We start from the raw sequence: 105789 nt of genomic DNA on the forward strand, positions 1-105789 counted from the left end.
ACATCATTTACAAACCCTGCAGTTTGTGTTTTAGTGGAGTCGCCAGATCAGAGGCAGTAGAGATTTACCCATATGTTTTCTTGATAAGTGCGTGAATTTGACCATTTTCCTGTCCTGCTAAGCATTCAAAAATGTTAGAGTACTTTTAGATAGGAAAATGTATGCAGTAAAAAGTACATTATTTTATTTTGGAATGTGGTGAAGTGAAAGTAAAAGTTGTCAATAATATAAATAGTAAAGTAAAGGTACAGATACCCAAAAAAACGACTTAGGTAGTACTTTCAAAAAGAATTTTTACTTAAATACTTTACACCACGATCGTAGCTATCAGATGACCATCAACCCCAATACTGATCTTTTGCCATCGATGATGAAAAGCATCTCACCCTATCGGATTGTCTTCTGTCCAGTTACTAGGCTACCTGTTCCATAGGTCCACAGTCCCTCATTCGATTTGCAGCCCAAAGCTTCAGTCGGCCCGAGTGTCCTGTTCTAGTCCTAGGCCCCTACTGTAGATGTCTCATGCCCAGTTAGGCTCCAAGTCTCCAGCAGTTTGTTGGCCATAGTATTAGCTGCTGGCTATGAGTCCCCTGCCTGTCAGGCCCCTAGGCCTCCCACCCTGCTAGGGTCTCAGCCACCTGACTTGGGGTACCCCACCATTCCCTGATCCGGTGGGGCTGCTGCCTTCAGGCGTGTGCACCTGAGCCGGCACACCTCCTGGCCTCCATGCATGGTTCCCAAGAATTGACACTGCTCCTCTAGTTTTACAGCCAGATGCAACTTGACTGTCCTGCTGTTGCCACCTTTGATTATATCCCTTTCATTGTTTAGATTTCCATTGAAGGAAATATAGGCAGAACAGCAAAGGGACCATGAGGTTGAAGTCCACTCTAGTTAGTGTGTTTCTGTCGTGTCGTGTGGAGGATGCAAACCATTTTCTCAAGGGACCACTCAAAGAGTCAATGACGGAAATGTTTGTGTGTCCTCTTTCTCTTGGACCAGGCAGTTAAATAAATGTTTCGCCATACTTTTTGACAAGCAAACACACTCTTACTCTCTCTTTCTCACTCTCCATCTTTCCACCTTGCCCCTCCCTCCTTTCTAGAGTAAATCATAACCATGAGACCACTGAAACGAAATCGATCACCTCAATCATCTGTCTTTGGTAGACCCCGGCCCAGACATGGACTTCAACTCCTTCACTGGTTCTCCCACGACTATGTCACATTCAAACAACGACAGTGGAAATGGTGACAGTGCGCAACCCCTAAGTGAAGAAGGCGTTTGGCCCACCGCTTCTTCGACAACATAGAGGAGCATGATGGCCAATGTAACCAACTGCTACCAGACCAGGGTTTACCAATGACTACTTTGAAGTGGGCAATCTGAATAAACCAGGGTCTGAGAACTTGCCGGATTATGTCAGCGAAAACCACACGGTACACAATGACGACAGCAACATAGACCGGATCATTATCAGCCTGCAGTCAGACCGTGTGTTGGACAGGATCTACGTGACCTTGCAAGATCATCAAGAGAGGTGCTTTTTGACCCTGAGCGCACCTACCGCATCAGTAAGGGGTTGATCAGCATCATCCGTAATCTGGAGCTGGATGAACTCCTGGAGCAGGCTGGAGTATTCTCTTCCTCCTTCCTCCATTGACACGCTGGAACGAAATAGAGTATACCTCCAGTCATCTGGCTTTCGTAGACCCCGCCTGAGACATGGCCTTCATCTCCCTTCACTGGTTCGCCCACTACGTCAAATTCAACAAAATTGTGGAAATGGTGACAGTGCGAAACCCCAAGAAGAAGGCGTTCGCTTCCACCGCTTCTTCGACAACATAGAGGAGCATGATGGCCATGTAACCAACTGCTACCAGACCAGGATTTACCGTACTACGAAGTGGGCAATCTGAATAAACCAGGGTCTGAGAACCTGCCGGATTATGTCGGGCGAAAACCACACAGTACACAATGACGACAGCAACATAGACCGGATCATCATCAGCCTCCAGTCAGACCTGGTGTTGGACAGGATCTACGTGACCCAACATGATCATCACAGAGGTGCTTTTGACCCCAGCGCACCTATCGCATCAGTAGGGGTTGATCAGTATCATCCGTAATTTGGAGCTGGATGAACTCCCTGGAGCAGACTGGATACTCTTAAGACTTTCCCCCCTGGCCAAGGGCATCGTACACATAATTCCTTTTGAACCCTAATTTCTGATGGTCAAATTCAAGATCTTTAATTGTATTATTTATTTTCTTACAAATGATACTAGCATGGGTATTACATCATGTCTTCGATATTCCCATCCTTTATGCATTGTAGGAAATTGTGAATGTTTTTATTTTTATAAAAAGGCCTTGGTTTCAGATGTTTCATCCTACCATGTTTTATTTTTATTTTCCCCCAACAATTTCACCTGCATAGTTATTGCCACACTAGTCGGAACTAGGAAACTGTGGTTATACATGTGCCGCTTTCAACCAATGAGCAAGTCAGAAATGTCTGAGTTTCCCCTAGTTCCGACTTTGAGTACGTGAACACGCATAAGTGTGTGTGTGTGTGTGTGTGTGTGTGGGGGGGATTCATGTTTCTAATAAAGGACATTAGTTAATTAGTTGTTTTTATTTCATAAGTTTAGTACAAAATGTTGAAATGTATAAATAAGCATCAGTCTCACCACATCAACACCGATGCTTTGTTGACACTTTATTTACATAGAATAATGTTTTACAAAAAGTAAATTAATCACATATCCATTTCTCTGAAACCTGGGGATCGTTCCACCAATTAGGTGCCTTTTGAGTAGTGTAACCTAATTTTAACATTGTCATAAAAGAGCTAAGGGCCCGGGTGTAAGAGTCACACAACCAGCGCTGGACATGGAGCCAACATGGAGAACCTAACCTGCTATTTATCTAACTTTTCTATCCCTGCAATTTTGTGTTTGCCAGACTCACGTAAGTTGCTAGCTGACCAAGATCCGTTTTATTTAAGTAACTTTAACTGGGGAAGGGTTTCTACTAAGCTAACTATGGAATTATTTTAAGCTGGTCATACCAAGGATCATTTAGCTATTTACAGTGAGGGAAAAAAGTATTTGATCCCCTGCTGATTTTGTACGTTTGCCCACTGACAAAGAAATGACAAGTCTATAATTTTAATGGTAGGTTTATTTGAACAGTGAGAGACAGAATAACAACAACAAAAATCCAGAAAAACGCATGTCAAAAATGTTATAAATTGATTTGCATTTTAACGAGGGAAATAAGTATTTGACCTCCTCTCAATCAGAAAGATTTCTGGCTCCCAGGTGTCTTTTATACAGGTAACGAGCTGAGATTAGGAGCACACTCTTAAAGGGAGTGCTCCTAATCTCAGCTTGTTACCTGTATAAAAGACACCTATCCACAGAAGCAATCAATCAATCAGATTCCAAACTCTCCACCATGGCCAAGACCAAATAGCTCTCCAAGGATGTCAGGGACAAGATTGTAGACCTACACAAGGCTGGAATGGGCTACAAGACCATCGCCAAGCAGCTTGGTGAGAAGGTGACAACAGTTGGTGCGATTATTTGCAAATGGAAGAAACACAAAAGAACTGTCAATCTCCCTCGGACTGGGGCTCCATGCAAGATCTCACCTCGTGGAGTTGCAATGATCATGAGAACGGTGAGGAATCAGCCCAGAACTACACGGGAGGATCTTGTCCAATGATCTCAAGGCAGCTGGTACCATAGTCACCACGAAAACAATTGGTAACACACTACGCCGTGAAGGACTGAAATCCTGCAGCGCCCGCAAGGCCCCCTGCTCAAGAAAGCACATATACAGGGCTGTCTGAAGTTTGCCAATGAACATCTGAATGATTGAGGAGAACTGAGTAAAGGTGTTGTGGTCAGATGAGACCAAAATGGAGCTCTTTGGCATCAACTCAACTCGCCGTGTTTGGAGGAGGAGGAATGCTGCCTATGACCCCAAGAACACCATCCCCACCGTCAAACATGGAGGTGGAAACATTATGCTTTGGGGGTGTTTTTCTGCTAAGGGGACAGGACAACTACACCGCATCAAAGGGATGATGGACGGGGCCATCTACCTTCAAATCTTGGGTGAGAACCTCCTTCCCTCAGCCAGGTCATTGAAAATGGGTCGTGGATGGGTATTCCAGCATGACAATGACCCAAAACACACGGCCAAGGCAACAAAGGAGTGGCTCAAGAAGAAGCACATTAAGGTCCTGGAGTGGCCTAGCCAGTCTCCAGACCTTAATCCCATAGAAAATCTGTGGAGGGAGCTGAAGGTTTGAGTTGCCATACGTCACACTCCGAATCTTAATGACTTGGAGAAGATCTGCAAAGAGGAGTGGGACAAAATCCCTCCTGAGATGTGTGCAAACCTGGTGGCCAACTACAAGAAACGTCTGACCTCTGATTGCCAACAAGGGTTTTGCCACCAAGTACTAAGTCATGTTTTGCAGAGGGGTCAAATACTTATTTCCCTCATTAAAATGCAAATCAATTTATAACATTTTTTACATGCGTTTTTCTGGATTTTTTTGTTGTTATTCTGTCTCTCACTGTTCAAATGAACCTACCATTAAAATGATAGACTGATCATTTCTTTGTACAGTGGGCAAATGTACAAAATCAGCAGGGGATCAAATACTTTTCCCCTCACTGTAATTTAGACTTTTAGGACCCTTTGATGTATCAAATTCTGTGTACACATTTGTTTACATCCCTGTTAGTGAGCATTTCTCCTTTGCCAAGATAATATATCCACCTGACAGGTGTGGCATATCAAGAAGCTGATTAAACAGCATGATCATTACACAGGTGCACCTTGTGCTGGGGACAATAAAAGGCCACTCTAGCCCATAGAAACACATTGAATAACAGATTCTTACATGGAAAACAGTCCAAACATAAATCAAAGGAGGTATGTTTTTGAACTGCGTCTGTCCTATATCTGAGCGATATAAGAAAGCTCATAAAAAACTGTTTTGTGTAATTACCCGTATATCTTTGACATGGAACTTCCATTCATTTTTCATCCCAGTACCAAGTTACCTTCAGATGAGTCCCATGACGCTGGTGGGGGGTCGCGAGAGCAAAACACCATCATGTTCATGAGAGTCTCATCCTTCATACAGGGGTCATATTAGTTCGGATGCTACAGACGTTTTGTGAGAAGAAGGATTGTCGGGATGTCTCCTGGTCTGACAAACACCGCTGTAGCTCTGCCACCTTCCACCACAGATGCGGAAGGCCGACATCGGCGGATGCGTAGATTGAGACGCAGCCCATGCAAAAAAACATATCTCTAGCTTAAACAGACGGATTGTGCTGGGGATTTTTTAAATGATAATTAGAGCCATAAAAAAAACACCTTTTCCCATCTCAAGAGGTTAAATAAAAAAATTATATAGCAAGTGCCTATTAAGTGCCAAATAAAGTAACAGGGTTGATGACTTCATACTAAATCAGCCATAAATCCTCGTGATGCATTTACACTATGATTTGACTATTAGATGTTCAATGTCTCTTTTGAAAACATATTTAAAAAGGAATAATTACACCATATTAAAACGAGAGTTCAGTTCACGTAACAGGGTTGACCTTAAAATGAGGGACAGGTTGTTGTTTGTTTTACCTTAAAATGAATCACTAATAAATAATAATCTTCAGAAATGACTTTGTCAAAGCAACCAAATAACTAGGGCTTTACAATGATGGTCAAAACTTTGACAAATGTTGGGGTTAAGTGGGTTAAACTCTTCCTAGAAGTCACTGAGGATGCACAGAGGGACATATGTCAAATATGTTGAATTTTGGCACTTTAGCAAGTCTTTCTTCATATAAAACATTTTATTTATTGATTTTTCCACATGGTCTAGGTTATATTAAAGGGCACTTCATTTACTGTAACAGGCTTTAAAATTCAATATTTGTGCACAATTTCTACTTAAAACATCAAAGGGATGCAAAAGGCACTTATTTCGTGGAACGACCCACCTACAAGAAGAATGATTCAGAGTTGCTTTGCTTTCTTAACAGGCTTGTCAATATCCTGCTTCTTATTCTCATCTCCCTGACAGAAGATCTCTTGTCTTAATTGTCTTCCTTCTTTCCACTATCTCCTGTTTTATTTCTTTGTGGATGAACAGTATATGCCTGTTGAGGTTAACCTTGTAATTGAAGCTTTTTCCACATTCTCCACATTTAAATGGTTTCTCTTCCATGTGAATCATTATATGTTTGGTTAAGTCACTCTTTTGCTTGAAGCTTTTCCCACAGTCACCACAGCTAAATGGTTTCTCTTCCGTGTGAGTCAGTAAATGAGAAGTTAGGTTCCTCTTCCTGTTGAAGCTTTTCCCGCAGTCACCACAGCTAAATGGTTTTTCTCCTGTATGATTCTGGATATGATCCATGAGGGTCTCCTTGCGATTGAAGCCTTTCCCACAGGACCCACAATTAAATGGTTTTTCTCCTGTGTGAATCATTTTATGTCTGTTCAGGGTCTGCCTACGAGTGAAACTTTTCCCGCAGTCACCACAACAAAATGGTTTCGCTCCTTTCTTCTTTCCATTTTCGTACTGAGTTCCTTCTTTGTGGACAAGTAGTATATGCCTGTTAAGGCTAACCTTGCGATTTAAGCTTTTTCCACAGTCACCACAATTAAATGGTTTCTCTTCTGTGTGAATCAATATATGTTTGGTTAGTTCTCCCTTCAGCTTAAAGCTGTTCCCACAGTCTCCACAGCTAAATGGTTTAGCCCCTGAATGAATCCTCGAGTGCATCTTCAGTCGGCCAACCTGAGTGAAGCATTTGCCACAGTCATGGCAGCAATGAGGTTTTTAGACATGGTGCTGTTTTTGGGGGTTTCCTCAAAGGTTTGAGATCCAACAGCTTAGAGTCACTCCCTCTGTCCTCCACAGTCTGGGTTTGGGGAAGATCACATTCACTTTGCACACAGGGAGGAGTGAATATGAACTCTATGATGTCAGCCTCCAGCCCTTGAAGCTGCCCTACCTCCTGACATGTCCTGATTTCCTCCTGTTCCTCTTTAATCGGTGTGGGCTCTGGGTCCTCCTGACCCAGACTGGGGCTCTCGTGCTCACAGTGCTGCTGCTCAGGGGTAACCTCCTCCTCAGAGACAGCGAGAGAGAACTGGAGGGAGTCTATTCTACGTAGTTTTATCTCCGGTGTGATCCGCAGCAGTCTCTGAAGCCGATCATTCTCCTGTTTAGATCGGGAAATCTCCTCCTGATACTCCTCTACCACTTTCTCTACTACGTCAAAAATTTCAACTGCAGCCACCATTAAACGCTCACTAACAAACACACTCAAAGACTGTAGTTTAGACATTTTCAGAGGACAGAGAGTTCGGTACTCAGTTCACTGCGTCTACGCAAGGAATGTGCCTGGTGTAAAATCAAAAAAATCTTCCCTCTAATTCTACTTCCGTGTTGTTTTCTTATTTTCTGTTTGTCAGCGGTTGGCGAGTCCCAAAAAAGAAAACAGCGCCCCTAGTGGGATGGAGTTGTGAGCTGGCGCTATAAGAATATAATGTGGTTTAAAGGTTGATATGTCGAGTGTGATCATGTAAAATGTTTAAAATAATCAATATAATAATGGAATTTATACAACGGGTGGTTCTACTTCGGAATTGCTGCTTAAAACTGCATTCCAGCTGTTGTCTGTTCCACAAGTTACCACAGGCTAAATCTATGACATTAAAATGCCTATTTACTCTGTTCCATCTGACTGCGCAATCCACTGTCTCATCAGCCCAGCCAAGCAATTTATGAACTTGATCTCCACTATAAAAAGCATCTAGACATGATCTCACATTTAGTTTTCAACAGCGGAGATTTGTATAAACCTTGCTGTACGTCTCTCCAACATTTGCAACATTGTTTCAATATTCAAATTCGATCTCCAGCTGTCCCATAGTAATGAACTGGTCGGGAGTCGGGACGAGACAGACAGGCAGGCAGCGTTTCTCAGCCAGTCGAAATCATGAATCAGCTGGCATAATTGTTATGGATATATACAAAGAAATGTCAATTGAAAAAAGGTCAAACGAAACGAAGTGCAGCTAGTTTTCAGTCTTTCCAGCTTTAGTTTGAAGTGATTGTGTTAGTTGTGTTGTTGGCTAGCTCCTCTGAACAACAGTGCCCTGATGAGTGAGCAAATTTTCTATGACAGGTGAAATTGCGCCTCATTAGCTAATTGTTATGGATTTATCCAACTAAATGTCACTAGAAAAAAGCTAAACAAATGCAAATGCGGCTACTTTGCTGTTTTTCTAGCTGCACTTTTTGACGCGACTGTAAGGTAGCCGTAGTTGGCTAGCTAGCAAGCAAGGGATAAGAACATTGCCAGCCAGTATGGCAATGGAACATTTAGAAAGAAAGACTGGGTCGCGTTTCTAGCAACCGAACCGATAGAAAAAACGACCAGCCGGCTTAGGTAGCAACCCTAGATTTCTGTCGGGACTATATCTTGTGGAAGGATGAAATAGTATGAATAAATTCATCAAAATAACGTTTGTAATGAAAATATGTCCATAATTATTTGAATATGTTGGTAACCCGTTGTATAAAAGTGATAATGCCCTCGAAGCCGGTGTTTGGAGGATATATTGGCATGGTTTGCCAATATATCACCAGTGCCAATATATCCTCCAAACACCGGCTTCGAGGGCATTACACCACTTAAATATCCAGTATGCAGTAACAGATGAGATGAAACATTATGAGGTTGTAGAGATGCCCTTCAAGGGGGGGGATAACAGACTTGTAGAGTCTGTAGATCATGAGTTGAGATGAGAATTAACATCCTTTCAGATAATTTACTGGGGTAATAATAACCAGAGTTGATTATCTTGAGATAATGAAAAACCCTAGTACCTGTCTCTGTAACATTCCACTCCTTGTACTCCTTCTTTGGCAAATGACATGAAGTACAAATTGAATTGTTGAATGTAATAGCAGAACAGTTGAATGTAATAGCAGAACAGAGACTGGCAAGCAGGCTAGAAAAATCCCACACAAGCTGATGAAAAACTAAATAAACATGATTTCATTAGATTAAGAACGCAGAAAGATTACACCTATTCACCACAGCACCATAAGGAGAAACATTAGTCATGATATGCTCTGTTTCATGGTTATTTCTTTGTAAATCAACAGAGATACCAAAGATACTTATAATAAATCTCACATAAGTGAATGCTGATGAAAAACAAAATAAACATGATTTTATTCGCTTAAGAATGCAATGATACACCTGTTTGCCACAGCACCATAAGGAGAAAAAGTAATCGATATCGTCTGCTTCATGGTTAGCCTATTTCTTTGTAAATCAACAGATACTGTGGAAAACAACGGGTCATAAAATGACTGGTGTATCAAGGTAAAGAAATGCAATCTGGAAAGGAGTGTGGATTGATGGTACATGAGTGCACATTTTGAGTTTTAGCCCAGCACTATCACGTGTTTCTAATCAAGTCCATGATGATTGGTTAATTAGTTGTTTTTTATTCAAAACATCAGTTAATAACATCAGTTCACCATTCTCTCATCACACCTGAGAGATATTCCAAAACAAACAACCACAAATTCCCCTTTCTAATAATGTGAAAATATCAACATACTTTGAATAACAGCCGTGTGACTTCCCTCACAGAGCAGGACGGGTTTCCCACAATACTCTGCACTGTTTGATAATTACATTGTCATTCAAATAAAATTAAACTTTATTTACATAGACAGTTTTACAAAAGTAAATATCTGAAACCTACAACATGAATGATCTGGAGTATATTTGCTTTCCTAACAGTTGTCCATATCCTGCCTTTTTATTCCCATCTCCTGACAGATCTAGGCGATTCCATAGCAACGTTAACCTGAGTTTGACATTTCCAAATAAAACCATAGTTTCAGCCGTGGAAGCCAAGGTTCAGATCCCTTCCATGACACTCCCACCCAAGGGGTCCTACAGACACAGAAATCAAAAGTTGCATTTATGTTGTTTGTCCATTCTGTCAGACATTTTGTTTGTGATTTTGTGTGCAAATGTCACATCCATAACACTGGAATTCCTCTGTGTCTTAATTTTCTTTCTTCTTTCTGTTTTTGTCCTGTTTTCTTTCTTTGTAGATGTTCATGGTCCAGGGTCAGTTTGTTTCTAAAGCTTTTCCTGCTGTCACTCTCCTGTGCGAGTCAGTAGATGCCTGTTAAGAGTAACCTTTTGATTGAAGCTTTTCCCACAGTCACCACAAATAAATGGTCTCTCTCCTGTGTGAGTCAATACATGCCTGTTAAGAGTGCCCTTTTGATTGAAGCTTGTCCCACAGTCGCCACAGCTAAATGGTTTCACTCCGGTGTGAATCCGGATATTCTCAGTTAGGTTCCCCTTCTGTCTGAAGCTCTTCCCGCAGAACATCATAGCTAAATGGTTTCTCTCCTCTATGAGTCTTTATATGCTCATTTAGGGTCCCCTTGCTATTGAAGCTTTTCCCACAATCACCACAGCTAAAGGGTTTCTCTCCTCTATGAGTCCATATGTGCCTGTTCAGGGGCCCTTTGCGATTAAAGTTTTTCCCACTGTGAGGTTTTTCAGACGTGGTGCTTGGTTTAGTGCTGGGTTTCTTCAATGGTGGGTTGGGACCCAATGGTGGGCTGATGTTAAGTCCTACTGGATCGCTGCTTGAGGCTGATCTGTGGCTGGAGGCACAAGAAAACTTTAGTAATGTTCCGAGAATGTTATAAGAATGTTATTTAAAAACATATACATTCCGTTCTCAGCAACAACAAAACTCTCTCTATCTTGTTAAGTGCCCATTAATTGGCCACACCTGATCTTGAGTGCTTGTTTCGTTTGAAACGGGGTCTGTTTGTATAGACTAAAATGAACAGCTTTGTATGAGTAAAAAAACATGGCATGCTAGCTCCATCCTGGAGGCGCAGTGGACTATAGAGAAAATATGTTTATAGGTTTGAATCTCACTGACACCGTGCCACAATAAAAAAATCATGTTTGTATGATTAATGCCAAAGCAAATGAAATTCCATGTATCCTATCTGTGCTTGTTATTAAAAGTCTTATTGAAACATGTTCTCAGAACGTTAATAAAACCTCCCTGGAAAAAACTTTAAAGGAACGATAGCAAAAAGTTATCAGAACCTCCCTGCAACCTAAAAGTTTACATTCCCAGAACAGGCACATTTTTACTTCCGTTCTAAGAATGTTTAAAACATGTTCCTTTTTACCGGTCAGGAAATGTATGGCTTTGTTCCCAGAACCAATAACTTCCAAGGAACCAAATATGCTAGCTGGGTAGTGGCTGTTTAAAGAAAACTGAACCATGGATTACAGTTTCTCCTGGCCCATAGACAACTTTCAGGGTGAGGAACCATCTAACATCAAGTTGTAAAATAGTGAACTACTCCTTTAACATCCTTTCAGAGAACTTACTGGGGTAATAATAACCAGAGTTGATTATCTTGTGATGGTATAAAAATCCCACTCAAGTGAATATTGATGCAAAACAAAACAAACACCAATTCAATCAAGAAAGCAACATTTACACCTATTCTTCACAGCACAATGAGGAGAAAAATGAATGATGATATGTTCTATGGTTATTTATTTGTAAATCAACAAAGATAATATAGTGTGGATTGCTGGTGCGTACATGAGCTTTAGGGAGATTCTCAATTGGGCCAAAGTCCATCCTCTCCTCGACTCATCCGTCCTCCTCTCCTCTGTGACCCGGAAACTGAGGGGATTTGATTAATGCCCCAGGTGAACCGGGTTAGCGTTGACTGCATTCTGGACAGATGACTGTGAAGTCGGCAACAAACAAAAAAAGATGTATGTTAAGCACGTAGAGTCACGAGTAGGATTCTGTGTTTTCACAGGCAAAAGTGATTGCTTTTCCCAATGAAAACTAGATTGAAAATTCAAATATATATTTTATGAAAAAGAGATGATGGATGTTTCTGAACGATGCACCATGCTGAATTGTTGGCAATATGACAGTGCAGCAGATTACTGTTCTATTTGAGCAGGGCACACCCTCCTTCACCAACTTCGCCCGGTCACGTAACGGGTCATAGCCCGGTTCAACTCGGAGCAGCTTAATCGAACTCCCTCAATGATAAGTGGTTGAGGAGAGTGGCCATTTCTCAATTCGATTTGCTCAACTCCTGCGTCCTCTCTCTTCCGTCCTCTCTGGCCTCCTTTTGAAAAAGGTCAAAGGTAAGGCAAGGACAGTCGGCGAGGGGAGAAAGTGGACAACAATGCGCTTGTATGAAATGAGACTCCTTCTCCAATCGCGCGTCATCAGGCAAATTATGTTCACATGGTGGAATCTCTAAATAAATTTAGTGATAAAAACTAATTTATAGATAAAAGGATAAGGTGGATATCGTTCTTAAATGTTTGCATGCTTTTCTCATTCAAAAAAAGCTGATTCAAAGGGGGGTGTTGCAGATTTCAAAACTCTTCCGTGAAGGAAGGATACAATTGTTTTTCCTCACCAAAAGGAGGCTATCGAGGACGTGAGGACCTTCTTCCATTTGCCTACTAACAAACTGACACTCTCCTCGACCACTCATCGGTTTCCGGATCATGGAGGAGAGAGGGCGGAGGAGAGAGGGCTGAGGACAAACTTTTGCCAAAACGAGAAAAGGCCAGTGTCAATTGTTAGTAGGCAAACGGAGGAGTGTCCTCCAATCTTCGATAGCCTCCTCCCGCCGAGAATACTCATGAGTATCCTCCCGGCGGCTAGTGTGGAAGTGTTTTAAAATCCGCCAAACCCCCTTTGAATCAGCTGTTGTTTTCTCTAAGGAGAAAAGCATGCACACATTTAAAGATGCTACTTGTCAATGTATCTATAAAATGGCTGGCACAACTAGCTACGTTTGTTTGGATCACTTTACACATACACTACCGGTCAAAAGTTTTAGAGCATGTAGTGTATGGAAATTATTACTGTTTTAAATGTTTTTCATGAAGAAATGGAATGTTGGTTATGTTAGTATCAAAAGGCAATGTTTAGTATAATGTAACATATAATAGACAGGAAGTGTGTTGTAAACTGGTGATTGGCCAGAAGAGGGAGCCCATCTTGTTGCATTGGTTATAAATAGGGGTACACGAAGAAGATAGAGCAGAGCAGACATTAGAATTGGAGGACACTGCTCTCCGGACCTCGCGAGTCTGTAATCTATGCTGTAACCTCGTGGTATGAATAAAAACTTCTGACACGATGCAGCATGGATGGACTCTTTTGTTGACAGCGATGATTGCCACCATTCATCATATACGACATAATGGCGAGCTTGCCAGGAGGGATTATGCAATCCTTCTTTGCTGCATTTGGAGTCGCCAAGCTAACTCAAGCTAACTTTGGTCTGGAGTCATGACCCGACTAAACACAGCTAAGTTGTTGGTTTTGTTACTGCTTGTGTACACTGGAGGAATGTATCCTTATGACCGTGCCTCTGGTGGCGTTATCGCTGTTGATTGGGAGTCTGATAACAAATATTCTAAATTTGGTTGATGGGTAAATGGGGAATAATAGCATGTTTAGGACAATGGATTGGTAGAGAATAAATGTTGGGAGACGTCTGCATAGTTAGGGCACCGTGAATCTGGAAAAGACCTCGAGGAGGCGATTCTTTCTGAATGGGCCATGAAATCCTTGCAACGCGTTAGGTGGTGTAAGGTTGATTCTGGAGAATTATTAAGCTGGATGGATTATATGCATGTTATATACTCATCGTATGGTTGACGAACTGTAATGCATGGGGTAACCTCTCTATGATTATCCAGAACTTACGGCAACAAAAAGTTAGACGGAGATATTGATAATTGTGATGATGATTGGGCCGCGGTGCAGGATATTGATTTGGGTAGTAGGCCGCAGTTGGCCAGAGGCTACAGCTCAGTCTTGATTGTTTCAGGCCACGTGGTACATCGTGGCTAAGGCTAACGGCTAATGCTAACGGCTAAATGTGTTTTGTGTCACCGTGTACTTCAGGCTAATGCTAACTGCTAATGCTAATGCTAATTGTGTTGTGTGCTACATGCTAACGTATCCTTAGAGATTCCGTTGCGACGGGTGAAAGTCTCTTAAATTTGTCACTGTCTGTAAGTCAGGTTGTATGTTTTGTGAGCGCTGGTAAATGTTGGTTGACTAGGAGGGGAATGGAAGGTACAGCTGGACTGTTATCCGTTTGGTGGAGGTGAAAATGTGTTTTGATTGGATGTGCGCATGCGCGGGGTTTTACAGGGTAAGACTACAACATGGGGTCGCGCTGAGCCTCCAAAACAAAATGGTGGCTTAAGGTCATAGGTCTTTGGGGTTTCCATGCAGGGGTGAGATAGCTACAGATGAAGAGACAATAGTCACAGAATAGAGAGATTTTGGGGAAAAATCTCCTAGGGGTTAAACGGCTGTTGTTCGAACGTGAAACTATTTGGCGAGATGTAGTAAAGTTATAAATCAAATATATGTTGACGGAGTATAATTAATTAAATTAAAAAGACGATTAAAATTAAATGAAATGTTTTGGAGCGATCTATGTAATAAATGATATTTGCGCATGCGTGGGATTCTGCAAAACAACACATTGGTTAAACTGCAGGGGGAGACAGAGGAACACAGACGACGGAACAAATAGGCACAAGGAGAGTTTAACACGAATTTTATAAGTTTAAACGGCAGTGGGTTAAGATGAAACTTGTTTGGGTACCTATTGAATTTATAAATTAAATATATGGTAACGGATTATAATAGAGTGAATTAGATAATTAAATGACGGATTAAAATCAAGGTTTTTGGGCGATCTATAATTAGTCCTGAGTTAAAGTCTTAGAGCGAATGTAGAACGGATGAATATTGAATGGTTGGAAATACTCAGTGATGGCATTAACTACTAAAGGATGTTCTTGTGTCTTTGTCCCTTGTCATGAGAGACAGGAGAGGGGGAGCGAGGAGATACAGGAAGTGATCACGTGACGCGGCAGAAGATCAAGTCATAAAAAAGGTTACTGTTATAAGATATGTGATGTTATGACGATTTTACATAGGCTTGGCAAATACTATTTCATTAAAAATTGCATTTTGGATGCTCTGTGTATCACTGGGGTTTGATGGGAATTGTAGTATTGAACGGTTTGTTTTTGGGGATTGCTTTGAAGTTGACTAATTTACTTGCATTTGATGGGTTGTGGTAATATAGTCAACACTAATGGATAAATTGGGGACATAGGATATAGGAATAAAAATTGGTTTTAATTATTCATGATTTTTAATTGACTTATTTGGATTTATTTGGAGTTGTTAGATTTATATTAAGAATTACAGGGGGGAAGCCTACATAGGCTATATAGTTTAAAATAAGATAGTTCACAATAAAGGAATATAAAAGGGTTGTTACAATGGGGAAAAAGATATCAGGACTATGAAAGTCATTACACGGGTTGAAATAGGGGTAATCCTTTAATTAAAGTGTTGCTAGGGTATCTGGCAAGTGAAACAAAAGTTGCCCTTCATTCTCAAACAGAAATTGATAAAATATGTCAGCGATAAGATAGGTTTAAAAAGTAGAGCTTAGGGATGTTTATTCTCAGCTTACAATGATTATCCAGGAGTGATTATTGCATCAGAAATATAGACAAATAATAGATAGGGTACCCGCAGAAACAACGATGAAGATGAATCCAGAAGACGGAAGAAAATGAGATGTCTGGAACGTGAAGGAGAAGAGGATGATGAAGATGAGAGTGATTGATGAGAGGTCATGGGTGGAGGTGACTCTGTGATCAGAGGGAAGTGGCAAGAGAGGAAAGAAGAAATGGAGAAGTGGAAGAAGTAACACGACTGGATGAAGACCTCAAGAATTGAAGGAAAAGAATAATACAGTGAGGCCAAAGGAAAGGCCACTAGTAAGAAGATGATATTTCAAGAACAGAACTTAGAAGATAACCTTTTGAAGAATACTGATATGTCAACAACGAGAAAGAACAAGGCGAAGAAACTCTGAAAACTCAATCATACAACTGGTGGAGAAGAGAAGTTTTGGTTATGAAGAATCAGAGTGAACCAAATCAACAATCACTGTTACAGCTTCAACTGAACAATATCCGGAAGGGGGTATCAGCTGAGAGCATCGATTAGAGAAGAAGAGAAAATAGCCAACAATTGAAGTAAAAACAACCGACCATTAGAAGTGATAGTGAATAGGGGAAAAACTTATCTGGGTTCAGCCTAAAGAGGTTAAACATATCACTCTGTAAAATAAACTAATTAGGTCAGGATAGGGATTGGAAGTAGTAAAACAGTTTAATTACTCTTAAGGAATCAATTGAGCTCTGCTATAGAAGTCAAATAGGAATTAAAAGAGACAATATACCAATGACATTGTAGGAAGAGATGCATGGTGTAAATTGAAGTGTTCAATCAGAGGCACACTAGACGACTGACTGTCTGGTAGAATATTTTAAGAAGTAGGGTTTTTGGGAATCATTTGCTTAAAAGATAATGTCATAGGAAGGATGATAATGTATTAGATTGCCTGTTAGACAATCTGTCTGGGAAAATAAACTTAATAGAGTGACTGTTATTCTGGGTTACATCCTTACACCAAGAGATTTGAGGTTAGGCTAAAAGGTGTTTAGTCGGTTTGCCAAGTCTGTGTGTAATGAGTCAGAAGCAGGTGGGGAACTTTCCCAATCACGTATTCTAAAAATTGGTGGGGAAGGAATTTTGTCAATAAATCAGTGGGAAAAGGTTTTAAATGTTATGAGAGAAAAGATTAGATTAAAATAAGTTAGGAGTAGATTAGGGTTGAAGGAACTCTGAGACAGTAAGCTAAGTTTTAAAGTTAGTAGTAAGAGAGAGAGAGAACAGTAATGAATGACACTTTAGAATAGGAAGATCAAGGTAATTGTGGATACCTTTTGTTATAATCAAAAGGTTTAAAGTTTAGAGGTAGAACTGAAAGGGGGAAAAAGTGACACTAGTGGTGATGGATGGAAGTACAAGTAAAGAGTTCAGAGCTTTGGGAAAACTAGGTTGATTATAGGGGTCCAGCACCAATTATAGGGGGAAAATACTGTTATTAGAGTTAGGATAATAATAATAATAATATGTCATTTAGGATGATGACGTTTCTTTCACAGAGAGAGAGAGAGATAATTATGAAAGCATAGACATTTGTTCCGGTTAAGAATTATTGGTTAAAGGGCTATGTAATTCGTAAAGTGAAGCTTATAATGGAAGATTTGAAGTCTGTAGAACGTTCCACAGTCATAGAGGGAGTTAAGGATAAGTTTATTACAGTAGTCACTCCAACAGGGAATAATCGAATAGGATGTTGGTAGTTTCCCACTAGAGGGAATTAAGGGTTTTAATTCATCGACTAAATCAACAACGTTAATGGTAACTTTGGGAAGGGATTAATGATACGATGGTAATAGCAAATGTAGGAAGGATGACAACAACTTTTCTGAAATTAGAGGTAGCAAGAGGGACTCAGGAGGTTATGGAAAATAGGAGAGCAGATAGAAACAATATAGATTAATCTGAAATGGAGAAGAGAGATTCATCATGGAAGCTGCAGGATGGGGTCTTTTGATTTTGATGACAGAGGGGGGGGGCATCTGATCAGTGCTGCTCGTTCCTCTGTTGTGAAAAATTAGAGATAGATTAACTCATTCTGTAAGAATCAGTGAGGAATCTTGAGGTTGATGTCTGTTGGGGATGCCAGCCCAAGACGTGTTGGACGGTTGCGCAGCCTCTAGCGGGTATGGGTCAGTGTTATGCTTTGTCATAACTGTGGTATCAGCAACAGTCATTGACCGATAAAATAATGTAGTTGTCAGAACAGTAGGGTTTAAGTGTTCTTGGGTAAATGGATTACCCTATGGGAATTGTTAGATGGAAAGTAAAGTCAGGTAACCGCAAACTCTGAAGCATTTGAGGTGTAACCATTGAGGGATAAAGGTTGTTGTTGTTCTAATAAAACATATGAGGTAGGGGTATGTTTATGGGAATATAGGTTACTTTTTATATATCAGGTAGTAAGAAGAGCAGGACTTTGATGGTTAAAAGATTAGCTTTTGACTGACAGTGTGACTATGGGGAATTTTAGAGATATTTGGAGGGTTTGTGATGATAAAGCATCTATATTCTTACATTAGGGATGGACAGGATTTTGTTACATGTCAACGTTGAAGCTTCCATATGAGGTTTCTACTATTATAAGAGGGATAGCACCGGACACAGCTAAATCTAGGGTTAAAAGGGTGACATGGCTACATGTCATAGTCTTCAAGCCTATCATTGAAGGGTAAGTTTAAGGGAGAAGGGGGGACTTCATTCATGGTATGGTGTAACATTTGGGAAGATCATTTTAATAAATATTAGTTATACTTTGAGTCCAGATAGTTCAGATAATATCATTGGGGTTATAGATGCATTATAAGGGATTGTTTGGGAGATTTGATAGGATTTGGTTGCAAGATCAGTTAGGCCAGTAGGGGCAGTGATGGGTCAGATTTTAGTCGCAGCTCTGATAGCGTTGTGTGTCATGTTTTGTTTTTGTACTTTGTTACTGACCTTTGCAAAAGCTATGATATTAAGATGGGTTGGAGTTGTGATGCCTGGAGACAACACTCAGATGCCGTTGTTGATTGTTCCTGATCTGGACGAAGATGGACGAGGGGATCTAGATGGACTACTGATGGATAAATATCCTTTTTGATTATTTGATCATTTTTACATTTTTTTCAATAGTAGTGTGATTTTTAGTATGATTTATGAATCAAGGGGGGAATGGGTTTATGTGATTCATGCATCATTTATATATCATTTTTAGATTGTTAGTGGATATTGATGTTTAATTTCAAAATGTTGTTTTGCAAAAGATACTGTTTGGTCGTTTCTTTTCTTTTCATTCCAGAAGCATTTGGGGGAACATGTGACTCAAAGACAATATGAAGGGACAATATGACTGGAGGAGATGAAACAAGGAGGGTGTGGCTGATTCCATCATCAACAAGTCTATTGGAGGAGGAGACTACGGAGGAGATGAAGTGTAGTGGACTACATTCCAGTGGATGCAATGAAATATAGACATATTTGATGTGTAATACATAATGGTGTCATATTCTTAGGTATTGATTTTAGTAGAATGATGTTTGATGTTATTGAATGCAGATGAGGATCTTAGATGCTTTTGTTTATTTCGATGGGGTTAGGGAAAGGACGTTTAGGCAGGGAGAGATTCCCTTTCAAGTCCTATGGGTTGACCAGCCTGAGAGTGGATGTTTCTGGATAGGATTTTGTTTGCAGGGGAAACATGTGTATTTGGTGGCATCATAGTTTCAAATGTATTTACATGGTTTATGAGTTTATCTGGAGTACCGCGGTGGTTGCCTGGGGCAGAGGGACCGTGAGAGAATTTTACTGTCTTGATTGATGGATGGATGGATTTGGAACAAAGGTTGCCGGACAGGTTTTTCGCTCTCACACTCCATAAAGATTTATTCATAATTCATAGTAATGTTCATATTTCATAGTAATGTGTTAACATTTCATCAACAGTTATTCATATTTCATAAGAAAGGTATTTACACTCTAGAGGAGAATGTTTTTGGGTTTAAGGTTAAGGATATTCAATAAGATAAATTGTTACTGGTCATAATTATATTCTGTTTGTTTTCGAGACTTAGTTTAGTCTCGAAGGGGGAAATGTAGTGTATGGAAATTATGACTGTTTTAAATGTTTTTCATGAAGAAATGGAATGTTGGTTATGTTAGTATCAAAAGGCAATGTTTAGTATAATGTAACATATAATAGACAGGAAGTGTGTTGTAAACTGGTGATTGGCCAGAAGAGGGAGCCCATCTTGTTGCATTGGTTATAAATAGGGGTACACGAAGAAGATAGAGCAGAGCAGACATTAGAATTGGAGGACACTGCTCTCCGGACCTCGCGAGTCTGTAATCTATGCTGTAACCTCGTGGTATGAATAAAAACTTCTGACACGATGCAGCATGGATGGACTCTTTTGTTGACAGCGATGATTGCCACCATTCATCATATACGACAAGCACCTACTCATTCCAGGGTTTTTCTTTATTTTTACTATTTTATACATTGTAGAATAATAGTGAAGACATCAACACAACAAATGTTAGTCCCACTAAGCCCAAACCAGATGGGATGGTGTATCGCTGCAGAATGCTGTGGTAGCCATGCTGGTTAAGTGTGCCTTGAATTCGAAATAAATCACAGTGTCACCAGCAAAGCACCCCCACACCATAACACCTCCTCCTCCATGCTTTACGGTGGGAATTACACATGCAGAGATCATCCGTTTACCCACACAGCGTCTCACAAAGACACGCGGTGGGAACCATTAATCTCCAATTTGGACTCCAGACCAAAGGACACATTTCAACCTGTCTAATGTCCATTACTCGTGTTTCTTGGCCCAAGCAAGTCTCTTCTCCTTATTGGTGTCCTTTAGTAGTGGTTTCTTTGCAGCAATTCGACCATGAAAGCCTGATTCACACAGTCTCCTCTGAACATTTGATGTTGAGATGTGTCTGTTACTTGACCTCTGTAAAGCATTTATTTAGGCTGCAATTTCTGAGGCTGGTAACTCTAATGAACTTATCCTCTGCAGCAGAAGTAACTCTGGGTCTTCCATTCCTGTGGCGGTCCTCATGCGAGCTAGTTTCATCATAGCGCTTGATGGTTTTTGCGACTGCACTTGAAGAAACTTTAAAAGTTCTTGAACTGTTCCATATTGACTGAACATGTCTTAAAGTAATGATGGACTGTCATTTCTCTTTGCTTATTTGAGCTGTTCTTGCCATAATATGGACTTGGTCTTTTACCAAATAGGGCTATCTTCTATATACCCCCCCTACCTTGTCACAACACAACTGATTGGCTCAAACGTACAGTTAAAGTCGGAAGTTTACATACACCTTAGCCAAATACATTTAAACTCAGTTTTTCACAATTCCTGACATTTAATCTTAGTAAAAATTACCTGTCTTAGGTCAGTTAGGATCACCACTTTATTTTAAGAATGTGAAATGTCAGAATAATAGTAGAGAGAATGATTTATTTCAGCTTTTATTTCTTTCATCACATTCCCAGTGGGTCAGAAGTTTACATACACTCAATTAGTATTTGGTAGCATTGCCTTTAAATTGTTTAACTTGGGTCAAACGTTTCGGGTAGCCTTACACAAGCGTCCCACAATAAGTTGGGTGAATTTTGGCCCATTCCTCCTGACAGAGCTGGTGTAACTGAGTCAGGTTTGTAGGCCTCCTTGCTCGCATACGCTTTTTCAGTTCTGCCCACAAATTTTCTATAGCTTCCTGAGCAGTATGTCGGCTGCGCGGTCCCATGGTGTTTATACTTGCATACTATTGTTTGTACAGATGGACGTGGTACCTTCAGGCATTTGAAAATTGCTCCCAAGGATGAACCAGACTTGTGGAGGTCTACAATTCGTTTTCTGAAGTTTTGGCTGATTTCTTTTGATTTTCCCATGATGTCAAGCAAAAAGGCAACGAGTTTGAAGGTAGGCCTTGAAATACATCCACAGGTACACCTCCAATTGACTCAAATGATGTCAATTAGCCTATCAGAAGCTTCTAAAGCCATGACATCATTTTCTGGAATTTTCCAAGCTGTTTAAAGGCACAGTCAACTTAGTGTATGTAAACTTCTGACCCACTGGAATTGTGATACAGTGAATTATAAGTGAAATAATCTGTCTGTAAACAATTGTTGGAAAAATTACTTGTGTCATGCACAAAGTAGATGTCCTAACCGACTTGCCGAAACGATAGTTTGTCAACAAGAAATTTGTGGAGTGGTTGAAAAACAAGTTTTAATGACTCCAACCTAAGTGTATGTAAACTTCCGACTTCAACTGTATTAAGGAAAGAAATTCCAGAAATTAACTTTTAAGAAGGCACACCTGTTAATTGAAATGCATTCCAGGTGACTACCTCATGAAGCTGGTTGAGAGAATGTCAAGAGTGTGCAAAGCTGTCATCAAGGCAAAGGGTGGCTATTTGAAGAATCTAAAATTTAAAATATATTTTGATTTCTTGAACACTTTTTTGGTTACTACATCATTCCATATGTGTTATTTCATAGTTTTGATGTCTTCACTATTATTCTACAATGTAGAACATAGTAAAAATAAAGAAAAACCCTTGAATGAGTAGGTGTTCTAAAATTCTTGACAAGTAGTGTATATTTTGGGATTCCGTCTCTGTAAACATAATTTGCCTCATGACACGCGAGTGGAGACGCCTCTCCTCAATTACCTTTTTCAAAAGGAGGCGAGGACAGAGGTGAGGACGCGAGGAGTCAAGCACAACCAATTGAGATTCTCCCGTTGTTTGCGTCCCAATTCTCCACACTTCTCTCAAAGTGTGCACTTAAACACTGCCCGTAATGGATTTCAATGCATTGGGTTGGTGTTAGCATTGGCTGGAGGCAGTTTCCATCATTATTAAATCCATCAGGACTCTAGAGAACATAATAGAACAGTGTTCCTCAATCCATTCCCGGGAGACCCCCAGGGAGTGCACATTTTTGTTTTAGCCCAGCACTAATCAGGGACTTGAATCAATGATTGGTTCATTAGTTCACCCCCTCCCCCTTTTTTATTCTGAAAATTATAACATGTTTAATGTATTGATAACATCAGTCTTGCCATTCTCTCATAGCCTTGAGAGATATATATAAAAAAAGAAAGGAATTCCTGTTTCTAATAAGGTGAAAAGATCAACATACTTTGAACAGCCTTGCGAGTTTCCTCACAGACTAGGACTGGTTTCCTACAATACTCTGCACTCCTTGATCATGAAATTAAATCAAACTCGTTTTACAAAAGTAAATGAATCACACATACTGTATATTTATCTTGAACCTACAACATGAATGATCCAGAGTTGCTTTGCTTTCCTAACAGAGTTGTCCATATCTTGCTTTCTTATTCCCAATCTCCTGACACTCTCCTGATCTCTGTCTTAATTGTCTTTATTTTTCCCAATTTTGTTCTGTTTTCTTTCTTTGTGGATGTTCTATATATTACTGTCCAGGTTCAATGAGTGTCTGAAGCTTATCCCACAGTCACCACAGTGAAAGGGTTTCTCTACAGTCCCTTTATGAGTCTGTAAATGCACAGGTAGGTTTTCCTTGAGTCTGAAGCTTATCCCACAGTCACCACAGTGAAAGGGTTTCTCTCCCGTACCTTTATGAGTCTGTAAATGCACAGGTAGGTTTTCCTTGAGTCTGAAGCTTATCCCGCAGTCACCACAGTGAAAGGGTTTCTCTCCCGTACCTTTATGAGTCTGTAAATGCACAGGTAGGTTTTCCTTGAGTCTGAAGCTTATCCCACAGTCACCACAGTAAAAGGGTTTCTCTCCAGTACCTTTATGAGTCTGTAAATGCACAGGTAGGTTTTCCTTGAGTCTGAAGCTTTTCCCGCAGTCACCACAGTGAAAGGGTTTCTCTCCCGTACCTTTATGAGTCTGTAAATGCACAGGTAGGTTTTCCTTGAGTCTGAAGCTTATCCCACAGTCACCACAGTAAAAGGGTTTCTCTCCAGTACCTTTATGAGTCTGTAAATGCACAGGTAGGTTTTCCTTGAGTCTGAAGCTTTTCCCGCAGTCACCACAGTTAAATGTTTTTTTCTCCTGTGTGTGTCAGTAAATGAACAGTTAGGTTCCCCTTCTTGTTGAAACTTTTCCCGCAGTCATCACAGCTAAATGGCTTCACTCCTGTGTGAATCAGTGTATGTTTAGTTAGGTCTCCTTTATGCTTGAAGCTTTTCCCACAGTCGCCACAGCTAAATGGTTTCTCTCCTGTATGAGCCCATATATGCCTGTTAAGGGTAACCTTCTGTCTGAAGCTTTTCCCACAGTCACCACAGCTAAATGGTTTCTCTCCTGTATGAGTCAGTATATGTGCAGTTAGGGTCCCCTTGTGTCTGAAGCTTTTCCCACAGTCACCACAGACAAATGATTTCTCTCCTGTGTGAGTCATCATATGCCTGTTAAGGCTAACCTTCTGTCTGAAGCTTTTCCCGCAGTCACCACAAACAAATGATTTATCTCCTGTGTGAGTCAATACATGCCTGTTAAGAGAAACCTTGTGATTGAATCTTGTCCCACAGTCACCACAGCTAAATGGTTTCACTCCGGTGTGACTCCGGATATGCTCAGTTAGGTTCTTCTTGTGTCTGAAGCTCTTCCCGCAGGCATCACAGCTAAATGGTTTCACTCCAGTGTGACTCGGATATGCTCATTTAGGGTCCACTTGCGATTGAAGCTTTTCTCACAGTCACCACAGCTAAAGGCTTTCCCTCCTGTATGAGTCTGTATGTGCCTGTTCAGGGGCCCCTTGCAATTCAATATTTTCCCGGTGTGAGGTTTTTAGACGTGGTGCTGGGTTTCTTCAGTGGTGGGTTGGGATCCAATGGTCGGCTGATGTCAGGTCCTACTGCATCACTGCTTGCGGCTGATCTGTGGCTGGAGGCATTGTCTTGATTATATGGATCACTGGGATTGTCAAAGTGGGTCACAGCGACAAAAAGGTTTGCGATTCACTGGTTTAGAGTCACTCTCTCTGTACTTGACCGTTTGGGGAAGAGTCAAAGACTGAAGTTGATCCTCCTGATCACGTTCACTTTTCACACAAGGAGGAGTGAATATGAACTCTATGATGTCAGCCTGCAGCCCTTGAATCTTCCCTACCTCCTCCTGTTCCTTTTTAATCTGTATGGGAGCTGGGTCCTCCAGACTGTGGCTCCATTCCTGTTCACAGTGCTGCTGCTCGGGGATAACCTCCTCCTCAGAGACAGCGAGAGAGAACTGGAGGGAGTCTATTCTACATAGTTTTATTTCTGGTGTGATCCGTAGAAGTCTCCGTAGCCGGTCATTCTCCTCTTTAGATCTGGAAATCTCCTCCTGGTACTCGGCGACCACTTTCTCTACAACGTCTAAAATCTCCACTGCAGCCACAGTTAAACGTTCATTAACAAACACAATCAAAGACTGTAATTTTGCCATTTTCAGTGGATTGACATTCGGTAATAAGTTCAGGGACTTTTGTAGTCCCAACAACGAATATTCAAATCAAAACAAACTCGCCTCCACTGAGGTATGCTTGCCTCCAATTCTACTTCCGCGTTGTCGTCTTCTTTTGAGTTTTTCATAGGATGGCGCGCCTCTAGCTGGATTACCGCCACCTACTGTACTGGAGTGTGGGCCAGAGACAAGGAGAAACTAAATCCTACCTGCCAGCCAAGTTGCTCTTAAAAAAGATAACAAAATATTTGAGACTATATCTAATGACGTTCTACTCAATATACTCTTTAAACTCATTTCCTGTATCCCCTTCTCCCTCATACTAGATCTCATCCTCTCTCTTTCCCTCTCATACTGCCCACACCCCATATTGTTATTTATTTTGCTCTTTTGCACCCCAGTATCTCTATTTGCACATCATCTCTTGCACATCTATCAGTCCAATGTTAATACTAATTGTAATTTTTTTTTGCACTATAGCCTATTTTATTGCCTTACCTCCATAACTTGCTAAATTTGCACACACTGTATATTATATGTATTTCTGTTGTATTTTTTGACTTTGTTTGTTTTGCCCCATATGTAACTCTGTATTGTTGTTTTTATCGCACTGCTTTGCTTTATCTTGGCCAGGTCGCAGTTGTAAATGAGAACTTGTTCTCAACTGGTTTACCTGGTTAAATAAAGGTGAAATAAAATAAAATAAAATAAAAACTGTAGCAATACATGCTCCACGGTCTCTGTTTCCTGACAATAATCACACTTTCCTGTTGGATGCTTTCCTATCACATTTAATGTCTTATTCAACTGGCTGTGTCCCACCCTTAATCTTGTAAAAATAGCCTCCTCTCTTCTGGTCCCTCCTGCCGTCCTCCCCTCCCCGACTTTCCTCTGTAATTGAAATAAATGCCTTCCCTTATTATCTCTATTCCACTGCTCCTGCCATCTCTGCATCACTGTATATATCAGTCTTTTTGCCTCTACCTTGCTCAATGAAACTTCAACATCAACATCCCCACTACTAAGTGCTTGTTTAGCCAGTACATCTACTGCCTCGTTCCCCTCCACCCCTACCCGGGCTGGGACCCAAGTAAATCTTATCTGTATACCCATCTGTTTAATCCTGCCATGGGTTTGTAGCACCTCATGAAGCAGGTCTTGTCTGCTACGTGAGCTAAAGGACTGGAGACTCATTAACACGGCACTTGAATCAGAGCAAATAACTACTCAGTCTTGTTTGACTTCCTCCACCCACTGCAAGGCCAACAGTATGGCCATGAGCTCTGCCGTATATACAGCCAGATGATCTGTAATACGTTTCCTGACTTCCACCCCACATTCCTGCACTACAAATGCTGACCCAACTACTGGAGGCGGGAGTAGCCATGGTGGATTTACAGAAATAGCTACAGTTGGACTATACTCCCTTCCATACAGTCCCATCTCCTTCGCCTGGGTATTACCCACCCACCCAAAGCTCGTGTTCTGTCTTCGCTCATGTTCCCAGCATGCCTGTAAAATCAATTTCGCAGGATGAGACACCCCATGTAGCTGGATGGAGTTGTAGCAAAGAGTGCGGTTGTAGGTTGGTGCTCGGGCACATCATTCTGTAAACTTAAGCAAATCTTGCAGTGTTTTTTGATACTTCTCTCCAGTCTCAATTTATTATTAATATAGATTATAGGGAATACAAGACACAATGTTTTATGTGTCTGTGAGTGGCAAACTTTCAGCTCAGATGATAAGGCTAGGTCCTATTGCTTCACAAAGGGGCCTGTTTGTTTATCATATAATTAGAGCTTGTAACAGTTAGAATATTTAAATTTTTCCATGGCAGTAGTGTGAGTGAATACTGTAAATCATTGACCAATTTGAATAAATTCATTTAAACTTGATGTATGAAAAATGCAACATTTAGGCAAAACACTGACATTCTTCCAACGTAACGTACCATTAATTAACCATCCGAGAGCCTAAATAGTACCTTATTCAATAGGGGTGCCATTGCCTGTATATTAGTCCAAAATATGGTACACATAATTACAGTCACTTTGATATACTCCTTACATATGTGTGTGTGCATTTGAGAAAAAACATAACAGTATTGACGATGAGGGCTCTTGTTCAAGTAGCACTACTATTTTATATCACTCCGCCTCCTTGAACAGGGAATATAATGGCTGACAAGCGTACGTTGACTGAGTGGATTCATCATCAACACCGAAACGACTTATTTGTGTTTATTGAGACACAGCCTTCTCCTGGCTGTTAGAATGAGCCGTTGACCATAAAGTGTTACGAGAATTTCTCAAAAACTCACTGAGGTAATTCATTTCTTTACACTACTTTTATTAGCCAAGCCAGGGCAAGTGGCTAGTTCACCACCAGCTAGCTAGCGTAGCATCATCACGTAGCTCGCTATCAAGTTAGCTACCTCCTTACCCCAAACAAAACTAGGTTGGTGCTGTATTTTCGAGTAGGCATTAGCTATTGTATTTAACCAGCTACGTGTACACATTTTGAAACTGTTATAGCCAACAAGAACTAACTAGGTAACTAGCTATCTAGGCATGCAATCTTGTCAGGCCGTGAAATCTTGTTTGTTTTTAGTTGGCCAGCTAGCTAGGTAACGTGAGCTACTAGCTACGTTAGCAAGTTGACGTTACCTAGCTAACTGTAATTCCTACTACTGACAATACTTTCCCCTCCGAATTTAACACCAGCTTTTGTTTTGAACATCAATTGTTCAAACTTTCCAAGGGCAGTGTATGCAACCATTAACGTTAGTTAGCCTTCAATGTATTTTCCATTGTCGGAATTTCACCTCCAGTTTTCGCGGGGAGGGGGGGGTGGTGGTGGGGGGGTCAAGCGTTACCATGGCGTGCAATTTCATGTTGCCAAACAGTGACAAAGGTAAACTAGTTTAGATTTGCATAGCTACATTGGTATCCCAAATGATGAATAAACCGCATCGATAGGCTATTTGAGTGGATATCGATGAAGGTTTTTGTCACCGTACTTCGTTAAGTTAGAACTTATTAGAAGGGGGGGTAGTTGTTAGTTGTTGCTACTGACAGTTGGCTCCCGCGAACTCGCTGAAGTGGAGGGAATTCTAGCGGTCTACAAGGCTAGAAGTGCCTTTTGTTGGGAAATTAGCTAGTTACGTAGTCAGCAAGACATCCTTACTCAATCCGCGACCTCCCCAAAAGCAAACCAACACATTTAATAGTGGGTGACTGAATACACCGCACAGGTACGTAATCGATAGGTAAAGTAACGTTATTGATATCGGTAATGTTTATTATTATTATTATTATTATTATTAGCTATGTCATACAATGGTTTGTAGCTAGCTATGGTGTTTTGGATTATTAACGTTATGCCTCACGTTATGGTTTAGTTTACTGTAATACTTGTCATACTAAGGGTAAGGTCTGTGAATGTTGTTGCTTAGTTGCAGGAACATTCCTCCAAACAAGCCACCGTTTCTGACTGGAGGATGTTTCTGAAAGCAACAAACACCTCTAGAATCATGCACTCTGTCAGTGTCATAACTGTGAAGCTACTTCGGAAACACATCTTGTTTGTTTTGACGTGTGTGTGTCTGGGTTTCCATTAGGAAAATGTGGCGCCATACAACGTGACATTAAATAGTTTAATTTGCTGCCAATTTGAGAAAAGTACCTGACCCATAATGTTATGCATTGTGTGCATAACCCATTAGGACGTCCACCCACGGTGCTCAAAATGTCAGAAATTACATTTAGATTATGGTATTCATCTTAACAGAACATCCAACTCCTGTAATGAAGGAGACACTAAAACGTTATTTTCAAACATTTGCCTAAATGCAATTCGTGGGAAAACAACACCATTCCAAACAGCACACCTGATGCCAGCGTTAGAAACTTAGGTTGATAATATGACTGGGATTGTGCCTTTTGGCTTCTGGACAATGAAAGAAAGGTGATATGAATACCAACAGGAGAGATGCTGGTTTCAATGGCATATGAGGAAGTCTTTATAAAATAATTGCCTCAATGTTTCTATGGTCAGATTTTTCCTAGGCTGCTTTGAAGTAAAACATTCAGGTTTCAAACAATTAATTCGATTTTCAAAATTCATACTGCCTCCAGTTCACATTGCAAAGTGGTGGGTGATGTGCTGATAGCATGCCTACCGTTGCCTTTGCACTTGAATGGGAGGCGCGTCGCAATTGCCAGTTGATAATAAAAATAGTAGTTATTTTTAATCGTGGCCATCAAAACTGTTTTTAACAGGTGACTGTGTTCAGAATTGTTGCCCAATGACTGGTCTTATAAAAGTACATGTTTTACTCCAGCAGCAACGAGCTGAGGAGCTGCGGCTGCAGCAGCAGTTCTAGCACTGTGCGCGGGTAAGAAATGATACATTACGACCAATGTTCCCTCTAATTATTTCCGGCACTGAGAATTTCAAGTCTGCTGAGCGCAAGCTTGAAAGTTGTGAAAATTCTGTGCAACTTCCAGCGCGCGTTTACTCTGAACACTGAGGCTGTTCCCGCTTTAAGTTAGTTTAAACAGTGGCCATGTATGTAGACTACTGTGGCTATTTGATCATAATGTAGGCCTACCAGAGTGGCCTACCATCAAAAACAATGAAGAAAATGCATCCCATAACATCTTTAACATGGATATAGCTGTTCTATCATTCAGCCTACAGTAGCAGCCAATGTGTGGTGTTCAATGTAGGTTTACATTCCATGAGAATTTTGAAAAAAAAACATATAGGGCTTGACAATAACCTGCGTTGATTCAATCACAATTGCCACAGTGAAGGGAAACGTTGATAATGTTAACAGGGAAAACTCTAGAACAGTGGTCACCAACCTTTTCTGAGTTAAGATCACTTTCTGAGTCAAAATGCAAACCGAGATCTACCTCTCAGATTTCTTTTTAACATGCCTTAAAAAATGTAAGCCTATGCAACATTAACCAATTAAAAACAGTACTGTAGCAATGAAGTTTGTGCAGTAAGCTATAGGCCCGAAACATTATCACTTTATATTAGCTTTGCTTGAATTACCCTGCCAATGCATTGTTGTTCGGGCCATTTAAAATATATATATACAGCTCTGGAAAAAATTAAGAGACCACTGCACATTTTTATTAAATCAGCATCTCTACATGTATGACAGCCATTCCATTCCAGTGTCTGTTGAATTCCAACACAGGCACACAACATTCTACTGAATTAGGTACTGATTAGGTGATCACCTGAACCAAATCTTATTTAACGAGGCAAAGTATAAAAACCACTGCTGTGGTCATCACTATCCTCTTGCAATAGGACCAGCTGGATGGCAAAAATAGTTCTAATAGTATCTCAAAAGTAATATTAATCAAAAAATAACTATTGACCATGCCAAAAGAGTTGAAAAGGAATGTTTTTTGAGTGAGGAAAAGGTTTCAATTCTGGCTTTACTGGCAGAGGGATACAGTGAGCGTCAGGTTGCTTCCATCCTTAAAATTTCAAAGACGGCGGTTCATAAGAACAAGGTCAAGCAGCAGACATTGGGTACAACAAAGCTACAGACCGGCAGAGGGCGAAAACGACTCTCTACTGACCGGGATGACCGCCAACTCATTCGAATGTCACTCAACAACCGTAGGATGACATCAAGTGACGTACAAAAAGAATGGCAAACAGCAGCTGGGGTGAAGTGCACGGCGAGGACGGTTCGAAACAGGCTCCTAGGGGAAGGGCTGAAGTCGTGCAAAGCTAGAAAAAAGCCCTTCATCAATGAGAAGCAAAGAAGAGCCAGGCTGAGGTTTGCAAAAGACCATAAGGATTGGACCGTAGAGGACTGGAGTAAGGTCATCTTCTCTGATGAGTCCAATTTTCAGCTTTGCACAACACCTGGTCGTCTAATGGTTAGACAGAGACCTGGAGAGGCCTACAAGCCACAGTGTCTCGCACCAACTGTGAAATTTGGTGGAGGATCGGTGATGATCTGGGGGTGCTTCAGCAAGGCTGGAATCGGGCAGATTTGTCTTTGTGAAGGACGCATGAATCAAGCCACGTACAAGGTTGTCCTGGAAGAAAACGTGCTTCCTTTTGCTCTGACATTGTTCCCCAACTCTGAGGATTGGTTTTTCCAGCAGGACAATGCGCCAATGCCACACAGCCAGGTCAATGAAGGTGTGGATGGAGGACCACCAGATCAAGACCCTGTCATGGCCAGCCCAATCTCCAGACCTGAACCCCATTGAAAACTTCTGGAATGTGATCAAGAGGAAGATGGATGGTCACAAGCCATCAAACAAAGCTGAGCTGCTTGAATTTTTGCGCCAGGAGTGGCATAAGGTCACCCAACATCAATGTGAAAGACTGGTGGAGAGCATCCAAGACGCATGAAAGCTGTGATTGGAAATCAGGGTTATTCCACCAAATGTTGATTTCTGAACTCTTCCTAAGTTAAAACATTAGTGTTGTTTAAAAATGAACATGAACTTATTTTCTTTGCATTATTTGAGGTCTGACAACACTGTTATTTTGACCAGTTGTCATTTTCTACAAATAAATGCTCTAAATGACAATATTTTTATTTGGAATTTGGGAGAAATGTTGTCAGTAGTTTATAGAATAATACAAAAATGTTATTTTTACCCAAACACATACCTATAAATAGTAAAACCAGAGAAACTGATAATCTAACTTTTTTCCAGAGCTGTATATATATATATTTCAACATTTGAGGTAGGCTATATGATCGCACCAGTAATATATCCGTTATTGTTTTACTTGTGAGGCACAGCTGAGTGAGCATACATTTTAAATAATTTGCTTTTTATTTTACTGAGCTGATTTTGCCTGCATCTGATGGTCAGTCTCAGCGGAGGTAGAGAGCAGCAGACTGAGGGTCCGCCTCTAAACATCCCTCCACTCTCCCTGAGACTGACCAAAAAGGGACACCGTCTTCCAGCTGATGGCGAAACTCAAGTCGCACTGCATTATTTCTGCCTCATGCACAAATTCATGTTACTCCTATGGACAAAGAAAGTGAAATATTCCTCGGTATTAAAGAAGACCCAAGCCACTAATAATAACGCAAGACTATAGATACACTTTCCTACTCATTCATTACAGCTGCAGTGCTTGTTGTAGTGCTGAGTGGAAATAGGAAGAACGCACATTTTATGGCTTATAAAAGTGTTGAATACAAAGTGTTGACAGTGCTGAGTAAGAACTTAAACATTAAGTCATTCATAAAAACAGCAGCTCTTTGCTGTATTCGTTGACAGTTTCTCTCTAGTCATGGTTTTGAAATCTCACAGTATCAACTTTGCTGTAGCTTTCTTTTATGCCTGCTACATTACTACAGACACGGTAATCTGAGCCATCCGATTGGCCAGCGGTAGGCCTATAGTGCACTTGATTTGCTCTCCGAGCCCGCCGGGAAGGCAGAGATTGTACCTTCAGACACATGAAATATTTCAAAATGTCAAAAGTTGGCCTACCCGGCGCGTAGGGCAGGTGAATCGGGTGCACCTACCACCAACATCCCGAGACGAAGAAAAAAGAAAATAGGAACACAAGGCTTTATCAATGTTTTTTTTACAGAAATGTTTGGCGATTCACTATGAATGCATTGGAGGTCGATCGTGATCGACCGGTTGGTGACCACTGCTCTAGAAAGTTGAGTGAAGTTATCTGTGAGCTGATGTTTCTGCGCAGCAGTCCCGGGGCTACTGCGCTCGCGCAGCTTAGAGGGGACATTGATGATGACTAATGAAAATACACACACCCCAATTTTAATTCTGCTAAATGTAACAAAATAACCTAATAGACCGATAAGCACGACTGTGAAATGTATTTCCATCAATTAATAAAAAGCATTATTTTGCACTGGGAGGAAAAACAATTATCCTGGTCAATTTGGCTGGCAACAATTTTTACTTATCGTCTTTTCATTTTTTTATCGTCCAAAAGCCGGCAATTACCGGCAAACGGAAACCCTGGTGAGTGTGTGAGTGAATGAGTTGTGTACAGTATGCCAATATGAAAGAGACATACTATGTGTGTGTGTGTACGTGCACATGCTTCTGTCTCCAGTCCAAAGCCGTTCTAGAGTGTTGACTGACGATGCATGTCAACGACCCAACAGGTGCGGAGCCGAGGAGGACATGGCGACAGGGGGCACTCCCTTTGACGACTGCGCAGACGAGCAGGAGCTGCACAACTGGACCGTTACCAACGGCAGCAGCCTAGAAGACCGGCTCAACAACATGGTACAGAGACAATGGATGCGTCCCAAATGGAACCCTATTCCCTATGTAGTGCACTGCAGTACTTTTGACCAGAGAGCCCTATGGGTCCTGGTCGAAAGTAGGGCACTACTGGAATAGGGTGACATTTGGGACGCGACTATTGAGAATGGACACTAAAAGGCTGAATCCTAACTGGAGATTTGTGAAAGTAACTAAAATCTTTGTGATTGCATTAGTTGTTTGTGCGTATATAGCCCCACAGTGGAGGTGTCATAATACCCATAAAACCTAGCGGTCAAACAGGGAAATGGTTCCAATCATTTTTCCACCATTCATCTACACGAAACACAGCCCTTATTTGAAGTGTTTCTAAAATGACCTATGGGGAAAAAATAAATGGTGGAAAAACAATTGGAACCATTTCCCTGTTTGACCGCTAGGTTTTATGGGTATTATGACTCATACTGTGGTACTCTATAGCTCTAGTAAGGATTCAGCCCCCTCACTGACTAGCTCTAGAGTCTGTCAATCTACCTACAATGCTGATCAAAGCGAGACATGGATTTGAAATGGTCTATTACAAGTGTATTGTAATGCGTCCCCTTTGGGGAACCATGATGTGCTTATCATCAAGCAAGTACAGCATTAAACAGTACATGTTAATATATAAAACACATGCAAGGACCTTCTGTCCTTTTTAAAGCTCCAGGGTGAAGTTTCCACTAGGTAAATGTCAAGGATCAGCTTCCCTTTCCCCAATCCTAACCTTAACCATTTGTGGGGGGAAATCCAAAACTGACCCATCAGTGTTTAGTGATAACTTCACCCTACACCCCTTTTGAAAGCTTCCTGTCCCCTTTCAGGACTGGGGCATCCAGCAGAAGAAGGCCAACCGCTCGACGGAGAAGAACAGGAAGAAGTTCTCAGCCGGCGGCGTGGCGGAGAGCCGACTGACCAATGAAATCTCCCCGGAGTCCACACCTGGCACGGGGCGGAGGAGGACACACACCCCTCACTCCTTCCCCCACGTCAAGTACACCACCCAGATGTCGGTGCCCGACCAGGCCGAGCTGGACCGTCTCCGGCAGAGGATCAACTTCACTGACCTGGACGAGGTGAGAGGGTTCTCCTTAGAGCTTTCTGAACTGTGCGTTTCTTCTTGGAGGATTCATCTGTGATTGTTGGGGTCTGTAGGGGGTCCTAGTTAACATTTTAAAGTCCACCAAAGATGTTGTGGAAGTGTACTGGTGGTCCTCTGTAGCTCAGCTGGTAGAGCACGGCGCTTGTAACGCCAAGGTAGTGGGTTCGATCCCCGGGACCACCCATACACAAAAAAAAAATGTATGCACGCATGACTGTAAGTCGCTTTGGATAAAAGCGTCTGCTAAATGGCATATTATTATTATTATTATTATTATACTGTTCATGTACAAAAATTAAGCTTTTTTTGTTGTCTTTAGGAATGTGAAAGTTTTCAATTATTAAATGTTCCAAAGAACCTTCTTTCCAGCTTTTTATATCGCAGAGGTTCTGCAGCATTGTTCTGTTTCATAGTACTGTAATTTAGACTGGAAGCCAGGTTATGACATCCCTCGCTCTCTTTTCCCAGAGGAGCGTCGGCAGTGACTCCCAGGGCCGCGTCACAGCAGCCAACAACCAGCGACAGCTGGCGGCGGAAAACAAAAAGCCCTTCAAATTCCTGCCGCTGCACGTCAACACCAACAAGAGTCGGGAGGCCCCCTCCGCCTCGGCCCCCGCAACCCCTCTGTCGCCGCCACAGCCAAGAAGCAGAGCCCTGGCCTGGGTCTCAGGGACGCTGTCGCCCCCTCCCTGCCCAGCAATGACACCCCTGGGCTTGGTAGTCGGGCCGAGAGAGGGCTTCTTCCCTCTAGGGAGGATGGGAGAGGAGAGCTCAGCATCGACAGTAGCCAGGTAGGTAATGTCTAGGCACTTTGGTTTAGTGAAGGATTAGGGCTTTTCAGGGCTTGTTTTTTTTATACTGTCTCTATGTAGTCTTCGTTTTTGTTTGATCAACCACTTATTGCACAATGCAAATGATTTGAAGTTTGTAGTTGTTTCAATACTTAGTTACAATAGAACAAACAGGACAATGCATACGATAAAGGTAGTTTAGTTGTCGGTAGATGGAAGAAAAGTGGGTAAATTTTTCCTACTCAGTAACACATTTTGGACAAATCTCTATAAATAGCATACCTTGGAACAGCATTTTCACCATTCAAGTCTGTGCTTGCACTGACCTGATCGTCCTGTACTGTCTGCAGACGATCACAAGGGGTGCCGTGCTCTCGCTCCTGTAAAAAAATAAATAGTAGAACAAGGATGGGAGACTAAGTGAGCAAGATGACGATGAAACCAGTGTGTATTTAGGGCAATTTAAAAATAAGCCACCACCGCAGGTTCCCAAGTGAGTTCTGCCCTCGTTTAGCTCAGTCTGCACTGAGCGGATTGGTATCCGCGCTCTCACACACGATTTCTCGCTCTCTGTCTCGCTCTCTCTATCATTTACACATGCACGCACACATGCTCTCTCTCTGTTGTCACACTATCTCTCACACACCCTCACACTCTGGTGTCCCGGTCAGGTGGTGAGCAAGCTGGTTCAGATCCGGGAGTACATCGGCAAGGCCAGCTCCATGAGGGATGATCTGGTGGAGAAGAACGACATCCCGGCCAACGTGGAGCGCCTCACCCACCTCATCGCCCACCTCAAGGAGCAGGAGAGGTCCTACCTCCGCTTCCTGCAGAAGATGCTGGTCAGTACAGTACCGCCGGCTTATCACGGCTTTCTCACTGTCTCTCTTTGGCTTTGTGTCTCTCTGTTTTTCTAATTTCTCCTTCCTCTCTCTTTGGCTTGATCTGTCTGTCTTTTTATATATTTTTCTCTTTCTTTTGGTCTATCTCTCTTTCCATCCTTCTGTCATTTAAGGATGAGAGGGGCTGCTTTCGAGATACATTTTTAGTTTGAATTCACTCTGTGTCTGGTAGTGATTAGTAAAAAATAAGCTTGGGCTTTTGCCTGTTAAAGAAGCCTGCTGTCCACTGCTTCTTTCTCACATTGATGTTGATAGTTCAAGGTGTTGTGTTTGGGAACTCTTCACTGCACCCTGGTCATGTATTTTTTATGCCAAGGCGTCTGAAACACGCCGACAGACACAGTCGTGTATCTTGTTCCATTTGGCAGATAAATCTAGGACATGACACACATTGCTTCTGAACTGCTGGATGGCATGTGTCATTTGATCTTGCTGTCAGCGCATCTTGCTATCAATATTAAATACGATACCCCCTCTGGCATATGTGCAGTACTTATGGCCAGTCCTAACTTTTCACTCCAACCACTGTTCAAGTATTACATTGAAAAGCGAGGGGGAAGGAAACGGTTGAGAAGACCTGGGTTCCCATAGCCACTACACCCTCAGTGTCCATAGCACCATAGTTGGGGCCAAGGAGGGAGACTGCTTGCAGTCTGTGCCTACTATTTTACTGACGCCCCGTCTTCTGTAGGCGAGGGAGGACGAGGAGGACGAGGCGGGAACACTGGACTCTGCCGTGGGTTTAGGCTCATTGCCAGAGAGCACCTCCCTCAACATCGAGGTGCGCTCCTCAGACGCCTCCAACGCCACCGTGAGTAGCCCTTCCTCTAGTTCTGACAACCCCTCCTGCTTCTGCAATTTTTTTTGTTTTGTAGAGGAGTTTGGATTGGTCACAAACGAGATCATCTAATACGCTGCATAGGGATATGCTTTACCATCTCTACTAGATAGTAAGACACTGCTTCTAGAAGTAGTGCCACCCAAGCAGACCGAGGCTAATCTTATTGCTGTCATCCCTCGCTCTTCCTCTCTCCCTCCATCTCTCCATCCCTCCCTCCACCTTCCATTGCCGGTGTAACACCAGGAAATCTTCGCTGTTAGCGTCTGACCCAGTTCTGCTTGTGCTGGCGTTTTTCTTATGTGTGTGTCTAAAACAGGGCCGCGTTGCAGGCCGCAGTGACCAGAAGGAGGAGCTGGAGAACTTGAGGAAGCAGCACGAGCTCCTGAAGAAGATGCTGGAGCAGCAGGAGCAGCTCAGGGCTCTACAGGGCCGCCAGGCAGCACTACTGACCCTGCAGCACAGCTCCCAGCACGCCTCCCACACTATGGCTGACACCGGTGAGACACGGACCACATAGAGAGAGCACACACTCGCATAGTGTAAACACACACACAGCGCACATGCAGAGCAGGTACCTACACACACGTAACCTTTTTTCATTTGGTGTGTATGTTTGTGTGTGTTGTTCCAGTGCCGACGGAGACCACAGGCAGTGTGTCAGGGCTGAGCATCACCTCGGAGCTGAACGATGAGCTGAACGACCTCATTCAGCGCTTCCACAACCAGCTGCACGACTCCCAGGTACCAGCAACATACAGTACTGGGTCGTATTAATTAGGGCACACCATAGCCAAAAGTATTAGCATTTTCTTCTGTCTGGTGCCTAATGAATACAACCCTGGCAAACATAAGGTAGCACTTTACAGCACGGGCTAAAGTTGCAATAACATGGTATTGTTACCCCTCTATTACATACGTGGTGAATAACCCTATAACAAGAATCATTCCATTTAAATGAAGGGATAACTGGGCAAAATGAAGTCTCCATGTTGAGTAAATAGAACTTGTTACCATGTTATTACCACTTTATCCCTTGTGGTAATGTGAAGTGCTACCCATCAAAGTAATAAATGATGAGTTGAATGTTTGTGTTTATGCGCCTACTAACATCCTGTGTGCCTTTCCTTCCTCAGACCAAGGCAGTAGTCCCAGACAACCGCAGACAAGCCGCGAGCCTCTCCCTCTCTCGGGAAGTCTGCCGCTCCCGCTCCTCCCAGCCTTCCCCTCCTCCCCGCTCTGCCTCCTCCTCCTTCCTCCATCCCACCCTCTCACCTCCCTGACCTCCATCACCCCCACGTCGGCCTCGGCGGCGAGCGCCAAGCTGACCAAGCTGCAGGAGCTGCAGGACAAGAAGCAGACCATGGACAAGATCCTGCAGGAGCTGCACTCGCTCCGCGACCAGACCCTCAACAACAACTCCTGTAAGTTATGGTTCGTCTCTGTAGCTGACTAGGAGTAGGATAACACCGTCAGGGATGGAGGCCCGGAGGGGTCAGTGATATTTTTAGATTTTTCAGAGATTATTGCTTATTTGAACACCTGCAAAGCTGTTTCCTGCAATCTAGAGCCTTCAATGATAACAAACTTTTTAGATGTGTTTTTTTATTGTGTTTACATAGTGGCGCAGCTCCCATCTTACATTCTTTGGGGAGAAACTTGTTTTATATGATAGAAGCTTGTAAGTTTGCAGCCGTGCATGTGTGAGTGACGCGTGTATGTTGTTCCCTCAGGTCGCGGCGCCGTTGTGTCTGTGTCCTCTCAGCGTAGCCTGGCTCTGGGCGCGGGCCCCTCCTCGGACCGCCCCTCTGCCCTGTACCGGGAGCCCAACGGGGCCTCAGCCATGAGACGGGACCCCTCCACCTACCACCCCGCCACACACACCCAGCACCCCCAGCATGAGGACGCCCCAGCAGACAAACTCCGGTACTAAACTCCAACTATTATTAAGATCAGTGCACATCACACCACGGTTGTATTCATAAGGCACCAAATGGAAGAAAACTGACTGAAACACAGAGGAACTACCTGGACTTGCCCAAATCCAATTTTATTGGTCGCATACACATATTTAGCAATGTTATTGCGGGTGTAGCGAAATGCTTGTGTTCAACAGTGCAGTAGTATCTAACAATTCACACATCTCAAAGTAAAATAATGGAATTAAGAAATGTATATAAATATTAGGACGAGCAATGTCTGAGTCCGGAGTATATGTATGTGATGGGATGTATAGACATTATGGACAGTATGTGGATAGAATATTTAGTATATCTGTAGAATACGTAGGATTGAATAGTATTTATACAGCAATAGTTGAATAGGATGGCATTGACTAGAATACAGTATATACATATGAAATGAGTAAAACAGTATGTAAACATGATTCAAGTGACCAGTGTTCCATGTCTATTGGGACTACCTGGACTTGTGCCCTAATGAATAAAACCCAGTGGTGCCCTAATGAATACAACCCAGTGGTGCCCTAATGAATACAACCCAGTGGTGCCCTAATGAATACAACCCAGTGGTGCCCTAATGAATACAACCCAGTGGTGCCCTAATGAATACAACCCAGTGGTGCCCTAATGAATACAACCCAGTGGTGCCCTAATGAATACAACCCAGTGGTGCCCTAATGAATACAACCCAGTGGTGCCCTAATGAATACAACCCAGTGGCAATGAAGCAAAGGAGACTAGTAGAGGGAACCAGCTCAGACTATTAGCATGCACCCTTTCTATCACTCTGGTACCGGCAGCTGAAGATCCATACTGTACTGTTCCTTCAGACAAACTCTATCATCCATCACCCTTATCCCTCTTATTCATTCATCAGTCTGAGCAACAATGGATCCAATTAGTCAAGTGTCTCTCCTTCATTGAAGCAGTTGTCCATGTATCAACCATAGTCTCTTTCCCCCATTCCATTTCTCCCCATTCATTCCCCCACACTGTTTCTGAAATGTGACTCAAAGGGAATAGACTGCTTGCAGCTCACGTGAGGTGCTGTAAATTCTTGGGTGTGGGGGGTTGTGAAGAGTGCACACTTTGGGCAGAAGGCCAATCCAATGCTTTTAAGTCTTTGGACATTTAAAACGGAATCAGGCCTAAGTCTCTCCCCCCACACCACCACAGGAAGCTGAAGGAGGTGCACAAGCGTCTGAACGAGCTGCGTGAGCTGGTGCAGTACTACGAGCAGACATCGGACATGATGGTGGACACGGTCAACGAGAACGTGAAGGAGGAAGAGGAGGAGGAGGAGACTGAGGAGGACGGCTCCATGCTGGAGACCATGTTCGACTCGGAGCAGGAGAACCGCCCGGCCCCCATCACCAACATCAGGTACTTGAGGGACACGGACAGAGTAGGGTGACGTCGTTATTATTCCGCATTAGAGCTGTTTATAAGTGGGCCCTGTCCAATTCTGATACTAAGCATCACAGACCTAGGATTCGAACCGGCAACCACTGACAGTCACTGGTTAGTTTCAAACCAAGCATATCATCTGTTCCCTTCATGTGCCCCACATTACCAGGTCTTTATTGTAAAATATAGCTTGTTCTCAATAACTTGCCTGGCTAAGAAATATTATAAAGGTTTAGCTAAATACAATTCCCAAGGGCAAATCACGCCGGAGAGTGAAATTGAGACTTGACCCTCTTCTCCATCTCTCTTTCCCCTGGTCAGAAACCCACAGCGTTCTGGGAACTGGACAGAAATGAACAGTCTGACCAACGCCCGAGGAGGAGGCAGCGCCAACAACCGCGCTGACGGGAGACTCAACACCGAGTGTGAGATCAACAACCGCTCTGCAGCAACAAACCTCCGCAGCCTCAACATCCCCTCAGCCATAGGTAGCACGACACACATACGCACATTACATGCTGTACACCCCCATGCTGTTCACACACAACCCACTCTCATCTCACTAACCCTCATTGTCTCTGCCTCCAACAGAGTGCCAGTACAACCGCCCCTACAACGAGGTCAAGGACGACGATGATGAAGAAGACGATGCCCTGGAGGATGAAGAGGGGGCGCAGGGGGCCGGGGGTCGGGACAGCGAGGGCTCGGGGTCGAGCAGGAGGAGCAGCCTGGGGAACGAGGACGCAGACTACGCCCACAAAGTCCACCGGCTGCAGACGGCCAAGCAGAAACTACGGCAGCTCCAGGAGCTGGTGGCCATGGTGCAGGTGAGAGGACTGACCTAGAAACAGAGAAACATAGCATATGGAAGATAAAGAATCTGAAATAAATTGTAGGCACCAAAGTGCAAGTCCGTTGTCTGAAGAAGGCACTGTGCGCTGACACAATATACCCATTAAATCATTGGGAGTATGCATTGCAGTGAAAAAGTATTAGCCCCCTTTCTGATTTTCTTTATTTATGCATATTTTTTTTATACGTATTTGTTATCAGATCTTCAACCAAAACCTAATATTAGATCATTTTAAAATAAAAACACAAATTATACTTATTTTATTGATTTTAATTAACAAAGTAATGCAACACCCAATTTCCCTGTGTGAAAAAGTAATTGCCCCCTTACACTCAATAGCTGGTTGTGCCACCTTTAGCTGCAGTGACTGCAACCAAATGCTTCCTGTAGTTGTTGATCAGTCTCACATCGCTGTAGGAATTTTGGCCCACTCTTCCATGCAGAACTGCTTTAACTCAACGATATTTGTTGGTTTGCAAGCATGAACTGCTCGTTTCAAGTCCTGCCACAACATTTCAAGTGGGATTAGGTCTGGACTTTTGCTAGGCCATTCCAAAACTTAAAATGTGTTGCTTTTTAGCCATTTTCATGTAGACTTGATTTGTATTTTGGATCATTGTCTTGCTGCATGACCGAGCTGCGCTTCAGCTCACAGACCGATGGCCTGACATTCTCTGATACAGAGCGTAACTCATGGTTCCTTCTATTAAGGCAAGTCATCCAGGTCCTGAGGCAGCAAAGCATCCCCAAACCATCACACTACCGATGAGGTTCTTACTGTGGAATGCAGTGTTTGGTTTTCGCCAGACATAATTGGACCCATCTCGTCCAAAAAGTTGACTCAAGTTTGCCAAAAAGCACCTGGATGATCATCAAGACTTTTGGAAGAATGTTCTATGGACAGATGAGTCAAAAGTATAACTTTTTGGACGACATGGGTCCCATTATGCCTGGCGAAAACCAAACACTGCATTCCACAGTAAGAACCTACACCAACGGTCAAGCATGGTGGTGGTACTGTGATGGTTTGGGGATGCTTTGCTGCCTCAGGACCTGTATGACTTGCCTTAAAAGAAGGAACCATCAATTCTGGTCTGTATCAGAGAATTCTACAGGAGAATGTCAGACCATCCGTCTGTGAACTGAAGCGCAGATCGGTCAGGCAGCAAGACTGATCCAAAATAAACAATCAAGTCTACATGAAAATGGGTAAAAAAGTAAAACATTTGAAGTTTTGGAATGGCCTAGTCAAAAGTACAGACAAAATCCCAATTCAGATGTTGTAGGACTTGAAATGAGCAGTTCATGCTTGAAAACCCCAAAATGTAGCTGAGTTAAAGAAGTTCTGCATGGAAGAGTGGCCAAAATTCCTCCACAGCGACGTGAGAGACTGATCAATAACTACAGGAAGTGTTTGGTTGAGTCATTGCAGCAGAAGGCGGCACAACCAGTCACTGAGTGCAAGGGGGCAATTACTTTTTTCCCCATACAGGGGCATTGGGTGTTGCATAACTTTCTTTATGAAATAAATGAAATAAGTATGTAATTGTTGTGTTATTTGTTCACTCCGGTTCCCTTTATCTAATAGTAGGTTTTGGTTGAAGATCTGATATCATTCAGTATAACAAATATGCAAAAGAAAATACAATTTAGAATGGCGGCAAGTACTTTCTCACAGCATTGTATATAGAGCGTGCGAAGTAGAAACATATCAACACGTATAAGCAAATAATACAAAATAGAACACATGGTATATAATGTAATATGACCATGGTGCAGCTGAGTGGTCTAGACAGTTCAGAGTGGAAGAGGATCCTTTACAGTCCAAGAAAGTAAAGAGCTGGAATTTGAGTCATTTGAAGATGGGTGATGGCCTTATGGAATAGTAACCATGTGACTTCCTGTCTCCCAGAGTGATGATACAGACGCCACCACGGCCAACGAGGACGAGGGTCACCACCAGCAGCCCAACAACACCAGAGGTGCTGCTGCTGCCTCCTCCTCCTCCGCAGCCAAGAGCCCCAGAGACCTCACCCTCACAGACAAGGCCAGGTAGGAGACTCCCGCACGCCCACACGGAGCACTAACACATACATAGTAGAGGCTGTTGAACCATCAGAAGTGTATGTGTATGAACGTGCCTGCGTCTATTTATATATTGAGTGAGTGCATTCCTGCATTTAAGCATGTGTGAATTACACAGCTGGTGATTCTGTTTGTGAATCTAAAAGATGTTGTGTGTGTGTCTCAGGGAGAAGCTGTACGAGGAGAAGCTTCGTCAGCAGCAGCAGGAGTTGCAGCAGCTCCACGAGGAGCGCCAGCGGCTGATGGAGATCCAGGACAAAATCCAGGACCTACAGTGGGCCTGCCCCGACCTGCAGGTAACACACTGAGCACACATCGCCCTATTTCCTGATTGATTGTTTTGGTGTCAGAACTTCTTTCTGAACTTCTTCCTGGACTCTTTTTAACAGTAGTGCCCTATATTGGGAATAGGGTGTTGAGACAGTCACTCTCTATCTCCTCCTCTCTCCTATCATTCTCTCTCTCTCTCATTCTACCTCTCCCTCCGCTCTTCTCCTCTCCAGTCGTCAGTGTCCAGCAGCACAGTGAGCCAGCAGGCCCTGATGAGGAAGCTCCCGGCTGCAACCTCCACCCCGGCCCCTCCCCCTGCGCCGGCTGCAGCCCCCAAAGCCAACGCTTCTCCTGCCGCCGCCGCCGTGCTCAAACCCACAGCCCAGGCCGCTGCTAACGCCTCTGTCACCGACAACGAGGTGGGTTCTTTATTTTGATTTCATTGACAGGTTCACAAAACATCAAGGCTAGTACAAACTTAAAGTGATGGCTCGTGAAACACTTGTATCACCCGCTCAGTGCAAGGCTTTTCCTGAGAGTTAACTGGTAAGGGTTAGCGTGACCGAGTTAGCCATGGCTAGATGTCAGGGAGCTCTTATAGGAGTGTGTGGGTTATCATGCAGATGTAACCATGAAAATGACTCCGCTCATTTACCTTCATGGTTCCCAAGCAGCTGTGGTGTGAGATGCGGCGCCACCAGATCCTGCGGGAGGAGCTGCGCCAGCGGAGGAAGCACCTGGAGTCCCTGATGGCCGAGCACCAGAGGAGGAGGCGGCCTCAGCGACTCCCCTACAGGATGGAGGACCCAGATGGACACGCCGCCGCCTCGCAGCCACTCAGCAGGGACGAGAGGTGAGAAAAGCGGTAGATTATTCACAAAGGCCCCCAAATCTACATCGGGGGTCAATTCTATGATGTGAACCGTTCTGAATGTTGCAGATAGAAATAGAATGATGCTTTTAGCAGGGGTGTAACGATTCGTTTTAACAACGATTCGATTTGTATCACGATTCGTGGTTGTCGATACGATTCAAGGACGATATTGGTTCATTTAGAACGATACGATCCGAAACGATTCAGTGACTTGAAATCGATTCAGTAACCTTTTAGCCAAAAATTCAACCAGTGTGACTGAAATAAATACCTGGTAACCAGTTGCATTTTAATGGCTGGCAATAGTCTTGATATTTTTAACAGTGTTTCATGCCTCCATGCAGACCATCTGGTATTATGAAACTTACCCAGTTCCACAAAGGGAGATCCCATTTTCTTCACATAGCTTTATTCAGTGCAGCAGTTTTTTTTGCTCCACCTTTTTGTAAATAAAACTGCAGCAGCTTGACCACAGAGCGATGAAATGTCTCACAGTAAGGAACGTTGCGATCAGCTGATTTCGCGCAATTCTCCAGTGTGTGTGCGGTGCACAGAATGTGCACAAGGGAGTCTCCAACCGCAGCATGTTGCCGGAGTTTTGGCACAACGCCGTTGTAGATACCTACGTTGACAGCAGCCCCGTCTGTGCACACAGCGACCAACTTTGTTGTCCAGTCATCCAAGCCTGTGTCCTGGAAAAGTCTCACAAGTCCGTCTGTTATGGCCTGTGCGGTTCGGTCAGCACCCAATTCAATCAGTCCAATAAAGTCCGAAGTAAACTCTCCGTTGCTGGACACAGACACAATGTAAACTATTTCCTGCTCAGTTTTTGTGATGTCCTCAGATCCATCAAAAAGCAGCCCCCAAAATTCAGCAGACTGCAACTTGGCTCGTAACTCCCCGCTGATGGTGTGAGCGATGCTCTGCATGATCCGTGTGCCCCCTTCACGTGAATGATATGCACCTCCGACATTTACTCCTAGCTGCTTCAGTAAATGAACATCCTCAGAATAGGAAGACATGGGACGTGCGTGTTTAGCTTTATGGAAAGAGAAAAATATTAAACAGAGCTTGCCGCTGTTCTTCATTCAGCTTGTCTCGCCATCTGGCAAGTGGGCGACTGGACATTTATTCTCGGCTAGCTTTTAGCAATGGCTTGCGCCACATTCGTGTGCTCCTTGCTCTTTTCATGTTTGTCAAATAAAGGATGGTTGAAATTCTTTGAGCCTTTATAAAATGCACCTGTTTTGTCTGCTAGATGTGGATTTGAGCGGCAAATCTTGCACCACATTTCAGTGCGCTCATCGTTAGCTTCAAGCCACTGCACATCTTGGAGCCACTTTTCCGAAAAAAGTATTTTCTTCGGCTCTGGCTCCAGTTGGCGTTTCTTTGTAGGTGGCGAAACGCCAAAGAAGCTGCTTAATGTCTGTTGCTTTTTGGACATCCCTGACAGTAGTTGACAAGCAACATGTCATGTGGAAGGTTAGATGAGAAGATCGGTCAAGTACGCAAAGGCGCGTAGTAACACAAGTGGCATTACGCATTCCTGATTTTTGTCGCGCTTGCGTATCTGCATACCAGTTATGTGCACCCCTGCATATAAAGTCTGACGTGCTTAAATCCAATGGGTTATTTCCTAGTATCGATACAATCGATTTATTACATTTTAAAACGATGTTAGATCGATATATGTTGTCCAAAAGGCCAACTCGCCGAGCACAGATCGATGTAGTTGGATCATATGAATATAAATCGATACATCGATGTAGTAGATGGATCGTTACACCCCTAGCTTTTAGCCATCGTATGCTCTCATGTCTACATGAAGTGCCTAGGGGGATCGGTTTAGTCTCTGAGTGGGGCCTTAAACGACTTGTTACCCTCCTCAGGACCATGGCCACGTGGGGCGGCTCCACCACCTGTCAGCTGGATGAGGACGGCTACCCCTCTGAGATGGGCGCTGAGGAAGAAGAAGAAGAGGAGGATGAAGAAGAAGAAGAAGAGGAGGACGGAGCAGAGTCCAGCTCCAGTGATGACCTGCATCTCTACTCCACTAGGAAGCAGCGATCCTACAGCAACAGGAAGACACTGGGCAGGTCTGTGAAAGATGTATACAAGGATACCCATTGTTTTTGTATTAATTTTCGATTCAGGATAAAGATACAGGGCACAGTACTCTTAACCTCTAAAAGTCTAAGCCGTTGGGGTGGGAGGGAACAAGCTACATATGGAATTGTTTTAAGATGGTCAGACCATTTAGCTGTTTGATATAGAATTTTAGGACCCCTTTAGCTTTAAAAATATATAAACTACCAGTCAAAAGCTTGGACACACCTACTCATTCAAGGGTTTTTCTTTATTTTTACTATTATTGACATTGAAGAATAATAGTGAAGACAAACTGAAATAACACATGGAATCGTAGTAACCAAAAAAGTGTTAAACAAATCAAAATATATTTTATATTTGCCATTCTTCAAATAGGCACCGTTTGCCTTGATGACAGCTTTGCACACACTTTGCATTCTCTCAACCAGCTTCATGAGGTAGTCACCTGGAATGCATTTCAATTAACAGGTGTGCCTTCTTAAAAGTTAATTTGTGGAATTTCTTTCCTTCTTAATGCGTTTGAGCCAATCAGTTGTGTTGTGACAACGTAGTGGGGGGGTATACAGAAGATAGCCCTATTTGGTAAAAGACCAAGTCCATATTATGGCAAGAACAGCAAAGAGAAATGACAGTCCATCATTACTTTAAGACATGAAGGTCAGTCAATACTGAACATTTCCAGAACTTTGAAAGTTTCTTCAAGTGCAGTTGCAAAAACCATCAAGCGCTATGATGAAACTGGCTCTCATGAGGACAGCCACAATGGAAGACCCAGAGTTACCTCTGCTGTGGAGGATAAGTTCATTAGAGTTACCAGCCTCTGAAATTGCAGGCCAAATAAATGCTTCAGAGTTCAAGTAACAGACACATCTCAACATCAACTGTTCAGAGGGGACTGTGTGAATCAGGCCTTCATGGTCGAATTGCTGCAAAGAAACCACTACTAAAGGACACCAATAAGAAGAAGAGACCTGCTTGGGCCAAGAAACATGAGCAATGGACATTAGACCGGTGGAAAATTGTCCTTTGGCCTGTAGTCGAAATTTGATATTTTTGGTTCAAACCGCCGTGTCTTTGTGAGAACCGATGTGGGTGAACGGATTTGTAGTTCCCACCGTAAAGCATGGAGGAGGAGGTGTTATGGTGTGGGGGTGCTTTGCTGGTGACACTGTCAGTGATTTATTTAGAATTCAAGGCACACTTAACCAGCATAGCTACCACAGCATTATGCAGTGATACGCCTGGTTTGGGCTTAGTGGGACTATAATTAGTTTTTCAACAGGACAATGAGCCAACACACCTCCAGGCTGTGTAAGGGCTATTTGACCAAGAAGGAGAGTGATGGAGTGCCGCATCAGATGACCTGGCCTCCACAATCCCCCGACCTCAACCCAATTGAGATGGTTTGGGATGAGTCGGACGGCAGAGTGAAGGAAAAGCAGCCAACAAGTGATCAGCATATGTGGGAACTCCTTCAAGACTGTTGGAATTCCAGGTGAAGCTGGTTGAGAAAATGCCAAGTGTGCAAAGCTGTAATCAAGGCAAACGGTGCCTATTTGAAGAATCGCAAATATAAAATATTTTAATTTAACTATGATTCCGTATGTTATTTCATAGTTTTGATGTCTTCACTATTATTCTACAATGTAAAAATAAAGAAAAACCCTTGAATGAGTAGGTGTGTCCGAACTTTTGACTGGTACTGTATATGTATTAGGAGATTTAAGAAAGCTCAGGAAATATTTTTGTTTTTTTGTACATATTTAACCCCTTATTTTTGTTGGCACTAAACTACCTCCATACTTCTATTCGTTTGTATGGATTACCTTCAGACAGCCCGTGACATTTGTAGAGCAAAACGGAGAACACCATCGTGTTCGTGACAGTCTACTCTTTCCATAGAGTTGTAGTCGACGTTCCGAGCGCTTACAGCGTTTTAGTGATGTCGGGATGTCTCATGGTCTGACACACCGCTTAGCTCAGCCACCTTCCACCACAGATGCGGAAAGCCGACATTAGTGTAGGCGGTGGATTGAGACGCATCCAATTCAAAAAAATGATATCTCTACCTTAAACTGACGGATTTTGATGGATGTTTTTTATTACGGGTTCGTTAATAGACTCTTAAGGATGAATCAAACTGGGTGTGCAGGCTTTTGATCCACCCCATAGGATTCTATTGATATATGCTAACATACAGTATTCTACTACCATTTACTTTATGTTCGTATTCTTATTTTTACAATTTCCTATTGATGCATTGTCGAAGGAACTTGCAAGTAAGCACTTCGTTGGACAATGTATACCATACGTAGCCCGTACATGAGAATAATAAAACTTGAATCATCATAAGACTAATAATACTTGAATCCTGGCATCATGAAAGTTCTAAGGGAAAATTGGGTCATGCATTCCCAGCAGCACCCACAACTCGTTGGACACCCAATAATACAAATATATCACTCTCCCCCTTCGTTCTCTTTCTCCAGCAAAGTTCTGAAGCCGCCCCAACAATTCGCATCCGAAGCTAGTGGCCGACCCTCTCTCCGTTCTCGAGCCAGAGCCAAACAACCACAACAGTCCCAAGCCCACGGCGGCGTCAGCATCGGGGTGCGAGGCGCCGGGAGAACCTGCGCTGGGCAGCTGAGCTGTCCTTCCAGGAGGGTTCTGGCACTGGGTCTGGGTTGGCATCACGCCACTGGCAGGAGCAGGTGGGCACACTACAGAGGCAGCTGGACTTTAGCACCAGCATGTGTCAGACCCTACTGCAGGACCAGCAGGTTGGTATAGCAGTTGGCACACACTTCAGTCACCTCACACTAATATGTAGGCTTATCTCAAGCATTTGACATGGTTGAGGCGTGCCTGATTTAGCTTGTCAGGTATGAGGCCAGCTGGCATGAGGAGTTTGGTTCCATTGTACCTGACAAGCTAAGCTATATCAAGGGAACCTCACATGTCAACTTTTTTGGAATGTATTGATTTTAACTTGTCTGGTATGAGGGGTGTACATGCTTTTGGATTATTCCATTGTTTTCATTGTACCTTCCAAGCTATTTTTTTTAAGAAGTGCCCAAGTATTTCAAATATTTGGAATACTTATCCGAACCAGGTCTGAATTCACCTTACCAAATGAGGTACTTGAGGTTAATTTAGCTTGCCTGGCATGAGGAGTTTGTTTCCATTTTACATGTCCAGCTAAGCCAAATAAAGTACACCAAGTATTTCAAATATTCTGAATATTAGTGTATTCGACCCTGGTCTGTTTCACCCAACCTACAGAAAAGGTAGCAGCAACCTAAGGCACACCGCCAAAGAATGTCTGGCATTTCTGCTCTCTTTCCTTACTGTTCAATGTCTATTACATTTCACTAAGGTTGAAAAAGTAAGTTAATAAAGAAAATGTATTACTCACGCTAGTCTTGTGTTAAGAGGTGCCTAAATGGATTTTCTCCACATAGTCATTGATATAGCATGGCGGCGGTGACACTTATTAACCTATAGGGCATGGTGTTGAGTTTATTCAGGGTGCGTCGTCCTGATGGAAATGCCAACGCTGCTATTCCTTTATAGAAATCAGCCGTTGGCTAGAGTTCCTATTTGACTGGGTGTCAGAACCTGTATGAAACCAACTGACTGACAGGTTCATGAATACCATTTTCTCCCCCCTTCTCCTTCCCTTCTCTCTCTCTATCTGTCTTTCAAACTCTTTCTTTCTCTCTACACACTCTTTCTCCATCTCTACCTCTCCCTGTCTCTCACTCTTTCCTTGTTACTACCCCCCATCCATCCAGACGTTGTCCTACATGCTCCAGACCCTGCTGACAGGACCGTACAGCGCGCTGCCCAACAACCTGTCCTCCCCCAGGTCCACCTGGTCATGCCACCAGCTCAGCCAGTGTTACACACAGCTGGCCTGGCAGCAGAACAACGTCGAAAGGTAGAACGAACACAGACAGACAAAACAACAACTAGAAATGTGTATTCTATTGGTTTATTTACGTTCTAGTCATTTAGCAGACTTACAGTAGTGAGTGCATACTTTTTCGTACTGGTCCTCCATTGGAATCGAATCCACAACTCTGGCGTTGCAAGCGCGTTGCTCTACCAACTGACCCACACGGGACCCGTTTGACACAGATAATGTACGACAAACATTGCACCATATTTTAGCTATACAGTATACTGTAGTTAATTTCCATCTGAAATCCCCAGATACTTTATTAGTTTACTAATATGTTAATGTCACCGGCTCAATGTACTGCATGAGGGAAATGATCAGTGTCTGTTTTCAAGACCTTACAATTCAGTTTATGAACATTTATTCATTGCAGCTTTCGTTCGTTAGGTTCACACGCATGTCATGTCTACATTAGTGTATCGTTCTAAGTGCATAGTTATTTAACCATGACTGACTATCTGCAGTATATGTGAACATGATATCCGGTTTAAACATGACTTGTGAATACATGAATGTGAATATTATTACGTTTTAACGCTGACTTGCCTGTATTTGTCCCGTTTGTCCCCAGACTGAAACTGGTGCTGAGCGACCTGCTCCGTCAACAACAACAACAACAACAACAGCCCTCGTCGTCGTCAGGTCAACAGGCCCAGAACCAGGGTTCCACGTCCCGGGACTCCGGCAGTGCCTGTCCCCCCCTCTCCCCCACCAGCCTCTTTCTCCCCTTCACCTCCTCCATGCCCCCTCTGTCAACCAGGCCTCAACCTGCCCCCTGGCCTGGCCGAATTCTCGCCCCCTCTCCTCCGGTACGACTTCCAACACCCCTTTTATAAATGCACCTTCCATCCAATGTTTATAGATCCTTCCTCCTTGATGTTATGACATACAGTTGCAGTCGGAAGTGTACATACACTTAGGTTGGAGGCATTAAAACTCGTTTTTCAACAACTCCACAAATTTCTTGTTAACAAACTATAGTTTTGGCAAGTTGGTTAGGACATCTGCTTTGTGCATGACACGAGTAATTCTTCCAACTATGGTTTACAGACAGATTATTTCACTTATAATTCACTGTATCACAATTCCAGTGGGTCAGAAGTTTACATACACTAAGTTGACTGTGCCTTTAAACAGCTTGGAAAATTCCAGAAAATGATGTCTTGGCTTTAGAAGCTTCTGATAGGCTAATTGACATCATTTGAGTCAATTGGAGGTGTACCTGTGGATGTATTTCAAGGCCTACCTTCAAACTCAGTGCCTCTTTGCTTGACATCATGGGAAAATCAAAAGAAATCAGCCAAGACCTCAGAAAAAATATTGTAGACCTCCACAAGTCTGGTTAATCCTTGGGAGCAATTTCCAAACGCCCTGAAGGTACCACGTCCATCTGTACAAACAATAGTACTGCAAGTATAAACACCATGAGACCACGGAGCCGTAATACCGCTCAGGAAGGAGACGCATTCTGTCTCCTAGAGATGAACATACTTTGGTGCGAAAAGTGCAAATCAATCCCCAGAACAACAGCAAAGGACCTTGTGAAGATGCTGGAGTAAACAGGTAACAGTAAAACGAGTCCTATATCGACATAACCTGAAAGGCCGCTCAGCAAGGAAGAAGCCACTGCTCCAAAACCACCACAAAAAAGCCAGACTACGGTTTGCAACTGCACATGGGGACAAAGATTGTACTTTTTGGAGAAATGTCCTCTGGTCTGATGAAACAAAAATAGAACTGTTTGGCCATAATGACAATCGTTATGTTTGGAGGAAAAAGGGGGTTGCTTGCAAGCCGAAGAACACCATCCCAACCGTGAAGCACGGGGGTGGCAGCATCATTCTATGGGGGTGCTTTGCTGCAGGAGGGACTGGTGCACTTCACAAAATAGATGGCGGCATGAGGAAGGAAAATTATGTGGATATATTGAAGCAACATCTCAAGACATCAGTCGGGAAGTTAAAGCTTATTGAAAGGGTCTTCCACAATGACCCCAAGCATACTTCCAAAGTTGTGGCAAAATGGCTTAAGGACAACAAAGTCAAGGTATTGGAGTGGCCATCACAAGGCCCTGACCTCAATCCTATAGATCATTTGTGGGCAGAACTGAAAAAAGCATGTGCGAGCAAGGAGGCCTAAATACCTGACTCCGTTACACCAGCTCTGTCAGGAGGAACTGGCCAAAATTCACCCAACTTATTGTGGGAAGCTTGTGGAAGGCTACCTGAAACATTTGACCCAAGTTAAACAATTTAAAGGCAATGCTACCAAATACTAATTGAGTGGGTATGTAAACTTCTGACCCACTGGGAATGTGATGAAAGAAATAATAAGCTGATTAAATAATTATATCTACTATTATTCTGACATTTCACTTAAAATAAAGTGGTGATCCTAACTGACGTAAGACAGGGAATTTTTACTAGGATTAAATGTCAGGAATTGTGAAACTGAGTTTAAATGTATTTGGCTAAGGTTTATCTAAACTTCGACTTCAACTGTATCTCTATTGTATGAGTGAAAGTTCTCAAAGGAATGAAACATCCAAGAATGTGCACAGAGTATACCAAACATTAGGAACAACTTCCTAATATTGAGTTGCACCCCACCCGTTTTGCCCTCAGAACAGCCTCAATTCATCGGGGCATGGACTCTACAAGGTGTCAAGTGTTCCACAGGAATGCTAGCCCATGTTGACTCAATGCTTCCCACAGTTGTGTCAAGTTGGCTGGATGTCTTTTTTGGGTGGTGGACCATTTTTGATAAACACGGGAAACTGTTGAGCGTGGAAAACCCAGCAGTGATGCAGTTCTTGACACAAACCGTGTGCCTGGCACCTACTACCATACCCCGTTCAACAGCACTTACATTTGTTGTCTTGTCCATTCATCCTCTGAATGGAACACATACAAAATCGATGTCTCAAGACTTTAAATCCTTCTTTAACCTGTCCTCATAGCTTTAACCTGGATTCACCTGATCAGTCTATGTCATGGAAAGAGCAGGTGTTCTTAATGTTTTGTATACTCAGTGTATAGTTAGTGTTCAAATAATGTCTCTTTCACTCATCACCTTGGACCAGTTCACTTCAGAGGTTCGCTTTGGAAATTGAGAAGCTCTGGCACATATGAGCGTGATTGAGGACTAGAGGGCATACTGGAATAGTAGGAAATTCCTGATTTGATAAGTTTGATAAGTTTGTAACCAAGTTGTTGTGTTTCCAGATCACAATATACGCAGGTTGACGCTTGTCATCAGTCTTGTCCTGGAGGCAGAACTGAGCGATTTCCCCTTAAGTTACTCAGCTGCAAAAAAAAAAAAAAAAGGTCTATATTGTAAAACTCATTAACATAAAATGAGCTTTTTGGTCTTAATTTAAGGTTAGGATTAGGCATTAGGGTTAGGTTTAAAATCAGATTTGATGACTGTGGCTGTGCCAGCTAGTGACCACTCTGCAGAGCTGCCTCCAGAACAAGATTCATGACGGAAAAAGACGCTAACCTGCACAATATACCTCAATATGTGTGCTCACATCACTTATTTTTCTCCTACACAGGGGTTTTAACTTCAACCCCCTGTTCCCTTCTGCTATGGGTGAGTTCCCTCACAGTGCTGGTAAGGCCAGCCCAGACAACCAACAGCAGCTGGATCCCAACACCTCAGTCAAGACAGAGTACTTGAGCTTCCCCCGCCCCTGCAACGCTCCCCACTCAACACTGTAGACAAAAGGTGTGTGTTAGTGATGGGAGAAAAAAATCGATAGTTGCATATTGTGATATCATTTTTGGGCGATATTGTATCGATATTATCAACGTTTGACTCCCAAGTATCGGTTTGTAAAATCAATGTAGGTAGCGTTAGCTAGCGCTAATCGGCTGTACCTGTGCCAAAACTCCAATATTTTTCAGCCTATAGCATGTTCTCCATCTTTTTAAATAGTGAGCCAACATGTTTTCATTACTTTCCCTGACTGATCAAAACTAGTTTTCTCATGCTCTGTCTCTCTGCAGCAGACCTATAGTGAGCTATATGTTTGGAACATCAAATCACAATAAAATCTTTGTTTATTCGCAATACATGTAGAATCGTGCGAGTCGCAATACATATCGTATTGGCACCTAAGTATCGTGATAATATCGTATCGTGATGTCCCTGGCAATTCCCAGCCCTAGTGTGTGTGTGTGGCACACTTCATTACTACTTAGTTCTCTATTACTCACACATACAAATTTCTTCCTTCATTAGTCCAACCGTCGTTCTGTCTGTATCCGTCCCACCAGGCCCCAGAGGCAGAATGAAGGAAGCAGCAGTCGTGGCCATGAATCTGGCTGGCTCAACGTCTCCCAGCCTCCAGCTCCTATCACCGAATCCCCCTCCCCTTTACCCCATAGTGGGGCTAACAACACCCGGCCCCAGGCCTTCGACCAGGCCTCCCAGGAGAGCTTTAGCAGCATGCCGGACCCCGCTGACCCCACCACCGTCACCAAGACCTTCAGGGCAGGACGCAAGGCCTCTGCCCAGGCCAGCCTGGCCTCCCGCGACAAGACGCCCAACTCCAAGAGGAGGACCCGGCGGGCCAAGGGACACCACAAGAACACGGGTACGGGGACAGGGGAGACAGTGTAGGGACATGTAGTGATTTATATTGAGCGCTTTTTCTCTAGTACTTGACATTTCCTTCCTCTCCGGCAGCTCAGTTAGGAAGGCCGGGAGGTAACTCAACTCCAACCACCACCACTGTGTAGCACCTGCCTGTTTATATATTTAAAACATCATAAGAATAGAGATTTGAGGACCTCCAAATATTTAGGAGACACAAGCTGAAACAGTATTGCTCAAGGCTACAATCTATCCAAAAGACAAATGCCCGAATAGGGTCTTTTTTTAAACATACGATGTGTGTAAATGTTTATTTGCGTATCTCACACTTTCTCCCCTCTATTCGTTTTGAATGTCTACTTTCTCTTTCCTTGCTTGTGTATTCCCAGGAGTGGAGAGTGACAGCGTGTCTAGCACGGCCGACTTTGTCCAGGAGAGGGCGCCGCAGCCCCATCGCCAGCGGGACCAAAACCAGAACCAGAGCCTGCTGGACAAACTGACCCAGGAGAAACTGGACAGCAAGACCAAGACTGGCAACAAGCCCAACGACCTCTCCTCCGGTACAAAACCTTAACCTCATCACACCACACCTTGTCCACTCGCATCTTCAGTTTCATTATTATTATTTGAGTTTAATCTTGGTTTAATTGGTTTCATGTCCTCACCTTTTTGTAACGTGACCACGTTTTACTTTTCGTTTGTTTATTTATGTCGTCACTTTTTTGATTTTCCTCACAGCCTATGCTTGGAGAACACCTTTCCTCTCTAACAGAATTGCATGCACTGAAGCGCCAGGTAAACTCACCCCTAGCACACAGCTAAGCACCAGCTAACACTGATTGTCACTGATTTAAGTTTTGGGTATTTTTTCACAACTTTTGTGTAATATCGGTCATCCAAGCACCTTATGCATGTAATACAGTTAATCTTTTAACGTACTCAAACTAGGTCCCAACCTTTGTAACCTTGGAGTCTCTAGCTTTAGCTAATTAACTTGGCTAACAATTTAGTAATATGCTTGGCATTTTAATTGGCTTTAAAACCATTAAAACAATTCAACTGCTTTTTAGAAACATAACCTGAATTTATTACAGTACTATCCAATATGGTTTAATATATCCAGTATCATTGCCTTAAATAAAACTGCATTGCTCTTAGAGAACCACTAGGTATGCAGGCTTTTGCTCCAACTCTACTAACACCTCTGATTCAGCTAATCAAGGTCCTAATGAAGATTTGGGTATGTTTCAGCAGGGCTGGAGCTAAAGCCTACACCGCCACCTCTGCAATACTGTATGGAAACCTGAGATGTATCCCCAATAGACTGCCACATATGACTGCTTCTTATACCCGTGAGAACATCTTCTTGAGTGTCTGCCTTGTGTTTCACACCTCCAGATGCCAGCAGTGACTTCTCCCTGTTTGAGGCTTTGAGGGAGACCATCTACTCGGAGGTTGCCACACTCATCTCCCAGAACGAATCGCGGCCCCACTTCCTCATCGAGCTCTTCCCACGAGCTGCAGCTGCTCAACACCCGACTATCTGCGCCAGAGGCACTCTACTCCCTACAGGTAAACATCTCCGAACAATGATCTAGTGCTGATCCTAGATCCGCTCTCCTACTATGAGACTGTAAATAGTATTTCATACAATCTATGGGTAAACCTCATTGGAATGGATACAAGCCACAAGGAGCTGCTGATAAAGACCTGAGGGGTCAAATGTTGTCGAGGAATCACGTAGGAGCATAGACTGCAGTGTGCAGAGTATGTTTTTCATCATTTACAGCTCATGCTTGTAACCTTGTTCCTTGCTGTTGGATTCCCATGTTTGACCATGTCTCTCTGCCGTTGACCTCCAGGACATAGTGACCAGGCACCTGACGGAGAAGAGTGCGGCCGAGGACCAGGCCTCCTCCCTGGGCCCCGTGGCCTGGGCAGCCGGCTCCCAGTCAGAGCTCACCCCCAGCGAGAGCCTGGCCACCAGCGACGGGGTGAGACAGACGGATATATACACACACACACACCTGCCGCCTCATTAAATCACTTGGCTGTCATATCACCCACTCCCTCCTTTCTCTTCTCAAACTTTCCCCATCTCTCTCACTCTCGCTCTTTTCTCTAGCTCTCTCGCTCCCATATCTCATTCCCGACACCTCTCACTTTCTCTCAACATCTCTCGCTCTCTCTAGGCATATATCTTAAACACTCTGCCCATCTCTCTCTTGCTCGCTCTCTTTCTCTCTCGCTCTCTTGCTCTCTCTCTCGCTTTCTCTCTCTCTCTCATATCCATCTTAAACACTCCGTCCGTCTCTTTTTTTCTCTCTCCATACCTCCTTTGTTCTCCGCCCCCTCTCTCGTCTTTGAAATCCAGTCTTCCAGTTGTCAGTAAGGCTGTGCCTTGCGGCCCATCCGTCAGTCTGAGCGTAGCGTTGCGGTTTTGCTGCCTGCTGGACAGATTAGATGAATGGCTGTGCAGGTCTTTGTTCTAGCCCAGGTACCCAGAGGTTTACGCTAAGTAGAACCGTCCTTTTTGTCTTTGTATATCACTCCTTTGTTGCCCAGTGATGGATGAGACACCCGATTTCCCCCATGTTAGGGAGAAAAGGATAGAAGGGCAGATGCGCTGCCAATTGTTGTTAGTCTATTGCATCCCTTGCTAATTTAACGAGATAGAACAGACGCGAAATCCGTCAAGGGAGTTTAGCAGAGGTGTCTCTGCGACGAATCAACGTTTTTTGTCGTCGTCCCCCCTCCCCGTTCGAGACAATGAAGGATGAATGGGTTCTCTTTTTGAAAATGTATTTTTTCTCTTCTCCCTAAATTGTGTTTGTTATCCCTCCATGGGTGAGTGGTGTGTAACTGAATTCCATTTTTACCTCTGTCTCTCAGGACGTGTCAGAGAAGAACATCCGGGTCATCCAAGCATCACGAGCCGAGTAAGAGGCGGAACACGCGAGAATCGGTGGACAACGAGAGCACCCTGTCCACCACCTCCAACCTGGAGCCGTTCACAACCAACGACTTAGGTAAAAAATATAAAATACAAATGCATACAATGCTCTAATCCACAGCACATTAGGTCAAAAGAGAACTTCAGCTTGTGGCAACTTAACTTGAGTTTATTATCCCTCATTGCTCTTCTAATATCCTTCTCTCGCGCTCTCTCCCTCCTCTCTCCTGCCCCTTGCTGTGCTGTGCTGCTAGGTAACACAGTGATCCACTTAGACAAGGCTCTAGCCAGGATGAGGGAGTACGGCGCATGAAGCTCAAGGCTGAGTTTAGCCCCAACACAACCGCTGCTTCTGCCTCTGAGGCCTCTGCTAACTCCTCTGCTAGTGCTGCTCAACTGCTGGAAGGTACATCTCTCGCTCTCCACATCTCTCTCTCTCTCTCTACCTCTACACCTCTCTCTCTCTCTCTGTCTACATCTCTCGCTCTCTAATATATCTCTCTCATCTATCGCTCGCTCGCTCTCGACATCTCTCCATCCTCGCGCTCTCGGCATCTCTACATCTCGCTCTACATCTCGATCTCAGCTCTCGCTCTCACCTCTCCTCTCGCTCTACATCTCTCGCTCTCTCATCTCTCGCTCTTCATCTCTAGCTCTCGCTCTACATCTCTCGCTCTCTACATCTCTCGCTCTACATCTCTCGCGCTCTCTCTACATCTCTCTCTCGCTCTACAGAAATGATAGAAATGCGTAACGCTTGCTCCCCAAAGCCATGTGCCTCGTCCCACTCTCCGGTCTGAGGGTGTGAGCACTCCCACACACGTGTTTCCAAGTGCAAGGCACTTTGGCTGTCTGCGATCTCATGTAGAGCCCTTGAAGTGTCCCCTCACGCTCGTAGTAAAGAAAAAATGGGACGTGGCAATGGTGTGTTGAGCTGTTTAGATTTCTCTTGATGCCAGCTTAAAAAACACACACCTCAGATGGGAGATGTGCTAATAAATGTGTGTGTGTGTGTGTGAAAGGTCGGGAGTCTGGTCAGGTGATGTCCACTGTCCCCAGATCGACACCCAGCAGCTGGACAGACAGATTAAAGCCATCATGACCCGAGTCATCCCCTTCCTCAGGGTAGGAACCCAGGAAGCACCTTAATACTCTATAGTGGTCTCCTTCCCTTTCATCTCCTCTCCTTCATTTATACTAGGGGTGGTCAATCCTCATCCTGGAAAGCTACTGGTCTGGATGTGCAGGCTTTTGTTCCAGACTTATTCTACATTTGGAGTGAGATAACATAAGACTATTGTGATGTATGTTTTGTGTGACTTGAGCAATGATTCACATAATGTTCTAAGAACAGACATTTTCACTCTTGGAATAGAAAGCTTGGCAGTGGAATAGCCCTTGTTTCTGCCTTAGCCAACTTGTTGATGTCCCAACAAACAATTTGGCAAAGCTAGCATGATTTGAATCCAACAACAGTCATGTACCCAGGCTAGCAATATTGAATGTTGTTAAAGTCAAAGAACTGAGAGCGGTTGTTTTTTGTTCTTGTGGTCTGTCAGGAGCACATGGGCGAGTGTGTTCCTACCAGCTGCTGACGTCGGTGCGGCGCATGGTGCTCACCCTCACCCAGCAGAGCGACAGAGCAAGGAGTTTGTCCGCTTCTTCCACCGACAGCTGGGAGGCATACTGCAGGTATGATAAGCATTATGATATTGTTTCAAATGTAGGGAGGGGTTTTCCCCCACTGTGACTCAAACCTCAGATTAGTTTCTTTTGGTAGAATAAGAGCTGAAAACGTCCACCCAAACAAGTTAACAAAGTGCAGACTAACATAAGAATATGTATCCAGAAATATTGGTTCAGCCATTTTAAAATGCGTAGTATCAGCAAAGATTTTTTATAACTAAACCAAGATAGACCCACAGCCTGTCGTTTCCAATGGGAACAAATGAGCCATAGTGGGCAGAACAAGCAAGTAGGGGGGCAGAGCCAAGCACGAGCTAGCGAGATCCCTATTGGTTCAGCCATAAAAAAAATAAAATTAAAAAATAGTATCAGTGTGCAGCTTTCTTGATTTTCTCAACACCTATTCTGTCTATTATCTAGTGCAGTTTTAGCTTATCATTATTATCAAAATGGAGCCCTAAGTTTCTCTCCTCCCCCTCAGGACTCTCTGAGTAAGTTTGCAGGACGTACTCTAAAGGACTGTGGCGAAGACCTGCTGGTGGAGATCTCTGAGATCCTGTTTAATGAGCTGGCCTTCTTCAGACTCATGCAGGATCTGGACAGCAACAGCATCAGTACTGCTACTATAGCTAACTCCCAGGCCAGGCACAAGAACAGGAGACAACCACCTAATAACCAAGTCAAGCAGGAACACAGGAATAATGAGGTAGGTGGAGGGGAAGGAGTCTGGGGAGGGTGGGTGTGTGTGTGTGTGTCATTCGATCTATGATGAAATGAGGGAATCCATTTCAAGACTGGTAAACATTTGTCTACTTTCAGGAGAACAAGTCGCCGGAGGTCGAGAAGTCCTTTTCCCCAGCATATCTCGATGAAGACAAAGTGAGAAATCAACATTCAACATCTGATTTTTCTAGTGTGGTTTCAAGCCAGATCTGTCTCTTTTTAGACTACACATTGTGTAGTCCAGGGGTGTCAAACTCAGAAAATGTGTTATTTCCTCAGCGTCAAAATCAGCAAAAAAATATTCCAGCGTTTTTTGTTTTTTTTTACGCTCCTGACTGTCTAGCTTTCATTTCAGTGATTATTAGCAAGCTGGACACTGTATGAATGTAGGTCCATTTGTATAATTTCTACACAGTTTCAATTTGGTTTAGTCATTTTAAAGTATATTGAGTAAATGTTCTACCCCAAGAAATTGTCTAAAGAAAATTCTAATTTGACACCCCTGGTGTAGTCTAAAGGTTGGAAGGATATTTTCTCCTCTGTGTGTAAATGTCTTAAATAACTGTTTACATCTCCCTCTGTGTGTAAATGTCTTAAATAACTGTTTACATCTCCCTCTGTGTGTAAATGTCTTAAATAACTGTTTACATATCCCTCTGTGTGACAGGATGAAGATGAGACAGAGCAGAAAGAGACCGAGAGGGAGCGGCACGGAGGAGAGAGGAAGGACAGCAGGAGCAGCGAGGCCTCCGAGGGGAGGTGGAGGAGGAGGAGGAAGAGGAGGATGGAGAGGGACTGCCACTCTCTATTAGTGAGTGAATACTACAATGCAGAAGCCTCAATTAGCCTAAAAGCTACTCTGTAAAGTGAGTTCAACCACAGCGAACCTTGCTAGTGACCGTAGGCTACTAGAGGAAGCTTGTGACCGAGTGTTCTGCAGGTTAACAATGGAGGATTTGTTGTGAATTTTTATTGTCGTGGCTTTACAAGTGCCGCCTACCTATTTCCAACCAAGTAAACTCCTACTCCTACTAGGATTATGAAGAGTGCCACACCCTAGACTAGTTACCTCCCAGTGCTAACCCTTCATGGTTTATGTTCTTGGCCAGATCTGTCCAAGGCGGAGACCCAGGCCCTGACTAACTACGGCAGCGGGGGAGGATGAGAACGAGGTGGAGGAGATGGAGGAGTTTGAAGCTGAGCCCCGGACGTCCAGACCTCCCTGCAGGCTAGCAATGATGGCGGAGAGCAACGGGTTAGGAAACACACACTCAGTACACACACTTCCATTAGACTGTCTAGTTACCATCTTCTCCTGTATTTCAGGGAGCAAATGAAGCCCCGTCAAATGGAAACCGAGAGACAAAGTCGGACCAAGAAAGCTCTGAGAGTAACGATGGTAAGAACGTTCACTGTCTCTCTTAGCTTTAGCCAGCCAAAATAGTGCCCGTTTTTCTTTACGTCTACCTTTTGCTGTGTACATTGTCCACATTTTGATAAATGGCTGTCGGGGTTTTCATTATAGCAGTGTTTGGTCTGATGGATGTCTTTGTGTTTTCAGCCCCTCTGATTCTCAATTAACCCCATTTCCCGCTTTCCTATCCTTTACAGTGGGGAAAAAAGTATTTAGTCAGCCACCAATTGTGCAAGTTCTCCCACTTAAAAAGATGAGAGGCCTGTAATTTTCATCATAGGTACACGTCAACTATGACAGACAAAATGAGGGAAAAAAATCCTGAAAATCACATTGTAGGATTTTTAATGAATGTATTTGCAAATTATGGTGGAAAATAAGTATTTGGTCAATAACAAAAGTTTCTCAATACTTTGTTATATACCCTTTGTTGGCAATGACACAGGTCAAACGTTTTCTGTAAGTCTTCACAAAGGTTTTCACACTGTTGCTGGTATTTTGGCCCATTCCTCCATGCAGATCTCCTCTAGAGCAGTGATGTTTTGGGGCTGTCGCTGGGCAACACGGACTTTCAACTCCCCTCCAAAGATTTTCTATGGGGTTGAGATCTGGAGACTGGCTAGGCCACTCCAGGCTCTTGAAATGCTTCTTACGAAGGCACTCCTTCGTTGCCCGGGCAGTGTGTTTGGGATCATTGTCATGCTGAAAGACCCAGCCACGTTTCATCTTCAATGCCCTTGCTGATGGAAGGAGGTTTTCACTCAAAATCTCACGATACATGGCCCCATTCATTCTTTCCTTTACACGGATCAGTCGTCCTGGTCCCTAGCATGATGTTTCCACCCCCATGCTTCACAGTAGGTATGGTGTTCTTTGGATGCAACTCAGCGTCTTTGTCCTCCAAACATGACGAGTTGAGTTTTTACCAAAAAGGTTCTATTTTGGTTTCATCTGACCATATGACATTCTCCCAATCCTCTTCTGGATCATCCAAATGAACCTCTAGCAAACTTCAGACGGGCCTGGACATGTACTGGCTTAAGCAGGGGGACACGTCTTGCACTGCAGGATTTGAGTCCCTGGCGGCGTAGTGTGTTACTGATGGTAGGCTTTGTTACTTTGGTCCCAGCTCTCTGCAGGTCATTCACTAGGTCCCCCGTGTGGTTCTGGGATTTTATTTTTATTTTATTTTTATTTTTTTGCTCACCTTTCTTGTGATCATTTTGACCCCACGGGGTGAGATCTTGCGTGGAGCCCCAGATCGAGGGAGATTATTGGTGGTCTTGTATGTCTTCCATTTCCTAATAATTGCTCCCACAGTTGATTTCTTCAAACCAAGCTGCTTACCTATTGCAGATCCAGTCTTCCCAGCCTGGTGCAGGTCTACAATTTTGTTTCTGGTGTCCTTTGACAGCTCTTTGGTCTTGGCCATAGTGGAGTTTGGAGTGTGACTGTTTGAGGTTGTGGACAGGTGTCTTTTATACTGATAACAAGTTCAAACAGGTGCCATTAATACAGGTAACCAGTGGAGGACAGAGGAGCCTCTTAAAGAAGAAGTTACAGGTCTGTGAGAGCCAGAAATCTTGCTTGTTTGTAGGTGACCAAATACTTATTTTCCACCATAATTTGCAAATAAATTCATTAAAAATCCTACAATGTGATTATCTGGATTTTCTTCTTCTCAATTTGTCTGTCATAGTTGACGTGTACCTATGATGAAAATTACAGGCCTCTCTCATCTTTTTAAGTGGGAGATCTTGCACAATTGGTGGCTGACTAAATACTTTTTTTCCCCCACTGTATGTCTCTCCCACCCTCCTTTTTTCCTCACCTTCGCCTGTCTGTCCTAAACTTTCCTGCTTGATTATCCCCCAGTCAAGAGCAGTAAGTCCGAGTCCATCGAGGTGGTGGACTCCCAGAGGAAGAGCGTGAGGCGGAGGGTGTGGAGCGCGGGAGGCCAGAGGGGGAGAGCCAGGGAGGTACGGCCTCAGCAACCACCAACAACCAGGAGGGCTCCCACTCCCAGGGCTCAAACAGCAGCAGCAGCAGCCCCGACACAGAGTCACCCGTCATGATCAACATAGACGTAAGACCACTACACCGACCTATGGTCCTTTTTTTCCCTCTTTTTTTTTTTTTTTACTACAAAAATTGTATTGGATTCAAGTCTGTAATTAGATTTTTTTTATTTTATGTATTCCAATGTCTTTATTACTTCTCCAAATGCTCTTCATGATTTATACCCTTTAATTCTTTATGATTTATACCCTTTTAATTATTTATGCTTTATACCCTTTTAATTCTTTATGATTTATACCTTTTTAATTCTTTATGATTTATATACTCTAACGCTTTAATTTTAATTCATGCAGGAGGTGGGATCAGGAAACACGAGCCAGAAGTCAGACGAGGAAGATTTTGTCAAAGTGGAGGACTTACCCATACAGCTCAGTGTCATATGTGAGGTGGGACTAGCCAGAATGACTCCATTTCCCCTGTTGTCGATCGTCCACTTCCCTTTTCCTCTTCTTACAAACTGTCTGATCATTGGTCTTATGAAATCTAATAATGTTCTCTGTGTGATGAACAGGAGGCGCTCCAGAAGAGGATAGTCGAGGAACAGCAGAATAATAATCTGTCTGCTGAGATCCTCAGTGGGAACACTGACACACTGGCTGGACTAGTGGGAAATGGACACACACTCAAAGAACCAGGTAGGTACAGACAAGTACCTAGTGAAATGATGCACTGTCTGGCACAGTTTTCAATTCAAAATTGTTTCATGAAACCGGTAGAGCGCAACTTCTTCACAGAATGTCCAGGTAAATAAATGTATGTTGCAGAACTGATATTATTCTGTCATGTAGACAAGTAAATGTTGCCTATATACTATGTTATGAATGACTATTTATACTTTATACTATTGTATCTATCTGCTGTGTTTGCGATATCTCTAGAAAGATAGAATCCCTTCTACTACTTTTTTCTCCATCTTTCTTACAGAAAGCGATAGGTGCACAAAGTGCATGAAGAGACTGTCTTGTACAAACGTTGTCGAATGACCACCGTCTCATTGACCACTACAGAATAACCCTAAAGATGTTCAGACTCCTATTGGTACTTAATGATTTGATTATTGGACGGTAGCAAGGGTTGGCGAGAAATGTCAGGGACGTGCCAGTGACTAAGCTGCGCTCGAAACAGTTCAAAACAACTACAATGGTTAAAACAACTATAACTGTAATGTAACCAATACGGTTTTGTTTATTTTAACTCCTGAGGCTGTATCTATTAAGCTCATCAGAGTAGGAGTGCTGAAGATCTAAGGTCAGTTTGGGCTTTTAGATCATAATACATATTGATTGTATGGACAAGCTGGACCTGATCCTGGATCAGCACTCCTGCTCTGAGACGCTTGATACATATGGCCCGATTCCTGAATGTGTTCTATGATTTGTTGCTGATTTGGGGTTTTAGGGTGGGGTCTCTCTCGCTCTATGCTGCTGTGTTACGTATAAAGTTTAACAAGCCTCGTTTGAATCCTCTAGTCTAGCAAACTTGTTGAAAATCGCCTTAGTTCTGTTTTTTCCAGATATGGGATCAGTTTGAAATCGGTTTTGTCATGTTGAATTGTTTTATTTGTTTGTGTTCTTGGCCTTGCCTTATTCTCTCGCTAGCGCCCATGCTTTTCAAGCAATTGACCCTTTGAACTCTTAAGAACTACAACGCTAAAGAACTACAAGTACGACTTCAAACTAGATTCAGGCTGCTGGTGAGGCGTTGCATCACCTTTGGCTGTAAAGACTACATTGGCACCTAACATCTTTTTCCTTCTCATGTCATGGGGCTGTTGGTCATCTTTACTGCACTATTTTAATGTTACCTTTTCCCTTCCAAATCTTAGTTTTACCTTTTGTAGGCATGTTGATATCTCTTTTTGTTTTGCTTTTGTTTCTGGGCAGTTTCCCATGATTTCCATGTAATTAAAGATGTTAACCACTATGTAGTTTTTTAAAGAATAAAATGATGGAACTTTTCAAAGCGGTGGCTTGTCTTTAACTAGTGTAGTTTACTGGAAGTCTGTAGACATAAAAGACCCATAATCAGATTACTTGAATGCAAAAAAAATTGGAACTATGAACTGATTGATCAATGTTTTCATGTGCCCAGTTTATACCTGGCGCTAACACGTGTCCTGGGCACTTTCTCAATTGGGTAAAAATCTGTCCTCTTCTTAACTCCTTATGTCCTCTTCTCTGTGACCCGTAAATCGAAAAGCGGTCGCCATATAGAATAGGTGAACGGAGGCGTTTCCTCACCAAGCACTCATTACATTTACGCTCCCTTATCATCCCTACCGCGGTAGAACGTGTAGGCTCTTATCGACGATAGAAATAATGATGGGCTAATATAATTGTGTTTTGTTAATTTGTAACAAAGCAGTGAACAGCATACAAAAATTGAGGTGCCATTTGTTAACCCTTTACACTTGTGGGAATTAGCCTATATGGATAGCATATGCATGACCATGGAAGCAATTGAAAGGGAACAGTATGGATATAATGGGGAAATTATTAGACCAAGGGAGTACACAACCGTTCACCTGACAACTGAATCCAAACTTTACACATTTTTATTTGCATTTTAGCCATTTAGTGTACTTTGAGTACATTTGATAATGAAATCTAAAAATAAATAAAAATCCGGATATTCCTGGAAAATGTGGGGTATGTGCAACATAAGACCATTTTTACAAGGGTTTGAGTGAGGACTACCTGGTGTCTCGGTCCACCCACCTCCAAAGCATGGACAGTTCCTAAGAAATGTCAATGCACTTATGACTGTCTGCAACTATAAGACACTTTTTTAGCTCTCCTAGCTGTGCCGTTGAGGAACTAGAGCACACTTGTTTCGTTTGGAACGCAGCCCTGTATCCCCGCCATCACACAATTACTGTTTATGCAATCCAAAAACTGTCCATTATAAATTGCAATCTGGGTCAGGTGGGCATGATTTTAATGCTTGTTCTATTGCCCACATGACTAGCTAACTTAATACGATCTTAGTTAGGCTTTCAAGGCAATTCAGAGAAACAGATCGTAATTTTGGTGCGCATAGAAAGGAGTCTTGAGTGCATTCAGGTGCAGTGAATTTTCTTCAATAAACAAATGGGCTCATTCTGTTCAGACCAACCAAGGGTATGATATGTCATCTTGTAACTACATCAAGCATAGTGATCATAAACGTTGACACTGTATAGACATGAGATTTATGATTTGGAAATGTGAAGTGCACATTTGGACTCTCAGGTGTTTGGCTTGCTTATATGACATCAAAGCGGTATTTATTATAATCCTCAACGTCTCATCTTTCAAAATGCATAGTCATTTTAAATTTCCAACATTTCCCTTTTTTTTCTTCTTTAATTTTTTTTACAAAGGTTGCCCCCAGCCCTTCCGGTAATTAGGCAACTTCTTTTAGTGTGGTGCTCAAGTTCAGAATGGCTGTCAGTCAAAACTCATACAGAGCTGTGAAGCGGAGAACCAGAGCTCTGACGTCATGTATAGCATGTTACTGTACAGCCACTATGTTCCAATTTAGGGGCTTATTAGTGCCCAAATCTGCCATTTTTACCCTGTATACGGATACGAGTGTTACAGGTTAAGCAATTGAGGTTGAGGCAATATTTGGATCAGAGCAGTTAGTTACAGTGCAAAGACTTGAAATATGTACAACATGATTCTCCAGTTGTGTTTCTGAATCAGTTGAAGCCACCACCGTTCTGTGCAATAGATCATTTAGAAACTGATCTGAGGTCTGTGTTGGAGGCTTCACCAGGGCATACAGGGGTTGGGGCAGTCACGGATGTAGGATTCCAGTTTTCCCTTGTTCACGTCCATCAACGTGGTGTATGTGGTCAACTGCAATGACGAGAAGAAGTCAATGTCACTCCGGACTTATGCATTACACTTTTATTGAATCGGTAGAAATACTTTGAATGGTTCATTGCGATATGGTTGATTAATGATAAAACAGTAAATAAGGGCTCACCTTGTTCAAGACTGGTTTTGTCGACAGCACGTCGCATAACGGTCTTCAGTGAGATGTTCTGAGGAGAAAGGAAAGGGGAAAAGAATCTTAGCACTTTGTTTAGCACAAAGATACTTTCTTGACTGAGTCCGATTTCCTCTTGTACAGGAAATTAAAACAAACATCCAGAAATATAATGTAAGGAGCAGAGCCAAATTATAGAGTTGACTTTTTTGTTCAGCCATGGAATGGTTGGTAGTCTGCCCACCTATGCATCTATGGCTTATCTATGGTTGTAGTACTCAGTACTCACTGCCTGCATGGTCTGGTTCATACACTTCATGGCTGGAGTCCTGCGGTTGTCCAAGAACAGAGGCTCATTCCAGTGATCGTAGTTGGTCTCCAGAACGTACCAGCGGCCCAGCTTCAGATCAATCCTTCACAACAAACACAGGAGTACAATGTTTAGGAATTTGATGCTTCCTGTTTAAATCAGGAATATCTACATGTATCCTTATGTAATAGAAACGAACCTATCGGCTAGACAGATTTCCCTGCTTTTGTAGTCTTGATCACATCCCTGAATGTTTTACAAACCCAGTGTTTAACAATATGATTTGTATGACTATTGTGATGCAAGGTGATCTTGGGCATCATTATCTACTTTCATTAGTTGAAATTTGGACTCAAGGATTTCCAACAGCATAAATGTGGTATTTTGGAATAGAATGGTGTGCCGTCTTTTGTTCCCACCCCCAAGACCTTTTCAAATCAAACATGCTAGTGCTGGGCTGGAACAAAGCCTGCACATCCAGTGTTTCTCCATGACAAGTTAGAGACCCCTGCTTCACTAGTAGTGTGTTTATAGACAATTTCAGTAGTTGAAATTGGATAGTAATATAGTGTTTTTAGCCACTCACTCCCAGATGTCGATGCTGAGGACTCTGGAGCGGGTGATGACACAGCCCTGGCCCGTCTGGTTCCCTCCCAGGATGAAGTAGGCCGGGGCCAGCAGCTTGGTCTGGGCCAGAAGGTGCTTAGCCTCCTCGTAGCTGCATACACACAGGGTTAAAGAGAGGGTGTGTTTGTGAGACCAAAGAAATGTCCATTTCAAAATGCTGGTCTTGAATGTACTCAGGTTTTCCTCCATAATACAGCCCTTATCTCTGATTCCACTAAGTATTGCCATCATATTAAAGCAAGAATAAGAATGGGTATTATTACCTTCAATAACAAAACATATACATATAAATACGGTTGACATGATATTGTAATTTGATAATTCCATGAAAGTGGAAAGATACCTGGTAGCATTCTCTAAGACTGAGCGAGTGAGGAAACTCATCCACATCCCATCTCTATTCCCCAGGATCCACTCCACGATCCCTGAGAAAGGACAGACACACTTAACATTCCCCGCTCCGCATTCATCACAGGTCTATAATGTACTGATTGAGAGACCGGGAGAGTTTTATAGCTCACCGATGTATCCTCCATCAAGGCTGAAGCGCTCATTCATGGTCAGAGTGAAAACATGCTTCAAAGAAAATGAGAAATGTAAAAAAAAGTGTCAAACATTACACTGTTTCACAACTACCATGATATTAAAACAGATGTAAGAAAGCCATTTATTTTTCTGTCATCATTGGCTAAAAAGACACCACTTCAGGGTCACGTTCTAAAGGCATGAAAAGGGATTTCTGACAATGTTCCCATTTGAAAATGTTGCTTTCTTCCATTTGTGCCTGCTGAATGCAGCCCGGAGCAGACTGGAACTCACCGGCTTGATGCCAGTCAGCATGCCCACATAGCCGGCGAAGTTAGTGGACTTGAAGACCGTCTTGTTGCCTCTCTGGAAGTCGATGTTGACCACCAGAGGCTTGAGTTTCTCTGTTATCAGCCAGGACCTGTTCTTCATGTCCCACCTGGTAGAGAAAGAAACAATATAAGGGGATTATTTTCAGTAAAGAATAAAACAGTGTAGCAACTGGGAAAAAAAAGTTGACAGAAAACCAGTGAAAAACAAATCACATTGGTTAGAAGGTATTGTTCATCCAAATAACAAATGCAAACCACATTATATAACCACATTATATAAATCAGTGACTGACTAGTGATTTGGGTTTGTAATAGCTACAGTGTCCTATTAACACAATGGAGCACAAAACAATGTGTGGTAGGACCCTTGATATGCCTTCTTTTGTCACTAAACCGTAGCAGTGACATTCTTACCCCATGAATAGTCCAAAGTCCATATTCCGCCCATGGATAAGGTTATCTATGACAATGCAAGGAGAAACCAAAATGCTGTGTGTACATGACAATTTCAAGCATCACGTCCTACTATGATGACATGTACTTGCTGCATAACTAAAGTATTGATTCAAATGTGTCATAACATAACATGAGTTACTTACCATTTGAGTCCTCTGCCACTAGAGAAGTGCACACCGTGAAGACCTCATAGAAGATGTTGAAGAGGACAACCTCGCCTGGAATGAAACATGTATAATACAATCAGAATAGGAGGGAGGTGAGACAGAAACTAGAGACCGAATGATAGTGAAGTTACGGTCATGGGTTGAAATTAGGCAATTGTGGGTTACTGTATATTACCAAGGGGAACACCCGAGGCAGTCGCAATTCCTTTTATTTCCTCGTTGAATGGGTAGGGAAGGGTACTCACTATCAAAGGCTGCAGAACACACAAAACCATTAGTCATGGAGAAACAGTTACATGATCAAATTAAACAATAATTGAAATGATTTTATGAGACGAGGTGTAATAGAGTTTTCCAGTGAAATGATCAAACGCTCTCACCAAGTCCTTGTCGACCAAATCTATTAGTTTCCCACTAGGAACGAAAGCGTTGGCCAAATCCCTGATAGCCTGGATCATGCTGACCAACTGAAGAAAACCAGACAAATAGTGAATAAGAAAACAGTACAAGTATTGATCCTATAGTAAATACATTTACGTAATTGAAATTGATATGAACAAGACATGTAATACTCTCACCTCAGCTTTTTGTCGGTGATGATTAGCTTCCATCTTTCGCTGGGGGCAAATCCAGGTCTATTGTGTACCAGGTGACGGACCCTTTGAATCTGATCAAAACCGTGACATGAGACATTTTAGATTGATGCATAATGACATTGAGGTCACTTTACTATCCCCTGAAAGTGGTATTGCATAATATTGTCATGTGAGACTCATTCACATTAGTCACTAAAGTAGTCATAGTTGCCCCAGTGCAATTACAATGGACAGAGGCAGGTAGCTAATGACATTATGCACCTGGTTATACACAATACAAACACTTCCTGTTTACCTTGCATAAGGTGTGCTGCCTCATGCATGAGCTAGGAGCTTGTGCCAGGTGTTACAAAACTTATGCAAGTTGTTTAGTTGGACAATTGACAGCACCTTGGACAACTAGCAAGCACACTGTGACTAACTAATGGCAATACTTACGTTGGACCTTTGGGAGGGTACATGCCCGTCTGACATTCTTCGGTATACTGTTAGAGGGCGATAGAAAGCAAAGCTTTGTTCAGGTGAAGACACACTTTCTAGCTAGCACTCAGGCTAACTAATATTTTGATGACAGAATAGTCAGTATTTGGATGCACTTACCGGTGGCACAAACTGTGCCGATACTGCAGATAAGGACACCAAGAGAAGAGAACACAACCAATTCATCTTGTGCCCCGTTGTTTGTGTGTGAAGCTTCTTCTAACTTTTGGTCCGCTTCAAAATACGGAAGTGCATGCTTTCCTCGTGATTTGAGAGGAGCGTACCATTACACTATGGGCAGGCGGCTTCAACAGATTTTATACATTAATTTTTCTCTGATTCAGATACATTATTTGTTTTGTTTATGTCGCTTATTACACATAAAAATGGTTAAGTGTATAAATAGGCTTCTACTGATGTGAAAATATATAAATATGTCCTCCCATCCCTGATACTGGTACATTCCTGATTGTTATACTGAAGTGAAAACAAGCACATGACATGACTGGCAGTAAAGAGCAATAGAATGGGCTTATTGTAGTTAAAGTTCGGCACAGGTTACTCATAAAACAACTGAAAGGGGGTTGTGTGTGACAAATTAATTTTTTAAAGCAAATTCGCTTGTCATCAAAGGCTGTTAAAAATAGTTTAAAGCTGAGGAGCTTTGCCATATTCACACCTTGAAGCTGTAGTGGAGAGTGTGGTAAATTGAGCCAGGGGTAAACTGAGCAACCGTTGTTTCTAGGAAACCGAATACAAAATAAATAGTATGTGAGAAAAAACGCATGGAAAAAAGTAGTAAGCAAGTTAGGTCCAAAAAAACAGATTTTCAACAAGTTAAATTAATTTGTGTTAAGAGGTTTCATGACGCTTGTATCAAAACCAAAGTAAATTATTGTAAGATTGTTCTATACATCAGTTTGTGCCTCTATAAGCTTCAATATGAGGCCATAAAACTAGCATTAAAGTGCATCCTTGTAGCTGTGTGGGCTAATATAGTCAAAATGTTGGGATAAGTTGAGAAAATTGAAGTATGTTTTCTTCCCAGGTGTAATGCAAGGCATTATTCCTGGGATATGAGGTAACAACAGGGCCTAGCCTATGTTAAAAGTACCAAGTGTTTGTTAGGTGTTAAGCCTGTGTTAAAATATGCTTAATATGATTAAAAGACAAAAAAGCAATTGTGATTGTGTTGAATTGTGAGTGTGTGAAAACCTTGTGAAGACTAACAGAAAACGTTTGACCTGTGTCATTGCCAACAAAGGGTATATAACAAAGTATTGAGAAACTTTTGTTATTGACCAAATACTTATTTTCCCCCATAATTTGCAAATAAATTCATAAAAAATCCTACAATGTGATTTTCTGGATTTGTATTCCTCATTTTGTCTGTCATAGTTGACGTGTACCTATGATGAAAATTACAGGCCTCTCTCATCCTTTTAAGTGGGAGAACTTGCACAATTGGTGGCTGACTAAATACTTTTTCCCCCAATGTACCCGGGGTAAGTTGTCAAGACACCACTTTTTCTGGACAAGCTATGTTTTCAAAACTGTAATGTTTACATTCATTCTGATTATTTCCAGGGATACACAACATCCTGAAATATATGTAGATGTCTTTGTTAGAAATAATACTATATTTCCCTTGACAGAGTGATGCTGAAAGCAAAAAATGGCTCAACTTACCCCACTCTTCCCTACAGTATTTCCTAATAAACAAACATCAATGGACTGTCCCAAACATCTGACAGATCTACTGATCTGCAGTTTTTTAGGGCAAAACAAAGATAGTGGTAGTAGGCATGTTGGCAATGATTTACAGGAAAATGGGTCACTGGGTAATCTCTCGAATATAATCCAGTTTATTATCTGAGAGATGACGCCTAGGGAAACCCAGTGAAACAAGCTACTCCGTCTTCTGAGCAGCCAGCTAGGGAAGGGGTTTAGGGATTGAAATTACACAATAATCCCACAATTTACTCTCTCTTAAACAAATACAATTTATTCATGATAAAAAGTTACATCAAAACAAATTCATCAATGCCAGTCAAACAATCAAACATATTCATCAATGCCAGTCAAACAATCAAACAGATTCATCAATGCCAGTCAAACAACCAAACGAATAAAAAGGAAATACTTTTTGATTTTAACATAAGAAATTCAAAGACGAGTGGACAATCCATTAACTCTTGTATCTTCACTTGCAGTATCGGTCTGCTTTCATCTTGGCTCTCCTGTGGACAAACAAAAAAAGGCACGAGTGGTTATTTTCAGTCCTTACATCACCACTATCCACCAGACAATGTAAATAGCTATCACGTGACAAGTCAGCTTGTCGCAACATGTTGAATTGAAACAGGTTTGTGCAAATAGGTTTCGAGTGTGTTGGCAGTTTGACCAATTATCTGACCAACTCCTGCTATTAAATGGCCATCAGTAGGAGTCATGTCAACAGTCATTTGGACCAGTTCCAGAGTGATTTCTTGGAAAGGATGTTTGGATTTGTTGATTATTAAAACCAGTTTGTGTGTGGTTGTTTCCTTTGGGGAAGCTACCTCCACTGAAATCAAATTTTCACTTAGTCATGCATTGATGTCAATGGGAGACTGAATGAAAATTAGACTTAAGTAGAAGTTTAGGATTTGCCTCTTTATGAGATGTTTTTCCCCTACCTGTCTAACAGCTCTTCGTGGAACTTCCCGTCTTTCCGGGCCATCTTCAGTGTGGTGCTGTCCTCCTCGTTCAGCCTCAGCCGCCTGTCCTGGAAACTCTGGAACTTCTTTCTGTAATATCAGAAATCTGTGTTCAGTGAGACTTATTACACACACAAACAAACAAACAGTCATCATACAAAGCCTCATGATAAGACATGGAAGGACCAGTCACACACCACTATCAAACACAAAGAATAACGACACTGAACAAAAATCTAATCAATTTTATTGGTCGCGTACACATATTTTGCATATGTTATCGCGGGTGTAGTGAAATGCTTATGTTCCTAGCTCCAACAGTGCAGTCATACCTAACAATACACACAAATCCCCAAAATAAAAATAAAGGAATTACGAAATATTAGAACGAGCAATGTCAGAGTCCGGAATATAAATAATATTGCACTCTCTGGGGCATAAACCTGACTACATTATCAATGACAAATGTGAATGCAAAGCGTGTATAGAGCGACTTACACTCGTTAGTACCGTGCCATTTCCATTGAAGTAAACAATCCTGATAGTAGATACATACAGAGTGCAATGGGGCCGCAAACAAACGCATTGGTTTTTACCAGGCGCTTTAACGACATTTAGTCCCTCTAGCAGTGGTTACAGTGGTTTATGATTCACGGGCAGCGCTCTGTTCATGCAACACGCTCGGGGATGCTAAGCACTACATCACGATGACGGGCTCAAGGGCAGCCATTATCTTCATGTCAACATGATGAGTCCATTTCCCCTGTGTTTTCCTCCTCTACAATAAAAAACTATGGCGAGAACAGGGGAAGATAAAAAATTGAACACGAAGTTGAGGGTGGAAGAGGAGAAATGGAACACAATGACAGCCTTGTTCACGCAGCCCTCAGAACTTAATGGGCCGCCGCAGGCCGTAAGCGGCAGCGGCGTTCGTTCTCATTCCCGTTTCCATCCCCGTAGCGTTGGCCCATCAATCGGCCTTTTAAGGGAGCGGGATTGATGAGGTGGCACCTGCTCCTCACGCATCAGGGCCTGTGATTTAGTTGTCAAAATCTCACCAGAGCGGAAGGTTGTCGGGTGAAAACGGAGGGAAATCACTGTCTGTCTACAGAAGGTCAGTGTTCAACCCCTCCACCTTCCTCGCTGTCTTTTCTACATAAAATGCTTCACCCCCCCACTGTGAGAACTGGTAGGTGAAGTTTAGGAAAATTCCACCCCAAAACTATCTTTTGGTATTTGTTTCATTAGTCCATTGTTGATATAGTCCCAAAAAAACAATCACGTTTAAGATATATAACTTTCAAAATACAGATATGCAGCCAGTGATGCAAAATGAATCATACTGGCTGTATTTCTGATTTTGGAAGTTACACATCTTAAAACTTGATTGCTGACATGCAAAACATTTTGGGACTATATCAACAATGGACTAATGAAACAAATACTAAAGATAGTTTTAGGTGGAATTTTCCCTTTACCATTTCTTATGTTCATTTGGACAAGATGAGCCATACAACAAGGGTTACAACCTCTCTCTAGACTAGAGGGCATGGAATCCCCACCTTGTATGATTACCGCTGCAAATGTTGCAGCCACTGTGAGTGTGACGTAGGTAGACAGACAGTACATACACGTAGTTGAGCTCGCAGTTCTTCACGTTGCCCCTGTCCTCGTCTGCAATGTCGTCGTTCCGCTTGACCTCCCTCTCCGCGCATGACCGGATCTGTTCATCATCATAGAGAGAGACAGAAGGAGAGAGGGCGAGAGAGAGAGAGGGGAAAACACAAAACAGTTGCAAGTTGAATAGCAATATCCTGCCACCCTAATGTTCAGAGACATTTTGTTTTTTCTTTCCGTCACCAACTTCAGACTCCCCCATGGGGATGTCATTTCTATAGTATAGATGGGGGGGGATTATGGAGCGACCTTGTGAAATATATACATCACCTTAACCATCTCGTCGTCCCCCGCCAACTTGCTCTTAGCCTCAATGTCCCCACTTTCACTGTAGGAGATGAAACAGCTATTTGCTGCCATGAGAGCCATTTTGCCCTGGAACAGCGGAAAGAGAAAGTTAGAAATTAGTTTAAAAAATGGAAAACAAACAGAAATGAAATGAAGAGATTAGTTGACAGATGAGTTTCACCTCATGCTGATACTCCATTCGCGAGGTAAAAGCTCAATTATATGCAGAGAGCGTCAAGCTTTCTCTCCAATACGCATCAACAAAGCAACAAGCTGTGAGGAAAACAAGGCCTATCTATATCTAGGGTTACTATGCAACAAGTTCTATATGATATGGCATTATGTCACAGTTTTTGTATGCATTGACTTTGAAGTTTTTTTTATTGACAGTTGCTTCACTCACGTCCTGGAAAACAGGCTCCCACTGTTCCCGGGAGCCGATGGCGTCGGAACGCCCCACCACGACCCCCTCCGAGGTGATCCCTAGATACTTCCCATAGCCAGACTTCAGAGCTACCCTGGGGGAAAAACACAGGAGAACAAAATTCATTCCTGGATACTGGCAGGTTGATTTGAGTCTCTAAAAACTTTTCCAAAGACTATTTAAAGATAAAGACCATTTGAACAACAATGTTCTAATTTAAATCCAATTTTGTATTTATAAAATTGTAAACCTGCAGAGACTGTAATTGTTCTTCCGAAGTCTATTATAACTCACCAGGGGACACTTCCCATTCAGATTTGTAGAGAGGAAGTCAACATAAAATGTGCATAGGTGATATTTACTCCTTTCATACACACCTAGAGTCTGACAGCTTGATGGCAGTGAACTGCTCCGGGGGGTCTGGCCCTTCATCGTCTGCAAAATATCAAAGATAACATTTCCCTTTTTAGAGTCACGAATCACTGATTGATTTTCTAATCAGAGCATTTTCAAAAAAAATATGTTCTTCCTTATTTTTATCCGAGAGGAGCCTTCGTTTTGGATTAATGAGGATTAAAAAAAGATGTCACTTTATTATCACTTCAAACATTTGGGAACTTGGCTCTGCCGACTTAACATTCAGTGTTGAAACATTGTGTACGATTAGCATTTCTCACATTCTCTCGCCATGTTCGTGATCTTGAAGAAGAAAAATAAATCTGTCACAGTGGTGCCAATACAATGCATTTGATCTCAGATGTATTAACATACAATAACAATGTGTCATTCTGAAAACAGACCATTTGCATAATTTCCTCTAGCAGCGGGTCTACCCTTGAGACGTACTGACGTAGAGCCTTCATGTTTTACTAATGCTTCATGGTCATTAACAACACACAACCTTGGGCTACGCGATGTTGCTGCTGTGTGCTATTGATCACCTACACCCACCCTAATCTCGGAAACCCAGACCTCAAATCTTGCATAATTGCATCAGATGCTCGATTAGGTTCTGGGGTGAGATGTATGAGAACGGATATTATAAAACTAGAGAAGTCTCCACTCCCTTAAACGGAAACTCTCAGCTAAAGGCTCCACCTTTTCAAAAAAAATTCCACTTGAAATCATTGCTTGAAATCCCTGCCCCAATTTAAGCACCCAATCCTGATACTGCCAAATAACCAGCGACAGAAAACCAAAGCACCGGGACTACTGTCGCCCGTTAGTCATCGTAGTCCGTCCACAAGAGATTATATCCACCCTGACAGCTGTAAAATGACAGGCAATCCTTATCCTGAGTTCCAAAACTCTTCTCTGGCTTCGCAGGCTCGGCCCTAATTTATGCGTTCTCTGTCACCTGGAGCTGCATGGCAAATGGTCCAGGAACAAAAGGACAATGCCCAAGGACTAGTCAGCCCTTCCCCCTCTAAGGGGACAAAATGTATCTCTGTAACAGTATGCAGAGGACTGATAGAATAATGCTATAGTATCCATGTTTGGTATCTATCTGAAACTTGTTCACTGAGGATAACTCTGATGCTAACTATATGTATGTATGATCTCTGTGGTTACTTGTCTCTGTATAGGGTGAACTCTGAATTACTATATGCAAAAGGTTTTATGGTCCTCTTAGAAATTCTGTCTGATTTACATTGGTCTCATCCCCCACACAAGCCTTTAGATGCTGTGACATTGTGTGGAGATTGGGCCTGGGAGTGTTTAGGTTACTGTCAACTTACATTTACATTTTTAGTTATTTAGCAGACGCTCTTATCCAGAGCGACTTACAGTTAGTGAGTGCATACATGTTTTTTTCGTTTTTTTTCATACTGGCCCCCCGTGGGAAACAAACCCACATCCCTGCCGGCCAAACCCTCCCTTACCTTGGACGACGCTGGACCAATTGTGCGCCGCCCATGGGTCTCCCGGTCGTGGCCGGCTGTGACAGAGCCTGGACTCGAACCAGGATCTCTAGTGGCACAGCTAGTACTGCGATGCAGTGCCTTAGACCACTGCGCCACTCGGGATCATTTGATTGGTCAATGGTGGTTGGTTTTGGTGGGTTGAAAGGTTAACCCAGGGGTGTCAAACGTCCGGCCCGCGGGCCGGATCAGGCCCGCAAACAGGTTTAATCCGGCCCGCGAGATGATTTTGTAAAGTATAAAAATTAGCTGCAATTTTTCAATAAAAGAAACTGCTGTTCCAATTGTGTCCACTGGATGGCGCAATAGCAATTGTGTTAAGCAAGCAAACTGTTTATACCGGGGCAGAGCAAATAGGTCAAGCAAGTGCAGCCAGTCCGGATGAGCTACTTTGTTTTGCCCGCGATATTTATTACGGCTTCTACTTTTAACATTATGTGCTTTGGCACCCTCATTGCCCCAATATGTCTCTGTCAAAAAAGAGAAAAGTGGACGCAGAGTGCAGTGTTCCAAGAAAAATTGTCATCCTTCTATTTATTCACGGAATTGAATGGGAAAGCTGTATGTTTGGTGTGTTCACAGCATGTTGCAGTGCTGAAAGAATATAACCTTCCGTCGCCACTATGTGAGTCTTCATGCCGACAAATATGACAACTTTCAAGGACAGCGGAGAAGAGAGAAGGTGAATTAACTGTTGGCGGGTCTGAAGAAACAGCAGTCTGTGTTTACTCACAGCCGAGACATCAGTGACGCTGCAGTGAAAGCTAGCTACCTCATTGCTAATGAAATCGCAGTGGCTTCAAAACCATTTAGTGAGGGTGAATTTGTAAAAACATGCATGATGAAGGCAGCGGAGATTGTGTGCCCTGAAAAGCACCAGGCTTTGCAAATATCAGCCTGACAATAAACACAGTTGTAGACAGGATTTCCGATCTTTCAGTGGATTTGGACAGCCAGTTGAAGCAAAAAGTAAAGTAATTTATTGCGTTTTCGGTTGCAATTGATGAAAGCACGGACATTACAGATGTTGCACAACTGGCCATTTTCATCCGCAGAGTTGATGACACATTGACCGTCACCGAGGAGTTCGTGGAGTTGGTGCCGATGACAGATACAACGACAGCAGCTGATATTTTCACTGCACTCGTCAGCGCGCTGGACAGGGTCGGAGTGGACTGGTCCCGCGCTGTCAGCCTGGCTACAGATGGTGCGCCCTCAATGATCGGGAAAAAAAGCAGGCGTTGTGACACAGTTCAGAGAGAAAGTGCAATCTGCAAATGGAGGACGTGATTTTTGGACTTTTCACTGTATTTTGCACCAGGAGGCTTTGTGTTGCAAGTCATTAAAGATGGATAACGTCATGAAGGTGGTTATTATTTTTATTATTATATTATTATATTATAATTATATTATTATTATTATTATAATATTATCCAAACTGTTAATTTCATCCGATCCAGAAGCCTGAATCAACGTCAGTTTGACAGCCTTCTCAGAGAGAAAGACCACATCTATGGCCTGCCATACCACACTGAGGTAAGATGGTTAAGCCGAGGTGCTGTGCTGAGGCGTTTCTTTGATTTACGAGAAGAAATTGAACAGTTCATGGAAGAAAAGGGCAAACCAGTGTTAGAATTTCATTCCAGCAGAATGGATGCAGGACCTTGCATTTATGGTGGATGTTACAGAGCACCTGAATAACTTGAACAAACAGCTGCAAGGGTGCAACAAAGTTGCCACGCAGTATTATGACAGCATACGTTCTTTCAAGTTGAAGCTGTCATTGTGGGAGACGCAACTCGCCGGTGGTGATGCAGCTCACTTCCCCTGTCTGAAAAATGTGTGCGCGACCCAACATGTGGCAGACATGAAGCGGTTCAAAGATAAAATAACGGGACTGTTAAGGGAGTTTGAGCAACGCTTTCAGATTTTTGTTGAACTTGAGAAAGACTTCAACGTTTTTTGTTCGCTATTAACCGTGAATCCCTCTGATCTGCCCGTCAGCATCCAACTTGAAATAATATACTTGCAGTGTGACTCGGATTTGAAGGGCAAATTTGCCGCAGCTGGCTTGGGCACATTTTATCAGAATCTCTTGCCAGGTTACCCCAACTTGACAGCCCTCGCTGCAAAACTGTTGTGCATGTTTGGAACCACATATCTTTGTGAGCAAGTTCTCTGTAATGAGCATAAATAAAACAAAGCTGCGCTCAAGGCTCACGCACAAGCACTTGAATCACATCCTGAAGTTGGCTGCCACTCAGGATGTGACGCCTGATATTGATGCGCTGGTGAAAGCTAAAGATGCCAGGTATCAGGAGTCAAATAAACTATGCAACCCCACTTAAAGTGCTGCATGAGACACCCTGATATAGTTCTGTGATCTGTGATATACTTCTGTGAATCACTGAGGCATTGTGTGTTTGTGTGTTGTTTGTCCTCAGAATTTCAAATAGCTTGAGGTGTTTTATGATTAATAGTGATGTTGTGCTTTTAGACACACTGTCCTCAGGCTCCAGCTTTATGTTTATATGTTTTTTATGTTGATGTGCTATTGTTTTTAATTGATTTTATTTGTATATTTAACCTATTCTTGACTCTGTTTCTTGCACTTGTTTGGGGAACAGGATTTCATTATTTGTATCTACATTTCTGCCTGAGAAATGACACCCTGATATAGTTCTGTGATCTGTGAAACAGTTCTGTGAATCACTGAGGCATTGTGTGTTTGTGTGTTCTTTTTCTTTAGAATTTTCAAATAAACTTGAGGTGTTTTATGATTAATAGTGATGTTGTGCTTGTACTATTTTGGACACACTGTCCTCAGGCTCCAGCTTTATGTTTTATGTTGATAGTATTAAAACAAAGAAAACAATCTGAAGTTGTTGTTTTTTAAGTTATATATACCATGATTTTACCGGTCCGGCCCACTTGGGAATAGATTTTCCTCCATGTGGCCCCTGAGCTAAAATGAGTTTGACACCCCTGGGTTAACCCTTCAGATGTTAGAAATTGAATTAAAAGCCTTTGTTATCTCCCTCTTATCCTGTATCCAGTCCATGGAGGAAGGTTGTATGATCATTTCTCATTTCCTAGACTTCTAGGCCTTTGGCCTAGTAAGCCTCTCTTTGTTCATGCACTGTCCTGTAAGTTCACCTTAGGATCTATATGCTTGGAATATTGCCTAATGCTTGCTTGTATATATTAATTATCTTTATGGAGTCAGATAAACATTTTAATAGACTAATTGCTTAGTCACATTTTATGTATATACTGTATAATATACTGAATATTCACATATTACTATTACATATCAAATATTACTGCCCACTACAGCTTTATGCCCTTTTCTTTCTCATCAGTGATAGATGGAGTTGTGGATGGAGTTCTACCCTACTGCTTTGACCTATCATGTCCTGCCAGATCGGTGGCCATTGATGAAAGGAAGCTAGTTAATCATACCGAGAAACACACTCCGTAAGGATGTGACCGTCACAGGTTCTCACAACGTTAGGGAAAGTTAAGGAGGGGGGGAAGTATGTCAATTTCAAGGACAGATTGATGCAAATGTAAATTGGGAAACCACACCTCTGTGTGCAATCATTGGACATTGGGATAGCGAATAATATCCCTAGGCTCACATACCTCTATGTTTCTCAGACCACAATAATCAGATAGACAGGTTATAGTCTAATCATATTCCATCCCCTAAAGCATGCCTATATCTCCCTGTGACCCTTGAGTTTACACAGAGGGCATTCACAACTTCTCCTGCATCCAGTGACTAATCACCTTGAGGGCTTTTCTCAGCTTGAGAGGGCTAAACTATTCTAGACGGGTTTCCTTCTTACTGAAAATCCCATAAAAGTGCAGAAACATAATTTCTCTCTCCCTGAAACTCCATTGCTCTTTCATCTCATTTAAATGAGCCTGCCTCCCGAGTCAGAGCCTCACCAAGGGAATAGGAATGGTTCATGTTTTTATCTCCTGGCCGTTTTCACTCTTTCTCCCTCTTCAATAGAAAACCGTGCGCTGAATCCCAGGTCTGCGTTTCTGTCTATGGAGGGTGGATGGGTTTTATTGAACATTTCTCAAACATGTCTCGCCTTAGGGCAGAGAATCTTTGCCTGGAAACTCCCATTTAGTATAGCTTGGTTAGTTAGGCTAGGTGCTCCACCCCCAAGTCGAGGCCTTTTGCCTGAGGCTCAGGGGCTGTTGTAATGGGGCTCTGGCCTGTTAGTCAGTGGGGCTAACGATGGGGAGACGAAGCATGTCGTCTGTGAGCCTGGATTCAAAGATGTGATTCCAGCACGTTGGCAATGTCCCTCCTCTAACTTTTCATGCACGGCAACTTGGAATGGTAAACATACTATCGAAATTAAATGGTTGGTGCCAATCCTTCCCGTTCATTTTGGATTGTGGACTACAGTTTTCACCTTAGCCTAATGAGTGGGTCCGGATACTCGCAACAGATGCTATCTATTGTGGACCCTAGACACAATACCACTTGGTGGTATGAAAACGTGTGACCAATTTAAATGTTGTGCTGCAAAACTATCCATTTAAGATGCAAGGAATCACAATGACATTAGGTCAATGATACTCATGTGGATCTTGATATCCATAAACCATGAGACGAGAGAGAGAGAGCTCTTTGCCTGTTACCTTGTTGAATTCTAACCCATCACAGAGCTGTGCAATACATTTCCTCCAGGTAAATTATTTCATTGTCCTCCTGCCTCCACAAGTGGATGGGCACCATAAATCGTAGCTAGCACCGGATTCATATTGATGATATCCAATAACGTGCTTGAGAGGACAAAGAGATAGATTAATGCCTGGTGTGTGTGTGTGTGTGGAGGAGCAATTCCAGCTTCCTCTCTAAACCATTACCCGGCAAACTGTGCAGAAATGAGTGTCCTAATAGCTTCTGAAACAACATAGTAGTTCAGTTCTCCCTTTTATTTTCCGTGTCCACTCTCTCAGAGTGTGACTTCAAATTGATTTAGAACGAAACGCCACTAAATCTTATACCGTTTAGGACAAAATTGGTTTTGATTTCAAAACGCTTGGTACTGCACACAGGCAGCCATCGAATGCAGCGGTCATCGAAAAAGCAAGAAATTGAAGTTGGAGGAAACAATTAGTGAATTCTACCCCCCCCCCATTCTCCACAAATGAATGACACTAAAAATTGCCTGCCGCTTTGCCAGGCTAGCCACGCTAATGGAACGAGACGTCCATTACGGCTCTTTGGTTTCCTCTCTTCGTATTGGAATAGAATGGAACATGAGAAAACTGGGCTCCATGGGGAGATTTTCTTCCATTCTCTTCTGGGATTCATTCATTCCTGACAATTACCAGCTCCATTTGCTATGCCTATAATGCCAGATTACAGAAACTGACGCAGACAATTTAAGTAAATGCAAGCAACATGCTGGGCTGGTTTGCATTTCAAAAATTACTTTTATTTCAGTTTGAAATGCAAGGCTTAACAAAGTGAAATCTTTTAAGGACTTAGTCATTTTAGAGTGACTCATTCTAACAACCTGAGTGAAGTTACCATCTAAAAGCGGTTGAACAAGACACCACACCGCCTTGACTTAAGCAGTTTAAGTTCACAAACAAAAACAATGTGTGCTCAAGCTACCAGTTGCGAAACCAAACCTTACAATAACCATAATGTATGATGATTATAAGCAAATCAAGTTCCCATTGAAACTAAGCTCACATGAGTTTTTCCTGAGACATGAAGATGCCTTTAGTTTAGTGGGCCAACCTGTTTTGAGTTGTGCAGAACAGCCAAGTTAGAGATTCTGATTGGTAACATTGGTGCAAGTCACTTGAATCACAGTCGATTTCAGCAGCTGAACTGCTAGGGATCAAATAAAATTTTATTTGACACATGCGCCGAATACAACAGGTGTAGACCTTACAGTGAAACGCTTACTTACAAGCCCATAACCAACAATGCAATTTTAAAACAAAGCCCCATATACTACCCACCATTGTGACCTGTACGCTCTCGTTGGCTGGCCCTCACTACATATTCGTCGCCAAACCCACTGGCTACAGGTCATCTATAAATCTCTTCTAGGCAAATCCCCGCCTTATCTTAGCTCATTGGTCACCATAGCAACACCCACCCGTAGTATGCATTCCAGCAGGTATATCTCACTGGTCATTCCCAAAGCCAACACCTCCTTTGGCCGCCATTTCTTCCAGTTCTCTGCTGCAAATGACTGGAACGAACTGCAAAAATTTCTAAAGCTGGAGACACTTATCTCCCTCACTATCTTTAAGAATCAGTTGTCAGAGCAGCTTACCGATCACTGCACCTGTACACAGCCCATCTGTAATTAGCCCACCCAACTACCTCATCCCCATATTGTTATTTACATTGTTATTTATTTTGCTCATTTGCACCCCAGTATCTCTATTTGCACATCTATCACTCCAGTGTTAATACTAAATTGTAATTACATTTACGTTATTTAGCAGACGCTATTATCCAGAGCGACTTACAAATTGGTGCATTCACCTTATGATAGCCAGTGGGACAACCACTTTACAATATATATGTTCTTTTTTTTTTGTTTGTTTTTTTGTTGGGGGGGTGGGGTAGGGGGAGGGTAGAAGGATTACTTTTATCCTATCCCAGGTATTCCTTAAAGAGGTGGGGTTTCAAGTGTCTCCGGAAGGTGGTGAGTGACTCCGCTGTCCTGGCGTCGTGAGGGAGCTTGTTCCACCATTGGGGTGCCAGAGCAGCGAACAGTTTTGACTGGGCTGAGCGGGAACTGTGCTTCCGCAGAGGTAGTGGGGCCAGCAGGCCAGAGGTGGATGAACGCAATGCCCTCGTTTGGGTGTAGGGACTGATCAGGAGCCTGAAGGTACGGAGGTGCCGTTCCCCCTCACAGCTCCGTAGGCAAGCACCATGGTCTTGTAGCAGATGCGGGCTTCAACTGGAAGCCAGTGGAGTGTGCGGAGGAGCGGGGTGAATTATTTTTGCACTATGGCCTATTTATTGCCTTACCTCCATAACTTACTACATTTGCACACACTGTATATAGATTTTCTATTGTGTTATTGACTGTACGTTTTGTTTATTCCATATGTAACTCTGTGTTTGTTGTTTTATCGCATTGCTTTGCTTTATCTTGGCCAGGTCGCAGTTGTAAATGAGAACTTGTTCTCAACTGGCTTACCTGGTTAAATAAAGGTGAAATAAATAAAATAAAAAAGAAAGAATACCAAAACAAATAGCAAAAAAACTATAGCGAGGCTATATAAAGGGGGTACCGGTACCGAGTCAATGTGCAGGCACCGGTTAGTTGAGGTAATTGAGGTAATATGCACATGTAGGTAGAGTTATTAAAGTGACTATGCATAGATAATAAACAGAGAATAGCAGCAACGTTAAAAGGGGGGGGGGGGGCAATGCAAATAGTCTGGGTAGCCATGTGATTAGATGTTCAGGAGTCTTATGGCTTGGGGGTAGAAGATGTGTAGAAGCCTCTTGGACATAGACTTGGCGCTCCGGTACCGCTTGCCATGCGGTATAGAGGTCCTGGATGGCAGGAAGCTTGGTCCCAGTGATGTACTGGGCCGTACGCACTACCCTCTGTAGTGCCTTGCGGTCGGAGGCTGAGCAGTTGCCATACCAGGCAGTGATGCAACCAGTCAGGATGCTCTCGATGGTGCAGCTGTAGAACATTTTGAGGATCTGAGGACCCATACCAAATCTTTTCAATCTCCTTAAGGGGAATAGGTTTTGTCGTGCCCTCTTCACGACTGTCTTGGTGTGCTTGGACCATGTTAGTTTGTTGGTGATGTGGACACCAAGGAACTTGAAGCTCTCAACCTGCTCCACTACAGCCCCGTCGATGAGAATGGGGGCGTGCTTGGTCCTCTTCTTTTTCCTGTAGTCCACAATCATCTCCTTTGTCTTGATCACGTCGAGGGAGAGGTTGTTGTCCTGGCACCACACGGCCAGGTCTCTGACCTCCTCCCTATAGGCTTTCACGTTGTTGTCGGTGATCAGGCCTACCACTGTTGTGTCATCGGCAAACTTAATGATGGTGTTGGAGTCGTGCCTGGCCATGCGGTCATGAGTGAACAGGGAGTACAGGAGGGGACTGAGCACGCACCCCTGAGGGGCCCCCGTGTTGAGGATCAGCGTGGCGGATGTGTTGTTACCTACCCTTACCACCTGGGGGTGGCCCATCAGGAAGTCCAGGATCCAGTTGCAGAGGGAGGTGTTTAGTCCCAGGGTCCTTAGCTTAGTGATGAGCTTTGAGGGCACTATGGTGTTGAACGCTGAGCTGTAGATGCTACAGAGATGAGGGGATTTAAGAAGTTTTTTGGCGGTAGCTTGCCAAACTACCCTCCCAAAGCTCCTGCAAAATCTGGCTGACATTTAACTGTGTCCGTGGTTACTAGCCTGGCTCCACAGCTACACCACTGGAGGAAGGGAGAGGGTGATGATGAATGGCACATTCAGCCCCTGGTCAGAGGGTGCCACAAGAGGGCGTGGTCTCACCATATCCTTTTCTCCTTCACATGTCCACCCGAAAAAGTTGTCTTCAGTGACACTGGGTATGCTGATGATGTGGGGCTGTCCCGAGCCATATACCACTAACCAGCATCCAGGAGGACACTTCCATGGGCTTGGAGGCAAAGCAGCTGGATGAGTGGGCCTCATCCAATAACATGCTCCTGAATGGGTCTGTGGAAATCCAGATATGCCTTTCGAGAGACCCTCCACAACCTGCACCACTCATACTAGGAGGACAGGAAGTACCAGTGGTAACAACAATCAAGTACCTTGGTTTTCATCTAGACTAACCTCAGTGGTGACACACAGTCTGTGAGGAAGGCCTCAAATCGCCTACACTTTGACTGTACTCACCAGAACTGGCCTACCCATTGAAGATCTGGTCACAGTCTATATACTACCCTGGTGAGGCCTGGTCTGGAATACGGTGGAGTGCTGTTAGTTGGATGCAATAAAAAGCAGCAGGCCCAACTGGACAGGGTGCAGAGGAGGGCCCTGAGTATTATCTCCAGAGGTGGCGCAGTCCAACCACAGCTCCAGTCACTGCAGAGCAGGCTGCAGTGCACCTGGCAAAGGACCTGCACACTCTTGAACACCCACTGCATGACCTGCTCCCTCTAATAAGGGAGGTGACTGCACCACCAGGTTCCTGAGAAACATACATAACTGTCCTGTATTACGGCCTGTATTATAAATAAATAAAACGCAACTACCTTCTGTCAGACTGTATAATAACTCTAGCTCTTACATGTTTTCAAAGTAGATCTTTTTTAACAAGTCAGTTTTCCATCATGAAATGAAATGTCATATATACAAAATTATGTGGACATCCCTTCAAATTAGTGGATCAAACTAAAGCTACTCAGTACTCATGTCTTGTGATGAGTAACCCTGCCCCAAATATTTGTGTTAGGGGTAAATCCATTTGAATTCAATCACTTTTTGACAGCATCCCTTTTGATTTAAACAAAACTTTCCATACATGTTTGCCTATGGAAACATTTGTCAGAATGTGATTTTTTGGCCAAAACATTCAGGAGATAAAGGTGCTCAAAGTTGAACCATTTTGCACACCCCACCATACCATGAGACATCCATGTCTTCATCACTGGAAAAGATAAACGGTTGAGTTTGATATCATTTAAAAGCTTACAAACAGTGTTGTCAAACTATTACAAAAAGCAACTTTCTGAGCACTTCTACAATGGGCAAATATGTATAGAAAGGTTTAGTTCAAATCAAAAGGGGTGCTGTCAAAAAGTGATTGAATTCAAATGAATTTACCCTTAGGTCTTGAATTGTGCAGACGTCCCCTGTTTGATACCCGTGGTTAGCAATATCTTCCACTGCTTGTGCCTCATAACAGTCTCAAACAGTAATCTGTATCTAAACAAATCAAAAGTTCCACTAGGTTCAACCTCCCTCCCTGCCCCCTGCCTCTGCTCCCTGGTAACAGGTGGAGCAGAAGAGTGAGAGCTGTAACAGGGATCGAACCCTAGCTCATACAGTGCAGAGGTGAACGCCTAACGGACTGTACCACAAAAGCCTCTGGGTTGAGGCAGTACAACGCTCCCATACACCACTTACTCAAGCATGACATTTTATGATCACGCCCCACACACATCACCGACACTTAAAAATTTGACCTTATCGTCTCAGTCATGTAACAAAAGACAAAATGCCTTACGAAACACTTCCCCCTGTCCAATCAAGTAGCATAACAACCTAGTATGGCAGGGTTCTTCAATCCTGGTCCTGGAGGGCCGAAACACTTCTGTTTTTTATTTCTACCTGGTAGTTAATTGCACTCACCTGGTTTTCCCAGGTCTGAATTAGCCCCTGATTAGAAGGAGAGGATGAAAAACAGAGGTGTTTCGGCCCTCCAGGACCAGGATTGAAGAACCCTGTAGTATGGCATACAGCAAATTGTGTGCATCTGCATCATCATCATCATCATCATCATGCATTAATGACTAAACACATGACACCCTACTCCCTATATTATTGTGCACTACGTTTGACCAGAGCTCTACGTGGCTCTGATGAGATGTAGTGCACTATAAAGGAAATATTGGGTACATTTAGCTAAAGATACTCTCTCTCACTTTTCTTACCTTGATGTGGTGCGCCAACTGTGAACAGACCAGTATCCAGGGCATGGATGTAGGAATTAGTCTGCATCTCTATTGCAACCGTTCCTGAAATCTCCCCAAAGCCACTGATACACCACCATCCACCTAGAAAGCAGAAAGAAAAATGATTTTTTAGTACTTTTGTGGAATATCATAAGAACCATTTTCAATTAGTTAGCTAGCTAGCTGCCAAGATTTACCAGCAAACAACATACCAACAATATCCGGTTTATCTTCTGCATCGTCTCTTTTTCTCTTCTTATCCTTGTGCTTCTTCTTCTTTCTACAAGACAATTGTGGATCAATATTAGCCAGGTCAAATTAGAAATGGGAGAAAAGGAAAATAGCAAACAGTTAGCTAGCTAACATTAGCCAGTAGCTAACTGTTAATGCCTGGTCAGTCGATTAATGATAGCTAGGTAGATAGCATTATTAGCCAGCTTGATTCGCCATCTTCTACACAAACACATATTGAATTCGATGTTGAGGAATAAACTCACCCCTTGTTTAGTCCTTTCAAAACAAGTTTTGTTGTTTTCACTTTTGAATATTCAGCCATATCTTCAGATTATGGTAAACTAGCTAGCTACCAAGCTAACAACGTACACAAACGAAAACAACATGCAAGTACGGTGGCCGTAAAGGTAAAAACGAATATCAGTTATCAAACGAGCGACATCTATTGTTTGGAGAATATATTATATTGTATGTGTTCGCATTCGGAATTCTGCATTGTTTGTTTAGCAGTTTTTTTTTGGTGCAATTTAAAAGTTGATGTGTTACTAATTATGTGTTACTAAGTGTGACAGAGAGTTGCACACTCTATATATAAGCTCCCGGTAATTTATTGGGTAGAGTAAACCACCAACGTTTCTTCTGGGTTACTATGGTCATTGGTTGCACTAATTGCACTGTTTGTCTACATAACCTGGTTCAAGCATTCATGACATTACCCTGAAGCAGGCACAGTGATGCTTAAACGTTGGTGGTTTACCAATAAATTACAGGGAGCTTATATATATATGTTAGTCACAGTGGCGGCTGGTGAAAAATATTCTCGGTGGGGCTGTGCCATACTTTTTTTTCCTGTAACCATCGCGATATATTTTAACACAAACTGCAGGACAGCAGTGCTCAGTGAAACATTCAGTAATTATTTAATGCCAATATTAAAAAGTTGAGGCATTCTTACACAAAAACATATTACACAAACCCAAGCCTTTCATTTGCATTTAAAGTGAACTTTTCACCATTGGTAGTAAACAGGCAACGCAACAGGCATGCTGTCAGAACAGAGTGGAAAGTGGACAATAACATGAAATTATTATAAAGTTTATAGGAAATCTTACACTGTATGAAAGGATGTATAATATAGAAATGGATATCAAGTGGATGAACTCAAACCTTTGACTGGAAGAATAGCATACAGTATTTTATGATCATACTAAATGTGACTAATTGTTAATGTGCTCCAGAACTGCAACAATTAATTGATACAAAACAACATATATACAGTAATATTAGCAAAGACACTATTAAGACTTTCTAGAGTACCATATATAACTGGATTTTTTATGCTAAGGTCAACTATATACAAAGAAACATGCGCTGAGCTGCTCTGTGTGTGTGTGTCTGTCATCTTATTTGTACAGGAATTTTGCCCGTCTGTCCTTCTGAGTGGCAAACCTCTCAATGACCCTTTGATTAAAGTCAGGAATGTCCCTGACAAGTTTCTTCTCCATGGAGAGCATGGCCAGAGCGTTCAGGCGATCCTGTGTCATGCTGTTTCTCAGGAAGGTCTTGATCCTTTTCAGTGTAGAGAAGCACCTTTCTGACTCAGCAGTTGTCATGGGTGTGGTGATGAGGATCTTGAGGAGGCTGGCAGTCTCTGTGAAAGTGCTCTGAAGGTTGTTCTCCATGAAGAACTGGTACAGGGCACTGCACCACTACAAGCCTTGAACTCACTGTTCTCATAGATGAGGGACAGTTTGGTTTTGAGCTTGGCCTTGTTCAACATGGGTACGCCTCCACGGTTGTTTCAAGCGCTGTATCGGGGAACTTCACACTGTGTTGTGGGAACAACTCTCCGTGCAATAGTGTTGCGCTGATGAGGTGCTGGGTGAAGGAGAACCTCTCTTTGGCATGACTCAGGATGGTATCACATACCTGTAAAAGATACATCATCAGCTTTAATTTGCAATTAAGCTATTTTGATGCAAGTGATCCTGACTGACACATGCCTATGTCCAACTCAAGTATATGATTACCAAGGTGCTGATTGTTCAGGGTTTTGGCTACATACTACCAGGCCTGAAAAAAGTTCTAGGTGGGAAACACTGACAATTACATCACAACTTACCTCTATAGCCAACCTCTGTTGTTCTCCTGGTCCCAGCATCCTCCGTCGCTTGATGGGCTGTTGCTGCTCGTCAGATGCGCTGTCCCCACACAAAGAGGGAATTGAGGCCCTGGGTCCAAAAATAAAGTTTAATTTGATAACTTGCAATCAGACTTCTTAACTCACTGTAATTCCCCCTCAACACACAACCAGTGACTTATATATATATATATAGACAGACAGACAGACAGACAGACAGACAGACAGACAGTGTGTATATACACACAAACTATGTCTAGTAACTGCTTTTAACCTGTGATGTACATAATTAACTGATGTTATTACGTTTTAAAGCCTTTTTCTATTACATTTGTGAGAGGGATGCAACATAATTTTTGTTCTGCTGTTCACTTAGCAATAAAGTTAATATTCAATAACAACTAGGCCTCTTCTAGAAATTGACCTGGTGGACACCTGAATAATTATTACAAACTGTGTAGTACTTTCCTGCATTATTATCAACGTCTGATTGTGTCTTCTCTTTCCTTTTAAAATACTAAAACAAATATAATTGTGACGGCTCTATGATAATCACTCACACAAGCACCAACTGGCAGTGGGTGGAAACGTCAGTCGTCTCGTCAGCTTGAATGGCGATAAAATCAGCACTCTTTACTTCCTCCGGGATGTAATCCTTAAGCATTGACAGCATACAGTCCAACAGCTCGTTCTGTATCGTCTTTGACGTGCCCTTCAAAACGGTAGCTGTCTTCAGGTGCTCCTCCAGCACACTGTCGAGGGAGGCAACAAAATCCACTAAGCCCCGGAAAATGCCGGGGTTGTCTGAGAGTCAGTCTCCTCGTGCCCACGCAAGGCCAACTCAAAAGCCCCACAGAACTTCACACAATCGATAATTTTGGATAGAATGTGCCTGTTTTTATCCACCTCCTCATTGTGTTTCCTCACCGCAATCCTGTGGCCGTCATCCAGCTGCGTAGCAATGTTCACCCTTCCTAATACAGCTAGCTTTACAGAGTTGTCCATGTGTGCCCTGGTGTTCTCATGTTTCTTTACCTTCTCTGACAGGTGCTTCATATCCCTCACTCCGGTACCTGTCCATGCTGAATCTGACCCGTCGTTTTAAAAAGCAAGCACGGAAAGCAAAATAAAGCATTAGCATCAGTGCACCCAGCTAGCCAAGCCTTCCTGGTGTACCAGCTACGGGAGAAGCCGCGCATATACTGCTTCCCTTTCTCGCTAGCCTGCTGTCTGATTGAGAGGTCAGGTTGATCTGGGCCAGCTCTTTCACCCGAACTTTCTCTGACAAAGTTCTCCTCTCAAACGGATCTTGGAGGAGAGATTTCACCGAGTTAGGGTTGGGTCTTGGAGGAGTAACGTTTGCGTTCGCCATTGTTGTCTAGTAAAAATGGCGTCACTGGACCCCGGTCCTTATTTTATCAGGGGCGAGCTTGGGGCGGTAAAATAATCGCCCTCCTTGGATTCGATTTAAGATCGCTTATTGACTACATTTTATGTCATACATTCATATCTTAAATTAGCAATTGGCTTAACTGCTACGTAGACCCGCCTCCTCGGGGCACTTTCTGTATCGCCCAGAGCTGACGAGGCGTTTGACAGGCAGAGGAAAGGTTGCGAATATGATTTTCTATCATATCTTCACATATTACTGTGTGCATTCCATATTTCAAACACACAAATATTGACATACTGATGTTTTTATTATTATTATTATTATTATTTTTTATTTTTTTATTTTTTAAAATAATTTTATTTAAGGGGCGGCGCCCTAGCGCCTCTATCGGCCAGCCGCCACTGGTTAGTCAGCACCTTTACTAACTTGTTTGGGTGTGCAATAGCTCATGCTTTTCAATCGACTAAATGTGACAGGGAAAATCACACACACAAACAGTGTGATGCAATCGCCATCACACTGCCCTATCCCATCTGGACAAGAGGAATGCCTATGTAAGAATGTTTGACTATAGCTCAGCATTCAACACCATAGTACCCTCCAAGCTCATCATTAACCTCGAGGCCCTGGGTCTGAACCCCTGCCCTGATGCAACTGTGTCCTGGACTTCCTGACGAGCGTCCCCAGGTGGTGAAGGTAGGAAACAACACCTCCACTTCGCTGATCCTCAACACAGGGTCCCCACAAGAGTGCGTGCTCAGCCTTTTCCTGTACTCCCTGTTCACCATGCTATCATCCAGAAGGCGAGGTCAGTACAGGTGCATCAAAGATGGGACAGAGAGACTGAAAAACAGCTTTTTTATCTCAAGGCCATCAGACTGTTAAATAGTAATTAATAGCACATTGAAGCTGGCCACTGGCCACTTTAATAAATGGAACACTAGTCACTTTAATAATATTTACATATCTTGTATTACTCATCTCATATGTATATACTGTATTTTATCCTATTCTACTGTATCAGTCTATGCCTCTCTGACATTGCTCGTCCATATATTTATTTATCTATTCTTAATTCCATTCCTTAGATTTGTGTGTATTGGGTATATGTTGTGAAATTGTTAGATATTACTTGTTAGATATTACTGCACTGTCGGAGCCAGAAACACAAGCATTTCGCTACACTCGCACAACATCTGCTAAACACGTGTATGTGACCAATACAATTTGATTTGACACACACATGCACTTAAACTTGCACATGCAGACACTCACAATATCACTCCAACTCACACACACACACACACGCATGCCGTAATCGAGAGCATACTTAAGTCCAGGCCAAGCTGGCAGTGTGAGTGTGAGGGAGATCTCCTGGCTCAGAGGGGTACTGGAGTTTGGCTTTTCTCTCAACAGACTGTGTGTCTGCTGTCCCTGACCAGCAAATTACTGTAAATTACTACCCAGATGTTGGCTCTGTTTTTCATTCACCAAGACTCCTGGAGGGCTGAAAGAAAGCATGAACACAGATCAATGCACGCACACACACACACACACACACACAAACAAACACTAATTCCTTCCACTTCAACGAACACGCATATGTGTGCTGCTAAACATGTGCCAGAAAAGTTATACACTGACTCCACCCGACTGCTAGAAGGTACATGGCGTTGTGTCACAATCCTGCATCAATTCCTCCTAGAGTCTTCATTGAAACAATCAACCTGTGAGCCATAGCAGGTATCGACCTCCGAGAGAGGGGTGCGCTCAAATGAATGTTTATACTAATGACTCCCCATTAAGGAAGAATAGCCCAATCAGGAAGCCTGTGACGGGAGGTAATAAATCATTGGATGACAGTGTCAGGAAGTAAAATTAATGAGACAGAAGCTTGTGGACCTGCCCTTTGTGGTAAAGCAAAGCGCTGCCAGGCAGCGGTGTTTCTCGGAGCTGAAAAGTCCCACAACAAAAGGAGAGACTCAGATGATGTGGGATCAGTGAAGTCAATTAAAGGCTTTCAGTGATGATAAATGGTAATTTTAGGGAGTTGTATTGGCTCCTTGTTAGTTGATCTTACAACTTACGGTCAATCAATCAAATGTTTTTTATATAAAGCCCTTTTTACATCAGCAGTTGTCAAAGTGCTTTACAAAATACCCAGCCTAAAACCCCAAAAGAGCAAGCAATGCAGAGGCAGAAGCACAGTGGCTAGGAAAACTCCCTAGAAGGCAGGAAGCTATAAGAAACCTAGAGAGGAACCAGGCTCCAAGGGTTGGGCAGTCTTCTTCTAGCTATCCTGGATAGGGATTTAAGAAAAATCAAATTTTTTGTTTCACAAACTACTCTACCATATAGGCTACTATAGCCATCATACTCCCTAACCAGTGACTAGTGATCTGCAAGGACATGCCAGGTGCTTACGCAATATGGTGGAATTGCCTCACACATTTACACTTACCTATAGTTTGGAGGGAAATTAGGCAATTTGATTGCATCACAGCCCAGTAACATTTCTCAAATGGGAAGATTGTAGTGAAAGTTCTCTGGATGCCAGACTTCATATATATTGCAGTGATAACAAAAATCGATTATAAACATTGCTGCCTTTTGAAAATGTTTGCAATGAGTTTGAGTCGGTGGAGCGAGTAATACCAAATCAATTTGCAAACATGAGCGTTAGTCTTGTTTTCATAAATAATTTTTGACATTTAGACTAATTTGCGAGTGTGAATCAAATGAAAATCAAGAATCAAGCCTCAAATGTAGCAGGCGCTCTACCAAACTAAAGATACATTTACATTTAAAGATGTCGCTGGATGGGAAGAAAAGTAACTGCAGCTTAGATTTGACTGTTTTTGACACAACTATTAAACCGGTTCCAAGCAAACACACAATTGAAGGTGCTCTCTGTGGATGTTCAGATTGGATGTGTCCCAAATGAGTGCGTTATTCCCTTTGTAGTGCACTACTTTTTGAAGGGCCTATCCCTTTAGGGTCAAAAGTAGTGCATTACAAAAGGAATAGAGTCCATTTTGGACTCAATTCTGTCTCTTGGTAATTGAGCTCTGTGATGTTCCCTTTCTGTCTTTTGTCTCTTTTTCATGTCTTTAAATGCATTTGATCTAACAAGTCTTCCTGCCCCATTAGCTGCCTTTCAGCTGTGAAGGAAACTTCATCATCCTTTGTGAGGCCAAGACCCAAAACAAGTAACAGAGAATTAGTTTAGGAAATAGTGTTTCAGAGAGAAGAGAGTTGTTAGTGGCATTTAATTGTCTGGCATTTTTAGTTTGTCTTCTAAGCGTGAAGGGATTGTGACAGTAAACTATGACAAACCATTAAAGTTAATATCAAAGTGCATGCAACCACAAGAGCACACACACTTATACAGTGGCTTGCAAAAGTATTCACCCCCTTGGCATTTTCCTATTTTGTTGCCTTACAGCCTGAAATTAAAATTGTTTTTGGGGGTTTGTATCATTTGATTTACACAACATGCCTACCACTTTGAAGATGCAAAATATTTTTTTGTGAAACAAACGAAAACTTGAGCGTGCATAACAATTCACCCTCCCAAAGTCAATACTTTGTAGAGCCACCTTTTTGCAGCAATAACTGCTGCAAGTCTCTTAGGTATGTCTCTATAAGCTTGGCACATCTAGCCACTGGGATTTTTGCCCATTCTTCAAGACAAAACTGCTCCTTCAAGTTGGATGGGTTGCTGGTGTACAGCAATCTTTAAGTCATACCACAGATTCTCAATTGGATTGAGGTCTGGGCTTTGACTAGCCATTCCAAGACATTTAAATGTTTCCCTTAAACCACTTGGTGTTGCTTTAGCAGTATGCTTAGGGTCATTGTCCTGCTGGAAGGTGAACCTCCTTCCCAGTCTCAAATCTCTGGAAGACAAACAGGTTTCCCTCAAAAATTTCCCTGTATTTCGCGCCATCCATCATTCCTTCAATTCTGACCAGTTTCCCAGTCCCTGCGATGAAAAACTATAACCAAGCGTGTTTGCTTATTTTTTTATTTAAGCATAGCTTTTTTCTGGCCACTCTTCCGTAAAGCCCAGCTCTGTGGAGTGTGTGGCTTAAAAGTGGTCCTATGGACAGATACTCCAATCTCCGCTGTGGAGCTTTTGCAGCTCCTTCAGGGTTATCTTTGGTCTCTTTGTTGCCTCTCTGATTAATGCCCTCCCCTTGCCTGGTCGTGAGTTTTGGTGGGCGGCCCTCTCTTGGCAGGTTTGTTGTGGTGCCATATTCTTTCAAATTTTTTTTTACAATGGATTTAATGGTGCTCTGTGGGATGTTTAAAGTTTCTGATATTTTTGTATAACCCAACCCTGATCTGTACTTCTCCCACAACTTTGTCCCTGACCTGTTTGGAGAGCTCCTTAATCTTCGTGGTATTTTTTTATTTCACTTCACCAATTGGACTATTTTGTGTATGTCCATTACATGAAATCCAAATAAAAAATCCATTTAAATTACAGGTTGTAATGCAACAAAATAGGAAAACCAAGAGGGATGAATACTTTTGCAGGCACTGTACACAATCCACACCACAGTAAACTATGAACCCTATGATGATGGTATGCAGACAGTAAGAACATCCAGTAGTTAAACGCCCAGGAAAGCAATCCCCTTTGTAAAATGATGAGATTGACCAGAGGTATTCCTAAATAACAGCTATTCCAGTAAAAAAGCCTCTGGAGGAATGATTGTTCCCATGGCAGATAACGGCAGACAGTACAAGGCGTCTCAATTGATAGGAACTGACATGCAACACTCTCTTCCCTCGCTCTCTCTCCCTTTCTCCCTCATCCTCTCTCTCTCTCCCCCTTGTCCCCCTCCTTCTCTCCCTCCATTCCTTTCCCCCAAAACCATTAGCATTACAGTCCCTCAACTCCTGTTCACCCCGCCTTGCAAACATAAGTGCCGTCTACTCTCTCCCGCAACCACCTCCCTCCTCTCTCTCCAGTCACTCAAACCCTTCCTGCGAGGACTCGGGGATTCGGGGTGAAGTTACTGACAGCGCCCGAGCAGGTGTCCCTGACTCCTGTTAAGTGACGGCGCGCAGTTACGCTCCCCCTATGGGCCCCGCTCACTTTGTCAATGTCACCGGGCCCCGCTGGCGGCTGCTCCTCAGGGATTACGGCGGCGGCGCAGATGTACCAACTCCTGGAGTGCTCTTTGATGTGGGTGACATTGGAGAGATGGTAGAGACAGGAGAGAGCTCGAGTAGCGGATTCTTAAGATGTGGTCCCAAGGGGCCCGCGGAGTTCAAAAATGACATAGTGATGTCATCTCCTGACTGGATGGGGGGGGTATTTTTGTCATTTGAGAGGGGTTGTAACCTCCTGGCCCGATTATTGAGTAACCATATAGGCGGTCGGGGACCCAAACTATGGATACATGGCCCAGTCCAAAAACAACCCTTAGCCTCTAAATGAAAGGCACTTTCTGTAGATCTGAAAAAAACTGTGTGAGTATTCACACAATATATTAATAGCTCCACCTTATACTCTGATAGTTTAGGCAGAATTTATGTCATATCCCTCCCAATTCTGTCAGCTCTACCCAAGTGGTGAAGGGCTCAGGGCTTGGGGTTGGGTTTAACTGTACTTTATTTTTTCTATGTCACGTATCCCTTGGAAAAAGAAGCCTTCTGATCTCATAGGGACTTCCTGGTTAAATTAAGGTTATATATGCATTTCCTGAAATGGCAAAGTCAAGAGAAGACATTCAGGACAGGACATGCTGCCTGCACAAACGTCTCTATTATCACGTCAGTACCAGAGATATGGATATAATGACAAGATACTTATGTCTCCGCCCTAACAATGGGATTCGTTAGCCACAAAGCTCCAGCCTATTCCTCTCTTTGGATTGGTGGATACATCTCGTTATTTGAATAATTATTTGAATACACTCCTTCCGTAGCCTCCAACTGCTCTTAAACACTAGTAAAACTAAATGCCATGCTCTTCAACCGACGCTGCTTGCACCCGCCCACCCGACTAGAATCCCACTACTCTCAGCGGGGTCTGACCTAGGTATGTGGACAATTACAAATACCTAGGTGTCTGGTTAGACTGTAAACTCTCCTTCCAGACTGACATTAAGCATCTCCAATTAAATGTTAGATCTAGAATCGGCTTCCTATTTCCGCCTACAAAGCCTCCTTCACTCATGCTGCCAAACATGTCCTCGTAAAACTGACTATCCTACCGATCTTGACTTCGGCGATGTCATTTACAAAATAGCCTCCAACACTCTACTCAGCAAATTGGATGTAGTCTATCACAGTGCCATCTGTTTTGTCACCAAAGCCCCATATACTACCCACCATTGTGACATATGTGCGGCTCTTGTTGGCTGGCCCTCACTACATATTCGTCACCAAACCCACTGGCTCCAGGTCATCTATAAATCGCTGCTAGGCAAATCCCCATCTTATCTTAGCTCACTGGTCACCATAGCAACACCCACTCGTAGTCTGCGCTCCAGCAGGCCATATCTCACTGGTCATCCCCAAAGCCAACACCTCCTTTGTGCCGCCATTCCTTCCAGTTCTCTGCTGCCAATGACTGGAGCAGAACTGCAAAAATCTCTGAAGCTGGAGACTCTTATCTCCCTCACTAACTTTAAGCTTCAGTTGTCAGAGCTAGCTTAACCGATCACTGCACCTGTACACAGCCCATCTGTAATTAGCCCATCCAACTACCTCATCCCCATATTGTTATTTATTTTGCTAATTTGACCCCAGTATCTCTAGTTGCACATCATCTTTTTGCGCATCTATCATTCCAGTGTTAATACGAAATTTTAACTATTTTTGCACTATGGCCTATTATTGCCTTACCTCCATAACTTACTACATTCGCACACACTGTATATACACTGCTCAAAAAAATAAAGGGAACACTTAAACAACACAATGTAACTCCAAGTAAATCACACTTCTGTGAAATCAAACTGTTCCACTTAGAAGCAACACCGATTGACAATAAATTTCACATATTGTTGTACAAATGGAATAGACAACAGGTGGAAATTATAGGCAATTAGCAAGACACCCCCAATAAAGGACTGCTTTGCAGGTGGTGACCACAGACCACTTCTCCAGTTCCTATGCTTCCTGGCTGATGTTTTGGTCACTTTTTGAATGCTGGCGGTGCTTTCACTCTAGTGGTAGCATGGGCGGAGTCTACAACCCACACAAGTGGCTCATGGTAGTGCAGCTCATCCCAGGATGGCACATCAATGCGAGCTGTGGCAAGAAGGTTTGCTGTGTCTGTCAGCGTAGTGTCCAGACATGGGAGGCGCTACCAGGAAAGTCAGTAATAGCGGGAGAGGCGTAGGAGGGCAACAACCCAGAGCAGGACTGCTACCTCCGCCTTTGTGCAAGGAGGAGCAGGAGGAGCACTGCCAGAGCCCTGCAAAATGACCCTAAAGCAGGCCACAAATGTGCATGTGTCTGCTGAAGCGGTCAAAACAGACTCCATGAGGGCCCGGCGTCCAAAGGTGGGGGGTTGTGCTTTACAGCCCAACTACCGTGCAGGGACGTTTGGCATTTGCCAGAAACACCAAGATATGGCAAATTCGCCACTGGGCCCTGTGCTCTTCACAGATGAAAGCAGTTCACACTGAGCACGTGACAGGCGTGACAGAGTCTGGAGAGCGCCCGTGGAGAACGTTCTGCTGCCTGCAACATCCTCCAGCATGACCGGTTTGGCGGTGGGTCGTCATGGTGTGGGTGGCATTTCTTTAGGGAACCGCACAGCCCTCCATGTGCTCGCTGAGGTAGCCTGACTGCCATTAGGTACCCGAAATGAGATCCTCAGACCCCTTGTGAGACCATATGCTGGTGCGGTTGGCCCTGGGTTCCTCCTAATGCAAGACAATGCTAGACCTCTGTGGCTGGAGTGTGTCAGCAGTTCCTGCAAGAGGAAGGCAGTGATGCTATGGACTAGACGCCCGTTCCCCAGGCCTGAATCCAATTGAGCACATCTGGGACATCGTGTCTCGCTCCATCCACCAACGCCACGTTGCGCCTCAGACTGTCCAGGAGTTGGCGGATGCTTTGTCCAGGTCTGGGAGGAGATTCCTCGGAGACCATCCGCCCACCTCATCAGGAGCATGCCCAGGCGTTGTAGGGGAGGTCATACAGGCACGTGGGGGCCACACACACTACTGAGCCTCATTTTGACTTGTTTTAAGGACATTACATCAAAGTTGGATCAGCCTGTAGTGTGGTTTTCCACTTTAATTTTAAAGGTGACTCCAAATCCAGACCTCCGTGGGTTGATAAATTTGATTTCCATTGATAAATTTTTGTGTGATTTTGTTGTCAGCACATTCCAGCTATGTAAAGAAAAAAGTATTTAATAAGATTATTTCATTCATTCAGATCTAGGATGTGTTGTTTAAGTGTTCCCTTAATTTTTTTTTGGCAGTGTATATTTTTCTGTTGTATTTTTTACTTTGTTTTGTTTATCCCATATGTAACTCTGTGTTGTTGTTTTTTATCGCACTGCTTTTGCTTTATCTTGGCCAGGTCGCAGTTGTAAATGATAACTTGTTCTCAATTGGCTTACCTGGTTAAATAAAGGTGAAAAAAAATGGGTGTTGATGTCAACCGCCTGTATTCAATGTTGAGTGAGATGCTAGCCTCATGAATGTGCATAGACCATCTCCAGGATTTCAAAAGGGACAACTCTGATATAAAGTGTTTTTTCTCAAAATTGCTGGGATGTCACATACATCACACTTATATCCGTACCTCGTAACAACTTAAGCATTACAGAAATTTCCATTAGATCACATAAGCCTCAGGTATCAATACAAAAACTCCTCACCTGCTTAATAATTAAGAATCCGCTTTACATGGACAGAATTTGGGCAGAGATAGCCCACTGGGCGCAGACGTCAATTAAAGGTCTATTTTTTATTTACGTTTGGTTGAGTTGTCAAAAAAATATTTAATTCAAGCTTCACACAGTCTCAAACAAAGCTGGCACTTGGCGAGCAGTTATGTCGGGGCCCTGCATTTCCAATTCTGTTTCAAGATAGGAGAGCTCGCAAATAAAAGATAGAGACCAGCTAATTATGGGAACTGAGATGTGCTGCGCTGTATACTCTCAAGTTTAAAAAAATTAACTCGGGAAGAAAAAGGGGGTTCAGACGATAAAATAAGTAAGAATCCAGTCTAGGGGCTAGTGTTTTGGAGCGGAGTACTTCTCTCATGGTGTGCTGGACTGCGGTATTACCTGACTTCATGGGGGATCAACTTCGGGAAATTGACTACAGTCTCTAGTCATTTCTGGGGTTTTGGCAGTTGCCACAGGTTATGGAAGATGGGAGTTCAGCAAATGGATAAACAGCCGTGAAATTTCCTCTCAGCACCTTGTGGGGTAACAGACAGCCTTTTCCCGCTTTGTTTCTCTCTCCCCCTCCTTTTCCCCGCCTGTCTTTTTCTCAACGCTCACTCGGGGACTAGGGAGGATGAAGACTTTTCACTCTCTGGGGGGACGAGTGTCCCGCGCGACCCGCAAAGAAACAGAGGTAACCACTTGATCGTTCCAGCGAAAAGGTCGGATGTTGGCGATAGGAAAAAAAACGAGTAGTAATTCTCATAAGGCCAAGTGAGCAGTGGCGGCTGGCCGAAGAGGGCGCTAGGGCGGCCCCCTTAAATAAAATTATTTTAAAAAATTAAAAAAATTAAAAAATAATAATAATAATAATAAAAAAACATCAGTATGTCAATATTTGTGTGTTTGAAATATGGAATGCACACAGTAATATGTGTAAGATATGATAGAAAATCATATTCGCAACCTTTTCCTCTGCCTGTCAAGCGCCCTCGTCCCAGCTCTGGGCGATACAGAAAGTGCCCGAGAAGGCGGGTCTACGTAGCAGTTAAGCCAATTGCTAATTTAAGATATGAATGTATTGACATAAAATCGTAGTCAATAGCGATCTTAAATCGAATCCAAGGGGCGATTATTTTACACTTCCAAGCTCGCCCCTGATAAAAATAAGGACCAGGGTCCAGTGGCGCCATTTTTACTAACAACAATAAGCGAACGCATACGTTATCCTCCAGACCCAACCTAACTCGGTGAAATCTCTCCTCAAGATCCGTTTGAGGAGAACTTTGTCAGAGAAAGTTCGGGTGAAAAGAGCTGGGCCCAGATCAACCTGACCTCTCAATCAGACAGCAGGCTAGCGAGAAAGGGGAAGCAGTATATGCCGCGGCTTCTCCCGTAGCTGGTACACCAGGAAGGCTTGGCTGGCTGGGTGCACTGATGCTAATGCTTTATTTTCTTTCGTGCTTGCTTTTTAAAACAGGGTCAGATTCAGCATGGACAGGTACCGGAGTAGGGGATATGAAGCACCTGTCAAGAAGTAAAACATGAGAACACCAGGGCACACATGGACAACTCTGTAAAGCTAGCTGTATTAGGAAGGGTGAACATTGCTTTCACGCAGCTGGATGGCGGCCACAGGATTGCGGTGAGGAAACACAATGAGAGGTGGATAAAAACAGGCACATTCTATCCAAAATTATCGGTTGTGTGAAGTTCTGTGGGGCTTTTGAGTTGGCCTTGCGTGGGCCGGGGAGACTGACTCCTCGACAACCCGGCATTTTCCGGTTAGTGGATTCCCTGTTGCCTCCCTCGACAGTGTGCTGGAGGAGCACCTGAAAGACAGCTACCGTTTTTAAGGAGCACGTCAAAGCGATACGAACGAGCTGTTGGACTGTATGCTGTCAATGCTTATTACATCCTGGAGGAAGTAAAGAGTGCTGATTTTATCGCCATTCAAGCTGACGAGACGACTGACGTTCCACCCACTGCCAGTTGGTGCTTGTGTGAGTGATTATCATAAGCCGTCACCAATTATATTTGTTTTAGTATTTTAAAAAGGAAAGAAGACACAATCAGACGTTGATAATAATGCAGGAAAGTACTACACAGTTTGTAATAATTATTCAGGTGTCCACCAGGTCAATTTCTAGAAGAGGCTAGTTGTTGTGAATATTAACTTTATTGCTAAGTGAACAGCAGAACAAAATTATGTTGCATCCCTCTCACAAATGTAATAGAAAAAAAGTTTAAAACTAATAACATCAGTTAATTATGTACATCACCAGGTTAAAAGCAGTTACTGCACGGTTGTGTGTCTATATACACACTGTCTGTCTGTCTGTCTGTCTGTCTGTCTGTCTGTCTATATATATATATATAAGTCACTGGTTGTGTGTTGAGGGGGAATTACAGTGAGTTAAGAAGTCTGATTGCAAGTTATCAAATTAAACTTTATTTTTTTGGACCCCAGGGCCTCAATTCCCTCTTTGTGTAGGGACAGCGCATCTGGCGAGCAGCAACAGCCCATCAAGCGACGGGATGCTGGGACCAAGAACAACAGAGTTGGCTATAGAGGTAAGTTGTGATGTTATTGTCAGTGTTTCCCACCTAGAACTTTTTCCAGGCCTGGTAGTATGCCAGCCTAAACCCTGAACAATCAGCACCTTGGTAATCATATACCTGAGTTGGACATGCCGGCATGTGTCAGTCAGGATCACTTGCATCAAAATAGCCAATTGCAAGTTAAAGCTGAGTGATGTATCTTTTACAGGTATGTGATTTACCATCTGAGTCATGCCAAAGAGAGGTTCTCCTTCACCCAGCACCTCATCGTCGCAACACTATTGCCACGGAGAGTTGTTCCCACAACACAGTGTGAAGTTCCCGATACAAGCCGCCCAAACAACCCCGTGTGAGGCGTACCCCATGTTGGACAAGGCCAAGCTCAAACAAACTGTCCCTCATCTATGAGAACAGTGAGTTCAAGGCTTGTAGTGGTGCAGTGCCCCTGTACCAGTTCTTCATGGAGAACAGCCTTCAGATGCACTTTTCGCAGAGACCGCCAGCCTCCTCAAGATCCTCATCACCACACCCACGACAACTGCTGAGTCAGAAAGGTGCTTCTCTACACTGAAAAGGATCAAGACCTTCCTGAGAAACAGCATGACACAGGATCGCCCTGAACGCTCTGGCCATGCTCTCCATGGAGAAGAAACTTGTCAGGGACATTCCCACTGACTTTAATCAAGGTCGTTGAGAGGTTTGCCACTCAGAGGACAGGCGGGTCAAAATTCCTGTACAAATAAGATGACAGACACACACACACAGAGCAGCTCTGACCGCATGTTTCTTTGTATATAGTTGACCTTAGCATAAAAAATCCAGTTATATATGGTACTCTAGAAAGTCTTAATAGTGTTTTGCTATTATTACTGTATATATGTTGTTTTGTATCAATTAATTGTTGCAGTTCTGGAGACATTAACAATTAGTCACATTTAGTATGATCATAAAATACTGCATTCGCTATTCTTCCAGTCAAAGGTTTGGGTTCATCCATATATCCATTTCTATATTATACATCCTTTCATACAGTGTAAGATTTCCTCTAAACTTTATAATAATTTCATGTTATAGTCCACTTTCCACTCTGTTCTGACAGCATGCCTGTTGCGTTGCCTGTTTACTACCAATGGTGAAAAGTTCACTTTAAATGCAAATGAAAGGCTTGGGTTTGTGTAATATGTTTTTGTGTAAAGAATGCCTCACACTTTTTAATATTAGCATTAAGTAATTACTGAATGTTTCCACTGAGCACTGCTGTCCTGCAGTTTGTGTTAAAATATATCGCCGATGGTTTACAGGAAAAAAAAAGTATGGCACAGCCCCACCGAGAATATTTTTACTGCTTCGCCACTG

General features: G+C 43.0%; 2 protein-coding genes, 1 long non-coding RNA gene and 1 pseudogene across 3 annotated transcripts; 2 read left to right on the forward strand and 2 right to left on the reverse strand.

Annotated features, from left to right (window-relative positions):
- Window positions 1-27334: 27334 nt before the first annotated feature.
- Window positions 27335-64944, forward strand: LOC121551086 (annotated as a pseudogene).
- Window positions 61774-63907, forward strand: LOC123487893. Its single transcript, XR_006659896.1, has 3 exons — window positions 61774-61827; window positions 61899-61971; window positions 63862-63907. It is a non-coding gene; the product is annotated as an uncharacterized LOC123487893 (long non-coding RNA).
- Window positions 64945-67296: 2352 nt separating the features above from the next.
- On the reverse strand, window positions 67297-71087 carry LOC123487891 (acid ceramidase-like). Its single transcript, XM_045218865.1, is given in 13 exon segments — window positions 67297-67907; window positions 68038-68070; window positions 68072-68095; window positions 68330-68453; window positions 68937-69068; window positions 69321-69402; window positions 69499-69553; window positions 69797-69941; window positions 70249-70294; window positions 70434-70508; window positions 70633-70711; window positions 70838-70924; window positions 71036-71087. Coding segments are annotated over 13 exon segments (1005 nt in total). The 5' UTR covers window positions 71069-71087; the 3' UTR covers window positions 67297-67817.
- A 2435-nt stretch (window positions 71088-73522) lies between these two features.
- On the reverse strand, window positions 73523-89878 carry LOC123487892 (protein FRG1-like). Its single transcript, XM_045218866.1, has 9 exons — window positions 89730-89878; window positions 89445-89512; window positions 89212-89334; window positions 76999-77056; window positions 76601-76715; window positions 76180-76284; window positions 75864-75955; window positions 74212-74322; window positions 73523-73773 (listed from the first exon to the last, which is right to left on the reverse strand). Exons 1-9 carry the CDS (start codon window positions 89786-89788, stop codon window positions 73737-73739), a joined length of 768 nt encoding a protein of 255 aa, XP_045074801.1. The 5' UTR covers window positions 89789-89878; the 3' UTR covers window positions 73523-73736.
- Between the last annotated feature and the right edge of the window lie 15911 nt (window positions 89879-105789).

Source organism: Coregonus clupeaformis, unplaced genomic scaffold (genome assembly GCF_020615455.1).
Source record: "Coregonus clupeaformis isolate EN_2021a unplaced genomic scaffold, ASM2061545v1 scaf1862, whole genome shotgun sequence".
Classification (NCBI taxonomy): domain Eukaryota; kingdom Metazoa; phylum Chordata; class Actinopteri; order Salmoniformes; family Salmonidae; genus Coregonus; species Coregonus clupeaformis.

Bases quoted from the DNA above. Each gene is read 5' to 3' on its own strand.
- LOC123487892 (XM_045218866.1), bottom strand. From the start codon at position 89,788: ATGGCTGAATATTCAAAAGTGAAAACAACAAAACTTGTTTTGAAAGGA. The intron at 76,716-76,998 runs GTGTGTATGAAA...TTTTTCCCCCAG, and splicing joins ATCAAGCTGTCAGACTCTAG to GGTAGCTCTGAAGTCTGGCT. The intron at 73,774-74,211 runs GTAGGGGAAAAA...GTTTGTCCACAG, and splicing joins CACGAAGAGCTGTTAGACAG to GAGAGCCAAGATGAAAGCAG.